Consider the following 144179-nt stretch of genomic DNA (forward strand, 5'->3'; position numbering starts at 1 on the left):
CTCACAACTTAAAGGAGTTAAAAGGTATTCTGCTAATATCTTTGTGCCAGATACCATATTATGCCTTCAGAAGTCATGTGGAGTCCATACCTTTATGGATCCGAGTTGTTCCCTCTGTACCCATTCACATCCAGTTTGATATGATTTCTTTGCTGCATTTATCAGGTGTCAACAGTTCCAAGCACATGCTTTTAAGAACTATGTTATGGACTAATAGGCCTTACTGTAAAACCTGATGACAAGGCTGGCAGATGTTTAGCTTGCCTGTGTCAGGAAGCATGCTGGTAAAGCTATAAAATATTTGAAAAAATGATATTATCTGACAGTACAAAGCATAAAACCGATAAAAACAGGTAGGGCAATACTGTTTTTAATTCCCTCTGCTCTCTTCATCTGTCTTCTATAATTCTTTTTTTCTTTTAGACCCATTTCCCTCTCTCTTTTCTACGGTCACATGCCCAGAAGGGCAATCTGCAGAGGAAAGATGAAAAGAAAAGGGATCATATAATAGTATCAAGCTGAACTGCAACATCGCACTCCTGAATGAAAAGCTTATGTAAATGATACATGACAATACATGCAGGTGTGTGTGTGTGTGTGTGTGTGTGTGTGTGTGTGTGTGTGTGTGTGTGTGTGTGTGTGTGTGTGTGTGTGTGTGTGTGTGTGTTTGCACCTGTGTCACTGATATGTCACAGCACCTGCATATATTTGTGTGTACTGAGCTGATTTCCATTCAGGCAGGTCCACACAGGCGTCTGTCAGCAGATGTGCATTACACTCCATGTGATGTGAATCCATCTGCACTGTGAATTGACACTGATTCCATTAACAAATGTTTAAGAGCAATAGCAGGCACAAATATATATGTGTACATAAGCACTCATAAAACACATGAACACATTAAGTGATCTTATTAATATCCTAAAAATACCCTAAAATCTTATTAAACATAAAATAAAATAAATTGAAATATTTGTATAAAAATTCAACAGCCATTTATGACAGAATTTTTAAACTTTATTTAAATTTTAAACAAAGTACTGTAAAACATTTTTAAATGAACATAAAGCATAGAGTATGGATCTCTTAAAAAACATGTTTACACTGGCTATAAATTAAGCTTCCTATGTGTGTAGAAACTTGTATTCAATAACAGAACAAAATAAAGCTTACACTGAATGCATTGAACAAAGGGCAGACTTCCTAGACATCATGTGAGGACAGTATGTCACTAACATCTATTATTCTGCAATAAATGCCCTGCAAAGGCTTAATGTATTTAAGAAATCTTGGTTGAACCTCTGGGGTGAAATTCCTGTCGCACTCATTGCATAATACAAGGCAGGCATTCTTCTCATACAGAATATTTGCAGCAAGCTAATGGCATGAAAATCAGGCTCATTATTGGACTCTTCGGCATTACCCGTGACAAGAATTTCATAGGTGTTTATAACTAAAATTTAACTATCTAAAACTGTAAAACACCTTGACATTGATGAAGGCTATATTTATTAATTAAGAAAGAAGTTTAAACGAACATTTAACATCCAGAATTTCATTATTTTCTTACTATCCTTTCTAAGCACGGGTGAGAAAAAGATCTTTACATCTGACACAACACAGATATTGTCTAGAAGAAGGACAAAGTTGAAAGAGTGACTCAGATTATATACTGTAGCATGGAGAAAGTCACAGAGGAAGTTCTCTCAATTTTCTGTACTACCCTGAACTCATCTACGCCCACTCATACTGTAATGTAAGAATGTTCAGTATAAGACACTTGGCAACATACTGTAGAAACTAAGTGGGGCTCTTAAACAACAGGTCTTAAAGAACTTTAGTAGTGCTTGGGCAGAGTTCCAGCCTAAAAGAAATACTATATTAAAATAGTATTGAATGAATGGAGAAGTGAAAGTTGAATATTGTTACTGGTGTGATATTAGTTTATAATGCTCTCTTGCTGTTATGGGTAACGACAGAGCCGCAGGGCTCCCATAACATGCTTTGTTGTTATTAGTTATTAATCATTTGTCTTTTATTTAGCCAAATGTCAATCAAATTTATTGTAGTAGTATTAACAACACAAACAACAGAAGCATTTTGTAATCACAGAAAACATATAAAACCATTTAAAACACAGGATATGTTTGTTTATGAAACAATACTACCTGGAAATGATCACATAATTCTATTCATCTGAGGCTTATAAATGCAAACAGACCGTGCCCTTTCTAGAATCTGGTTGTACTTAAAGCAGTGTGTCTGCAATCAGACAAGGTTTCCAGAAGGTTGGCCAGTTTTCTTTTGTGCACATTAACCGGGGACAAAAACGAGAGCTATGGGATATCAGGCTTCAATTTTGATGGTCCTAACTGTGTCACAGTTAATGCACTGTTACATTAATTCTAATATAAGGTTTAGTATTTAGTATTCACAAGATACATTGTTACCATATCTGGGCTGGTATTTATTATTATTATTTATTATTTTCTTCCTTAAATTATACAGTTTGTATGAAATCAGCACTTACCTGAAAATTTTAAAAAAAAAAGCATTTCATCAGATAAGTGCACATAAGGGTCACTGTTAACTCCATCTGAGCCATGCCCATCCAGCTGACCTCACTGTCAATGATGAAAAGTGTTTTGTCTTTGCTTGGGATATGTTTCTTCTCCAGTTACCTGCTACGTTGTGGCGTGTCCATAGGTACCTGTCAGTCATGATAGATAGGAGACCATGGGGCACTGAAGCAGTTCTTCAATCCTTAAATTGTGTTTTACTGGCAATCAGACAAAGGGGAATCAAATCCCTGAATCTATGCTGCCATGAAGGCTATAGCCAATGTTCTGTAACAGACTCACTAAGAACACATCAAAACCTTTTTATAAATACCATATTTGCAATTGGCTTAAATAAAGTTAAACATCTCTGCCTGTGTTTGCAAGTTTTGGGTTCACTAGCAGGAGAAAAGAAGGCCTACACAAAATAAATTAAACAAAGGAGTTTTAAGCAGGATTTGGCAATGTCATGTGGAGACCATATATGGTTACCAAAACCATTGTTTTTCTATTTATACGTCCTTAAATCTTATTTTTTTTTTAAACTAAATCTATAAAAACTGGACATCAAAGACTCAAGAAGGCAGTGCAGATCCACATTACACTGAAATGTGTCAAATGACTTTTCACTTTTTAAAAGGTTTATTTATTAATGTCATATTCTCTATTATCAAGAATAATGCTGTATTCATTGGATCAATAAAAAAGATTTTATCTTCTCAAGTAATTGAACAGTGATATCTAAAAACAGATTACTACATGCCAAAATCAAGAAACAAAATAACATGACCTGGAATTTGATGGTCTGCAACATATTCACTTAGTAATGTAGGACAAGTTAGTATCTCTGGAGCTTTTGGACAAACAATTATGAGAAAAAATTTTATGTAAGCGAATATATTTTCATTTCATCCTGTAACTACGTTTTTATAAAACTGTGAAAAGCATTATAGCTCTAAACTAAATGACCAGACTTTAATTAAGACTACAGAAAATCTAGAATCTGTGAGCAGAGAAGTATACCACCACATTCCTTTCAATACAGTTTCTGCTTGGCAACAGATCTGTCCAGGATTTAGTTAGAAATGTGCAGTAGTGAACAGGTGTTTATTATCTACAGTTGTAACATGCTATGTTTCATCACGGTAAGGTCCGTTATTTAGGATAAAAAAAAAAGAGTATCTTGACACGTTGAAATTTACCGCTGGCAAGCGCTTGTTTAAATAATGTCTCTGTTCAGGAAATATCTTTTGGTTACAGCCCAGTACAAATTTGTTTCATGCTTCAGGAATGCAAATTGGCCAGTCTTAATTATCTGTCATGAGTGAAAAAGTTCAGAACAGAATTTTATACTAACACCACTACTTCTTTTAATACACCTTAAGTATAGCTCTTTTGACTATCAGACATGGTGCCATATCAAGATTTACATATAAAACATAAGACTATAAGGAATTTTTTTTTACAATTATTGGTGTATTTCCACAAAATTGGTGTCCTAATATTATATTTTGAACACCTGCCATGTATCATCATTGAAAGCACTCTGTTCTGTTAACATAATGTTCTGGCTAAACGTTCTACCCATGGATTCTGATGTTGAAATTTGGGATAATTTCTGCACAGAGCTCATATCAGTTTGTCTTTTAAAATTTCGCATTCTTTGGTAATCTGTGCAGTACTGCCACACAACCCTTTAATAGTTCATTGCTTCAGAAGTGTTTGGCACTGAATTCACACACTGCCTGTACTTATCACATATTTGTGAGAGCTGTAGAATGAATAACAAAAAAGGGTAAATAAGCACTCAGTAAATAACCATCAAGATATCAGACCATATGCCCTTCAGTAATCTAGTTATTTAATCATGAAAAAAGAAATCACATCTCTTCCAGCCAACCCATAGGGCATGAGAACTCACTGAATGGGATGCTTACTATAAAGAAATAATGCCATGGCAGATGTAAAATCAACTAAAACTAAAAGAAAACAATTAAATTTAAGCAAACGTTTGATAAACAAATCACCAGCTGATGGACTGTTTATTTTTTTGTACAGCTTAGAAGAATCTATGCCAAGTTGCACTGAATCTGTTTTGGAGACTTCTGATGGTCCAACATCCTACTAAACACTTCATAATGTTTTCTCCCTTTACTTTGTCACCTGCCAGCGTGTTTATGTGACTATGAAGGCCTGCAGCACAGCAACTAAATCTGCAAGGACTGGAGTCATGAAAGGAATGCTAGTAATTGCTATTATCCCTTTGTTTAGTATGTAATTAAGGTCTTGGTCTCATTATTTCAAGAAGCTAACATCTGCGCTGTTTATGGTTTTCCATCAACAGATGAAAGGTTATAGACGAGACAGGCTAAATATCCCTCGTTAGAATTCCTCTGAATGTTGCGCGAGACGGAGGTGGGTAACGAGAACAATAACAATGTGTCAGGCGCTAGGACCAGGGGCATGCCCTCCCAGAGCAGTCAACTCAGACTTCTTACTCTAACTTTCACAGCAGTCTTTTTCCCAGCCACCACAGACTAGAGCTGTGTAGTACTGGATGACAGAAGGATTTGGTTTTCCTGATCTGGAATTTGGGATTAAGTGGCAGAATAAAGTTTGGAATTTGCGAAATTCAGAAGACTGGAATGTCAACAGCTCAGATAGCACACTGTGGAAAGTGTTAAAGGGGACTGAGAGGACCTGCTGAATACTGGAAGAAAGAAATCTCAGGTTTGAACTCCTGTTCCTCCCCCCCACTAACTTTACACTCTGTAAAGATAAAAAGAATTGTGTTGCCGCTTAAATCAAACATTTCTGTTTATGTAAGTGTTTCATTATATTGATACATGATGTGCGTCCTTTCTGATCTTTTTTTTTTTTTTTTTTTTGTCATTAGCAATACTTGTTCTCATTTAACGCCGCATTCAACATAAGTTGCTTATTTGATTTTTAGGGGGTTATCAGATATTTTAGCTGGCCCTCAAACTTTTGCTCTCACACACACACACACACACGCACACATGCTGCACATGACTCATACTACCTCAAGTCATACAGTAGAAAGGATGTGAGATTGGCAGGAGGAGAAATCTGCTGCTCTTATCTGCCATGTGATCATACTCCAGGCAGACTGTCATCACATAGCTAGTCATCATCATCACCATGCTTTATAGCACGCCGAGCTTCGTCTCAGTCACGCCTCAATCACTCATTATCCGTTTCTGAAAGCGCGCCATTACGTCTCATTACATTCCTGGTGCACACACGCAAGCTATGGACTGGAGCTTCGGTATGCAGGCATACTTATTGCTATTTTAACCATGACCATTTGTACAATTTTAATTGTTTATTGTTCTTAATTATGATTATTTTTTAAGAAATCCAAAATGGGGGGAAAAGCTGTGTAGTGTTGTTGAATGATTATTTGCGATTTGTAGAATTAACCTAAAACAACAGGTTTCTTTGGCTAATGCAAACATATCTTAAGGTTTGAGCCAGTGTTTAGTTAAGGTGATGTCTCCGCTTATCTCACTGGCACACAAGTCCAGCACTGATATTTTCCAGACATTTAGTAAATTCCCATTGACTCATATATAAACAGCAAGGCATTTAATTTACACTTAGTTCGAAAGTTTATTAGACTGACATGTTCATGTCGAAATTAAACATTATATAAAATGTGTGTGGCGAAACGTAAATGGTGTGTTGCCCTTCAGTTGCCAATTTTACACCAGGTGCTAAAGCCCCTCACACACCTAAAACATCATTGTGACTCATGAACAGGAATCTTTTGGTATCACTAAGGCATCTCGACCAGTTACAACAACAACAGCCTTGAGAGGGTTTGTCGTGCTGACCCCAGGGCTTCCCCCTACAGTGCTGGTGATTACTTAGAGGATAACAAATGTAACTGGAGAAAAGAAATGTGTGGCCCAGAAGTCCCGCTAAAAAAATAAACACTCTGCCGAAGGACCGAGTGTCAGTTACTTACCAATATTCAGACTAAAAAGAAAACTGCAGCTTTCAAGACCGCTTGAAATTCTGTTGTCACTAAAAAGTGTGTGTGGGGGGGAGAAACACCCCTTGTTTACTTTATGACAAATTGTGGGGTTCTTGTTAAAAATTGGATACACATGCACCAATGCCAAGCTATTGATGCACTGATGTATAACACTGTAGAGTAAATTCTGTCACATGTTCTGTTTGAAGATACCAGCCGTGGAGCAGAATAATATGCCAACACGTGGCTTCAATTCCAAAGCTATCCAATAAATACGGGCCTGAATGTATGCACCCTGTCCCTCTGCAGCTGTAAATCAGAATTTTGATATAAACTGTCTGGAATATTTACCATTTTCCCTCTGAAATAAGTTCAAGAGATGCAGGTGTTTCCCCATGAGAACCTCTCTCACACATCCTTTTTCCACTGTTCTGTAAACTGTTAGAATATGTTAGAGGCCTTTATCTAAGCCTTGGGTTATAGCCAAAAGTCTCATTTTTCTGTGTTATTCGCTGCAGGGTAGTCTCCCTTATTTCAGTATTTAAAAAGAGGGATTTCATAACTTTCTAAACAAGAGCTCGGTATCAATTCATATCTTAAATGATGTGCCCTTTGATATAAAATATATTTTTCCACATTTTGAATCAACAAGTCGTTTAATATTAATATTCAGTTTATGTTATGTAAAGTAGTTTTTGTATTTACTTAGTAATGGAAGAGTTGCCAATAAAATAATGTGTGTAATCTGTGTTCATGAGCATATAAAATGAGAAAGTATCAATAGTATGTTACTAGATTTCAGGTTTCAATCACAAGCGTTGGATTTGCGCCATCGCTGATCCTAACTGTCGAATCAGCTTTGAAAATCTCCTTTGTTGTAGTTGGTGGTCTCCCACTGCATAGCTTTTCTTCCGTGCTTGTTTCTCATTCTTTAAACTTCTTCCTCCATCTTTTCACCTTGCTCTTGTCAATCGTGTCATCTCCAAAACATTCTGAATGTGCAAGGCCATCAACTATGACAGGGAATTTTCAACGAGGATTCGAGAGTTGTGTTCAATGGTGGTACAAATGCGTATCTTATGATGGAGTATATGTCCAGTAGTACCTTTTTATAGAGGAGGAGTAACTCTACCTGTGCAATTTAAATAAATTATGTCAGTTATTTGAAAGGTTATGCCCACTTTTTGCATTACTTTTTGCAGCACTTCTAATTGGAACTGCCTTTGTCTGTGAATAAAACACAGGGATCACCAAGGAAAAGTACATAGCTTGTTTCAAGTTGTGTGTATTTTATTTGTGGAAAAACTAAATAATTCCTCTGTTATGTGTAAGAATGATTTATGCATTTGATTTTAAACTTCACAACTAATTGAAATAGTTTGAAAAGCTGAATATGATTGTATACAGCTGCTATGAAATAAAATGAAATCTGAACATCAGGGACAAAGTAGCATCTGGAAAACAACATGTTTAAGGACTTCACTTTGGGGACCACAGTGCCTGAGGACAAGTGTTTGCTAATGGTGTTGTAAGATGACTTCACTGTAGGCAGCTAAGCCCTAAAATGCATTTTAAGTATGGTACCCCATCTGGAGGTTTAGGCTGAAATTGAGCAAAGCTGAGGATACATTCCAGAGCTGTGGAGCAAAAACATTTCCTAATATGCTTATGGTGAAATCTGCCATAGTGGGTCAAGTAAAATGAAAGTGGTTCACAGTGTTTACCTCACTGCTGCTGCTAATCAGATAATCCCCTCACACCCACAAAAATCTATATCTGCCTTCAAGCAAGTTCAGTCTAAAAGCAAATGTTACAAACGTTGTTTTCTCCTGTAGATTGCAACAATTTAATAAATTAGCAAGGATATCTGTTTAACGTAAGGTACACTAAATCAATGGGCATAATTTATGATCTTTGTCTGACAGAACATCAAATTATTTTGTCAATTCCTCAGCATAGAGAATGTTTTCAGGTCAAAGAGAACAAATTTGGCACGGATATGCCTAAGGGAATTTCTATAATTGAATTTAGTTTGTTCTTTAGGTGGTATCCATAATCTTTCTGACTTTTACATATTGTCAAGGGTCACCCTCCATAGATTCTGTAAATGCGTGTTTTGCCATGGAGTTTTGTTCAAGGTTCCGGCTTTTACAGGAGTAAAGCTTTTACAGATTTTTAAAATTTAAATCAAGTGAAGATATGGCGTGATGCCTGGATTTCACAATGGATGGATTTTCCAAGCTCTACTGTCTAAAGTAATATTACTTGCAATGTGTGATGATGTCACTTTTAAGCATGCAAGAATTGGCTCAAATACAATATTGTAAATCTGAAGGGTTAAAGGACAGTGACACTTGCTTTAAAAATTGCCAAGAATGCATTCTTCTTAGTTGCCAGAAAACATTTGTAAGCTCTGATTTCTTTTGTAGGAGGCCCATCACTGGGCCTATAGTTTAAATTATGGCCAGAGGTCCAAGACATTACTTTTTAATTGGGAATAATAGTTACCATCTCATCTCTATTAACTTTGATACTTGTTTCTGGATACCTTCCAGCTCATGCCCACAAAATTGTTCAGTCAGGTTTTTTTGCAAGTATGTTTGTTTGCCTTAATATATTAACAAAAGTTGAAAAGATATGGTGTTTAGCTTCATGTTTCTCCAAAGAAAAATGTTCTTTACTTCACCCAGTTTGCTAAGTTCTGTACAAATGGAGGGAAACACAGGCCATGGTTGGGAATTGGGAATCATGATGGTCACTCATTTAAGACATGTGGTAGGTTGACCATCTAAAACCTGAGTAGCATGCTGTGTGATTATTATATGCAATAAAAGGACATAAAGCCCCAAATCATGAATATCTTTTGGTAGTCTTGGCGGTAATTGACACCTAAATTCATGAAGCAACTAACTGGGACTTATGCAGTATTATACACAAGGTTATTAACACCTGTATTGACCTTTGCAGGAGAAAGTGTGTGTCTTGATACTGCAGGTTTTTGTTAACATTATAGTATGACACTTTCACAGATTCTTAGCAAATGCACGGCAGGGTTCTATTAGTGTCAGAAAGCTCTCAGTGGGCAAAAAGAAAATGACCTTACAAATGTGTTAACACAGAAAGAGAGAGAGAGTTCATTGAGAGAATGTTTGACCACTAAAGATTTGGATTTTAATGGATGGTCTTGCTACATTCTGTAATTTGGTCATTAATTTTACCTCAGCTTTTTGATTCTGATCATCATTTCCAAACATAGACATCCTCAGACTTATAACTACCAATTTCTAATAGATTCCCTATTGTAACCGAGGTTTTGGACATATTAGAAATTTTAAGTTTTTGAACAGAAAGGCTACCATGGAAATAGAAAAGTTGACAGTTGGTCTCCATTGCATGTAATTATCCTCTGTAGACTGCTAACGCAAAACAATGGCCAAAGGGCAAAATGATTGTTCTAGTTCCTGAATTCCTAGCAAGCTGTAGCTAGCTGGCAGACGAAGCAAAGTTTTCTTTAAAGCACATGGCCTTAAGCACCATTCCATTTGGAATGCCTTTTTTTGTCTTGAAATGCTTCTTTATAAATTTACACATCATTATTACAGGCTTATCTGTCTGCGAATAAGTATTAATTTCCCAGAATTCTCTTCCCATCAAACAAAAATACTTTTTCAATATATTGTTATAATCAGGCTTTATGCAAGGAACACAGTTCTGTAACCCTAATAAGAAATATCTTTGAATGACAATGTTTAGGACTCATGTATGGGACTGAACTTTTCTTACTTTATTAAAACACACCATACTAATAAAAACTTTATATTCCTAAGATATGGAAAAACAACTATAGAAACACATAAAGAAATAATGAAATTTAGCAAAACCTTGGAGCAACCTCAGGCTAAACTAAAGGTGGGCAGGAAGGTGGGTCTGTAAGCTTGATTTAAAACCCCAATTCCAAAAAAGTTAGGGCAGTATGTGATCAAAACAAAAAGGTGTCACCTGTAAAGTCTCTTTACCTCTACTACATTGAAAACACCACATCATCACATTATTTGATGAGTTACCATTTGAAGTTAATTGTTTGTGGAATATATGCACTCATCCTCCAAAAAAGTTGGGACAGGGCCAATTTAGGACTAATAACAATGTGACAAGTTGAAATTACAAGGGGATAAGAAAGAGGTGCTGTTAAACAAGGGAACATATAATAATTATGCTATAGTATATAATGTGCTTCCAAGAGAGGCCTAGTCCATCTACACCACTGGCAGGTCTCGAGGCTCCATTTACCAACAGATACAGCAAGCGATTATCTAGTACTTTTAGGATGAAGGATTTTGGGTATTGCACACACGACCGTACACAATATCATCACAGAATTCAAGAAAACATGTCAAATTTCGATGCATAGATGGCATAGATGAAAACCACTTCATCATGTGATCTCCTGATGTCACTGTCTTAAAAATTTTGATGTGTTTTTAGTGGACATCATGATGTCAGCTTGCAAACACTGTAGAAAACCTTTGTCACAATGTTTACAGATGCAACTTATGGCTTTACATGACAAAATGAAAGTCGTACATCAATACGTTCCAGAAGTGCCAAAGACTTATTTGGGCTCGGTCTCATCTGAGATGGACAATGGCACAATGGAAATGTGTTTTGTGGTCCAAAGGGTCAACATTTTAAATATTCTTTGGAAACAACAGCCATCATGCTGTCTGGTCCAAAAAGGAAAATATTTATCCAAACAGTTTTCAGTGTCATTTAGTCATGGTCTGGGGATGGGTCAGTGCCCATGGCATAGGTAAATTGCATATTTGTGAAGGCACAATTGGGGCAAAAATATGCTTAAATTTTGCACAAAATATGCTGCCATCCAAACACCATCTTTTCCAGAGATAATTCCAAATCGTATTCTGTTTGGATCACATGTGCGTGGCTGCTAAACACTGACTATAGGTGCTAGACTGGCCTGCCTGCAGTTCTGACCTGTCTTTAATTGAGAATGTGTGGCACATTATAAACGCAATGAATACCCTGTAGAATTGTGCAACGGAAGACCTGCTTAATGGAAGAATGAGGAAAACATTGCTAGGTAACCTTGGCCAAATGGTGCAAGCAACTGTACCAGCTTTTTTGCAGTCAACAGATTTGAAAGTAGTGTATATTAAAAGAAAATAAATCAGTGTGCTGATGTAGTGTTAAAAGGATACAAAGTGAGAAGACTTGACAGTTGACTGCTTTTTATTTTAATTACTATTTTTAATTATGTGCAAACCTTTTTGGAATTAAAATTTTCAGTAGCCTGCTCAACTTTGGCTTTTAGGTTAGACTGAGGGACTATTAAAAAAAAGTTTGTGATGGCTAGATAACTGGGTCTCAAGAACAGCAGGTTTTGTGGGGTGTTTTGGATATGCAGTGGTAAGTACCCACCCAAAGTAGTCCAAGGAAGAAAAACGGGTGAATTGACGACAGGGTCATGGGTACCCAATACTCATTGATACTCGTTGGGAATGCACGCTAGCCCGTCGGACTCAATCCCACAGAAGAGCACACTGCATATTGGGCTGCGAAGTCTGCAGCCTGCTCAGAGTGCTTATGCTGACCCAGTGTTGAAAAGCATTTTTATGCTGAAAGCATTTACAAGGGGCAGGGAGCATCAGAATCGGACTATGGAGCAGTGGAAGAAGGTGGCCTGGTCTAATAAGTCACATTTCCTTTTACATCATGTGAACAGTCAGATGTGTGTGCATCGCTTGCTTCAGGAAGAAATGGCTCTTTTCCTTCTATGGAAAGAAGGAAACCTGGTAAAAGCAGTGTGATGCTTTACGCAATGCGTTGCTAGAAAACCAAGTGTCCTGTTATTTATGTGGATGTTACTTTAATAAGTACAACATACCACATTATTGTTGCTGACAAAGTGCACCCTTTTATGCCAACCGTATTCCCTAAGAGCAGTGGCCGTACCCAGCTAGCCTGCAAAAATTCTTTAGGAATAGTTTAAGGAACATGACAAAGAGTTCAAATTCCTCAGATCCAATCTGTGGTGACCCCACCTTGCAACTTACTCGATTTAAAGGAACTGCTGCGAAAATCTTGTTCTCAGATTCCACAGCACATCTTGAGAGATCTTGTGGAGTCTTGTGCCGACTCAGCACTCTTTTTTTGCGGCCCTCACAATAATTAACCCTCACAATATACTGTAGGACAGGTGATATAAATTTTATGGCTAATCAGGTTTATAAATATTTGGACCCAGTTTTTGAAATGGTGCCTCTGTATACCAATACAATGGATTTGAAATGAAGAAACCAGGATATGATTGGGGTTTTAAATTATTTAAAGGGGTATATATAAAGAGGTACTGTATATTGAAAGTATATAGAATTTTTTCATAGGAAATAATGGTAACTCTGATGATTCATTCCACAACTCAAAAATATTCATAAAAAAATTAAGCGAATAAAAAAACTAATTTGCCTGCACTTTGCTGTTGAAAAGAATCGTAGCTGGTGTGAAAAAGGAAGAAGGAGGAGGAGAGGCCTACCTTGTAAGATGATTTTCACACACACACGTGCAAAAAAACACACACACACACAGACACACACACACACAGTTGGCTTAATTAATGTAAATACAAATGTCTAACTATTGGTAAGACTATAGAACAGAAAGGCCAGATTAGACAGCCAATGATCCTCTAAAATGCTTGTTACCTAATTCATTTATACTAGAGTGATGTGGATAGAAGAATATGAGGAAGGAAAGGAAGGGCTAATGTTCCAAGCAAACCAAAGCATCATCAAGGATACTTGAGGCAGTGTTATGGCATAGGTTTTTAGGGCAGGCAGTGGAACTGGATCACAGGTTTTTATTAAATATGATGCTAATAAAATAGCAGGATGAATTCTGAACAGAGTTAAACATTCTGCTCAGATTCTGTCAAATGCTAGGAAGGTTTCAATGGACAAATGAATAACGGCTTAACATATAAGTGAAAACAACCAAAGGCAAAGAAAAAGAATGATCCTAAATGGTCGAGTTGGTCACCTGACATGAACTCCACTGAGCATGCTTTTGCTTTCTGAGGAACAAATTAAAGGCAGAAACAAACAGGCAACAACTGAAGCTGGCTGAGGATTACAAGACTGGCAAAGCATCTCAAGGGAGGAAACCCAGCATTTGTGAAGTTCATGGGTTCCAGACCTCAGGCAGTCATTGAGGGCAAAGTTTTGGCTAAGTATTAAAAATAATTGTAAATATTTATGTGTTTTAGTTAGTTCAATCATATCTTGATTGCATCATTTCAAATCTTTTTTGTGGGGAGTGCTCAGAGACATAAAATATGAAAATTCTGTCCTTATGTTTTTCAAATACACTGCAATTACTTCTTGGCATGCATTTTTTAACTGACATGCATCATGTTATATAATTCACACATAACTGAATGATAACAGATTATTATAAACATGAGTGTGATATCCAATAGCTACATGCACAGTATACTGATAAAGGCACCTAAATAAATGTTTACATACAGTAGACCCTTGTCTTGCTACTATGGCTGGTCACAGTCTATAGTCTAAGATCAAAAGCAGCAAATATTAGAGCGCTTAAGTTTTTGTTATTTCTGGAAATACTGCTAATGATTTGGAAGTGCACATTTCCTTGTTTTCTATGTTGGAAAGTATTTTTAATGTTTATTTAATTACAGGTTATTGATAATCTTATTTAAATAAAATTTAAATATATTTTCTGCCATCATTTATACTTACTTACAGTATGTTGATAAAGCTTTTTTTTTGCCATCCAGTAGAACTTTTTTTCTGAACACATGTTGAAAACTACACTTTTCTTAATACAATTGTATTGTATTTGATTATTAATATGTTTATATGATTATTATTGTCAAAAAACACTCTACCTGACAATCGACCTGCTTTTTAATTCAATTTGGTAAATCCTGCTTTTCAATTCAATTTTTATAAATCAACATTTTCTCCCTGCACATTGTGTCAGTGTCTAAACACATTCAATGGTTGCCAGACCTGTATCAGTGCAGACCACACACAGACATGCAGACAGATGCAGAACCCCTCTGACCTATCTGTCTGACAGGGGAAGTTGTCCTGCACATTCCAGAGTGACAAGCCTTCCCATTGCCGAGGTGATGGTAGTTTACATCTTTTGCACTTTTGGAGACGTGACACAGGTGTGTAGGGGAACTGCGCAGTGCTTTAAAGCCTTTCTGGCTCCGGCTGAACTATTACGGTACAATACTTTCCAGCTTGTCGTAGTCTCATTTCTATGTATAATTGTGTTATGCAACAGAATTGTGTTATGCAACTATTAGTATTATTACTATTACAGAACTGCGTTTAGATCAATCGTCATGACATCTAAAATAATTTATTTCTTTATCAAGCTTTTATTAATTGCTGCATCCTAAACTGCTCTGTGTCTTATTTATAAGATTTCTCTCTTTAAGAACTTGAAATGGCAGATTAAAATTTAACTCCATGCCAGCATCTCCGTGCTTTACACATGATAAATAATTGTGCATGTATGTCTATTTACAAGTATGCTATTTTAGACATGCTTCAGTCAACGTAAATCAAATCATGTGATTTGTGCAAACCCAAAGAAGCTGCATAATTATTTGTGATGTACTTGTAGCAGTATTAGATTAAAATATATATTTTAACATCAGAAATTTGAACTAGCAGTTTCTGGTAATTTTGAAAGAATGAGAATTTAGACTTATAACAAAACACAATGTCCCATTATTTTGGCTTCATAACACACATTTTTTTTAAATACTTTCTTTTATCTTTACTTCTAACCATACAGTGGTGAAGATTTCTCGGTTGCCACTCGCATGGAAAGAAGCTTAGGCGTCTTTCAGGACTATGAATAATGTTGCGTGTAAGATTCAGAATAAATTTTATACTTAATGATGCTGAATGTGTTTTGTGAAGGCTGATGTTGGGTGCAGTAGGCTGCCGGATCAGAGCCAACATAAAGCCACAATTTATCCATGTGTTTTTCACACTTGAGTACTCATGGATGATTTTCCTTTAGGCGGTTGCTTTCACAGGCCTATGAGTGCAGATAAGAATGTGTTTGTTATGTGTATATGTGTGTGGTTGCAACTGAAGGGGTTCCCGTTTCCCTTTTGAAAGGTGTGCCAGTGGGAAACTGTTGAGCTGTTACCATATGAAAATGGGCTGTGGTTTTGGAGGGTGATTATTAAATCCTCTAGGTTCTATGTGTCGACAGGACCACTGGTGTCCCTGCTAGGCAGAGTGCTTTCGCTAGATTTAACTAGACTAGCAATTCCAGCTAATGAGTGCTTGGTCAGCACTTAAGGTTTTCCTAGACCGCCTCAGAAAAGCCACAAATGCCGACACAGACAAATAAGCTACCTTATATTAACAATAGATCTGAAAAAAAAACTGTTTTCTTACTGTGCATGCGTGGCATTATACTGATAACACTGTGTGTGGTGATGGAGTGTGTTTGTACTAGATTAAGTTTGCTTATATGCAACTACAGTGAGAAGAATGAGGCAATTTTGCATTATTTGTATTATATAGTGATGCTTTTAGAGTAGAAATGCTAAACTTTTACATCCCAGCCAAATAACTTCTTTGCCAAATTGTGATAAAAATGTTTAAAATGTACATGTTATAAGTGTCAAAAAAGACAGAATTAAAAAATATTTGTAATATAATAAAAATGTGAAACTATTCAAATTCCATAAGACCAACAACCCTGTCCTGGATAATGTTATTAATAAAGATGAATTAATGAAGGAAAAGTGAAGAATTTAGTTTTTTAGGAATTGCTCAGATATTTAGCTAATTGGTTTTATTGTCTTCCAAAAGCAGAGAGGTTGTAGGAGATAATGGCTTGACATTGGATGCTCAGATCATGATGAGGTGCTTCCCCTGAGGTCAGACAGGAAAGACGAGTTCACCCGGACACGTCTCACAGGTAAACACTGTTCACAGCGTAATGCCACAGGTAATTGTTTTAAAAGAAACCTAGTATTTACTACTGGTATATTTTTCTGCATAGAAAGTTTATTAAGGTTTATTAAGGAAAATTCAAACATGAGCGTTTCATTGGTAACATAATTTTACTTTTGATAAAGTTTTTTGCAAATGAGAATAAGGACTATTCTTTGAACTATAGACTCTTAGTAAAAACCGTAGTAAATACAGGAGGAGCATGATAACCATTCAACTTGATCTCAGTGATTTCTTTTTGGAGGGAAATGCTACAATCTTTTTATGGGATCTTTATTCACCGTTTTAAAAGAACCTAAGAATAAAGTGAGTAGACAGCCCTGTATTATAAATGCTTTGTAGGTCATAGGCTGCGTCACACCTGGTTATAACCTTTTGTGACATTCTCTTGAACAGCAGGGGAGGTTGAATACAGTGTGTGCTGTAAATGGCAACCATCTGATTTTTCGACATATTGTTCCTTTTATCTGTGTCCTTAAAAATCAAAACCATGCAGCATAGAGACCAAATCATTCCTATTTTGTTAAGCATACCAGTGGTAGGGCTGTAAACCAACCTACAGTATGATTGAAATCTACAACATATGCCAATCAGCCATAACATTAAAACCACATGCCTAATATTGTGTAGTTCCCCAATGTCTCACCAAACCAGCCCTGACCTGTCGAGGCATGGACTCCACAAGACTTCTGAAGGTGTGCTCTAGTATATGACACCAGGACCATAGCAGCATTATTTAAGTCCTGTAAGGTTTGAGGCGGGGCCTCCATGAATCAGACTTGTTTAACCCATACATCCCACGGCTGCTCAATCAGATTGAGATCTTTTAGATTTTTAATAAGTCAAGACTTTTTTTTCATGTTCAACAATTTCTGCAGTGTGGCAGTGTGCATCAACCTGCTGAAAAAAAAACACTGACATTTGTGAATACCGTCATCATGAAGGGCTGTACTTGGCCTGCAACAATGTTTAGTAGGTGGTATGTGCCACAGTAACGTTCACATAAATGTCAGGATCCAAAGTTGCCAAGGGGAACACTGCAAAGGGCATCACAATGTCTTCGCCAGGTTGACTTCCTCCGTGATGCCATCTCTTCCCTCGGCAAGAGATGATATAAAGCACATTTTGTTTCAGCAGACAATGCCACCTTTTTCTGTTGCTCCATGATCCAATTTTGATGCTCATACGCCCATTTAAGTCACCGTTCCTGGTGAATTGGAGTCAGCATGGTTACTCTGGTCAGCCAGCCCAGCAACTGGGGTGTTCTATATGTTTGACATGTTTCTATCAAAGCCCACATAAATTCTTTCAGCAAAGTGACTTTGTTGACTGTTCACTAGTTGTCCTTCCTTGGGCCACTTTTGGTGAGCACTAACCACTGCATACCTGGAACTCCCTACCAATTAATTGCCTGCCAATTAATTCTTTATCCATCACAATTTGGCTCTCAGTTGCTCAGATCCTTACGCTTGCTCATGTCACATTAGCGTTAAGAATTGAATGTCCACTTGACTGCTAGATGAAGATAATAATTGTGGCTTTAATGTTATAAATTAAAATTAAGATTTATTTTCCTTTTACATTTATCTATTCTAGTATTTAAAGGTCAATCACTAGAGCGTCTCATGACATGCGTTATTAGTGCATTACGATTTGTGAAGATGATAAACTATTTAATTCTAATTTTACACTACTAGTCAAAAGTGTGGACACGCCTTCTAATTCCATTTGCTATAAATTGGTGATTTGCAGAGAAATTGAAGACTTAACTTTGAATGAACTTTTCCTCTGCAGCAGAGGTTAGTTTCGGTCCTGCTTTCCTGGAATGGTTTTCATGAGAGCCAGTTTTGTCATGGTGCTTGATGGGTTTCGCAAATGCACTTGATGATACTGTTCTTGCAAGAACTATTCCAGAACAGCTGACCTTCATCTTAAAATAACAACTGACTGCTGTTATTGTTGTTGCTGTTCTTACTTAAATGCCATATGTGTTATTTCATAGTCTTTAAAAAAAAACAGTATTGTTCTAGAATATAGAAAATAAATCCAAGCTTGTGTCCAAACTTTTGACAGTTACTGTGTATGTTTTATTATATTATATTGATTTATTTAAAAAAAAAAGGTTGATTCATTACATATTAATTAAGCTAAAGGGCCCCTGACATAGACTTTTATCCTAAGTACAAGTGTAACACTGTGTTTGTCATTATTCACATTTGTCTATATTACACAATCCCCTGTTATTCTGTTATATAAAATATATAATGTGTTCTGTAACAGAGCAATGATCACAGCAATGCATACATGGTGAGAAGAAGCTATATTCTGGAATAACTACGCTATACAGTAACCACTGTACCTCACATGGTATTAGCCTAGTAAACAGTGATTCCAATGTTTAGTAACACTTATAAAGGTGAAAGCGTTTCTAAAACACTTTATTTTAATTGTGGTCATATTTCTTTTCAGGTCTTTGTGTGCCCATGCGGTGGTCCATGTTAGCTTTGCTGCTCCTGTTCTGCAGCCACAATTTGGCACTGCGAGTGGGTGATATCTGCCCACAGGACAGCAACCATGAGCAGACAGCTGACCCCACTCCCACAGTGGACCCCAAACTCTTTAACAAGAGGCGCTACCGCTCGCCTCGCGTGCTTTTCAGTGAACACCCCCCTGATTCAGAGCCTGGAGAACACAACGGATCAAAGGACAGGACAAAGAGACGGGCCGGACAGCCACAGAGTCGGGGTGTGTACTCAGTGTGCGAGAGTGTCAGCTTCTGGGTGGGTAATAAGACAAAAGCAACAGACATCTCAGGCAACGAGGTAACTGTGCTGCCTGACGTCAATATCAATGATGTCAAGAAAAAGCAGTACTTCTTTGAAACAGTGTGCAGTGGGGCTAGAACTGGGGGCTCTGGGTGTCTGGGGATTGATGTGCGCCACTGGAACTCATACTGCACCAACTCCCACACATTTGTGAGAGCATTAACTTCTTTTAAGAACCTGGTGGCCTGGAGACTTATTAGGATCAATGTAGCCTGTGTGTGTGTGCTCAGCCGCAAGTCGTGGAGACAATGACAGTGTTTAAAAAAAAAAGAGGTCAATGTATGTTGATGTCATTATACAGTATGTGTGATATGACAACCCAATAACAAATAAAAACATCAAATAAAACCAAGAATAAAATATTATGTATAAGGCAATCATTTGAGATGCCTTATTACTGCCAATCATTTTTGGCCTTATAAGGGTCTATATCAAGCCATATGGTGAAATCTGTAGCGAGCCATTCAAGTATCCTATTATTTTTCATGATGGACATACTAGTTTATTTGCTGACTACCGAGAACAGAGAACAAAAAATGCTTATGATGACTGCATGTGTTATGCATATTTTGTTATTTTGTTATATTTTTGTTATTGCTATTGTTATTTATTAAATCTGGATCATTACTATTTTTCAGTGTCTTGTGGGTTTAGCAATGAAATTTAATAAATGTAACACTAAGTTACAGTTATATGCTATTACAATGTAATAATACAAGAGCACAGGTGCAGTTATGGAATATTTTCAAATATTACCCTGACTCCGTGGTTAAGTTAAAAGCATCTGTGACTTTTTAGACCTTTTCATGGCACCATGTGTGGTGCAAATAAAAGAAGTGTCTGATGTGTGTGGTGTACTACCTCAAAATATGAGCAACACATGTTAAGCAACTCTCCAGGAGTGAAACTTATTCCTGTTTTGAGGGAATCAGTATGGTCAGATCTGCCTCACACTCTGCTCCAGATGGTGTATTTCTTTCAAGCATGAGGGATGAAAACATGGAGATTTATTGAAATATTAAAAGAGGCTCAGGAATGAGCTGACCTGCCAAATCAAGCTATCTAGAAATTCCAGACATCACAGGACATTTCCAATCAGCCAGTGCATTTTTTTTTTTTTTTTTTTTTTTTTGCTGTTTGTAAAAAAATTTGATTTTTGTATTGGTATGTCCTCTGCCATGTTGAAATACTCAAGGAGACTTTATGTCAAAAGTCAAAACCATGGCTTAATGATGAGGTCATGACTAAGGACCTGTAATCCTACAACATGGATATCTAATGTCAAAGATCAGAGATCATTCTTACTCAGAGACTCGATTGTTAGGATTACAGGTTACAAATGACATACTCTGTCAACTATTGTTTGTGTCATGTGATTGGCAGGGTCATGCCATAGGCCAGGGTTACCCTGGTATTTTAAACAAAATCTTCCACTATGTACCTATGCTCGTGTGCGCGTGCACACACACTTTATATACACTACCAGCCAAAACCTTGGACACATTTTCTAGTTCCATGGTCTTTCCTGATTTTTATTTCCTTCTACATTATAAAACAATGCTGGAGGCATCCAAAATTTGTCTGCTACTTATGATGTGTCTGCTACTTATGATATGTAAAGGCTTCATAACCGCTCTAATCTGAGGTGCTGTTAATTGGTGTTTTCAGAGGTTGGTAACTCTAAATAAACTTTCCTGCAGCTTACAACTTCCTCATTTATCCATTTATCTATTTATTTCTTACAACTTCCCTGTAAGTTTTGGTCTGGCTTTGTTCTGTATGAGAGCCAGTTTAATCATGGTGCTTGATGGGCTCTGAGTTGATAAATTTCTCATCTTTTACATCTCCAGTATTGTTCTAGAATGTAGAAAAAAATGAATCAAAGCTCGTGTCTTAAATCTAAACTTTTGAGTGGTACTGTACATCTTGTGGTCTTGCTCACTGTTATTGGCCTGCATCAAGCACTGTGGTGAACCATCATCTTGAAATGAGCATGATGGGAGATCACTAAAACACTTGGAATTAAATAAAAAACTAACAAAAGCGTTTTCACATAGTTTTAAGAGAACATAAAGGATTGGAGAACTTTGGATGAATAATAAATAAATGTTATGACGTTGCATAAGCTTATCAAAACAAAGTAATCCATAAAAAAAATAAATGTGCAACTTTTTTTGACAGGGAAGTGTATATATATATTTGTTCTCATTTTAATGATTGTCTTACTCAAAGACAACTCAAAATGATCATGGAGAATACTGCTGATTTGACAGTTGTCCAGAAGACAAGGAGAAAAATAACTGGCCCGTTGCTTAGTGGTCCAAAGTCCTCGTTTGAGATAAAAATATACTTTTTATGTTATTTGGAAATCAAGGTCCCAGAGTCTAGAGGAAAAATTTGAGCAGCACAGGATCCAAGCTGCTTGAAGTCCAGTTTGAAGTTTCAAAGCTGATGATTTGGCATGCCATGTAATCTGTTGGGGTAATGTAATGTGTTGGTCCAATGTGTTTTATCAGTCCAAAGGCAACGCAGCCATCTACCAGGATATTTTAGAGCCATACAATAAATGAATTTTACTTTTTGAAATAAATTATGGGAAAAATTATATTCTAATGCACTATACACACATAATATACACATGGTTTGGTCAAATGATAATGTAGAAAAGATTAGGTATGCATGCAGCTTCAACCTGTAATTCTTTTTGATGTCAGCATGAATAATATTCTTTGATGAATAAGCAGTAGGCACAGGATTTCCTGTTCTTTTGTCACCATGCATGACAGATCAAAACAGGACTAATCACAGTCTGTGTGTGTGTGTGTGGGGGGGGGGTTGGAGGGGTTATGAGGGGGTGAGATTATGCAAAAGCCTCCTGTGGCTTGATAAGGATAAAGTCATTCTATGATTTATATTTAACAAAATAATCATTAATGCACTTTAATTGTTTATGAAACAGCTCTCAAGGGAAATATAAGGTCAAAATCCAGGAAAGAGGAAAAAGGAAAAAAAGATTATGATTTCAGGATTCCGTTACTATCGAGTACAGTATATCAGAGTAAGACAAATTAAAAACAATATTTTAGAACATCCTAGCATGAAAAATTTTATTAAAAGCACAGCAGCGCTCCCTAACGCTGCTTCAGTGTAATTGCATTTCACATGGAAACTAACAAAACAAAAAAAATAATAAAATCCATGTGCGTAAGAAAAGTTGAATATCCGTTAGTCAGTGTGCGTTCAAATGTAGGTTGGATGGAAAAATGATCCGCAAAGTACACGTGAAATTGTTACAATAATTGTTATAGATGTGCAGTATATGTGACATATACAAAACAAAGCAAAGATGTCTTCCAAAAGAATAAAATTCTATTCGTTCAATATATGAAAATTCTGTAAATAGAGTATGAAAAGAGTAAATAAAAAGGAAATAATTGTCAAAATATTAAAGTAATTATTTATAAAGCAAATTAAAAGAACATAGTTGGCGAAAGTACCTAAAAAAAACTAAAACTTTACATACAATCAAACATTAGACCAAGAAACAAGAGTAAAATCAAATAAAAATCATAGCAAAAAAAAAAAAAAGAAAGTATAGACAAAACAACAATAATATTTTTTTAAAAATCACTTGTTTTTGACTTTAGAAAGGAACCAAATTTATTTAGTACACTGTTGTACGACTTTCCCAATGAAAATGGCTCGTTGTTTGCTCCAGTTCTCCAGACACTGTCTCCAGACAGTTAAATTTAAACCAGAATCTTTTGATGATTATTTGTTTTAAGGGTAAAGAATTGTCTGTGACATTGAAACTTCTAAATGCAAAGTTTAAGGCTATGTTTTGTCATCTTTCTTTACTGAAACTATAATAGTAAAAGCACAATATAGACATTAATATACAGGTGGATATGGCTAAATTTACTGTCCAAAAATTAACCACTAGGAGGCGACTTAGAGCAACAGGAAAAATAAAAACAGACTGGGACAAGTAGTTTATAAAAGAAAGTTATTATTTGAACAACTTTGTTACATTTTCTATATTGAGAAAGAATATTATATATTGAGAGAGTTCTGTGACAGAGATAAAAACAGATTATACATTATGCATGTTTTCTGACAGAACCATGAATCATGATGGGGGATGTATATGATGTGATGGGTTATGAAGCATGTCGGTCAGCCTTATTTGTTTTATTATTTTTTTTATTTCATGGAATACCATAAAAAATATTTCCCACACCACTACACTTCCATCAGACTAAACTATTAACACAGGAGCAGGTTGGTCCACAGGCTCATGTTGGTGATGACAGAATCTGAAACTACCATCTGCATATTGCAGCAGAAGTTGAGATTAATTATGAACCTGTTCCTTTTAGTCCCAGATTGCTGTTAACTGACAAACTGTTAACTGTTAATTCTCCAAAACCTGTTGAATTTGCCTTGAAATATAGTCAAAAAGTCATCTGCAGTACTTACATGCTCAATCCATGACTGTTTGATTACTTCCCGAGGATCATATACAGAAATTTGCCACAGACATTCTCAAATTATTTGAAAATTCTCTTGTTTTAGCCATGTTTGTGCAAAGGGCACCTGGAATTAGAAAGTAAAAGCTCTGCCACATACAGTATTAGTTCCAGCCGTTACATAAACCACATGATTATAATTAGCACAACTCTTTAGCCAGACAGATGAGAACTAATTAATGGCATCACTGCTTTTGTGGACAGAGAGAACTAAATATAGGGCATGTGTGATCTTAAGATTTGGCCACCACTTTATTATCTATCACATACTGTGTGTGTGTGTGTGTGTGTGTGAGAGAGAGAGAGAGAGAGATTGAACTGTGGCTACTTATGCACTGATGGGCACATCCCAAAATGAGCATGGCTAATTTCCTAGCTTTAAATATGAACAAATTATGAGGTGCGGTTTAAAGAACTAACCCAGTGGGCACAACACATGTAATCCACGTGGATTTCTGGTGGATATTTGGTGAAGTGGTGGATCCACCAATTTTCACCTGATATCCACGTTGATTCCACGTGGTTTTAGGTACGTGGAAAACCTGTTCTAAATTAATGTGGAATCCACATGGAGTTTTAGTTCTACATTATTCTTCGTGCATTTCCACGTGGATATCACGTGGAAAATAATTTCGTACCACCTATTAATGGTTGCTTGATCTAATTTTGAATGCATATTTTGTATGTTTTTACATAAATGTGACAATCATTAATTAAAAAACACACTCTAAAATAAAATGACGCATATGACACGTCCAATGTGTTCTAAAGTTGAACACATGAGCCAAAATGTGTTCTAAAATGGCATTTTCAAAATGTGTTACTGATCGCGTAAATGCCACATCTGACTACAACGTACACTGGATTTGCAGACTAAAAAGAAGTTTAGAACACCGATGTGCTATCAGAGGCGACACATAGGCGTCGCTGCGCAGAGTGACTTTGCAGTCTAGCGAGTGGTACTGAGCATGCGCAGTGATCAGCCTTTCCTGGATCCCGTTTTTTTTAAGTGGAAGCGCGAAACATTTATAGCTAATAAAAAGAAATTAGAAACTTCGAAATTTGTTTAAATTTGTGGTCTGTTGAAGTTACAAAGTACCCGTGGCAATTGTCTTTCATTCAGAGAACATTTGTGTGATGTTACAGGGTGAGCACTGAGGTAAGCAGTAATATTCTAGTATGTTCTGTGGCAGTTTGTGTAGGTTCTAACCGACGCGGTTAGCTTGATTATGAATCTATGTATGTAGCTAACGTGGGATTCGAAGCATAACAGGCAATTGCAAACGTTAATTTGTCAAAAATCATAAAAACAGGCTAGTATTTGATGAACAGGTATAATTTGTCATAAATGCAGCACCATCACCATGTATAATATATTATATGCACTGAGGAGTTCTGACAGTGAACACTAACATTTACTTGCAGAATATATGTTTTATTGAATTTCTAAGAATAGAAGTAGGAACTTTTTAGTGTAACTTATGTGGTTACTCTACCCATTTATTTCTTTGAAGATAAATAGATAAGTTTGTTTACTTCTAGATTCCTTACCAATTCACTTATGTTTCAACTAAACATGAAGGGATCACGAGGGGATAAAACATCATTTGACAGCGCTGTGCAAATTAATAACTGGTAAGTAATTGAATAGTGCCTTGTGGTCGTGTCTTTTTTATATTAAAACAATGATTGTATTGATAAATTGCAGTCCATGCATCTAAATTATACTAAACATTTTTGTCCTTTGACAGACAGTGTAGTAAAGGCGCATGATGTTACAGAAGCCTTTGCCCTCAGCACCATTGCCAATAATCCTTGCACCTAAGAGGAAAGAAAGGCTGGATGCAGTGTCATTTATTAAGTGTTAAGTAAATGTTTTTGTAATTTTGTTTCTTTTGCTGTTTGAGACAGTTTTCTATCTTCTCTTAGATGTTTTGTTGGTTTAATTAGTCATTTAAGTATTCACATTTTTATGGTATTTTAGTATTATGCACTACACCCAGTTTTTATGTGCATTTTGTATTGTTTGTTTTGAAATATGAATAAATTATTGGTTATTACAACTTTTATGTAATTTGTGTCTGCTTTACACTTGATGTTGTAGACATTTTAAACTTTGCAGAATTTACGTTGAACACATGACGTATTTTCCATGGGCTTATATCCATGTCTTTTCCAAGTGGTAAAAAACACGTGGATTCCATGTGTCAAATCCACGTGGAATTGGACTTGCCTTTTACGCCTAAATTACCCGGCTTTTCCACGTGGTGAAAACACGTCTTCTTTACGTGGTTTCCACGAGTTTGTGCCCACTGGGAACTAACTAACTAACTAACTAAGAGCGAATTAACTAACTAAAAGGAAACAAAAGTAAATTGAAAATAAAATAAACAGAGCCTCACCGTCTGCGAGACAAGGTTCTGGAAACTAAAATATATATATATATATATATATATACTTTTATATTGAATCTGAGGGCGCGCGCTAAACTGAGGAGTTGGTCGGTCGGTCGGCCTGCCTGCCTTTCTTTCTTTCTTTCTTTCTTTTATTCGCCGGCGTCTTAGTGAGATAGAGACTGAGTCTTTGCCTTGTCTGCGGCGGTATCAGGACCCTTAAATAGACACGCCGTCAGGTGCAGCGTATACAGGCTTATTGCCTTGCGGCGTCGTTGCCTGGCAACCGCGCATAAACGGCCACGCCTCTGCTTGTTCAGAAGAACTGCGTGAGGTAGCAGCAGCCAGCAAATCTACCCGTTCTGAACAGTGCAGATTATTTTACAAATATTTTATATATTATTTACAGTAGTAAAAGATCACCCCTTTAGGACTGCCCCAATATAATATGCTCAGCAGAGGTTAATAATTATATAAAAAAGTTAATAATTATATACCTAAAGGTGACCTGTATGCTGGGTGTACTTCATTTAAGGGGTAATGAATGTGGATATGCAGTAAGCTGGATGCAAAGTAAAAGCCATTTTGTAATATTTAACTCTAAACCTAATGTAGAGTGAAATAGTGTGTGTGTGTGTGTGTGTGTGTGTGTGTGTGTGTGTGTGTATGTGTGTTTAAAAATATTTATTCACTACAGGGAAACCATGCCAATCCCAGCCAATAACTTCACCAAAAAGATTAATTTCATGAAGCTTACTTTAAGAGCTAAGTGCACTGTCATCTTATTGATGGCAAATTGTTTGTAGCAAATAGATTGCAGCTTCATTACTGATTTTGTTAGTAAATTAAGCCAGTTTTCTGGAAAATGTCTGAATGTGATAACTTCCTGGCCAAAATTTCATTGACTGCCTATAGCTTTGATTACGATGAACAGAAAATTGTTCCTCATGCTCCCAGAACGACTCTTTCACAACTTAATTCCTGTGCCATCAGGGGGAAAAATGTCATATAATAACCTGGTCATTCAGTACTGACCTTTTTCCTTTTCCAATCCAAAATCCAAACTTTATGCTTTAGCAAATGTAAGTTTTTCTGATAAGGCTCACTAACATACATGATCCTGTGAGTTTTTATCACATGGCACATGTGGAGGAAATGCTCTTATTTTCTTAATTAAACATTTTCTGATTGATGATACATTTTCTCAAATCAAATGTCAATCAAATCAAATGTATTTCAAATTGAAGGTTAAGCACAGTCCTTGTTGTTGTTCGTCTTTCGGCTGCTCCCGGCAAGGGGTCGCCACAGCGGAATATCCAGTTCGCACAACAACTTGGCACAGGTTTTACGCCGGATGCCATTCCTGACGCAACCCTCCCATTTTTATCCGGGCTTGGGACTGGTACTGTGTCCAGTGGCTGGGGGGGGTTTGGGCACTGGATGGGAATCGAACCTGGGCCTTCCGCATGTGGTTTTAAAATGAGTTGAAGGGTTCTAAAGAGTGCTTAACCCAATTTCAGTAATTTCAAATCTCCTTAATTGGTTGTGGGGCTTGATGCAGGCCTAACTATCTCCAGATTGTTTCCATACATTTTTAAATTATATTCCTTGATTTTCTTTCTTGTAAAGAACATGACTCTTTTTTTTTCTACTACTGAAAAGTTAAACCCTCATTTTGTTTCCCATTCAACTTTATTTAATCCACTTTGCATCTTGCAAAAAACTACAAAGCTCAAGCCTTGGCAAAATGATTTTCCCATACCTGCTGAAATATTTCCAAAATACACTTCATGAACTAAAGTATTTGGCCAAACCTGCAATGACATTGTGTCCAAATGCATATACTTCAATATGGAATTGGTACCCCCATTTAAGGCAATACCATCTTCCACTATTACTGGGAGCCATCCATAAGTTTTTTTAGTGGGAATTCATGCCCATTCACTCTGTAGAGCATTTATAAGGTCAGGCACTGATTTTGGATGAGAAGGCCTGGCTCATAATCTCTTTTTCATTTTATCCCAAAGGTGCTAGATGGGGTTGAGGTCAAGGCCACTCTGCAGGCCAGTCATGTTCTTCCACACCAAACTCATCAAACCATGTCTTTATAGACCTTGTTTGTGCACCGGGGCACCGTCCTGTTGGGGTCTCTCGCAAACTGTTGCCATGTAGTTGAGGGCATAGCATTGTCCATGATGTCTTGGTATGCTGAAGCATTAAGATTGCCTTTCACTAGGGTTGAGAGGTCTGACTATACCACCTGAATTCAATAATTAACGGGAAGAAAATGAAAAAGAGATGAGGACAACCTCGATACTATAACGCTAGAGTTTATGAGATAAATCGAGGTTCTTCATATATTGTATGAGTAGTACATGTAAAGTTTATTGTGAACTACAGAACAAAGAAAAAAAGTAACAAAAAACGTTTTCCTGAATCTTGATTTATGAAGTTCATATTAAGTCACGTGATTTCCGGCAAACACGAGGCTTCGTTTGTCATTTGACCCGTGACTCATAGGGAAACGGCACAAGCCCCGAAGCGAGGCTTCATTTGGACACGCCCCTTCTGCTCGATAAGAGCCTCGGCGCTTCTGTGTCATAGTAACATCTCCACCATAATAGTACTAGTGTGGACCAGTGAAATTCCACGTTTCTCCTCCGTCGAACTGGACATTATAACCGTGACTTCACACAAACGTGGGATACACGAGGCGCAGAGACTGACAACATGAGAAAGGTGCAAGGATGCACGAAGTGTGTGAAATACCTGCTTTTCTTCTTTAACTTCATCTTCTGGGTGAGTCGTTTATCTCGGTATTAGGGGAAATTAAATGAAATGTTAATCATGACAGGTAGCAGTACTCTGCTAACCGCCGGGCAACATGGTTTATTAAACATAATATTATATTCTCAGGTTTATAACCAGCCTTCAAAAATCACTGTCTTTTCAGCTTATTTTTGCAGTAGGAGCAGCAGCAGTAGAAGTTATGAGAGAATTTAAGTCGTGTGTTAACTGGAGTCGTTGCTTTTAAGTTTGTAGCAGCACATATGTGATTGTGGATTTTTTTCCCTTTTCAATCAAAAATGAAAGTGTGTCGCAGTGACTCATTGTTTATTCATGAGTACCAAACTGGTTGTTTGTTGCAGGGATCTGTTATAATTTATAATTGTGTTTTATTGTCTGACTACACCAGACATGAATTTTCCACGCAGTCTAATATTTGTTTTTAGCATCTTGAAATTGTAATGGAGAGTCCCTTTTCAAAAATCCCTCTTCCTAAAACTAAAAAAAATCCCCCATGCTGCATGTGTTCAGATGCAAGTAACCTAAGAGTAAAATGAAGTGAAAGCACGAGCACAGCACTTCTGATGTTATTTATTAAACCACAGGGATTTTAACGTGCAACATTCCCACCGCAGACCTAAGAAGGACACAATACTGCTTCACCATGAAAACAAAAAAAGTGCATAATAAAAGAAAGTAATTTTCTGTACATTTGCACAACCATTTCCTGGCTGCTGAGCTGCTGTCACTTTGTTGTGACATTTCCTTCTTAACTAAGGTGTAGTCCATCACAGACAACCAGTTCCTTGGTTCACTTCTTAAAAAAGATTTACAAGCTTATGCCAAGAGGTGCATTTACATAAGAAATTTTATTTGTTAAAAGATTAGCAACAAGCAGCTATTTTATTTGTATTACCAAAAAAGAATAATACATTCCATTTTAAAGCCATAAGCAAAATATATCTGCAACACAAAAAATCAGACTGCGCTCTACAAATGGATTAATAACTGTACTCTATTATTACATCACATTTCTTGTCACATTTCATTTCATGTGATGCACACATCTAAATCAGGAATTGTGATGTAATATAGACTGCAATTATTTATTTGTAGGAAGCAGTCTTCGATTTATTTGTGTTGAAAACCTTGCTTAAAGCTTTTAAATGAAAAGTTAATTTTTGATTTTGTTATCAGTCACTTTGAACTGTTGTATTGTTTATTATATACAGATAACCTTGTGTCTAGACTTTGTTCATTAGTTGTTCATTTATGATTTACATTATTTTTAATTCAGATTTTTTTTTTAGGATCTTAATCACTATTATGTTGACTTTTTAGATGCGAGTGACCTCAGACTAAAATTGAGTGAAAGCACAAAATGGTACTTTTGATGTTATTAATTTACCATAATAGGCTCCAGGTCCCCGCAACCCTAAATACAGGATAAAGCGATATAGACAATGAGTAAGTGGGTGAGAGAGTAATTTACCATAGGGGAACTTAACGTGCACTTTTTCACTGCAGTCCTCAAAAGTTCATAACAGTACCGACTGCGTCACTATAAAAATGAAAAATTTTATAATAAAAATTTTACCCAAGTAATATTCTCTTGGGTTCTGCCTTATTTTATGTATATGTTCCAAGATAATAAACTTCATAACTATTGGTGTCTATTTCCTATGGGAAAATGTATCAGCTAAAAGATAATTAAAATCTTATCCAAAAACTAGCGTTCTTACTATCGTTTTTGGTTTCAAATTTGGTTGGAATCCACCTGAGCTTTTTACATATTTTGTTTGGGCCCTTAAAACAGTTTAATGTTTAGCCAACAGGCAACTAGTTTACCCGTATGGAGCAGCGCATTGCAGCAAGACAGGAGGTAATGAGTATCTTCATGCAGCAGGTCACATGTCAAGTAAAAATAGCTTTTATTTTGCCTATGACTGATGGAAACTTCATGGTTGATTTCAGAGCAGGTTATCTTGAAGCTTTTGCTTTAAGGCGTTAAGCATTTTCATTTAAAAGAATCATAGTGGTCTTACAGAAATTTTGATCATCAATAATATTATGACCACAAAGTGAATAATAATGATTAGCTTGTCACAATCGCACCTGGAAGTGGGTGGAATATGTTAGAAAAGTGAACATTTTTTTTCTGTAGTTGATGTGATTAAAGCAGAAAAAATGGGCAGCAAGAGTAAGGAATTGAGTCAATTTTACAAGGACCAAACTTGTAATGGTCAGCCAACTACATCAGAGCAGCTCAAAAACTTGTAGAATGTTTATGTTTTGCATTGGTCACTATCAAAAATGATCCAAGAAAGTAAAACAGGTAGACTGTTGCCCGGGTCATGGATGATTTGCAGTATGTTGTGTTTCATGCTTTGTAACTGCAGACCAGTCAGGGTGTCCAGGCTGAGCCGTGTCCACTGGCAAATACACCTACAATGGGCACATGAATGTATGAACTGTACCCTGAAGCAGTGAAAGAAGCTGGCCTGATCAGATGAATCATGGTTTTCTTTTACATGCTGGGCTGGGTGCATGTGGGTACTACGTGGCTGGGTGCATGTGGGTCTCTTACCTCAAGAAGAGATGGCACCAGGGTTAATAAGGCATGCCGGCAGAGACAATGTGATGTTTTGGGAAATGTTCTGGTGGTAAACCTTGGGTCCTGCCATTCATGCAGATGTTATTTTGACATGTAACACCCACAGTACTGAAATGTTGTTGTGGGCTAAGTATACCCTACCCCTTAATAGAAAGGATGTTGCCTAATTGCAGTGGCTGCTTTTAGCAGGATAATGCACACTGATACACTGTAAAAATGGTTTAGGGAAGTTTCGAGGAACAAAAAAACGAGTTTGCAAGGTTACCTTGGCTTCCAAATTCTCCAGATCTCAGTCCAATTAAGCATCTGTGGTATGTACTGGAAAAACCACCCACCTAAAATTGTTACAGACCAAGTACACTTGTTTATGGTAACGGTATTCACTAATGTCAGTGGTCTCTTTTAGCAGAATAATACAGTCTGCCATGCTGCAAAAATTGTTGAGCATTAAAAAAATGCACCCACCCTCTGGTTTGGTGCTTAATTATTACCTAATGAAGTGATCACATTAGGTTTGCTCCAGTGGTCAATGTAAGAATGCTGTAATGAAGGGTTTTATTTAAGTGTTCGGTTATCTCTATACTGATGTCCAAACAATAGACAGCAATGCCTTTGTCTCAAAATTTGAATGATAAAGTGTACTGTTGTCTTGGCTGCTTGGCATAGAGACCGGGTGGGGGGAGCACCAGAGATGGAGATTTCCAGCAGCAGTGATAGAAGCGGATGTGAGACTGGCACAGCCTGCCTGTTGATGATGACTGTTGGGGGAGGAGGGAGGATGACTTTAAATGAGAGGTTTCCCGTTTGTTCAGGCTTAGAGTAATACTGTTTTGTTTTGTACTCTGTGAGGAAGAATCAAAACCAGTAGCCAGCTTGAAATTCACAAACACTTGACACACAGTGAACCTGGTAATTAAGAGATTAGTTAAATGATCCAAGTTTGAGCAGGAAAAAATCCCAAACTGTGCTGGCCAATAGTCTTCCATGCTGGATTTGAACAGCCTTAAACAAAATGGTATTTTTTATATTCAGGCTTCTAGAAAAACAGAATCATATTGGGTCAAACCGTAATATAAAGTCTGATCTATTTCAATGACATTGTATGGCGACTATAAAGTGGGAAGGGGGTAGCTTAGTGGTTAAGGCATTAGACTAGGTTAGGAAGGTCTTAGGTTCAAACCCACAACCACCAAGTTGCCACTGTTGGGCCCTTAACCCTCAACTGCTCAGGTGTGTAATGAGATAAAGATGTAAGTCGCTCTGGATGAGTTGCAATTATACGTTGCAACACTGCAGAGAAAATCCAGTTCTGCTTGGGTTAAAAACTTGTGTTTGAAATCCTCCCACAGTCGGACTAAACAAATACCGTAAAACTGTTTTAATAGAGAGAGCAAGCATAAAATAATAATAAATAAATATATCTTTTGAATATTTAAGACTTAAGAACTGTGAGCGGTTAATGCAAAAGTAATAGGTTTGAATCTAAACTTAGGTCAACTGCTTGTCAGTATTATTATTACAGAAAAACAGGCAGTTTTTATTTTGTTAAGGGCAACACAGTACTGTTGGTTTATTAGAGAGTTGTTTACATTTATTTGCTGGTGCTATTGTAACCAGAAAGAGAGGAATATATTAGGTAGCAAGTAACCAGTCAGTTCTCAAAATTGATGTTGTTAACAGGGAAAATGGCTTAGACTTTGACATGGGCTTCTTCAGGACATCATGCATGTCTTGTTGGTCCAAGAAAGGAAAACAGGTGAACCGTGAAGTTTTACTGATGCAGAGGAAAGGCTAGCTTTAGCATACATTTCTAAAAAGTTAATGCTGACCATGATGGAAAAGTGTCAAAACAGACCATGCATAGCAGCTTGCTGCGTGTAAAGGAAGTTCTGATGAAAAAAAAATAAAAAACATTTTTGTCCAGGTTTTGTCACATCATGTGGATGGCATGGGGTTCACGTGTGTTGCATACCTGAGAAAGACCTACCTGAATGTTGTTGCTGACTTTTGTGATGACACTATTCATTAATGGCAGTCCATGGATCAGACTTACTTAATACACCTCACAAATTACTGGCCTTAACGGATTTTTTTGCTTATGTCATGCTTAGATATTTTTAGCTTTTTGCAGATTGGAGAGGAGTTCCCTTAACATTAGATGGCTGGATTGGTATAAAGCACACAATACAGTATATGTTGAATTTAAAAAAAAAAAAAATTTTGTGTCCAGCTCGCTGGTTCAATGGTGTTTGCAGTGGGACTGTGGTTAAGGTTGGATCCTAGTTCAGTCTCATTATTTCAAGAAGAGGGAGCCCCTGCAACCTTCTTTTATGGTGAGTAACATACAATTTTAATATGAAATCTTTAAGCAAAGGATTTTCAATTAAAACAAACTTGCTGGTTGAATAAAAGTAACTTTAAGTTAGAATTTTCCAGGGGTTTGATTGCAAATGTAACCTTGTGGCCTTGGGGTCAGCTCACAAAGCACCATCTTTTATAGTTTGTCTTACATGCACTGCAACAGTCATTATGCGTGTGCTGTTATTATCATCAAAGAACAGTGAGCCACTGATATCCACTAAAGAATGTCTGAATTCTGTACTTCTACAAATACTACAAATCTTCATCTATCTGCTGCATGTTAGTTAAATTTCAATATAATGATTGAAAGTCTTTTGCATACCACACTGGAACCCTATTTATATCTTTCTGTAGATTATCTGTAAAATCTACGGTGTATCCTAAAAACTGGAACCGATGAAAAAGTATCAAGAAGACCAGAGAAACCAACTTTTCATTCAGTGTTAATGGCATTAATTTTTAAACATAAATATTAAACGTAAGGCAACTATATTGACTCCCATTGGTTCATGATTTTTCACACACCCAGTGTACTTTTTCCATCGTGTATACTAAATAAGGTGCATTATGCTACCAGATAGTTCACCTATTAATAAATAGTGGAAAACACCCTAGATGGGAAGACATTCCATTTCATGGCACCATGAACACATTTGCAAACTTATTTACACTTAAAAGTGCCAATGTTAGTATATAGCAAACCTCCCTAGAGGCATGTTTCTCTAAGGTTGGAGGGAACTAGGACAAAAAGCACACAAGAGGAGGGGTAGCCTGCAAAACTTCACAACGACAGTACTATGAACCCTATGATAACGGCAGTAAGATCAAAATCCTCAAATAACAAACCTGTCACAAATGCTTAAATGTCAAAAGTAAGGTATAATTTATTCATTTATGCATTTATATAGAGATGATGTCTCTGTATAATGATATGAATATGAACCATGTATAATGACTGGACTATTGAAACTGCTTTACTGCATAGCTAAACCTCTGCGGTGCTGTAATGGGATAAAAGGTCACTATTAGGCTCTTTTATGGAGAAATACCCTTACTTTATAAATCCAGTTAATGGTTAAAGGCTATTTCTCAAAGGACATTACACATAGTAGTGCACTGAGTAACAATAGAATCATTTTTATTGACTCTGCTCAGTGCTCTCTCAGAGGAATGGAGGACTGCTAAACAAAGAACCACAGGGCTGTGGACCTCTAACTCTTGCCTCATAAATCGTGATCTGTGGTCCATTCATGTCCAAGTATCAGACAGGTGGTTTTAGACTAGTTTTACTCTTATATTTGGCATTTTTAAGGTTTCAGTTTGACTAGGGGCTGTGGTTTTAGAATTGCATTTTAAAGCTACTTTATTATCCTAACTAACTACTAGACGTCTGGCATATAAAGACTGTGAATACAAAGAAGGGCTTGTGGATACTGTATTTGGATTGCAAATGCACTTCAGGATACTGTACAAATCAGACCGACATATCCAATGAGAACTACATGTAAAATGTCGAGCTTTTTGTCTTAAAAGGAAAGATGGTGGTTTGTGGTTGTGGGTGTGGTTGTAAAGTGGTGCAAATGTTGTAAAGGTGCATTGCCAGATAGAGTGCCTTGCAAGAGTATTCACCGCCTTGGTATTTTTCATGTTTTGTTACATTATAACCTGTAAATTAAACTTTTTTTAATCTGAATTTTATGTAACAGATCTGTACAAAATATCTAAGTTGTTAAGGTTAAATGAGAAAAAATATATATAAAAGAAAAAAATCTAAAAATTGGCATGCGCATACAGTATGTATTTACCCGCTTTGCTATGAAGCAAAGGGCAACGTTCTAGTGCAACCAGTTACCTTCAGTCCACCTGTGCGCAGTCTAAGTGTCACATGATCTGTTAGTGTTTACACACCTTTTCTAAAAGGCCCCAGAGGCTGCAACACCACTAAGCAAGAGGCATCACACCATGAAGTCCAAAAAGAGCTCTCCAAACAAGTTAGGGACAAAGTTGTTAAAAAGTACAAGTCAGGGTTTTAAAAAAATTCCAAATGTTTGATGATCCCCTGGAGCACCATCAAATCCATCATCGTCAAAGAAACATGGTATCACAAACCTGCCAAGAGAGGGCCGCCCACCAAAACCTACCGACCAGGCAAGGAGGGCATTAATTAAAAAGGCAGCGCAAAGGAAGGAGCTGCAGAGTTCCACAGCATCAACTGGTGTATTTGTGCATGGGATCACAATAAGCTGTACACTGCATAGTGCTGGGCTTTATAAAAGAGTGGCCAGTAATAAGTCATTACTTAGTGTTAAAAATAAGAAGGCATGTTTTGAGTTTGCCAAAAGACATGTGGGAGACTTCCCAAATGTATAGAGGAACGTGCTCTGGTCAGATGAGACTAAAATTAAACTTGTCAGCCACCAACACTGTGTGGCGCAAACCCAACATATCCCATCACAGCAAGAACACCATCCCCACAGTGAAACATGGTAGTGGCAGCATCATGCAGTGGGAACGTTTTTCAGCAGCAGGGACTGGGAAACTGCTCCGAGTCAAAAGAAAGATGGATTTTGCTAAATAAATAAGATATTCTCGAGCAAAACCTGTTTCAGTTTGCATGTGATTTGAGACTGGGTGGAGGTTCACCTTCCAGCACAAAAATGACCCGAAGATTACTGCTAAAGCAATACTCGAGTGGTTTAAGGTGAAACATTTAATGTGTTGGATTGGCCTAGTCAAAGCCCAGACCTCAATACAATTGAAAATCTGTTAAGATTGCTTGAAGATTGCTGGTCCAAGCGGAAATCATCCGACATGAAGCAGTTTTGCCTTGAGAAATGGGCAAAAATCCCAGTGGGAAGATTTGGCAAGCTCATAGAGACTTATCCAAAGTGTCTTGCAGCTGTAATTGCCGCAAAAGGTGGCTCCACAAAGTACTGACTTTATGGGGGTGAATAGTTATGCATGCTGGAGGTTTCGGTTATTCTGTCCTATTTGTTTTTTGCTTCACAATTAAAAAAATCACATCTTCAAAGTTGTAGGCATGTCCGGTAAATTCAATTATGTAAACCTTTAAACAATCCATTTTATTTCCAGGTTGTGAAGCAACAAAACATAAATAATACAAAAGGGTTAAAGGCACTGTGCAGTATGTACCAAACGTTCTTGCGGCAATGTTTTATAATGTTCTACATAAAATGACAGTAGCCAGTGCATGAGACATTGGTGTCAACAATTCTGAAAACACTGAGCTAAATAACTGGAATATTCATTTATTTGAAAATAGAATAAGTACTATACTAGTGCAGTAAGTAGTGTTGCCTCATGGCCCTGAGCTTAGATTATTATCCATGAGGAGTTTTGCATATTTACTGGTGTCTGTGTGCTTTCGCTTTAAACACAAAAATGTGTTGGTGGATGGATTGACTATTCTGAATTGCTTAAATATGGGAAGTGTGTTAAGAGTGCCCTGGGACGAAGTAGTGTCCCATAAAAAATAATACAATAAAATAAACACTGATAATTTAATTATATTTTCTTTTAAAATATCAAAAAAACTCAAACTAAAAATATATTGCCAAGCCCATCATCATCAAACTGAAGTGCTACTGGGTAGCTAGCACGTAGTAACTTAGTTTACTGTGACTTACTTGTGGCTTACTCTAATAAATTTGTGGATTTCATTTGTTTTAATCAGGAAAAAGCATATATAGACTGTGTTGCAATCCTGTTAGCATATTGACTGTGTTAATGTATAAATATTACCAGACCGTTTATATAAAATAGCAATAAATTAATGACCTAAGTTCAAAAAGAAAGTTCTTGTATGATAATGCAATGCCACTATAAATAGTTGGCTGTTTTTCCATTTGGCCACTTCTGTCTGCTATGGAGCTCATTGTGTTATTACAACATATAGAGTGGTGTCATTTCTATGTTACTGGTACTCACTAATTTTCATACTTTCTCAAAGATCTCAAAGAGATTCTAAGAAAAAAAAACATAAATTGCTCTGGCCATATGCACTGGGAAGCTGTTTATCCGATTAAAAGATATAAATCTTAATCTTTATGATATAAAAATTAAACTGGTATCTGCTTCTTGTGTCAAGTTTTCTGTCCCTAAGGCAGTCAGAAGGAAAAGGAGCCTTATTTTTTCAGCTCTTATATCTATCTTGAGCTCATATCTAAAGGAAAACAACAGCTCGGTGTCTTTCCAGAGTTTTAATTAGTCTAGGAGTAAAGTGACTTAAGACCTTTCTTAGCAGCCATCTAATATACATAGAAAAATGTCTTTGCTTCCTTTTTATATATCTGCAGCTGAGATGTTTTTTTTTCTTTTTGTTCCTACTTGATTTTGTTGGAAAGTAGAAAACAAGACAGTGAGGCCTAATTCTTATTAAAACATATTTATTTTACTTACTGGAAGAACTCTAGAAAAAATAAGAGATCACTGCATTTACTCAAATAGCAACATCTGGAATGTCATCATGAGGAAGTTGGATGGTCAGAAACCATCAAGCAAATTTGAGCTGGTGGGAGAGCATGCCAAAACGCATGTAAAAATGTCATTGCAAATCGGGCTTATTTATTTGGCCAAAGCATTAACACAATTCCTTTACCAATTATTTAAATTTTGTTTTATCCAAGTTATTAAAGCTCTGCAAACATTGCGTGATCTTGGGTTATTGTGATGTGTTTTGATGTTGTCATTTCCTTTAAATATACACTCTAAATAACAATAGTTATATTTGAATTTAGGATAAATATTGTCAGCATTTCACAAAAAATTAAACAAAACTGTTCATCTCACCAAAACATGCATCTGTAAGAAAAGAAGAAAAAAAACATAAGGAACTGATTATTTTGCAGTGGTCCCTTTTTTCCCACAGCTGTATAAGAGGTTTAAACTGTAGAGAGCTAATCAAGGTAGTTTTATACTTCTGTTTGTATTTCATAGTTAATTAGTTTCGGGTTTAAGCACTTGCGCAGATAAATGGAAAAAAAAACAGAAATCTTCAGGGTGATAATCTAGGTGTCACTTTGCAAATTGGCGTATGAAGTTGATGCCATCTTAGCAACAATGTCTTCAGAGAGGTCCTTTAAGTGTCCTCAGAGGAATTTCCACCAGGAGCACAGACTTTTCTGTGACCTGAGGCTAGAGAGAGAATTGTTGCTATGGAGCATGCATGATGTGATCACTAATGTCAGAGTGGATAAGGTACAACAAGTGAGTTATTTAGCAAGAGGTCATTAATGAAGGAAAAAATGCTCCTGATTTTAAATACTGCAAACACACCAGTTATCCAGTAGTAAAATAAATTATGTATAAAGAAAGAATACTGCGATGGATTGGTGCCGCTTCCAGGGTGTACCCTGCCTCCTGGGATAGGCTCCAGACTCACCATGACCCTGCATATTATCTGGTTAATAAGGGGAGAAAGCGGTATGGACGATAAGTGAGACTGGGTGAAGAAAGAATAAAGGAAATTCATCAGTTAAATTCAGCTTATTTAATCCAAAAGGTATCTCACCTGATAGTGCTCAGTTCTAACTAACCTAACTGAGTTCTGTAATCTTGGGTTTGGTGTATGAGTAAAAATGTGTAAGCAAAAATCAATGGGTTAGGAAATTCTAGGATATAGATTATAATACTACTATAACTAGGCAATTGTGTTGTATTCACAAAGACTGGTTTGTGCTGCTCTGTGTCAAGAAGCTTTTGACCTGGTTTTGTGGTGCTTATGGTAAAAAGAGCCCAGTTTTACATACACCATCGGCCTGTAGTATGGTTGAAACCAGCAGACTCACTACTGCTTGGATACTTCTGCAGTCCCAGGTGACAACATTTATTTATACACCGGGGAAGTACATATATTCAAAGCGAAACTTATTCTGCTTATCCGTCAGCCGTTACCCACTAAATGTTTGTTCCATTTATTTTCACTTCACCTGTTCCCCTTTTTTTATTTTATTTTTAATCAGGAGAAAATTCTGAAGATTTAAAAATCTTAGTGCTAGATGATATCTCTACTAAAGTGGTTTAAATTATTTTATTATTAAATAATTTTCATAACTCATTACCCTTGTTTTATTCAGCCAAATTTACTTTTCATTCTACTCAGTTTTGTGTGTCCATGTCAAATATCAGCAAATGTTATTTTTCCAAGTCACCCATCTTTTACTGAAATACACACAAATGTGCAGTTCTAGCATAGATGTATAAACGTCATGTTGCTGCCGCCTTCCGGTAAGACTTTGAATTGCACGCATACCTCATTGGAAGGAAATTAGGACAAAATTTGCTATTGTATGACTCTCTTTTCTGTTTCCAGTGACGTATATTATCATCGGAATAGGAGCAACCATGATGATTGTGGGTTTCTTCGGGTGCTGTGGAGCCGTAAAGGAGTCACAATGTCTCCTGGCACTGGTGGGTAAGAGCTGTGTAGTGTAAGAGCTCCATTAACCTCAAGTTTCCTATACAGTCATGCTTTTTTATATTTGGCTTAGAATCCAGGAAGCAAAATTATCTGTGCTGTGTATCTGGGATTACTTGGCATAACTGACACCCCTGTCAGTCAGACACTAGCCAATAATTGTTGTCTGTGAGCTTGTGTATGTAGTTCCTTCAAATGTGTTATGTTTCTGGAAATGTAGGTTTGAAAGTACAGTGGAACCTTGGATTGCGAGTTACTTGGTCTGCGAGCATCTTGCATGATGAGCAAAATTGTAAAAAAAAATTTAAATTAATAAACAAGCGAGGTCTTGACATACAGGTAGAACTTATGCGCTCTGTCTGCCGAGCATCACGTGATCACAACTGAGCCAATGGTTCTTCTCTCGCGCCTTGTCTCACAGGATTATAGGTAATCGTGTCCCACGTCTCAGTGCACCTGTGTAACTCGTATAGTCAATAATGTAAAAGCAAGTGAGCAAGTAAAAGCAAGTGCCATTAGAGAGGTCCCTTATTAAAGTTTTAGTTTCCAGAGTCTTTCTCTGTCAGAGAGCACTAATTCTGTCTTACTTCAGCTTCAACCACGCACGCACGCACACGCACACGCACGCACACGCACGCACACGCACGCACACGCACACACACGCACGCACACGCACACACACGCACACACACACACACACGCACACACACACACACACTAATGGAAACACTGCTCTGTCAAGATTCTTTTTAAAGGTAAAATGCAGGTTAATTTGTTTTATTTTTATGAATATTTTTGGGTTGTGCAATGAATTATCTGAGTTTCCACTATTTCTTATGAGACAATTCGCTTTGATATACAATATGATAGTGCTTTGATTATTGTTTGAAAATTATGCTCTCAATCCAAGGTTTGTTACTGGTTAGTAGCTGTTGTGCGATTTGCTAGTAGCGAATTGGCTGTCAACCAAATTAGGAGAAAATAAGTTTAACAAAGCCTGAGATTAATGTTGACTTTCTTGTCTTTTTTTTTTTTTTTTTAGTTCTTTTCCAGTCTACTTATCATTTTAGGGGCAGAAGTGGCTGCAGGAGTTTTTGGCTTTTTAAAGAAAGAGGAGGTAATTTACATAACATGCAACATCCTAATACTGTTGCATCTTGATGCAAATGATATCTAATAAACTTGGATGCTTTGTTATACGTTTTTCAGATTATTCAAGAGGTTAAAGACTTCTATAAAAAAAATGGCAACACCACATTAACCGTATGTCTACTTCTTTATTCCTAAACTACTACTATAGCTGCTTTACTCTAGGATTACTCCATGCACTCCATGCATTCCTTGTGCTTGTTTGTTTAGATGTGCTGTAAAGGCTCAGAAGGAATACCTGACACATCACTGTGTTCTGATGGCAACAACAAGGTACTGTGTGGTGATGACTCTTATTAGGATAAACTAGTCACTGAAAGTTTGAGTGAAATGTGGGGAACGCTTCAAGACTTTTAGCAAATGGGACCAAAATTAACTTAATTATAAGTAAATATAATTATAAATTATATGTCCACACAGAAATATAAATATAAATTCCACACGAACTTGCAATCAGAGTAAAACAGCAGAATCTACCCAATTACAGCACAGCATCAAATATTGGGAAACGGGGCTAAATGTCAGACAGTACACTGTGGCAGACTGCCTAAGAACAGTAAGAGCTAGTGCACAGAACTACAGACTTGGTTTGTGACAACACTGAATAAATTATTATAGAAACTATAGAAGGCTCAGACATGGCTCCCCAAAGAGCAGATCCAGAAATATACCACATATAAACAAAACATCCTGGTAACTGAACTGTACTTTCACATTGAATCATTGAAATTCAGTCCAATACAAGATGATTTATTTACAAAATAATACACGAAGGTTTAGACTGGAGGCATCTTTGTTCCTATCTCATTCTATGTAGTCTCTTAATCTATACTCATTTTGTTAGTCTTTATCTTTATTTTGCATTAACATTATCTTGTCTATTTACATGCTTTTTAACACAAAGTAATTCAATGTTATTTGGACACAGGATCTACTATGACCAACTACAATGGTGTTTATGTAAACAAAAAGACATTTTAGATAAATAATTCCTTCGTTTTAGCAACATGAACCTTTTGTTAAGTCCAGCAGATGGCAGTGATAGCCATGCTTACATAAGAGGTATGACAGTGACGTGTGAAGTGGGAAAGTGAACAGATTCTGAGATGTGCAGACCTATCAACTACCTTTCCTTTTTCGGTCCCCTGTCTTTGCATGGCACTTGTTCATAATGAACAATGTTAGAGCATTTTAGGGCCTGATTAAGTCAGATGCATGTAATCAAGAAAGAACCGCAACTAAGGCCATTATTTTATTTTCCTCAGGACTGCCTTGAAGACATACAGTTATTTTTCAATGAAAAACTCTTCATCATAACATGTACGGGCGTTGGCATTGCAGCAATCCTGGTATGTACATGTAACTGTCTGTGTATAGTGCTGTAATGGTAAATGGTATGCCATGTGTGTTATCATTTTAACACATTATTGTCTTTATTTACAGATAATTGGCATCATTTTAAGTATGGTCCTATGCCGTGGTATTCAGAGCAACAGAGAAGTCATATAGTTGCTCAAAGGCATTCCAACTTCAGAATGACCCACCCTGAACCACCTGTTCGGACCTCACTGACCCAAAAACATTTAAAGACTCACATAGTTTAGTGAAGATACTATTGCAGCTAATTCTTATGATTCTGTGTTTCTGCTGAATCCCAACCCCATTGATTCAGTATAACTAAATGAACATGACTTTACATCATTTTGTGTACCTAGGAAGCCAGTTATTATAACCTGATTTTCATGATCAAAGCAGAGGAGCTTGGGAATTTGTTTTTCTTCTCCTTCTATGCATTATATAAAATGACTTATAATGTAAATATTATATGTAAAGGACAAGTACTCCTTCATTTCTGTTGATGCTTTGGAATGTTATTTAGTGTGCAAATGTTAATGTTTGCTGTAGTAATGCATTCTATTTAGGTAATGTTTATTGTGTCTGAAGTTAGTACTACCATATTACAAAAACATGACTTGAAGATGGCATCAACAGCACAGTATTGCGTGGTGTGGCATGAATAGATGAACAGACCGGTCACCCAGACATAATGTGAGAATGGTGTGACATGGGATACCTTTGCCTGGAAAACTGTCAGTAATTGCTGGTTGCCACTTACCCATATTGATTTTGAGTAGACAAATATAAATTAAACATTAGCTTTGTACAGGTGAACACACAAGCAAAGTTCTTTATATACACAAGCACAACTTGGGTTAACTGATTGATTAAAGGTACAGTAAGTTTAATCACATATCCAGTATGGCCTAGGCCTTTACTATGTAAGGAGGCTGTGACTGAAATATGCTAAATGTTGAAATTTAGGGATTTAGTCTGTTGTCTAAAGCTCAAATGAGCAATGTTTTCCATAGCATGTGTTTTTATAACTATTTCTAAATATGAGCTGCATTAAAAATAAAAGTAGTCAGAAAAGGAAACTTTTGTACTTTATTTTGAAGTGTTTTACAAATATCACAGTACAAAATTAATTAGCAAATGATAGGAGTCTTAAATTTGTTACTGAGTGAAAGACCATTTATGCTGATTAGTAACAACTGATTAAAAAGTGTCATGATATTTAACATTAAATATACATGTTAGATTTTAATAAAGCTAGATGCAATTTACACTAAACATGTCTTGCCATCTCTCACAAACGACACAGGGACTTTATGGCCTTCACATTTCAGGAATATCAACATTATACAAATCTGTTTTGCTTAATACAGTTACAATTGTATTTGGTTGGCAATCAGTTTTATGCAGGGAAGCTGCATTTCCACATTAATCCGATTTTTGTGGACTTTTTTTTTTTTTTTGCGCCACCAAAAGTGATGTCAATATTTATCATTCTTATGGTAAAATAAGCAATACTATCAAAGTGTGCAGTGCATAATAATGGAACCCACCACTATAAAATAAAATCATCTCAGTGATGAGGAGTAAGGGAAAATATTAGAATGTTGTGGGTTTTTTGGTTACTGTTAATTGTATTAGGCAGTTGACACCACTACCTTAATCATAACATGCTTTATCCAAAACACATTTTGTCAAACAATACACGTTTTGAATAAACTGCTCCACAAAGTAAATATTCCTCCCCCCCTGGTGTCACTTACTCCCTTTGTGCCCAAAACCTCATGTAGTTCAGAAACATTAAGGAAACTGTTACAGCTACCATCTGAAATATTTACCAATAAACAAAGTGATTTTCACCAGTACAATATTAAATAATTCATGAAAACACAAATACTTGACTGACAAACCAGATACTACATAAAAAATGAAGTTAATTTTAAAGATAGTGCCTCCATAGTGACACCATCCTCCCTCACTGAGGGGAACCACTTGCAGTGTGGCATGTGGGGCACAATGTCTTTCTCTCTCACACACACCCCCAACAAGTGCAAATTGTTGGCCACAGCTGCTTGAATTAGCATATCAAACAGGAAGTGCAGTAAGGCTGGAAAATAGCTCAAGAAACAGACTTGCTGTCATTCACCTCTAACTGTTATATGTGATTGTGTGTTTCTCATGTCCTTAGCACTGGTTAATTTGAAGCAGTGTAAAAGACTTGCTTAAGGAGACAGGAAGTTAAATTCTCTCTGGCCCAGAATGAATTCACCAACTCCAACAGAATACATAACTTGAGCAATGCCAAAAAGAGGTGCAATGACAAGCACCCTGCAGCCTGACCCCTTTAGGAAAGCAGATGGTCCTTCCTTTTTCATGATCTTGCTATAAAAACAAATGAGCAAAATAAAGATCAGCCACAGGCCCATTACCAACCACAAACAGTTACAATAAGACTATAAAAACAAAAATTAAATAATCATGGTGCAGAAAAAATTCAAATAATTACCTCACACAGTCAAGTACTCCATTATAGGTCTCTTCATTAGCACCTTTGTTCAAGGACTGAAGCCTTGTTTTTACCACTAAAACATGAACAGGAAATGAGCGTAGGTAGAAACAGGAAATAGTAGCGTAGAGAAAAAAAAAGAAAAAAAAAAAACCTTACTCACCATCACATGGGTTAACTGCCACTGCAGCTGTTGAACCAGCTACACAGCCAGCCATGAACGACCAATAGAATGGTGCCACATCATCTTCAGAACGCTTACCCAAACGGTTAATGTTAGCAAAAAGCGGGAAGTAGACAATAGAGAAGGGCACATCTCTGGAGGCAAAAAGAAAAATTACACCAATGGATCACAAAAGTGCTGATAATTATTCAAACCAAATGTCTACTACATCTAGTACACATGTGCTAACCTCATGAGTGTTGCTCCTAGCCCTTTGTATAGACCTTGGATGCCCTCTGTATGTAGCAGCTTTTTGGCAATTTGTGTTGCAGACACAGTTTGGGCAGCAGTACTTGGCACCACATTATAGGACCGGCTTAGAACAGCATTTGTCTGAACCAGCTTATTGGACGCCAAAATACCAGGCATTCTCTGCTGAGCAGCTGCAAGGAGAACAGTGATGTTAATTACACCATTACATTTGTTTTTTTTTACTACCACAGTATAAACTAGTAGGCATAGAAGGGTGCTGCCACTATTTCTTAGCTTGGACTTAAATTACATGAGCAAAAGCTATAAACTTACATAGTCTTCCAGCATCTTGTAGTTGAATTTTTAGCATCTCCATAGGAGTGGTAATGATGACTTGGCACATGCCTGCACCACAACCTGCAACCATTTCTTTAAACACTGACAACCCCTTCCTGTAAAAAAACAAGTGTTTTGTAAAAACAATTACCAAGGGATGAGGGATGCTGTATCTATGAATCACTGTTCCCAGAATTCCTAAAGCGCTGCTTACCCATCCCTGGAAAGATGGTGACGAAAGAAGTCATTAGCTGCCAGTTTAATGGCTTTTTCTGGTGTGACAAGGGCAAGATTCACTGCAGCACCTAGAAGACAAAAACACAGCGAGTCACCCAAAAAAGTAGCAACAGATTTACCTTTACAAATTTTACGGAGCACCCATTCCCCACCACCATCATACCAAAGATGTAAATACAACTTTGTTTAATACAAATAAAAATCCATATTAGTAAATAGCCAATATTATATGAGCAAAGCTCACATTACAATGGAATGATCATGGAAGGGGAATTGGTATAATAGAATTGAGAACCACTGAACCAAAACTTATTTTATTAGATTATTGTACAAAGTAAATAGATAGAATTAGACTAAGATTAGAAACTTAAAAGAAAACAGGCATAAATTAAGGAAGTTAAGTGTTTTTAGTTTAAGGTTCCTCTGCATTAAAGAGCAAGGGACAGAGAGCAGATAATGTATAGCCATTTATGTATAGAATAAAAAGGAAGGTAAAAGAAAACAGAAATCTTAAGATGGTCATACAGAAGTATGTAGTTCTACAGTAAGACCAAAAGGAGTTAGTTATAGTAGACAAGAGAGTCAATAAAAAAATAAAAATAAAAAAATCAGAACCTACTTAAAAAAAAATTATAAAAAAAACTTATTTAACAAATAAAACACATTGTGCCTAATTGTAATAGAGCAGAGTGGAAAGAACCATGATAAATGATTTGCCTCCAGCGTGGCTGCGCCTTAATCGGCTAGCCTTCACTATCCCAGGGGGGACCCATGTCTGTAACATGAAAAAACACAGATGCAAACAAACAGCATTCCTCACATCAAGTGGCAACCCAATAAAAACATGGGCTGTTATGCTCAAAGTTTTGCTACCTCAAGTTCAGTTTATTCCAGAACTACTGTGTAAAAAATAAATAAATAAATAAATAAAATTAAATTTATAAAGAATTTCTAATAAAGTGCATATCTTGTAGATATAGTAATCAAATGTATGAAATTTAATGGTAAGTGAAAGAAAAACTTGGTAGTCACTGCACAATTATGGTCTGTACATCTGCATAGATACATGTATGTACACTTTCTACATCAATCCATCTTACCAACTGCTGTAAAAGTTAGCTGTAGAGCAGCATAAAACCAAGTAAGGATTTCTGCCTTCATGACTCACATGCAAGTGGATTTAACCACAGCTTAAATGTTAAAGTACAGTTTGTCACAAAAGTACCCTCACTCAGGGGAAGTAAAACACTTAAAATAATATGTAATTATAAACACCAGACATGTCAACACCAGTCTATCATCAGTGGGATAGATGACTCAACGCGTGTTTACCAAGAAATGACAACCACGTAGATTATAAATAAAAACCTTTTTTGCTTTAAAAAAAAAAAGAAAAGAAAAAAAAAAAAGTGTCGTCCCACCCCCATGTTTGGATACTTTTGTGAGACCCTGAAAAGCCACATACTACTAGAGCACATATTCCTTAATAATTTGCTGTTAGCATAAATACTAAATATAGAATGAATCTTACCTCTGTACACGCCAAAGTACCCCTCTGATCGCACTGTTTTGACTAGACAATCCATCCTATTAAAATAAATAAATAAAAATGTTAAACAACTGGATTCAGTATTCCAATACCATGACTCAATATAGTCATGCTCACTTATACAACAGCAACCTGGGAATTCCTGGGGAAATTTCACATGTTCGTTCAGAAGCTATGGACAACAAAACCTGAGACAACATCTATCTATGTTTGCAATTCCAGTGAGACGAGACATTGGTATTTTAGTGAATAGACCACAAGGGGCTAAATACACACTGAAGTCGACTTTGTCATTGTCAATCAGGGAGTGGCTACAAGGGGCCATGAATATCAAATGATGTTTTGTCATGGGTGCAAGAGGGACGAGCCATAGACTAAAACAGATACAAATACTGGAATAACAGGAAATACTGAGAGACGTTTTTGCTTACATGTTCTTGTAGACCTGATGACCTTGTCTCTGATTCTGGAGTCGAGTCTTAGCCAGGTCAATAGGGAACACACAGGTGACACCAACAAGACCAGCAATACCACCATTAACAAGCTTGGCTGGGAGGCTAAGCAAGAAAATGAGGTCAAGGTCACTCCCACTCATAAATAAAACTACTGTCATAGACAAGGTGGTTATTTACAGATGATCTGAATTACAATACTACGTAAAAACGGTGATAACTTTTAATACATACCTAATCTGCTGCTGAGACATTGCGAAATATTGGAAATGTGGATGATTAGCAGAAAAACACAATGGAAATGTTTGATTACGTAGGATGGGAAAGTTGACTGGCCTGAAAATAGACAGAATAAGAGCAAAAAAAAAAGGAAGAAGAAGATAAAACTATTAGTAAATACTCACTTACACACAGCTAAACTGAGCGCGTGATGAATTACAGGAAGCCTGGGTATCAAGTTTGGGCTTTTTAAACAATGTGTCAGTCTGCCATCTTTAGCTTGTTTTATATATAAAAATCCCCAATAAATCGAATGCACCATGCCAAGATTGTCGATGGCAGTTACGTTAACTATCACTTATAGCCCGCTAAAACCAAAAGGCTAACCCTACCCGGAACTCTACATGAAATTTGCGATTCGCGCGCCATTTGTTCAATAAAATAATTCTAACCCAGACAACGCCCCCTTCAGTCGGGGGCCAGCAGCGCAAGCCGAGCAGCTAATTTAACCTTACATTCCAACAACCGTTAGCTCGCCTTCAGAAAACGGCACATAGACGATATAGTCACCTTGCTAGCATAGCATAGTTTAAATATTGCATGAGAGACGCTCAAAACAATTTGTAACTGTCTGGTGTTAAACTAACGTGTAATTAAATTAACACTGCATAATAATGTTGGCACGCTTCAATGAATGATGAATATAAGACAACCATGTCGAAGCTAACATGCTAGCTAAGAAGCTTTCTTATTTTAAACAGAAAAACACAAATGTGATATAAAATTCTTCCAGAAATAGCCTACATAAAAATGTAACATTATGACTTACGTTTATAATCGACTGTAAAATCACCGTCTGTAGTTAAATATTAAAAGACGCCGAAACCCTATACTTCCGCTTCTAACACACGGAGAGAGTTTGAATGAGTGGCTTACTGGAAAATTCCACTGTCTTTTAAAAGAGGGGGAGGAGTCAACGGGACACGTAAACATACTGTAACCAATCAGAACCTTTATATTTGCATATTTACAGAAAAATGGCTGACTGCCGTCATAGAGTTCATGTGGTGTCAAATTACTGTGTCATGGTTTTACTCATTTTTAATCAAGATTAGTTATTTCTTGTTATACAGCGCCGAAGGTGGATTAAATTTTTACCATTTAAGACCAATAATTTTGATTTTAGCACATTACTATGTGTTTTAGGCGTCTTGCTTTTATAGTATTTTCTAGAAGGTTTGCAGATATTTCTGGATCTGGGATGGGCGCGGTCTCAAGCCCGAAAACTGAACCTTTTAAAGTCAACGCAAAAGTTGACAAGCTTTATATACAAAGACCATTAAAATGCGTAAAATATGTTTAATAGCACATTAGTTTCTTCACGAGATGTAATCAGTCAGCAGATTCAGGAAACACTTAGATCAATTCAATCTCTTTACCGAGAAATAGGTCATAATACACAGCATCACACTTCCTTAAATAGCACAGGCATCATAGTCACAATGCTTCCAGCAGTCCTCAGCTAGAAAGTCATATTACAGTACATTTGGTAGTGTGTCACAGAATTCTGGGAACAGTGATTCATAGATACAGCATCCTGTGGTCATTGTTTTTACAAAACACAGGAGCAGGTTGGCGGTGTTTAAAATTACAGTTGCAAAATTAGTTTAGACTAGTATCATTTAACAAAAAACACTAATTATTTAACTTTGTCTGCTTTTTAAGCCTTCAGTCACCATATGGAAATCCATTTCAGTTGGGAATCCAGTATTGTGCTACATGTCTGGCCATTTTCCCTATCAGGAATGTGGTGAAACTACCAGGCGGCATCAGGCACTGGGGGGCTATAGTGACTCTTAATGGAATGCTGAGAAGTCACATTCCATCACTTTTATCAACATCAACTCTTAACTAACTTCTAACTTGCTAAGTGAACTTCAGGGAAAAGGAGTACAAGGGCAATTCTTTCAAATAAGTGTAGCGCTAAAGAAAAAGAAAACTATGTCATTCAGGAAAAGTGTGTGTGAATTATGGCCATTGTCTCCCCAGTTGTAGCTGTAGGTAACCTTTAGAATGTAACTTGTAACTGGGTCAGTGGAGTTTTTTTTCACGTATCATCTATGTCGCACAGAGACATCAAGGCAAGACCTCTCAACTCAAAATGGCAGTTCTGGTCCCTTTTTTCTCTTGTCATTCTTAACCTGCAGTCTGAGTGCGGTTGTTTACAAAGCTGCAGTTGGCCTAGTTATTTTACACACTTACTGTCATTTCTGTACATAATATCAAGTATTTTTATTTACCAAGCAACAAACACATCACCAATTTTTTTTGCATGAGTGGTCATTAGGATTGTAATTGCATGGTAGACTATCATGGTGTAGCTGTTAATAGGTTTTTGTGGTACTCTTATTAAGTGTTTTTTTTAAGTGTGCACTGTGGGATCAATATAAACAACCAACCAATTTTTATAGTATGAACATGCATACTAATAAAGATGATTCTGATCAAGTTTTCGTAAATATTTGGCTGATATGTGATCTTAGATTATTTCTTTGTGTGGCAACCTCAATAAAAAAATAAAAATAAAAAACTTCAGTTACATTACACAATATGACCATATTTTTGTAGACACCTGACCATTACACCTGTATGACCCCAAAATGTTGTAAAGCATTAATTTGTTTAGAATGTTTTTAAATGCTGTGACAAAATGATTTCCTTCACTGGAAATAAGAGTCCCCTGTGCACACCATAAAGACATAGTTCACAAAGTTTGGTATAGGGGAACTTAAGTGGCCTGCACAGAGCCCTGACCTCAACCCTGAACAGCTGCCCAATTTGCCGAAAGAGCATTAGTGAAGTCAGACACTGATGTTGGCTATGCAGATCTGGGGTGCTGTGGGCATTCTAGTTTTACCTAAAGCTGTTCAGTGGGGTTGAGGTCAGGGCTTTATGTATAAAAGCACAGCACTTCACACTGTGTCAACTTGTTTCAGTTTTCCTACAGTAATCGTACAGTGGTACCAGTCTAATTAACAATAACCGCTATAGAAGAAATAATGATGAAGATAATGGCACATGACTTACAGTAGCTCCCTGGCGTTAATGCTAGTGTGCAAACACTCATTAAGGTTTTCAGGATGACCAGAATGTTGACCAAAAAGTATTCCTATCACGGAATACTACTGCTTATAAAATCTTAGCAGCTGAGCAAACAGAACAGCTGTTTTACTGCTGGTTGCAAACAGGTTTTTATTGCATGTGTAAATAGTATTATATGTACAGATCAGGTGAAAACAAAATCCTCAAGTGTTCACTTTGCCTCGGAAATATAGCTTTTATCAAAAATATCACTGAAGCTGGGTTAGACGTAGTCACTCTGCCCAGAATAGGGATATGAATGTTGGACTGGTTTAATACACTTGGCTGCACTGAATCTGGTTTTGTGGGCACATTCATCTCTGTGTGTGTTACACATGCTGCAGTAGCAGCTGTGAGCAATTGGATAGGTAAAGTGAGAATCAGCATGAGGGGCACAGCCAGGTAAAACAGCTGTACGATACTCCACATCCTGATAGGTACAGCTCCTCTGGATTAGAAAGCGAGGTCCAACCAATTCTTTCATGTTACTGTCCTGAGAGATACATAACATGTAAGAGACACAAAAATAAGAATTAAAGAATTAAAATGGCGTCTTGTTCTGCAACACATACACCATTAGGCAAGTGGCACACCAGCAATATTAGTTTCATACAGAGATTTCAAGTAAAATTAATCTTGTGACTAACATCCTTATACTCTAAAAATGTTTTTCCTATGAAGTCTCTCCCTTTTTCTTATTCTCGTCTTTAATCATAATCATCACATGGTGAAGAAAGAATTGAAGAAAGAATTTTTCCGTGTGGTAAGCAAATGATTACTTGCCTCCTACAAATTTAGGCTCAATGATTGACTGGTTACATAGTGTCAGTGAAAACTGTAACTAAAATATTTAATAAAAAATTCAGTATGTAAGAATATAGATGTCAAATAGATAACCAACAAGAAATGGTAGGGAAATTGCATTCCGAACCAACACTGTGAAACTAAACCAATAAAACGAACACTGCTTATTGTACCAATTTACTAAATGTACTTAATTTTAAACATTCTTTTAAACAACACAATATTTCCCTAAGGTGGGTTTGTTATGTCTTTATTATTAATTATTACACTCCATAATGTGAAATAAAAATGCAGTTGTAGAAATAAAACTAAATAAAACTTTTAAGTGTTCATTGTGGAGTTCTGTGGTTCATTAGCATAAGTTTCTTGCAAAAGTAAAAAAAATAAAATAATATATATGGTTAATCTTGTTCAGCTTTTTTTGTAATATCAGTCTTTTCTGGGGAAGTCTACAAGCCTGTACTTATGTAACACAAGACCTGGTATTTGCTGATAAGTCCTTTCCTTATTCCTTACATTCTCTTGCTTACAAACATACTAAGACAAAAACTATTAATCAGGTGTCTTACCCTTGAAAAACAGAAGCCCATGCATATTGTGGTGTTGATAGCCACACAGTAGTCACATTCTGGCTTCTCAACATAGAGAGTATATTCTGTTGGGACACATACAGGCATAGCTTTTCCAACAAGAAGGCCTAGAATACCAGCCACTAACACAGGGGCAAACATCATGTCTCCAGCCAGGCTAAAATCAGAAGACTGGGCACACTGGAAATGAGATAAGGGTTTATAATTAACGCATCCAACGACATTTCTTGCCTGCTTTATATCTTTAAAAAATGCCACAAAATGCTGATTATTTTCTTCCGGCAATATTACATGTATTTCCTTTTAATAGTGTTACTTGTATTACACAAAAACAGAAACTTTGAATTTTCCTTACCTGATAACCCTGGTAACCAGTCTCCTGTTCATTCTGTGAGAACTCTGCCTTTATATTGTTTCCCCCCTTATCCAACATAATCCCACTGACTCCTTATCTGCAGATCGCTCACAGTGCAGCATTCATAAAACCAATACCTTGTCCTCAAAATAGGCCTGCTGGTGCTTGCTTATTCATAGTGCAGCTGTTCCAAAGTAAAAATTGCACATCTAATAACATTAATAAAGTTTTAACATTATTTCATTATTCTACCAATAAGTTCTTTTATGGCAGTATCATTTAATAAATCAACTAACTTTATTGTCATCGTTATAAATGACAGAGAACAGCGAGATAAAATTAGGGCATCATGTTGTGCAACCATAGTGCAGCAGTGCAGTAACCATAACGGCTATGTGAAATAGGATATAAGGGGGGTAGGAACTACAAAAAATGTATTTCTTGTTTGTGCTCCATTAATGCAAAGTCCAGTTCAGTTTTTGTAATAGTGATGTGTGATATGTAAGAATAGGTGGGGGCAGTATGCTATATACATTAGCTAAACGTGTATTCAGTTATATAAATGACACCCTAAAAGCATTCTACCTTAAAAAATTGTGAGACAGTCAGGTGTAAGTACATAACATCTATGAATTAAGAAAAGTAAAAAAAAAAAAAAAACATTTTACAGCCATAATATACTGTGTGTGTATATATAAAGGAAAGCTTAAGAGGAATGCCTAACTAAAACTAAACAGGTAAAGGGGAGGCTGTGAATGGGGGCTATGAGGTCATGGGTCACTGACTATCATGACATCAAGTTATGGGTTAAGTATAGTCATGTAAATTCACTTCTAGGAAATTTTAAATATACACCTATCGAGCAACTGAGTTACTACATCGTAGATAAATACATTTCTAAGCAGCATAAAGAAGCTTAATGTTTTTCTAAAACTAGTTATTCTTAAAGCAGTGGATTGTGTGGTGTATTCATTACAAAGTGGTACAAGGATACCAAGGATACTTTTGGCAGAATGGCAATTGTTAAATAAGATTTGTGTAGCTGAGTGGGTGGCCCCTGGCTCTACATTCTTGGTTCATATGTTGACAATGGAAACAATAATCAACAGCGACTTTAATTCCTTCTAAAACAAATACGAATTGTATTTAATATGTTAGAATATTAATTAGTATTGTTGTCTAAATCCTATTAAATGCCAAATTGAAAGATGTAAGAATGAATGTGTAGTAAATAATGTCTGACCCTGACCTGCCTTTTAATCCATATCTATTTGGAAATAGTAAACTTGTCAGCCCTTTTGTGGTTAATGAATCACAGAAAGAACAGTCTGGTCAAGTTTTAAGCATGTTCTTACATACACACAAAAAAAATTTTTATCTTCTGAACATTGTGCTGAGCTTCGTACATACTGACCATCCTCTACGTCAGCCAAACACACTTTATGAACCTGGTTATAAAAGCTCTGCTTAACTATTGAGCAGAGCAGTAAGTGACAAGGATATCTTCGGATTTAACTGATCATTAACCCGGATTTCTCTTTATTTTTTTGTGAAGAACAGCATGCTACCTCATATCAGTTATTGCCAGTGGGGCAGCTACCTGGTTCTATCCTTTACATGAGCACGGGGAGCAGTTTTAGATAATTTTACACATAAAGGGAGCATACTGAGCCAGAGAGGAATGCCATCTGCAATTACCGAATAAGAATTACTTAACTTTACAGACTTATCTTTATTGCTTGGATTTTTTGTGTAAACTGAAGATGTCTTTTAAAAGCTAACTTTACAACCGATCATCAAAAAGCACCTGGTAAATCTGTAAGGTATGACTATCAGAATATGTATAAAAGGCTAAAAGGGGCGGTTTAAAATTTTGACAGGGGACTTTTTGTTTTGCTTTTTGTGTCAGTTAGCAACCATGGCTGGCGGTGGAGGTCCAACAGCTACATTCTCAGTCTGGGACTATGTGGTGTTTGCTGCAATGATCTTGGGAGCTGCTGGCATTGGCCTGTTTCAAGCTATCCGAAGTCGAAAGAATAACAGCAGTGCTGAGTTCTTGCTGGGTGGCCGTCAGATGACAGCAGTGCCAGTCGCTATGTCCCTCACAGCCAGTTTCATGTCTGGGATCACAGTGATTGGCACTCCAGCAGAGGCCTACAGATATGGCACAGCATTCTGGCTTTTTGCCTTCTCCTACACCATCATGTCCACCATCACAGCAGAAATATTTGTGCCTCTCTTTTATCGCCTTGGCATAACAAGTACATATGAGGTAAGAGAGTTGGTGAAAATAAAATAAATTAATAAATGTAGAATTGAACTCCTTTAGGATGCAAAAGAAAATGAGGGAAATAAAATGTTGAAATAGTGCTTATCTAACTCAAGTTGTTTCATAGCATGTCCTTTCACTAATCAGTCTTCTGTTTTTAGTTAAGACTGTTAAGGTTTTCATAAGGTTCAGCTATTATATCTTGTATTATGCGATTTATGAAGATATAAAGACATAAAGATATAAATTATTTACTGTGAGAGAGATTTAAAATGAAAAAAATGTACCTTAATCATTTTCTTTTTCAGTACTTGGAGTTTCGCTTTAATAAAGTTATTCGAGTAATCGGAACATCCATGTACATTGTCCAGACAGTAAGTAGAACTTTCATTTATCAATGGCTTTCATACATTTTTAATAACTTAATTGTGTTTGTACTGCCATAGAAGAAAAGGTCTGTGCACTTGTTTTTTCCATCATGTAATTACCTGATGCACTGTTGTCCAAAGTAATGTATATAGTCATAAATGGAAAACAGTATTAAATTAAAAACCAACAGGCTTTATCATTGTTAATTATCTAATGTCTGTTCCTCTGTTTACAAGGCTTTGTACACAGGCATGGTCATCTATGCCCCAGCACTCGCCCTTAATCAAAGTAAGTCCTGTTTCAAATGATAAATGTCACTAGAATGTTATACATTTGCATAGTTGTTACCCTAAAAAGAATAATATCCTTAATTTATATGATGACTACGTCCTCACACAGTTATCAGTAATAGTATATTTGCCAGAGATAAATACATTATTGCTGCTATGAAAAAAAATGTGTTTATCTACATCAAAATACAAAGTCCAGCTATTCCAAATATTTTTTATTTCCAAATATATCTGTGTGCTTTTTATTATATAAAAATAAATATAAATATTTATAAAATAAGTATTATTAGAAAATAATTGGGCTATTGTAAATTAATCTAGAAGTTGTTTTGAGAGTATGTTTACCAAAGTGCCCTTTTTTTGTATTGTAGTTACCGGCCTGGATCTCTGGGGAGTGCTGGTGGCGACAGGCATTGTCTGCATCATCTACTGCACCCTGGTCAGTACTCTACTTTGTGTCAGGGCTAAGAATGTAGAAAGTAGAAATGTAGAAAGATTCAACTTAAGGTGTTATTCTCAACTCTGATTTAAAGTTAAAATAGTTTTACTGTATATATTAGCTTGGTTTAATTGACATACAAGCATATTTATTTGTTCAATCTAAATTACTGACTATAGAATTAGCTGTTTAAGAAAGCAAATATACACTATCAGTCAAAAATTTGGACACACTTTCTAATTCCAATTTCTTTCTACACTGTAAAATAATGCCGGAGGCATTTAAAATATGTCATCCAACAATCTCCTTTAATAAGTTGATATTGAGATGTGTATGCTACATATGCCTCCATAATGGCTTTAAGCTGAGGAAATATAATATAAGGCCTAATAGGTTTTTACAAATGCACCAGACAATACAAAAATCTTACAAAAACTGTTCTAGAAAAGCTGACCTTTGTGTCTTAAAATAACAACTTACTGATGCTGTTGTTGGTACTTAATTACTTAATTCCATAACTTTTTATTTCATAGTTTTGCAATTTCCAGTTTGGTTCTAAAATTTAGAAAATAAATCAAAACAAATAAGGTGTCCAAACTTTTGACTGGTACTGTACATGACTCTTCTGAGGTAACTGCTTAGAATGTTCCTAAAAAAAAACACATAAACATAAAAACGTCCACTTTCCCACTTCGTCTGTCAAATACACCGGTGATGGAAAAACTTAATTTTGACTGGCGCATAAGAGGAGTAGCCCAGCCTGCAAGCGGTGTTTATCAGATAAATAAGCATGTGTGTGTGTGTGTATCTCTAAACATATGACTATCTTTTAGTGTATTCAGATATGCCAATCAATGCAAAGCAAATACTTCAAATTGCACTCTCAAAAGGAGCTACAGTATAAGTACCTTTCATCAGTGCAAATGACCTGATAAAACATGGCATGGTACTTAAACAGTGTGTAGTGTAAGAGCGGCATATCTAAGCATGCACAGCATTATCAGTGAGTGCAGTCATACAGTCAAATGAGCACAAGGTGCAAAAATTTGCACGCCCACCAAGGTATTCATAAACAGCATGCAGAGGAAATGTATGAGAGTACTTTGGTTTGCACATATTTTAATGAACATTCTTCCTGATATTGTTCTGTGTGGTTAGGTTAGAGCACGCTTATGAAACTGCTATTAAACTGCTATTATTCATACTGAATAATATTCAGAATGAACAGTTCAGTGCTGGGCATGCTAAATTATATATATAAAAAGAGCTAAACAAATTTTACTTAAAAAACAATTCTTTAACCATTGTTTAATGCTAAGTAATTTTTTTCCTTTATACTTATTTCTTTGTATCAGTGAGACCCAAAAACTTGCAATTGTGCTCATACATCGCCTGTGACAACAATCCTATCAATGGCGCCACAGTCAGAATTATTTCAGTTACTCAGTTATTTCAGTCAATAACTCTCTTTCCAATGATTAAACGGCAGTCCAGGCATGTATCAACTTGTTTCTTTGCAAACAGCCTGAAATGATTAACTGAATTCTTTCTTGTCTCCTGTTTTGTCTGAAGCAACCCAAAAGGTTGTAAAAGCAGTAAAAATGTATTGTCCTGTAAATGTTTTATACTATTTGTCCTGCGTGACCAAAACGTGAATGTGTTTGGTGAGTGAACGGTCCTGCTTGGCATGCGTAATGTGGCCAGAAACATGTAGCACTCTGCTCTTCCTAACAGGGAGGCCTGAAGGCAGTGATATGGACAGATGTGTTCCAGATGGTCATTATGTTGGCTGGGTTTATAGCAGTAATTGCTCGAGGAGTCGTGCTTCAGGGAGGCCTGGGAAAAATTTGGGATGATAACTACAACGGTGGACGCTTAGACACGTTTAGGTAAGTCATTGAATTGAGAAGTGTTATAAATTAACAGAAGAAATGGTTTGTATGTCATAGAGTGAGAGCTGTTTCATTGTTAATGTGCTTGGGTGAAATTTACACTTCCTATCTGAAGTATCACAGTTTTTTTCTTTCTTTTTTTTTTGGTGGATGCCCAAATATTAACTATTTCACTGTGTCTCTAGTTTTGATCCAGATCCTCTGAAACGTCACAGCTTTTGGACCATAGTTGTTGGTGGTAGTTTGATGTGGGTGTCAATGTATGCCATTAACCAGTCACAGGTGCAGCGCTATATTTCCTGTAAAACCATGACCCATGCCAAAATGTGAGTAGTACCTCACAAGTGCAAACAATAAGAATTGTAATATAGTGTAATCAGTAATTGTCTTTTTTTTTTCATTCTGTTACTTTATGCAGGTCTCTGTATGTTAATATGGTTGGGTTGTGGATTACTGTTAGTCTGGCAATGTTTTCTGGCCTCACCATGTACTCTATCTATAAAGACTGTGATCCTCTTACTAATAAAGATGTTGGTTCTTCCGACCAGGTAACCTATACTGAACTAAACCACAATATTGGTTATTGTTTTCCAATAAAGTGACCATGTTGCATGTGTGTTTGTCTAGCTTCTTCCATATCTAGTAATGGATATTCTAGCAGAATATCCAGGTCTTCCTGGCTTGTTTGTAGCAGCTGCATACAGTGGAACTTTAAGGTAAGGGTGAAAACATCTGCACTCAGGCTCCACTTAAACAATACAGTGGAGACATGTGCTGTACTGTAAAGAGCATTCATGTGTAAGCGCACAAATGTTCTCTTTCTGGTCAGGCCTAACTATTTTGCTTTTATATTTTAGTACGGTATCATCAAGCATTAATGCACTGGTGGCTGTCACAGTGGAAGACTTTGTAAAACCTATTTGGCCCACTCTAAGTGAAAAGCAGTTGTCATGGATTAACATGGGCATGAGTAAGTTTTAATAGAATTTTTAATGGCCAGTTGTGTCAAATGTGAAATTAACATACCAGATCTCAAAATAATGTTGTTCTGTAAGGTTAAGAAAACTTTTGTTATTAAATGGAAGGAAGGACGGAAAAAAGCGGCCTTTTACAGTATGTAATGCAAGAAGAAATGAAAGTCCGTTTGTACCACTGTAGAATGTGATTATTTTCTGAAATGGAAAAAGTGACTCAAATGATGTAGTAAATTAAATTGGTAAAGTAAATAAAGTAAGGTGCTTGAGTAAAGAATAGGCCTAACATTAGGAAAAAACAAGAAAAACTCTCTTGGCAACGTGTACAAAGATAACTGCATCTGAAAGAGTACGTAATAAATTCTTCACTATGTCTGCATTGAGTAATCGATTAGTAGTTAGCAAACAGTTTTATTTAACTCTCAGCCTTACATAGCAGAGAGCACAAGCATGCTAAACAATTATGGAACCTTGGAATATTTGTATGGAAGTATAATAGTGCCAAAATTCCTCAAAGCAGGTTGAATTACATGAACTGAAAAAAAAAAGTGTTGCAATAAAAATGTTTGAATTTTTCTGCATTGCAATTTGATCTGAATTGAAAAAAATCCTTAGAGCATTTACAATGTTTAAAATTTTTGCTACTGCAATTTATTGTGGTTGTATATTTGTGAAAATGTAAATCCAAGCAATGTAATCCAAGCATTTAAAATTCAATGCAAAAATATTCAAGTTACTAAATTGCACTGACAAAATTATCAAACATTGTAAATGCCCTAAGGATTTTTTTTTTAATTCAGATCAAATTGCAATGCAGAAAAGTTCAAACATTTTTATTGCAACACATTTTTTAAGTAATTTTTTTTTTTTTGAGTTTATGTAATTCAACCTGCTATTTTGCTTTGAGGAATTTTGGCACTATTATACTTCCATATATTTGTCCCAGAATTTATGTTTATTAAGCAAACTTGTAATTTTACAGTTTTAAATTTAACAAATGCAAGAAAGGGCTAGGGAGTTTTTTTTTTTAAATATGATTTCTGATTTCATGTGAATGAAGCTCTAAACAAGGTATGACCTTGGTCTAACCTTACCCTTAGTCTAATCTTAATTCAAAGTTGGCAATGTCAATTCTAACAAATTCTCTAACATAACTTTATTTACAGTGGATTTAAAACAATTATTTAGGATTTGCCCTGCTTTATGAACAACCATTAAGTAAAACAACAATTAACATCCATAATATTCTTTTTCATTTCTTATAATGGTAGATTACTTCTACTCAGCAGCAATTTCTGGAAATAGTCAAACTCTAGACGAACCCTCTCTTGCAGCTTAATTTGTATATTCTGTTAACTGATAGGTTTTCCCCTTATGCTGTATCGGTTCTTTAAAGTACATGCTTGTTACTTGGCATAAAGTCGGGAATGTGCACAGGTCATGGTAGTGTTTGCTTCACAATTGTGTGATCCACATTAAACTGTCTTAACCTCTTATTTTTTCTTTCAAAATTCTAGGTGTTTTGTTTGGGGCTTTGTGCATTGCTATGGCAGCAGTTGCCTCTTTGATGGGAAGTATATTGCAGGTAAAACTACTGCCAACTACTTTATTTTAACACGTTATCAAATGTGAATAATACAAGATGACGTTATTACTTTTACTATAACTATACTTTTAGTCCTGCGTTTTTCAAAAACTCCAGATTTTTCTCCATTCCTGACAAGCATGTTAAAGCTCATGTTGAGGAGCCTGATTTTCTGCAGATTTGAGAACCCCAGCCATAGTGCCTGAGTGTATTGCATGGTGTTTATTATAAAGTAAACAGCACCCCTTGCTGTATGATATTTGTCATGACATGTTTAATTTGGCTAAATTCCTCCCACAGGCTGCCTTGTCTGTATTCGGTATGATCAGTGGACCTTTGCTGGGGCTTTTCATCCTAGGCATGTTCTTCCGATGTGCTAACTCCATTGTAAGTGTGTAGCACTCCTGGCTACTGTCACACACAACATATTTCTACCATACTTCTTTACATCATATTTTATGAACTGAACTGTTTAGAACAAAACTTCTATCAGTTTGCATGTTGTAATGTTTTATTTATAATTAGAATCTCATGATAGCTTAGTCATTCTTTTATCATGAATCATGACTAGGAATCTTTTTTTAAATGGAAATAGTGCAATATTTATTGTATCTCTCTGTATACAGGGTGGCCTGACTGGGTTAATAGCAGGCCTGATTATAACACTGTGGGTTGGCATTGGCGCTCAGGTGTACCCACCCCTACCTAATAAGACCAACCCACTTCCTCTCAGCGTGACAGGGTGTGATCCAAAAGACACAAACATAACCACTGAAGTACCGACAACAGAGTCAAGGCAAGAAATATTTTTCTCTTTTAGGCCCCATGTTCTATGTTGTCTGCAATCAACCAAGGGCCTATTAATTTTTGTAATTTTATTGAATACATTTGAAACATGAGCATTTATTAACTTTTTTAATGTAGCATTAACTGTATAAAGTACACAGTTAAAAGTTAATCACAAAATGTACCTTTTACTTATCATTCAGCATTGTGAGACCAGCTCTTGCAGATACCTGGTACTCTTTATCCTACTTGTACTTCTGTCCCGTTGCCCTGCTGATTACAATAAGCACAGGGCTCATCGTCAGCACCATCACAGGTGAGAGTGCTAACATGATTAATGAGATGGGACATAAACAATCAATAATGAGGTGAATTATAAACACATAAATATTTGTCTTATTTTAGGTGGCTGCAAACAAGAGAAGCTAAACCCAGAGATGTTTGTTAGGAAGGAAGACCTCATCTGCTTTGGCTGCATTGGAGCACGCACTGAGGTAGAGCTTCTCAATTGGGTGTCGAACAAAGTGTCTGAAATAGAAACTAATTATAATATAATTACATAACACAGCACATTATATTGTATATTTATTTCAGGTTAAGCTATCTAAATGTATTTATAGCTAAAGCATGTCTTGGATTGAGTTGTCATAGTATGTAAAAGAAGCCAGTGTATTTGCATGATAAGGGCAAATTCAAAACATTTTGAATGGGGTAGCAACGGTGGGACACAGAGCTTGTTTTGGGTAAGCTAAGCTAAATGTGCAAACTGCATGTGTAAAATTTGTCTTAAACCCAGTTGCCATTTTTTAAGGGCTTTCTTTTTCTTTGTAAATAAATGAATTACATACTATAATTTAATATTTCAGCTTGAAGTTTATTGTCAGTAAGTTTGAGGACAAGTTACATCTGTCCATAGCATCATAAAACATCTTCACATCATAAAACAGTTATTAACATGAAGAATGCATCAAATAAATTATAAATGCCAAGTGAAAGTATCAATTGTTACCAAACCACCCAAGGGTAAACTGCCTGCCACTTTAACACGCCTTATCATTATCATACATGTAATGTACATCTTTTGGGTATTTGTATGTCTTTTGACTTTTCTACGTGTGAATTTTTTTAATAGATCCCTGCTTCCGACATTGAGAAAGTAGGACCAGAGCATCTGTATGGCTTAGACAATCCTCAATTCATTGACAATGAACTGAACCTGAAGGACATTGACAAGATGACCAAGTTGTAAATTATTCATTTGTCATTATATTAGCAAGAATTTATTCATGAAACCATAAAAAATAAAGTACTGGCTACAGGTTGGATGTAAAAACTTTGTCATGAGACATAGAACCACTGTAACTAATTTTTATTTATTTTTTTATTTTTTAAGATGACTTAATCAAAAACTAAATTGCAATTTAAAACTATAAATTTCTTTGTAATGATATGTGTATTCTCCTTTAGCAACTTTTTATAGATGAAATCTCAAAGCAGCCTATTTATTATTATCTCTAGTTATTATTTGTAACACAGTAATCAGATACTGATTTTAGGCCATTACATACATTATGTTTGTGTGAGTGTGTGTGTGTGAGAGATTAGTCCTTCCTTGTGGTGGACATATCCCGGGTATTTTCCAGCCTCATGCTTAACACTGTATGCAAATTAAAGTTCCTTGATACACCAGACCAGTTTCACAGCAGATAAAATAAATAAATAATATATGAACAGTATGATTGTAAATGTTTTGTAATTATATAATTATAATAAATATGTTGTAGTTATAGAAGTTAAATAAAGTGCTGACGATGCAACAGATAAATTGTACACTCTATTGAGAATGCTATCATTCTATAAAAATACACAAATACACATGCAAGTGCAGTACAAACACACAAGGGTTAAACTTACTGGAACACACTACACCTGTTTCCGTAACAACTTAACCATACAGGAAGGAGCAGGGAAAGGCTACACCCTCCTACATGCCTGTGTGATGTAATACTCCATTCTTCAGGGAGTGTAAAATAAACAGAGCCTACTGAATGAGGACAAAGATAATCACTACATTATTACTGTGGTTTTATTATTTCGAGTTATTTCTATCCAAAGGTTAGGTGAGTAAAACTTTACTGCTTAACGATATTACACTAAGTGACAAAAGCAATAATGACAATGGCTATTTACAATAGTTATTTAGCTTAGGGTCGGATTTTACTATTGTGAAGGGTGGATTACGAGAGAAGGAACAAGTTTTAGCATTTTAGCACCTTGCTCGGTTTAATAACTGGCAGATGAAATTCAAATACAATTGTCATGGTGTACGTTGTTTGGATGGTCTATACATTAAATCATCCATGTGATAAATTTAAATATATATATTTTAGGATCCATTGTTGAAAAGGAAAAAATGGAAGAGCTCAGTTGTGTTGTGGTGTAGTTTTGCAATACGCACTTTTTTCAAATGCAGTAAAAATACTCTGGTATATTAAAAGCATATATCACTAATCTTAGTAAAATGCCATGGGGTGATTTAAAGAATGTCATTTATGCAAAATATTCAACTAAAAAAATAAATAAAATAATAAAAAAAAGGATAAAAATATTCTAAAATTTTGTCAACCCTCAAAGTTGAACTGATCAGCAGTTACAGAGTTTACCTACACTTCTGTTAATTTCCCGGCTGTATAACCATTTCCCCCCAATAAATATAATCCACTGTGAAATATTATATATATTAGATTAAGGGGAAAAATTCATTTTCAATCACACAACTTATTTATCCACCTTAATAAAATGAATTAGTACAAGCAAAGTCTGTATTGTTAAATATCTTATTTATATTTAGAAAATGCAAACTGAATGGATCCACATCCTGAAGTTTAAATTATTGAGATAAGGCCAAAGGTTTGTAGCCTTGTAGACCATCACACTCATGTTTAGCCCTTTAGTAATTAACATAACTTCATAGCTTTCATAAAACTATACAATTTGTGTTACTTTTTCATAGGGCACAAAGGACATGTGGATAGCCATGGATCTGTGCAATAAATTGTTTTTGATGTGTCCACTTTTGATTGCCCTTTCCTTTACTCTGAACGTTTTTGCCAGTCCAACAACTACCCATGCAATGAAAACAACTGGGCATGGAGCACAAAATGAAAAAGCCATAACACATCAGGAAACAATATCTAATTTTTATAATAATTCATATATTAATGCCAATGTAAATACTTCAGAAAACAGCTCAACATTTTTACACAGGGACAACAGTACAAACAGCACAGTTTCTGACAGCACACTGTACAACTCAACAAGGCCAAGCACAACAGCAGATTACACAGAGATTACAACACTTCAGACAAATCAAATTACAACACATCAGACAAATCTATCTGCCACTAAATCAAACTTTGGAACACAATCTACGTCTGATTCCACAAGAGCATCAGTTTCGACAACGCTCAGACCTCCAGTATCTACTGTGCATAGCAGAAATGAAAGCACATCGTCCATCCCCATATTCTTCACCACAGGAACAGAACTTGGCAACAAAACAAACAATGAGACTGCCGGTAAAAAGTTAAATACACTGTAACTATAATACATAACTAGGCTTTTATATTACATATAAACTTACACTTGTTTTTTGTTTCATTTCATTATTCAAGCAGGTACTGGTCTGAGTCATTCAGAAATATCTTTGACCATTTTGTTCGGTGTTGTGCTCAGTGTGATAGTTCTAATAATTCTGGGGCTGTCTCTTTACAAACTGACCAGGAATAAATGGGCCCAGTATTCGCACCATCCTCTTCATAATGAAGATACAGGTTAGAGCAAATTTCATCACAGTAAGGCTTAGCAGCCTGAATGAATATTTGTGTATGTTCAATTGCTACAGTATATTAAAAAAATAATAAACACCATACTGTATCTGATCTTGTAGGTGGGCAGTTGATGGTAACAGATGACACCCTAGGGATTTCAGGGGGGCTCTATGATGGACCTCAGATCTACAACTCTACAGTAACTGCACTGAATGAAGACCAGGCATTTACTTACACGCCTACTCAATTCCGACTGGAGTTCTTGCATGAGGACCCAACAACAGACCATACACATGTGGCTACCACCTTTAAAACTTTCAATGACACTGACCAATAGCCTTAGTAAATCAGTCTTTTATGTTAAAACTTAAAATAAGCTCAACTGGAAGTTGAGTCATGTCAACTGGACTTCTTTCTTGTTAGGTTAAAAAATTTTATTACTTATTCAGGAAGTTTCTTCGGACTGAAAAAGCTACTTGTAATAATTAGTGAAAGGTTCCAAACCTAGGAGGAAAGAAGTCCAGTTGACATAACTTAACTTCCAGGTAACCTCACCCGGATGGCTTAAAAAAGCTTGAATATTTTATTTTATGGAAATAATTGTAATTAAAACAACAGTATAGAACAGTAACAAGGAATGATACTTTAAAATTAAACACAACATTTAAATATTTTACAAATGTGTGAACAAACACAGGCTAATTAAAGATATGTTGCCCAGAACATATATTTCCTTACATATATTATACCTATCCCTTTATAAATATTATCACATATGTTCTTAAATTAAAATCAACAGAAGAACTAACAAGTTTAGTGTCTAAATGATTAAGCCAGACAATGAAAAATTTAGGCAAATATTTTTTCGGTGACCTTTTTCTTTTTCTTGTCTGAACTGGTAATTGTAGTCCAACCTGCATCCCGCATCCTCTTCATAGCTGCCAGTTTTAATGCTGCTCCTGGTGATTTATAAACAGCAGAATTCTGTACCTGTAAATGAATAACACTGAATTTAATATTTTTGGTTAATCACTCTCATTCTGAGAAAAGTTCACTTATGTGGAGGTTGCAATATGCCATATTTCAAACCTTCTTGAATAATCCTGAGTACTCGGCTTCATCGTATTTTGCTTGCTTGTTAATGGCAGTAGAGAAACTCTGAGAGCAAAAAAAACAACAACAACAAATAAATAAATACATATTAATTTGATGTGTTTTTTTTTTTTAGGATAAATTAACAGCTTTACAAAATAATTTACCAGTACATCATTCTGGTCTGAACTGTCAGATTTGGGATCCAATTCCAGGGTTTTTTTCTTCCATGGTGCTTGTTTCTCTGCTGAAGGTGGTGTGCGTATTCTGTAAGACTAAAAAAAGAAAAAAAAACATTCAGTCTCTCAATCATACTTTTTAATTCAGACAAAAATGTAGGTATGCATACCCTTATTTGAGGTATCATTTCTGTTTTTGTTCCCGAAGTACAAGATGGTGTTTTGTCAACTAATCGCTGTTAATAAACAGAATGAATGTTGTGAACAGAAAATGTCACCTCAACTACACTAGATTAATTAGCATGATTAATGTACTCTAAGTACTTAATAAATGCTAACAAACGGCATTACTCTGTCGTTTGTTGGTGGAGTTTCAATTACTATTTTCTTTAAAAATGTAGGGGTTGATTTCTTGACGGGAGCAACATCTTGCATTTTAGGACCTCTCTCATTTTTGGAACCTGTCCCAGATAGCTGCAAATAAAATGTTTGAAATATTCAAGAATTTGATGTTACCAAAGTATTACAAATCAAAACGTTACATAAATGAAAACAACACCTTTTGTGTCTTGTGTATTTTAGGAGATCTATTATGTTTCTTTAAGGTCTTAATTTCTTGTTCTAGATTCTCCTTAAATAAGAAAATAAACAGGTACATTTGTAAATAGGTAAAGTCTTTTCTAATTATATATATTTTTTTAAATCAATACATCAATTGTTTTACTGCATTTAAAAAATCATCAACCTCTTTCTTTTTGTAAATGTCCTTCTGAGCTGTCTGAATCCTAGTAAGTTCTTCCATTTGCTGCTGCAGGCTTTCCTGTAATATCAACAATACAGTTATAAACGTCTCCACAAGCCTTGTTTTAAATAACCATTACAAAACCTGGCTCACATTTTCCCTTCTTATTTCATCAAGTTGTTGTTTAAATTTGACATTTTCAACCTGCAAGTAGGACAGCTCCAACTCCTAAAAAAAAAGATGAATTTTTAAATATTATGTTTGTGAGACAATAGAAAGTTTTTATGGTTTTCATACCAAACGAAAAGAGATGCATGAGTAGTCACAAACAATATATATTTATATAATATATTTTCTTTTTTTTATGAGCCCATATTTGTAAACACACATAAAAAACAATAAAAAATTACCAATGAAGTTTTATTAGCATTAACTTCAGCTTCTCGCATTTTTTTTTCATTCAGTTCTGCATCCTTCTCTTTCACCATTATGTCATACTCATGCTATCAAGAAAGCCATAAGTCATAAAACAACTTATACATACAATAACATCTGTAAGGTTATTTACGACCATTAATTATGGTAATAATATTAAAATCAAAATCACCTTATGTTTCTCCATTAAAGCAACCATGTCAGCTATCTTCTGTTGGAATTTTATTTCATTGTCTTCCTTACTCTTTGTTGCTTCTAGTGAGGTTTGTTTCCATTTCTGCACCTGAAGAAAACAAACTGAGTTTCTAAAATTGCAGCATTAAACTGAACAGAACAGAATCGTTTCTCAAGTTATTTTATACATTTGTGTCAAAGCATTTTAAACTATGGCTATTTCTGGCAACGATCATCATTTTCAGTATTTTGTATTTTGGGCGAGGGGTGTTGGGTGGTAGGATATGAATTAGAACCTAAATATGAGTAAGACTTTAGAAGATTTAATAAAAGGCAGAAAATTTCACCTCCAGTGTAAGCTCAGCCTCAGATGCTGATTTTCTTTCCAGCTCAGAACAGATTCTCTTATACTCTTCCTCATGATGATGTTTCAGGGTTTGGGAATCTTCTTTTAATTTAGCGACCTTTTATTATAAGCATCAAATTAAATTGTATAAGTAGTGTCATAAAAAAACAAGTGACTGAATAAAAAACTTGTATATTTAAAATATGTATAAAAAAATGCCAGCATTAAACTTAAGCTAAAAATATGTTAATTAACAGAAAAACAACATATTACTATTCTACATACTATTCTGCAAATTACATAGCAAAATGTACATAGGAAACTTTATGTACTTCTTTCAGAGTTTCATCCTGTGTCTTGGCTTCGCCATCCAGTTTTGATTTTAGATTTGTTAACTAAAAAAAACAACAGAAGAGAGTTTGTAAAATTTAATAACGAAAATGTTGAATTCCACACTTAATATATAAACTTCAGTAGAAAATGTGAATGACTGTATAAATTAGGCTAATTTCAACTCTTTCAATTTATTTTACAACAGAGATGTTTCTCTATGTCTTTTGTAAAACAGAACTATTTTTTAACAGTATCTAATGATATTTAGAGTTAGAAGTTTGCAGTAAACAATTTAATTGTCCTTACACTGCCATTGTTTGCACTGCTGAAATCTCACAACTAGAACACCCGAGAAAATGAGGACTAAATGTAAGGGTCTGCCACTAGAGGTCACTGTTTTTCATTTTGTAGTTTTTTGTTGGCTGACTCAGTTTCCCAGCAGGCACCTCGGTCAGGTGACGCGAGTGCACACCTGTGTCTCTACGTGTCTCTCTTCTCTCTGGTGTCTCCCTCTAGTGTCTCCCTCTAGTGTCCAGTCTCAGCTCCATGCATAGTCTGTGTGTCCTGTTATGTTTGTCCTCCTCCTGCCTGTGTCTCGCCACAGGGCGTGTTATGTGTCTCCCTCTGCCTGTGTCTCGCCACAGGGCGTGTTATGTGTCTCCCTCTGCCTGTGTCTCGCCACAGGGCGTGTTATGTGTCTCCCTCTGCCTGTGTCTCGCCACAGGGCGTGTTATGTGTCTCCCTCTGCCTGTGTCTCACCACAGGGCGTGTTATGTGTCTCCCTCTGCCTGTGTCTCGCCACAGGGCGTGTGTTTGTCCTCTGGTCTGTGTCTTGCCAGAGAGCCCCTGTTAGCACAGAGTTAAGTATTGTTTGAGTTTCTGTTCATTTGTTTGTGTCTTTATTTATACTTTGTTTAACCATCATTAAAAGACTAATGAGAAAATACTTTTTTTTTTTTACACAACCCCTCTGCCTCTATGCCTGCTCCTTCCGCCCACGGCGTTCAACACCTGCCACTACACCCCGCTCGTGACAGAATGCTCGACCAACCAAGGCATAGCAGAGGGGGCTGGGACTTCAAAGCTGCATCTTCGCGAGCCTCACGTGGAGGCCACAGCTGCAGCAGCCGCCGAGCCTCACGTGGAGGCCACAGCTGCAGCAGCCGCCGAGGGTACTGTAAGGGTCTGCCACTAGAGGTCACTGTTTCAGTTTCCCAGCAGGCACCTCGGTCAGGTGATGCGAGTGCACACCTGAACCGAGGTAGCCATCAATCCACCTCTATAAATAGCTGTTTAGACTGGGAAACTGGGTCGAGCATTTTTGGTATCACCACTGTCACTTGTGTGGGCATTTAGTTTTAGTTTGTTTTTGTTCTTTGTTTAGTTTATTTTGATTTTAGTTGTGTTGACTTAGGCTCTCTTATTGGCAATGTTTCTGTGTATGTTTTGTGTCTGTGTTAGTGGAGCTGATCTCGTCATGTCATCTGTGTATGTATGCACTGTGGTTGTTGTCCTCCTGTTTTCTTGTGTTTAGCTAGAGCAGGTAAGTATATAGGTGTGTGTTTGGCTAGAAGTGTGTGGAGCTAAAATCTATGTTGAGTTACCGTAACCAGCATGCTTCTAGCCATAGCCCCTATGTGTCTCTAGCTTTTCTGTGTTTCCTGCCTCCCTAGATCCTAGTGAGCCTAGCCTTTGAGCGTCCCCTAGCCTAGCCTTTGAGCGTCCCCTAGCCTAGCCACTGGGTATCCCTCGTCTGTGTTTCTGTGCACCCATTCCCTAGTGTGTGTTAAGCTATTAGGTAAGTGTAGCTTAGTGCATGTTGGGGCTAAAGACATGCTTAGCTAGGTGTATGTGTAGCTGACTGCCATGGTTAAGCACAGCTTAACCATGTTTAGCTAAAAGCCATGCCTAGCTGATTGCCATGTCTTTAGTCCTCGTCCCATCTCTCTCTCGTCTCTACGTGTCTCCCTCTAGTGTCTCTACGTGTCTCTCTTCTCTCTGGTGTCTCCCTCTAGTGTCCAGTCTCAGCGCCATGCATAGTCTGTGTGTCCTGTTATGTTTGTCCTCCTCCTGCCTGTGTCTCGCCACAGGGCGTGTGTTTGTCCTCTGGTCTGTGTCTTGCCAGGGAGCCCCTGTTAGCACAGAGTTAAGTCTTGTTTGAGTTTCTGTTCATTTGTTTGTGTCTTTAGTTATACTTTGTTTAACCATCATTAAAAGACATCCTTTTTTTTTTTTTTTTTACACAACCCCTCTGCCTCTATGCCTGCCCCCTCCGCCCATGGTGTTCAACACCTGCCACTACACCCCGCTCGTGACACTAAATAGCATTTTCTTAGTCAGTTTCTTTTTATTTCAACCATGTGTTATTAGGCAAAGGTGTAAGATTTGAGAACTCTGTTTACCTGATCTGTATCTATTTATACTCTGGTGAGAGTAGCATGATAACACTTGTACAGTTTCTATCAAACTTTCCTTTTTTTTATATAAATAGATAAATTTTTATTTAATTAGTAAAATGTTATTTCAGTTATGTTTTAAATAGGTAGTAGTGGTTTAAACAGTGTTTAAAGCTACAATCAAGTTTTATTTTTTTGTAACCACAAGTGAGCACACCTGACCCTGAAACACCCTGCATTCATACATCGATTTCCTGTGCAATTGTTTCACTAGCTATGCATATCTAGTTCCAAATCAGATACTAAATAGTATTTTTATACTACTATACTAAATAGTATTTGTACTAAAACACTAAATAATGGTGTTTATTACCATAATTTCAAATCTCACTATTACTGTTTAGTAAATATATTTGGTACTTTCACCTTTAGCTCCAGTGCTTTCATTTGTCTCTCCTTCTTTATCAGTATAGTCTGTGAGCTTTTATTCTAAGGAAAATTGAGAGGAAGGTCAGTTAAATAGTTAAATGCACACAGCACAATTTAACAATCATCATAGGCAAGTAAATTATATTTCATATGACTGACAATCAGGCAAAGCATTAAAGAGAACACAAGAGATTTCTTTAATTTTGACCGAAATTATTTTCTCAACTTATAGCACACTTAAACACCTTTAGTAAAAAAACTCTGTTACTTACAGATTCCTTTAACAGCTTCTGCATTTTCACCTGCTCTTCGTGTTGCTCCTCAATTTTTGCATGTAGTACCTCCAACTGCTTTCTGTATAGCATTAAAATAGAAACAATACTGTCGAAAATTGTATGTGATAACAATTTAAGTATGGCATGTGTTTATTGGTCTAACGTAAGGAAAAATTATGTAAATTGGATGGCTGGGTATATAACAAAGGTTTCTACGATAGAGACCTGGCTAAATATTTATTTTGGGGGCTACTGGCATTTTTTTCTTTTGCAGATTTCCCTGCTGAATACCAATGGCAAAGTTCATAACCATAAACTTGTGTCTTGCCAATAAAAGGTCTTTGGAACATCTGGAAGTCATGCGTAATGTATAAAATGGAAAATCTAACATTCTTTAACCTTATGTTTTAATATAACAATGTGCTCTCAACATGGGGTAAGAATCCCCTCTCCAACTGAACCCAACTGAAATGCTGTGGTGAGAAAGATAGCTGTGCCTAAGCAAAGGCCCAAAAACCAATAAACTAAAGAATTGTTTTAAAGAAGAATAGCCCGAAACTCCTTCACAATGTTGTGCGAGACTGAGATAGTCATACAGGAAACAAATACTTCCAAGTTATTGCTGCTAAATTTGAATCAACAAGCTATGGAATCATTTGGGGTACTTAATATAGCCCACATGTTTTTTTTCTTTGTGGGTTCTTTTTCGTTTAATAAATATTGGCATTGGATGAAAAAGTTATGCTGTTGTTTCTTTAAAGTTGTATTTGCCTAATACAAAGACCTGCTTTGCGCAAATGCTTTTTTAACTTTTCAATATGACAGTATACCAACTGCAATTCACTTATCATTTCCTTTTTGGCTCGTTCTTCTTAAATTAGAGGGTTGAGCAGCTGAACATTCTGCCCATGTCTGCTCCTGCCATGGCAGTGAAAGATTAGCTTACCAGCTGTATTCACTTCATGCTTGCTAGCACTCACCATAGATCTGTTTTAAACATATGTTAAATGTGCGACTAGAAATAAATAGAACAGTCAAACTGCAATTAACCAAAGTGTGTACCAATACACACTTCTCTTATAGAACAGATTAAAAAATGACAAAATTAGAAAGAAATTACCACTATACAGTGTCAATCACCTTGCCTAACCATTTTACAGACAAAAATCGGAAAAAGGACAAGCATAAAGTACTTCACTTCTTTGCTACTAGTTATATAAATTAAATGAAACAGAACTAAACAGATGTATAAACAGATTTAAACCACATACTGCGTACTTAAAGCATTAAAAAAACAAAACAATTTAAGTTATCTGTTCAGTAGGGCTGGACAAAGTTGGCACAGTTTTTCAGAGCATGTACTATTGGTTTAGACATTTTTCACATTACTATGTTTTAATATATATATGGGGTCAGGAATTTGCAGTATAGGGTGCCTTATTCTTTTATCAGCACGAAAAAGGCTGTGGCAGAAGGAAAAAGGTGTGCTGAAAACACTTGAATCAGCAATTTACCTTCACTGAGAGGCAATCACGTGATCTATAAGTGATATACTTTAAAAACTGCAAGAGTCGCTAATGTAAGAGAAATATTTCATTTTTATAATTTTGTTGTGTTTATTTAAAGGTATGGGTTAAGCATTCACTTATGATGATCGTAAGTTGTACTGTGACGTCATTCCATAAGTTATTCTGTAACGTCATTCCACAGTTGTATAGTTGCATGTCTATCACGCACGGTAGTAGCTGTTAAGATACGGAAGTGTGGAGAACACAAGCTTTTGACCGTAATACCGTAATCAAAGACCATAATCAAAGACCGTGATTCAAAAATAATAAGATGCAGCAAATAAGTTGTTGTAACCAGAGTGGATTCATGCAAGAAAACTGTAAGAAGTGTTTAACATCTGACGTTAATTTATGGACGTCTGAGTCGTGAGTAATCAGTTCAATAAGAAAGATACGCGTCAGAACTTGTGGAATAACATGCCTGTACATGTAAAGTCAAAAGCTTTCTCCGTTGCTCAAGTGAAGATAAGTGTCTTAAGAGTGCATCTTACCCGCATGTGAACGTGGACCGATGAACGCGAGTGTGATCTTATAAGAAAAAACACGCAGTGACAGTTGACAAGCAACCGAAACCGAAAGCGAAAAGAGGACTTTCATCTTTCAACGCTGCTGTCACTGAATCTGAGCGTGTGATGGCGCTCGTCGACAAAGGTTCTGCAGACAAGCTTCACAAAATAAAGAACGCCAGAAAAGGCAAGTGGAGTCAATTGACTGCATTATTCGACGAAATAGAGTTGCTTATGTACAATGCCTACAACGTGCTTGATGTTGAAAATAAGTACTATACGGACTACAAAGGGCTGTTAGAAGACTTTGTTGAAAGCAATAGAGGCTTGCGATTGTGCCTAAACAAAGGCGAACGTGAATATGATCTGCAAAACTGGTATAAGTCTAAATTGCTCTGCTGCACAGAATTCCGAAGTCGCGGATCGCGGAAGTTAGGAGCCGCTTTGTGATGCCTCACACAGTCAACGACAAAGTTCCACCACTGGAAAGCGCATCAATGGTGTTGTCTAAGACGCTCGCCTCTAACAAGTGTACGGAAGCGTAGCAAGGGCGGCATCCAAAAGGTCCTCAACAACTAAAGCATCCTCAGCTTGGCTAAAAAGGCTAACAGAGTAGTCCTGTTGGCCGAAGCAGCAACCTTAAACCTCTAAACGGCAGACGAAGTGGAGGAAGCACAATTAAAGGCAAAAAAAGAAAGGCTGAAAATCGAAACAGAGCTCGCAATGGTTAATGCTGAAATAAAAGTGTATCAGGACTGTGAAAAAACGACAAGACAGAGTGTGGTCATTGAACCGAGTGGTGCACATGTTCCCAAATTGGAATACAATGAATATTATGAGAACAGTGCGTCAACGAAATGTGCCAGACTGCCATCACGTCGCCAGGCAGCCCGTTCAAGTGTGCCCGTAAGTGTCAGACCTAAAATGACAAGTACTTTAAAGGAATGCCCTACCCAAGGTAACGAATATTCACTCCATAATACTGATACAGTAGAGCTTCAGAGTGTGATGCAACGTCAGACCGATATTACAGAAATGCTTGTGGAGAGTCAAAGGCAATTTTCCTTACCTTAGCTCAATGTTCCTTTGTTTTATGGAGACCCACTTGAGTTCAAGTCCTTTATGAAGGCAGTTAAACATGTGCGTTAATCCAGAGCTGATAGTAATATCGATAAGCTATACTTTCTTGAGCAGTATACTAGAGGACAGCCTAGAGACTTAGTGAAGAGTTGCCACCATATGCCAGATCATCTTGGTTATGCAGAAGCAATGAGAATGCTACATGACAGATTTGGAAATGAGCTAAAAATTGCAACAGCACTGATGCAAAAGGCACTTAAATGGCCGGAAATGAAGCCAGAGGACGGAAAGTCGTTAAGCGCTTTCTCCCTGTTCCTGGTAATTTTTAACACATGGACGAGTTAGATATTCCTACCAACATGAGGATTATTGTCTTAAAACTGCCCTACAAATCGCGTGATAGATGGAAGGCCCATGCGTACGAGTACCAAGAGCGCAGTCAGAGAATAGCCAAGTTCGCGCAGCTGGTGGAATTTGTCGATCATCAAGCAAAAAGTAATGTCAAACCCATTCTTTGGAGACCTGGACGTCTTGACTAGTGATGAGAAACACTGTAACCAACCTCTTTAAGGACCTAAGCCAAGAAAAGAAGGAAAAAGAGGTAGCAGCTTTGCAACTGGTGTAAAACAGGTTGGTGAAAAGCATAAAGTCCTGACTACATTTTGCTTTGGATGTTTAGTAAAAGGACATTTAAGCAAAGACTGCACAAGAAGAATCACATGCCAGTCGTGCTCAAAGAAACATCCTTGCATGTAAAACATTGCCGCACAAGACACAGCTCAGGTGATGGTAAAAGTTGATGAGACTGAAACAGTTAACTTTGTTAAACTTTTCAAAGTGTTTACACAAAAAAGCATCGCAGTCTCAGTGGAAAACATTCCACAACAGCACGACATTGATAAGTGGCCATACCTCAGTGAAGTAAAACTGCCTCAGATTGATGCTAGAGTTGAAATTCTCATAGGCAACAAAGAGTATAAGCTTCTAGAACCATGGCAAGTAATTAACAGCGGGCACTAAGGACAAGACTGCCCTTGGATGGACTTTGAATGGACCTCTTCGAGAATTGGTCAGGGAGAGCATGCATGACAACCTGCAGGCGAGCGTTACATCAACAGAGTTTCCATCGAAAGTGTAGAACAAATGCTGATACAACAGTACAACCATGACTTTCCTGAATGGAATTGTGATGATAAAGCTGAGTTGTTACAAGAGGACTATCAGTTTTTAGACTCTGTATCTAACTCTCTGCAGTTTACCGATAATCACTTCTATATATATATATATATATGTCTTCCATTTAAGAAAGCAGCTATTCAAATGCCCAACAACCAAAGTGCAGCCATGCAGCGCGCACTGAATCTCAAAAGAAAATTCAAGAATAACCGATCTTTTCACAAGGAGTATTTAAACTTTATGAACGACATGTTTGAAAAAGGTCATGCAGTCAAGGTCCCTACACCTCACTTGAGTCGACAAGATGGTTAAGTGTGGTTTATACCTCACCATGGTGTATATCATCCTCAGAAGAAAAAGCTAAAGGTGGTCTTTGACTGTGCTGCCAGCTACCAGGGAGTATCATTGAATAGCGAGCTCCTACAGGGACCAGACATGACAAATTTACTCATTGAAATGCTTACACGCTTTAGACAAGAGGAAGTTGCCATGATGGCAAATGTGGAAGCCATGTATCATCAGGTGAGAGTTCCGGAAAAAGACACAGATTTGCTGCGCTTCCTATGGTGGCTGAATGGAGATGTAAATCAAGATTTGGTTGAGTACAAGATCGTTCATCTGTTTGGTGCAAAATCATCTCCAAGTGTTGCTAACTTCGCCCTTAGGAAAACAGCAGAAGAAAACCGCAGCAATGCATCTGCTGAGGCAGTCAACACAGTACTTAGAAACTTTTATGTAGACGACTGTTTGAAGTTGAGCCATGATTAAGCAGTTGCGTTAAATAACAATCTCACTGTCGTGCACACTCAGTCCGCGACCGGCACTAGGACCCGGAAGTAATGCGGTCGCGAACCAGGAAGTATAAAAAGGGTAAACAAACCGCTACACTCCGCTCAGTCATTTGAGTTCGCTCATGTCGCTTTGGACCGTTTCTCCAAACCGTGAGTACTCACCCTCTTGGGTTTACTTTTAGATTGAGTGTGTGTTTGTAGGACGCGGGTTAGATTTGTGTCTCTCCCTTGCTCCCCATTCGTGAGAGTCCTTAGACCAAATCGCGTGATTATCCTGCCTATTCGTGTCACTCCGCGTTTGGGTCTACCATTCACGCTACAAAGGGCTAACCGCTAAAGGTCTCCTCGGGTTAGTTCCTGACACTCACCAACCTTTGTGCTAGTGGAACCTTACCAAGTGGGCAAGTAATAGTCGTGCCTTACTGACTTCTATTCCTGAGAGTGAAAGAATCAAAGACATGAGAAACTTGGATTTGAGTAAAGATGGACTTCCTGTCGAGAGAGCTCTAGGGGTGTTGTGGTGCACCAATTTAGACACGTTCAAGTTTAAGATTAGTTTAAAAGAGCAGCCTGTGACCAGAAAAGGAATCTTGTCAATTACTAGTTCAATTTACAACCCCTTGGGTTTCCTTGCATACATTACATTTACATTTAGGCATTTGGCAGACGCTCTTACAGTTTAAAAGTTTAGTTTGACAGTTTAACAACAGTCTTAAGACAAACATGAATTTAACATATTTACATCAGCCACATTATGAAAGCCCATTTTGTTGTATAAAGTATATTGTTGTATAAAGTACAGTTTGTGTTCCATTTATTAAAGATTTGAAGTTTACACAAATTTAATTAAAGGCACTGCAGGTCTTCAGAAAAACCTCATACCCCCAGAGGGTTAAAATTAATCCTCGTCCCTGGAGCTGACTTGAGTTAGCTTAAAGTAGGAAAGGGTGCATTTTTGTTTCTCCCCTCAGTACACCTTGTTTTTGTATGAAGAATCTCAATGTATAGGTGTGAACAGCTGAGACATCAATAGGCATGGGGAAAGTGGGGATGGGTGCGTTATTTGGATCTGAATGTTGTGACATTGTATTTCTATATTTAAAATCTGATGTCTTTAAAAGTAAACTTAAAAAAAAAAAATAATAAACCGACAGAAACAAAGACAGTATATAGAACAGTTCATTCTTTGTACAAATAAAATTGTTAGCTAGTGAACCTATTGTCTGTTTAAACAACATTTAACCAATTTTTTAAACTCATTATTGTACAGTAAATGTCAATAGCTCTGGTTTTGATTTTTATGTTTGTTGTATAAAGTACAGTTAAACCTTGGATTGCGAGCATAATTCGTTCTCAAAGTGTGCTTGTATATTAAAACACATAAATTTTGCAAAATCTCCCTTTGCGACACCTAGTGGTCATTTAACAAATGGCTTTGAAGTGTTGCCTTTAAACTTCATGATGATATGTTTTATTTATATCACCCACCCCAAATCTACAGTTACTTCATACAGAAAGCATTTTAATGGTAAAAAATTGGAAAAAGTTGTAGTTTTGACTGCAGGATTGGAACATAAGACTGTTTAGAATCTTACTGTAATTGTAGTTTTTCCAGCTCAAGTTTCCCTACTTCAATTTTCATTTTTTTCTGAGCTTCTTTCATTTCCTGTATATGATGACAGAAAAAATATCAAGTGTTAATTAAACCCACTTGTTTAATCCACAAATCCCAGGCTTTAATTTACTTCTTTTGAGAATGAGTTCACAAACCTTAGTCTTTTGATCACTGTCCTCTTTTTGTACAATGTCCTTTTGAAGAAGTTGATTAAATCTTTCCAGTAGATCATCATATCTATCCCTACAGAAACATATTATTATATCAGAAATCATTAAGACACCAGTGTCCAAGACATTTCAAGAGGACTTGAAGAGAAAGGGGTCACAAGAATCAATTTACTGTATCTGCAACAAAAGGCATTATTTTAACATATGTTCACATTTAATTTAAATATGCAATATAAACTAACCTTATTATTGCCACTATTGACATGGTATTGGATGTTATGAAATGCTGGTTTAAAGTAAATGGATCCTCAATACCAGTGTTAAGAATTTCTAGCTAGCTTGTTTATCAACTCTATTGTTTTTTGTTTTTTTTTAAAGATCTGGCAGCTTAAGTCCAAAAACAATACGCTAAAATAAAAGGTTAGGTAGTCTACACAAATAGTTTAAATATGCTACTGCTGACATTTTGATTTAAAAACTTAAAAAGTACTTTTAATAACAAAATAAATACTTTAAATCCATTACTGTTATAAACAAATGGCCATAAAGTCACCCTCTCATGGTTAGGAGGTTGTCAATTGTAAATAGGGATAATTAATGTTTTATTAACAGTCAGAAATTATCTTGTAGATATGCTTATCTGTTGCCTATGAGTCTTATACACATGCCACAACTAATGAGTATGGTTCTAAATTGTACAAAAATGATATTTACGCTTACTTACTTGTACTCACTGATATCCTTCTGCAATCTTTCAATATTACTAGATGACTTGCTCTCTTTCTTTAATGCTTCTGATAACTGCCCCTCAACCTCTCTAAGATTGACCTGGTCAAGAGACATCACTTTTCTCTTAAGACAAAAATTTTATTTTATTTTATATCTGCATGTTGCACCAAGTAGTTGCGCCAACAGATTTAATGGAGCATTTTATGGCATGTATACTAAATAAATGGTTCTACATAAATTATCATATGCTGGAATTAGGCCTAAAACGTAACAGATCTTTTACCTGGAAAAAACTAATACCTTGTTTATGTCCATGATTTGTGCTGCAACTAATCCCAGTACAGTGTGACACCAATTCTAGCAGCAGTCTTAGTCAACACTCACAGTTCAGTTAAACCCAGTAGAGTCACATTGACTATTATTGACCTGTCTTTAATTTATAAACAGTTAAAACAGTTTTACCTCTTTCAAATGACAAGGCTTCTTCAATTGTGTACAGCCACTTCCAAGGTAGCCACTATTTTTATATTTTTAACTGCATTAATTTTCAATTGCTCCTAATGAAACAGGTGAAATTAAAAGCTCACAATACGTGTGCTGTAAATTATGCTTAGCATTTTCCAGATTTTATTCCCATTTAAATGCTTAAAAAAATGCATTTTCAACTTAAATGCAAATACTTGCAGTACAGACAACTCAGTACCAATCAAACCATTTCTATCCACTTTCAACATTATCATAGAACAGGGCTGAAACATCTCAAATGACATAAATCCTGTTTACATTTGCATTTTCACTGTTATGCAAGTAGATTTTGACATAATGAGACATTTTAAAATTTTACTCCTCATAAGGGATTTCTTGTCACCTGTCAAGTCACACCATTATAATTGTAACCACAGTTCATATGCAAGAATTATAGTATACGGAATGACTGAATTTATATATTTAAAAAAATTCCCTTTCTAGTTTGCTTTGTAAGGATCAATTCAATGCTTATCCTCAAGCTCAGGTGTGACCCACTGCACAGGAATCTTACACTAACGGAAACACTGCTCTGTTGGGATGCTTTTCAAAAGTAAAGTGCAGGTTAATTTTATTTTATATTTATTTTATATTTTCTATTATATATATAATTATATATATATAATTTTTATATGAATATTTGTGGGTTGTGGAACAAACCATCAGAGTTTCCATTATTTCTTATGGGAAAATTTGCTTTAATATACAAGCTTGTTTTTTTAAACCAATTATGCTCGCAATCCAAGGTTTAACTGTAAAAATAATGAAATATAAAGTAAAAATAAAACAAATCAACCAGCACTTTACCTTTGAAAAAAATCGTGACTGGTGTAACACGAGAGAGGAGAGGAGGATTGGAGCTACTGTGTAGGATCACTTTAACGCATACACACACACAGACACAGGCACACACACACAGAATTACAGCTCTCTCACAGAGAGTATCTGTCCGCAAACTGGAATCTTTTTTAGGATTTTTTTAGGACAAGAGACCCCTCTAATAATACTTTGCCTCCTTTTGAGGATTTCGCAGGAATTTGACATTGCATTGTCATTAAACAGATTAATCTCCTGCATTGCTACAGTCTTTTTAACTTTTTTTTCTTCACGGGGCTGTTGTTGCAGTACATTAACTAATGTACAGTCCTTACACTCGGTCACAAAATTTAAAAAATGCTTTACGCAATGTTGACTATACGAATGCACATGCGCTGAGACTGAGCATGATAGACGATTACCCACAATCTCACAGCACAACCATTGGCTCAGTCGTGATCACATGACGGATGGAAGACAATGTGATACATACTACTTGTATTTCAAGTCCTCGCTTTTTTTTATCAAGTAAAAATTTATTTGCTTGTCTTGCAAAACACTCGCAAACCAAATTACTCGAAATCAAAGGTTTCACTCTTTAGTGGTTTTAGGGAGCTGAGGAAAGTATTTTATAATAAATGTAAACTCCCTATCCTTAGTGTATCCTTTCTATACTTTACATTACTGCACAGCACTGTCAGGAAGTTCAGTCTATTTCTTAGGTATGTATACTATTGATGCGCGGGTCGGGTATTTTTTCCCGCTTTTATGAAATTATTTGGCCCGTCTCAGCCCGCCCCGCTCCACTGTATCTATTTTTACAACCCGCCCCGCACCCGCGACCATTAAATAGACATTAAAATTTAGCAACCTGACCTTTTTTTCTTTTAATGATGTAAATTCCAGACCTCAATTTTTCCTGCGCCTCGTCATCCATCTTCACTTTTATTTCTTTGTTTTTGTTGTGACTGGCAGCGGTAGCTGCTTAGCGCTTTTGTGACTTGTCACGTGACATAACCTTATAAAAGAACTTAATAAAATATAAAAATAGATATTCCCAAATATTTAATATAGGCTATAGGGAATTGCACGCAACATACATGGATTTTTTAATTTAATTTTGTTTTTAATGACCCGCCCCAACCCGCCCCACAAATAAAGTGACAAGTTTTTTACCCGCCCCAACCCGACCCGCGGGTTACCAGACAACCTGCGCATCACTAATATATACTGATTAAAAACAACTGAACAAACATGTACCCAAGGATACATTTACAGATCCGCCAAAATTGCCATTCAGATAACTTTTATAACCAGAAAACCCTAACAGCCAACATTAACATCACAAAAATGAACACAGAAAAAACAGGTGTAAAAAACAGGTGATAGGATTAAGGGGACAAAAAAGGGAGCTTGTTTTGTTCACACCCACAGAAAAGTCAATGTAGCTCAATGTGCTGAAAAAAGGCAAGACCGGTCATTATAGAAAGACACAAAAACAGACAATGTATAACAGCCTCCACGTATGAGGACCAGCAGACAAAGAGACAAAGGCTGCTGACCCGGTCTCTAAACTCCCCAAATCTTAATCTGGTTGAGCAGACATGGGATGTAATTGTGAGACAATCACTGCTATTTATGCCACTCCAGGTCTTGTGGAGTTATTACAAAGAAAGCATAAGAGTTTACCTTCAATTTTTCTATTTCTTTTAGTTTTTCCTCATGTTCTGAAGTCAGCTGCAGAATCTGTCCTTCACCTGCTTTTATCTTTTCCTTAAAAGACTTAATATCATTGTCCTTTGCCTTCTTTTAAATGGCAAAAAGAAAATGAATTATCATCTTACTGAATCAATACTGAAAATAAGAATGGTTTGGTAGGAACAATACATACCTTTTCAATTTCCAGAGCTTGTATTTGGTTGTCACATTCCACTTTCTCTTCTCGTATTATACCTGGGTGACAATTGATTCAGCAGGGAGGTTTTAAGAAGGCTTTTAAGCTTGTTATCTATGCAATATATACATACCTATTATATTGTTTGAGCGGTAGAGCTCCTGAGATACTGCTTGAAGCTCCAATTCAAGTTCTTGAACCCTATAAAAAAAAAGCAAACAATATAAGAACATATAAAATTCTAACTTATTTTCTGAAGCTCAGAATGTTTTTACTGTTACCTGTATGGAGTAAATAAGTTCTCTGCCAACTTACCTAATTTTTTCAGATTTTAAAGAAGACTGTAAGGAATCTGCTGTCCCTTGTATCTCCTGAATTTGGCGTGCCAGTTGCTCTTTGATATTACTTATTTCTTTAAGTTTGGTCTGATTCTGCAGAAGTTCCTTTAGATACATCTCTTTGGTTTGTTCAAGTGTGTTAACTAACAATTTCTGTTTTTTCTGTTAAAATCAAATAACATAACAATAACAACATAAAATACAAATACTAGACAAAAATCAAGGACATCCATGCAAATCGATTCTATTATTTACATTATATTATAAGCTCATGTGCACAAACCTCACTCTCCTGTCTGAGTTGTTCTTCTCTTCCCAGTTTTTCCTGCAGTTTGTCTCGGTTTTCTTTGCAATTGTGAAGTGATTCAAGTTGCTGGTCTAAATAAAGGAATCACAATTTGTTTAAATAAAAAAAGTGTTTGGAAGTGTCTGGCAAGAGTATGGAAGTTAAAATTTTGTGCAAACATACTTGCAGATTCCTGGAGCTGACTAAAGTTTTTTTGTGTCTCCTGAAGCTTGAGTAAAGCTTCTGTAAGCTGACTTTCATTTTCTCTTAGTTTTCCTTCAAGCAAGGAAACCTTTAAAAAAAAAGACTGTACTGAATGTGTCTGCAACAAAAAAAAATTCTTTAAAACACACATTAAATTAGAATTCAACCAGCTATACTATTTGGTGTTTAACTGTTGCTTTTGGCTGAATGTACACTTCAACATGTGTCTATGTTTGTACGAGCTAACAATAGTTTGCTTGGTAGCTTTAAATTACTGTCTACAGCCTCTTTTTCCTTTTTTGATGTGTCAGTGATAGTTATAACAAAATACACTGAAGAGAAAACACATATGAATTGGAATTCTCACCATCGAATATACCGTTCTATTCTGTATTCAGATTAGAAAAAAAAAAAATTCATTTTTATTTCGTCCCTGATTTTGTTACAATTCTAAGCAAACTTAGCAGATAATACCCTCCTACCACACAGGACGCTGTGAATAGTTTGGAGTACAACTGTAGGACTATAAAGGAACTACAACATTTTCCCACTTCCAATGCAAAAATATAAAAATAATTTAAAAAAAAATCAAGTTTAGAACCAGTAATTGCAACACAAACTTATCGATATGTAACTGAATCGATTTACCCCATCTATACTGCTAATACTGGACACTAGGTGAGCTGTACCACTTACCTTCTCCTCCTTGATATGATACTCATTCTCAAATCTCACTTTAAGGTCCTCAAACTGTTTAAGGGCCTCCTTAGCTGTGTGATATATAAACATTGAAACCTTTAAAGCATTTTACTTATGTAATATCAAGTTCAGAGTGCACATACTTAAATTCTCAATGTTTCACATTTTCTCAAAATCTGTACTATACTCATTGCTTACCTTTTAACATTTCTAGCTGGTCAGCCTCTGATTGCAGCCGGAGATTTTCAAATGCAGCGACCAATCTCTATAAAAGAAAGACTAGCAAGTAGGAAACTTTGCTTATCGTCTCTGTCGTTGTGAAAGACAGTAGATTAAAATCCAATGTCAAATAACCATTTAAATTAGCTAAATATAAAATGTGTTTGAAATGACATTTCAGAAAGTGAGAAGCCAGGGAAGCACACTGATATGGTGAAGTTATCACACTTTCTACCACAACTTTATGAAAACTACAGATTCTATCGAGTTATATTTGTTTTTAGAAAATCATATTATATAAAAATATGTCAAACTCAAGAACAGTTAAAGGAAAATTGCACCCAAAAATTTAAAGCATTTACAGACTTCATTCTAATTAAGACAATAGTACAGTTGGCTTGTGTTACTAATCTGCTAATGAGGCTGGTATAAAGCTTGGCATGTCATTTAAATCAAACAACCACTTTTTACACTGAGTGCTGTATTTTAGTTTAAATTCCAATTTTCATCTGTTTACCAATATCCAACTACAGCAACAGCTAATTTAACTAATTCTAAGACATATTGCCCTTTTTACTCAATGCTACTCAATATGCCTACTATAAATTATATTTTACCTGAATGTGTTCGTGGTTTTGCAAGAAGAGACCACGAGTTTCTTCTCTTTCTGCCTCAACTAAAGAATCAAATTGCATTTATTTTAACAAGAAAAAAATCTATATATTTTATATATACAGTGGAACCTTGGATTGCAAGCATAATTCGTTCCGGAAGCGGATTTGTATATAAAAAGTAATCAAAGCTATTTTTTTAAATAATGAAAACTTAAATTATTCATTCACAGCCCCCCAAAAAAACAAACATAAAAATAAAAAATACAAAATATAAAGTAAAAATAAAAACAAACTAACCTGCACTTTACATTTAAATAAAGTAAAAAATAAATCCAGACAGATAAATGTTACCATTTATGCACGCAGGTGATGTGTATGTGTGTTTGTGTATGTGTGTGAAGCTAAAGTAAGAGGAGAGGAGGAATGAGACCCTCCCCTGTCCCTCCTTACGTCTTACACAGTAACCCTTCCTCCTCTCTTATTTGAATTTCACACACTAACAAACACTGTTTTATTGGGAAAATAAACAAGAAATCTCTCTAATGACACTCGAGTAAGCACACACTAACGGAATTACTGTTGTGAAGTAAAAATAAAACAAATGAACCTGCACTTTACCTTTGAAAAGAATCGCGACAGAGCAGTGTGTGTGTGTGTCTGAAGGTGAGAGGAGAAGGGATGTGTGTGTGTGAAGGCAGGAGGAGGAGTGGTGTGGCGTGAAGGGGTATGGTGTCCAATGACGTGCGCACACACAAAGTGCAGGCTGACACAGAGAAAAAGAGAAAATAGATCTTTAACCTCTCTAATAAGACTTGCTTTTGCTTTCCGCACACGTGTGTCATAATAAACAGTACACATGCGTTGTACACACACACATACAAAAACAAAATAAATTATGTTTTACACGCACACACACGTGGTCACAGTGTTATAGTAAACAGTATACGCGTGCATGGATGTTGATGGTGCTACTCTCACTCGTATAAAGACCGAGCAGGGAAGACGATTACCCACAATTCTGCAGTGCAAGAAAAACCATTGGCTCAGTTGTGATCACATGACACTCTGCGTTATCGTAAACAGTGTCAACGGTGAACGGTGTCAAAACAAGAAGCGCATGCGTGCTACATGATACTTGTTATTCGTAAACCAAGACTTGCACGTTTTTCAAGTCAAAATTTATTGCAAATCTTTTCTTGTCTTGCGGAATACTTGCAAACCGCATTACTCACATTTCAAGGTTCCACTGTATATAATATAATATAAGATTACATATTATTAAATATGTAATTATATTTTACACCCCCCATTACATTTTATTACATTATTACATTTATGATATAACTTACATAGGCTTATTTTCTCTGTAGATCTTTCAAAAGTGTCCTTTAGAATATTGCACAAATTTCTTGTTGCATTACTTCTGCAAGGTTTAAAAAAAAATGTATTTACTAACCATAACAAATATCTATTTATTAGGTAAAATACATGCTAAACATACTTATTCGTCATATCTTCATTTTCAGTTATTTGTTCCTCCAATTTCATGCTGAGACTTTCATTTTCAAACTGTAACAAAAGCAGTATTTGAAATACAAAGGACACTACATGCTATTTTTCTTGCTTAAATCTTTTTACATTTAAATATATTTTTTTTTATAGTAAAATATATTTCTTTAAAAGGCTGTGTACAAAGAGCAGGCCAAATCAAGGCAGATTTAAGTAACCACAACCTTTTAGGACAATTACACAGATATCAGTATTGGTTGATAAAGTAATGAAGCGGGTGGCTACAGTGAGGTCTGTTGTATATGAGTAATATAGGAACATTATCCTTACTTAACTGTTATGTAATTTATGTAACAATTAATCAAATGTTAAAATTTATAGCAGATCTATAGCAGATCATGTCATACACTATCTATAGTCACACATTCAACACTTCCAGTTACACCAATTAAAAAAAAAAGTGCAACTTTTGTCCCTTCCAGGACTAGTACTACAATTATGTAAGAGTCTTCTGATTTAAGGTATATGTGACAGAAGAAATACACAAAATTGAATTTGGAACAATTGCACTGAATTCCCATTTTAGTCTGACTTGACATCATGTTAAAAAATGTAGCTTGAATCCAATTAGAAGTGATCCAATTTTGCCATTCTGACAGCAGTAAGTCTTTCGTAATCAAGCAAGCTTTGTCAGAAAATCTGATTTGAGCTGCCTGGTCTGATCACAGCTATTTATACCTGAAGTTCTTTAATGGCTTTGCGCTGTGTCTCAATTGTTCTGCTATTCTCCTGAAGCTTTCTATCTTTTTGCGAAATATCATAGTCCATTTTCAGTTTCCAAGCTTTTATTTTTTCAGCCTCTTCAAACAGTTTGGAATACAACTGACTGGATCTTAATGGAGTCTGCCAAAATGTACAGTAAATTGCAATATAATTAAGACATACACTGAATATCATACTAAAAACACAAACAGGAAGAATTCAGTGAAGAATTTACTTGCCCCTTCTTTTTCGATTGGCATTACAGCAATCCTTTTCGTGACCTCTTTAAAATAAAAACTGTAATTATTATACCAAACAATGTTTGATACACATCAGAATAATTTATATCATTGTTTAGCAACTGATATATTGTTATGCGTTATTAAAAAAAAAAACTCTTTACCTGGTGGTGGGGATTCTGTAGGCAACACCATCTTAGTATTTGACAAGGTTTTCTTTTCAAAATTCTTATTAAAACTCTAAAGAAAAATAAACACATACACATGCCAAGTATTATCTTCAACTATGGTAAAAGATGAACATCCCAATATTATTTCAGATTTTAAAAAAATTACCCACCTGAACTGATGTTGTACAGTTACTGTTATCTTCAAACAGGCCAGGATCTTGGGGCTTTACGGCTGACACTTGACCAAGCCTGGTTCTTGGAGGCACTAACAGTTTAAAGTTAAATGCTCTTTCCATCCTGTAACATAACTGAAATGACAATGCTCCTTCTTACAAACTTTTGGTGAAACTATTTCTATTTCAAGGTGTGCTAATACATTTCCATTTCAGACAAAAAAATGGCAGCGAGGATGCTATGTTATATATGTTTTTTTACATTTGAAATTATTGGAGATGTGAACTTGTATGCTGATGCCAGTTTATGACCGGCAAATGTACCATTCATTAATAATTTATGAAATGTGTAAGTGGACTGGTGTTGCATACAGGGTTTATTCCTGTCTCAGGATCAGTGTTCTTGGGATAGGTTAACAGATACATAAAATGGCAGTGAAAATGAATTAATTGATAATAAATATATTTTTGGTTGAAATGTAGATTTTATTGTACATTGCCCAAAATAACAATTGTGGTTCGTACTAGTAGAATTGCACTTCCGGGGTCAGGGTTTAAGTCCTGCGGGTCTGTGCTCATGGACTTAAACCTGTGCATGTTCTTTCCATGTTTTGTGGGGTTCCTCTTGGTTTTGCTCTAATTTTGTCCAAAGACATGCAGATAAGATTAATTGGTGTTCCCAAATTGCCTGAATAAGTGTGAGAGTGTATGTACATTTGTGTGCCCTGCGATGCATTGGCAGCCTATCCAGTGTGTACCCCACCTCATGCCCGAAGTGACAAAGCTCCCCCCCCCCCCAAGCTCGAACCAATTATCCAGGTTTTCACATTTCTGCTTATTTATCATAAGCATAAATGTACTGTAACTTTATTTTAAGAGTTTATTTTGCATTTTAATGTATTGCAGTATATTCACGGGTTTGGTCTGGGAAGTGTTTAGAACATTCTCGAAAACTCGACTTGTAATTTCGACTCGTAATTGAACGTCGAGGTCGAATTTAACGGAATACCTCAATACTACCGAGCTAGTTGAGCAAGTCAGTTACTAGTTCGACTCAAGCCTGCTTCTTTAACAGTTAAAACCCCTTAATATTTTATAACATAAGTACCCATAAACTGCCCGCCCCACACACACTTTTAAACATACTGTAGGAAAGCACCGTGAGATTTGGGGGAGTGACAAAGCAGAAAAATATTTTACTTATATTTGCTAACGTCGACAGCCTATTTATAGATAATAAACAGTTAACGCTGCTTCCAAACAAGCGAGTAAACAGTTTTAACAGTGTTTTAAAAAAGAAATAAGGTTAAATTACCTTGTCAATCAGGGTTTGTCAGACGTGCCCGCTTAATTGTCCACTTTTCAGTGCTATCTCTGTGAGCAGCTCAGTAACGGCTTTTTAACTGACGGCTTTTTATACTTTTGATGCGCGTGCGGTCTTAACTATATCACGAAGTGATTGGAAGGAAATCCAGTTTTCTAATCAAGGACATTTAACGTTATAGCAACTTTACATTGAGAGGGGTTGCCAGCTGTGGCCAAATCACGCTTATGGTCATTTACGACCTTCTAAAATGTGAGCAATGAAAAAAAAAAAATCTTCCCTGACTGGCTACTCGCCTTGCACCTCCAGGGTCCAGGCTCGATTCCCAACTTTTCCCCGTGTTTGGTGGGATTCCTCCCACAGTCCGAAGACATGTAGATTAGGCCAATTGTCGTTCCCAAATTGCCTGGTGAGTGTGAAAATCCAAAACCAACTTTAGTTTGTTGTGAATTGTTGAAGTCAGTTGCAACGTACAACCTTTGTTCGTGAGGTATCTGTCCCGATGCTTAATTTAATATTTTTTTTAATGTTTCTGCAATAATATTTTTATTTGAATTTTTTTGTTAATGATTTTATGTAGGCCTCATATTTTTTATTGCTGATGTATGGTGTGTAAATTCAAAACCTTTTGGAATCTCTATTCTAATTTAGTAAAATTTGGTTTTTATGATAATAATTTGCAATAAGTGTAAAGTAGATAAAAGATTATCATAAATAAAAAACATTTTGAAACATACAGGTCTTGGTTTATGAAAATCACATTGCTCATAATCCCCTGATAATATGGCAATAAGATGACATATCATGTAGTTGCATAGCTATAGTGGCTCCAGAAACATAAGCTCCAGAACAGCTTTGACTGAAATAGATGAAAAACATCAGTTTTATGTGTTGCAAACGTCCAGCAAACTCCCTGTTGACCAAATTATTAAATAAATGAATGACAGATTTTGGTGTTATGATAATTACATAATAACTTTTATTTTTATGTTTTATTTACATTTACTTTATGATACTAACTGAAAGCATGAGATAACTGCAGAGAAACAGAAAATCAATGCTTTCATTTTTCAAAATGCCCATGATTGGTTGTTCCTTAAATATATCTTTCAAAATCTGAGACACTTTGGCTATCAAACTTTGTTAGTTTGTAACTACAAAGCATTACAATATATTGCATAGCCAAACATTTGTGGACAAGTGACCATTGCACCTGTATGTATTTTATAAATTCATATATTTTACATTCAGTCCCCCTTTGCTGTATTGATAATAATCAAAGGTCTTCATTTGGGTTGAGGCCTAGTCTCTGCGCAGGCTCCTAGTGCTCTTCCATTCAATCTTGGGCAAACAATGTCTTCATGGACATCAATTTGTGCATAGGTACATCATCATACTAACATATATGCTCAGTTTTTCCATATATGCTCAGTTTTTCCAAAAATTCCATTTACAGTGTTGGGTTATCACCTTTGTGCTAATAGCATGGGAAATGCCCACACATATGTGTGATGGTCAGGAGTCCACATACTTATCTATATTACATATTAATCAGCCTCCTTACCAAGAGGCTATAAACATAAGTTTTAAGGTTACATACAAAAAAAGTAAAGAAAAGTAAAATATTGTTTTAATGCCGGCTATTAAAATGCTCTTTTAAAAAATTATGTTAGATTAGTTTTGACTGATACAAATTTTTTTAATTTTTGAAAATCTTGTCTTGTGTCCTTTCAGTGATATTTTAGTCATGGAAATATTGCACAATAATAATAATAATAATAATAATAATAAAATAATGCAGAAAGGCATGTCATATATTTCCACAAAACTGTGCAATTATGTCTAGATAGGGTATGTCACACAGTGTCTTCTGCTGTTTTAGCTTCTCTGTTAACTTGTTGTGCAGGAACAGTGTCTCTGTCTGCAATGTCTATTGTGGATTCCTCCTCTTTTCCTTTTAGTTGTGATTTTCTAGCTTCTTCCTTTGCTTCCTTATCCAGCAGCCTGTAGTTAATGCCCATGAAGATAAAAAGGAATATGCCTGCAACCAGCAGGACTATTCCACAGGTAATGTATGTGTACTTGTAGTCATGGTAGATGTCATTAAATTTTCCTGTCAATGAAAATGTCATTATTACATAACTTCAATGTAGCACAAAACAACAACAACAACAACAATAATAATAATAATAATAATCTGAAATATATGCTAAATATACTCTGTCTGGCCAAAAAAAAAGGCCAAAGCCAAATTATTGGGCTACATCAAGCAAAGAAAACAACTGCAGAGCATTGAAATATTTTAATGAAAAGCTTTTCCATATGCATTCAATGTGATAAGACCATGGAGGATTGTGACTAAATGGCTGTATAGATATAAGAAAACTACTCGTTATTTAGACTAATCAGAAAAAAGACTTCAATTTGCTAGGAAGCATAAAGATTGGACTTTGGATCAATGGAAAGGTCATGTGGTTTAATGAGTTCAGATTTACCCTATTCTAATGCAATGGCATCTTAGAGTGTGCAACTTTCTTTTTGGCAAGACATTGTAAAACATACATATATTTTTTAAAAATCCCTAAAATTCTTTAACACTCACCCAGCAATGGAGGGCTAATTAACACTGGTCCACACTCCACAATGGTGACCAGGCCCACTGCACTGGAAAAGCGCTGTACTCCCACTAAATCCATTAGGGTTTCAAACAGCACAGAGCTGAGCCATCCAAACCCAAATCCAAAGAAGACTGAATAGATAACAAACCCTAGATAATCGACTGAAAGTGGTGCAAGGACATGGCACAGACCATTAAATAGTACTGAAGCTGCAAAAAAATACTGGACCCTCGGTCGTATCCACTTGGTGTTGGCCACTGTCCCCATAGATGGTCGCACTACCATATCGACAAAGGCCAGCACTGAAAGTAAAAAAGCTGCTTTCTCCTTTGGAATAGACCTACTTTTCGCAAAGTTACTAAGAAATACTAATGGAGTGAAAAGGCCAAAGAACATGACAATATTGCCTATGAGGTACAAAAGGAATCCACGGTGTTTGAAGAGAGATAAATCAATTAAACTGTTAATAATCTGCATCCCTTTCTTCTTTTCTTCATTAGCACCAACCTCTTTCACAGCAGGTTGGGGTTTAGGCCCAATAGGCCTCATGAGAGATCCAGCTACACAACAGTTAAACAGGAGCCCACCCAGGATGAGAAAGCTACCCCTCCAACCAAACTGATCAAAAAACCAAGTGTTCAAAGGAGCTAAAGTGGATAGAAACACAGGACTACCAGCCATGGCAATACCATTTGCAATGGGCCTTCTTTTGTAGAAGTATTTGCCAATCATTGTAAGGGCTGGGTTGAGATTGAATGCGAGTCCCAAACCTGCAATTAAAAAGGAAAAGAATGTAAACACATTTACAAATAAAGTTTCATTATTTCCTATACAACACTTAGTTGAACAGTAACATGCATATTTATGCTAACCCACCTCCTACAACACCTACAAAAAAATACAAGCCCCCAACTGTGTTGCAGAAAGATGCAGCAATGAGTCCAGTTCCGGAGAGGCAACCACCTACTATCATGATCGGACGACTCCCATACTTATTCACTAGAATACTGCTGATTGGACCTGAGAAATAATGGAAAATAAATCATAATTATTTAAATGCATTATTTAAAAAGACATTGCTCACAAGCCATCAGAACATCTTCAGTACGATTTGGTATAGTTTTAAGGCTTATTTTTACTGGATGGGTGAGCACAATTCCCTTTAAAATAGATTCACATTATTTTAATTTCTATTTATTTATTTATTTATTTATTTACTTACTTACTTTCCAGTGGACAGAACTCTCTTTCATGTCAGTTCAAAATCTCCCATCGATTTTCAACTTTAATTCCAAAAGCTATTTGAACCTTTCATTGAGAACTAACTCCATCATAAATAAAAACATTCCCATCAGGATGGAAATTGTTCATCACAGGATAAAGATGATTAGCAAGAATAACTCTATTGATTTGCATTGATTTTTTCCCTCCTACTAGAGACATGGGCACAAACCATGCCAGAAATAACATAACAGAGCCACGAGTTTTTTTTTATTGATATACAAATGGCTAATATTATTTTTAATAAAGCATTTCCCCTCTTAAACTGTAAATGCTAATGTACAATATATTTAAAAATGTGAATAATATCTGATACACTATTTAGACGTTTAGACATTTTTTCGACATTAGAGGGCACTGTTGTTTTACTATTCTCACATATGACAGCAGAGGTATTTGACATTGCCTGCTATTTATACAATGTAGCTACCACTAACCTGCAACCTGCTCTGTTTCTCTCAATTACAGAACGCATCAGGCATAAAAAGGTGGAGCAAAGGTGGAAACATTAATCACACATAATATTTGTAAATATTTTTTATATCATTTGACATAAGAAATCTGAATTGCTTCCATATAAATGCTTCCATATAAAACCAGCAATAATCATTATTATTATCATAAACAGCATGAATTGGTGTGGAGTCTTTTAACTACTGTTAAAAGACTACTTGTTGTATATTGTATTTCACATATAATGTGAAGTCATTCCTTCATAACAAACATTATATCATAAAGGCACAGTAACAAATACAACTAGTTTAATAATAAGGTGTGAAAAGGGTGTAAATAATCACATAAACAATTATTATGCCTGGTTTTAGAACACATGACACAAGTTTATTAAGTAGATTGTAAGGGGATGAATTACAAGTGTACAATGGACTGTTTTATTTTTCCATTCTATAATCCACCTTACACAACTAGCCATCCACTTCCTACAATCCTCCACAAGATTATATGCTTACACTAATCTAATGCAGAAATGCAACCTTGTAAGATGATGGTATGATATTGCAAGCAGTATTTCCAACATTTTAAACTTTCCAGTTACCTGCTGATTAAATAATTACTAAAAAGCAGTTTTATTTGGCTTAAACTGCCTGCATAGTGAAGTTAGATATAGACAATTAACACAGGCGTTATTGAATAAAATATGAAATATGCTAGATCATTAGTGCCCTGATCACTGAGTGTATAATTGAATATGGCTTGGGGATTTCCTTCTATTTGTCATTGGAACAAAAATAATCAGTCATGTTGCCTTAAGTATTTAAATTTTTCATAAAATAAATGACAAATTGACAATAAGTTTATATATGTGATATTCCAACTTGACAAATTATTGATTTCTTTGCTTGTTAGCTTCAGAAAAAAAAGAGAGACATGGGGGGAAAATGTACCTATATATCAGGTTGTCTTTTGCTGTTTGTTTTAGCAAACTGACTTTGGCTTGTTTGGCCTATCAAATAGTGAAAAAAAAAAGAAATTGAAATATGCCTTAGCCTGTTATGGTATAACACCAGAGTGTTGAACAGGCACAAACACAATCTGACAGTTATTGTCGAGTGGCTGCCTAGGTAAACAGCAAAGGAGTCAAGGGGCACAGATGTTTGCAAAGTGAAAGAGAGAGGCTTGTGTTAAGGCCTCAGACAAGAATCGGTCAAAACAAAGAAATGCATGGTCCCCTTGGTATAAAAAAATCATGGTATATTTTTAGTTGTCTGGTATTTTATCATTGGAACATTCTTTTTTCATGTTTCAGTCCTTTACCAGATAATCACCAATTATATTCCTAGATGAATGGGTTGCTAAAAGACAATGACCAATGAAAGGCCTTTAAATTCAATAAGAAAAATTTTTCAAGTTTGCTTGTAGTGTAATAGTTGTAGAACAACAACAATGCAGTAATCAGCTCTTATCTATAATATTATTAGGGAATTAAAAAGGTTTGGAGGTAAAACAAAGGCTTTCATGCCTTTAAGCAAATATGCTTCAGTATATGTGGCATGCTATCAATATATGAAACATACAACAAAAAATATATTTGGTAAAAAGTCAACATTTTATCATTTATCATATGAAGATGTAAAAATGACAAAAGTACACCATTTATTCTCAACGCATGATGCTTAATGTCTATTTGAACAGTCCATTAGAGGGTTTATAAGAGACTTCTTGCTAAAACAGTATGTGTATCTCATGTATCCTGTACACAAAGCATTTTCGGCAGCTTTCTCATTTAATGGTTTGGTCATTTGCAGTTGCAATTTTTTTACATGATTATTTTAATTTTACTTTATTATTATTATTATTATTATTATTTTACTTATAGATACTTTACAGTTTTGTGCTGTATGTTTCTTGTCACAGCTACTGTATTTATGTGCATTTAGCATCAAGCTTTCTGGTGGAAAACTGAAAATGGCGCCGGGGAGGTCGGCTGCCGTCACGACTGCTCCGACCACCTTTTCTTTGTTTTTGTTTTTTAAGTTAGGTTTCAGTGTTTTAAAATCGTCAAAATTACCACCATTAAGTACATTAGTTATGATAGAGACACCCTTGTTTCTATTGGTGTATAATGTACTCACAATTCGACGTTTTTAACTCCAGATCCGAGCTGGCCGAGTGAGATCCTGAGGGACAACAAAGGACGCGACGTGAAGCGGCTCCCTCGGGAGTTTACATCGGTCATAATCAGCGCCGTTTATATTCCACCACAAGCGGACACGGACACTGCCTCATGCGAGCTGCATGAGGCACTCACACAGCATCAAACACAACACCGGGACGCTGCGCTTATTGTGGCAGGGGACTTTAACAGTGCCAACCTCAAACGCGCAGTGCCAAACTATCATCAACACCTGCCTCACCAGGGGTGAAAGGACACTAGATCATTGTTATACAATGGTCAAGGACGGCTACAAGGCACAATCTCTCCCTCCGTTTGGTAAATCCGACCACGCCGCCATCTTCCTCATGCCAAAATACAAACAATGGCTAAAACAGGAAGTTCCGGTTCAAAGGGAGGTCGCGTGTTGGACGGACCAATCGGTGGCCGCGTTACAGGACGCACTCGATGACGCAGACTGGGACATGTTCAGAAACAGCTTCAATGGTGACGTCAGCGTGTTTACGGAAGCGGTTATAGGATTCATCGGGAAACTAGCGGATGATACCGTGGAGAAAAAGACTTTAAAACGTTTCCCAACCAGAAGCCGTGGGTGGATAAAACTATCTGCGATGCTCTGAGATCTCGCACTACTGCCTACAACACAGGACTTGCATCGGGGGACATGGAACCATACAAGGCTGCGTCGTATAACGTCCGGAAGGCGGGGAAAGAGGCGAAGCAGCGCTACGGGAGGAAACTAGAGTCACAACTCCAACAGAGTGACTCTAGGACCCTGTGGCAGGGATTAAGGACAATTAGTCCATCATTGTTCCTGTCCTAAAGAAACCTCAACCTGCTTCTCTTAATGACAATTGCCCTGTAGCCCTCACCTCAGTAATGATGAAGTGCTTTGAACGCTTGGTCAGAGACTCCATCATCTCTTCACTACCGGACACAATCGATCCACTACAGTTTGCATACCGCCAGAACCGTTCAACAGACGATGCAATCTCACATCTCCTCCACACATCACTCAATCACCTGGACACTAGGAAAGGGAATTATGTTAAAATGCTCTTCATCGACTACAGCTCTGCATTTAATACCATAAATTTCCTCCACACTCACCACCAAGCTGCAGCACCAGGGACTCAGCTCATCAATGTGTCAGTGGATCTCCAATTTTCTACCTGGCAGACCACAGGCAGTAAGAATGGGCGGACATGTCTCAGCCTCACTCACTCTTAGCACTGGAGCCCCCAGGGTTGTGTTTTGAGCCCCCTGCTGTACTCTTTGTCACTGTCGTGGTCGTGGTCGGCCTGATCACAAACAACGACGAGACGGCCTACCTGGAGGAGATTGGAAATCTGGAGAACTGGTGCCAGAGGAACAATCTCCTCCTGATTGTCAGCAAGACAAAGGAGCTGATAGTGGACTTTAGTACAAAGCAGGAGAGGAACTACCAGACCCCCATCATCAACAGGAGCCCAGTGGAGAGAGTGGACAGCTTCCGATACCTTAGTGTTCACATTATGCAGGACCTGTCATGGTCCTGTCACATCAACACCGTGGTGAAAAAAGCCCGGCAGCGTCTCTACCACCTCAGACGCTTGAGAGACTTCCGACTGCCCTCCAAGGTGCTCAGGAATTTCTACTTCTGTACCATAGAGAGCATCCTGATGGGAAACATCACGGCCTGGTTTGGAAACAGCACCATGCAGGACAGACGAGCTCTACAGAGGGTGGTGCAATCAGCTGAGCGCATCATCCGCTCCGAGCTCCCTGACCTGCACACGATCTACAGCAAGCGGTGCTGGACCAAGGCCAGGAAGATCGTGAAGGACCTCAGCCATCCCAACAATGGACTGTTATCTTTGTTGCGGTCTGGGAAGCGATTCCGCTCCCTGAAGTCCAACACAGAGAGACTGAGGAGGAGCTTCTTCCCACAGGCGATAAGGTCTTTCAATCACACCACCGCACAGGAGTAATATCTTTTTTTAAACATTGCTATTGACTGGACAATCATGGACACATTCATGCACTACATATTTATATATCTGACCATTGCACATGACACTTTCTCAAGCCACTTTTCATGCATATTTGCACAGCCATTGCTACTTTATTAATGTATTTTGTAATATTTTTATTATGCCCTTACTTGTACAGTTTATTTTACTAGTTAAATTTTTTTTCGTATTTTTTTTAAATTAATATTTATTCCCTATATATAGTTTTATTTTTTTATTTTAAGGTCACTGGCGGTCGTACAAGCATTTCAATGCATATCGTACTGTGTATGACTGTGACAAATAAAATTCGAATTTGAATTTGACTAGTGACTTGCTGACAAGACTGGGGTTCAGGTAATCTGGTACATTTGTGAAAGAAATGAAAATCACTACTATTAACAGGATAACCATTTTTCATATGTATTTACACTACATTTAGGCATTTGCCAGACACTCTTATCCAGAGCAACTTACATTTTTTTTTATCTCATTATACATCTGAGCAGTTGAGGGTTAAGGGCCTTGCTCAAGGGCCCAACAGTGGCAACTTGGTGGTTGTGGGGTTTGAACCTGGGATCTTTCGAACCGTAGTTCAATGCCTTATCCACTAAGCTACCACTGGCTACACTACAGAGAATAAGTTAGGGATATTGTGAGAGACTTAGTGGATGTTATAAATACAGTGTTTGTTTCACTTCAGACATTTTTGGGATAGGGAGGCAATTTTATTGGGATGATAGACACACCTCATTGTGTACAGGTGTGCCTTATATTGGGGCCAATCCCAAAAGACAACATTTTCAATGTGGCATCAATTTCAACATTCTGTGGGTATAAATAGCTGGTATTGTCAGTAAGTCATTCCAAGTTCATCATTCAAACAGCCATGAACACACGACGTCACTTAACGGACGAGCAGCGCTACCTGGCATGGCACGCCTTCGGGTCGGTGGCAGGCAGTCAGATGTTGCTCGTGAACTTGGTGAATCTCAAAGTGTTATTAGTAGACTTGTATCAAGACACAGAACTACTGGCAGAATTCATGACAGACCCAGGAGTGGAGCCCCACGAATGACAGACTGCAACAATGACCAGCACCTAAGGAACTATGCACTCTTACATCGACATCGGTAAGCAATTGCCACACAGCTGCAGGCCTGTTTACGAGATGAAAGGGGTACTAGGGTTTCCAGACAAACCATTCGCAACTGACTCCACTGCTTTGGCTTGAACGACAATCGTTGCAGTGACATCAAGATACCTCCGTGAACATTTGCAGTGGGCCCAAGACCATGTGACCTGGACAGTGCAGCATGTCCAGGTGCAGTGGTGAGTGTTGGGTTACCTTGCACAGAAATGATTGTCGTCAGCGTTGCTGGAGAAGGCGAGGTGATCGATATGCTAAGGTAAACATAGTCCCCAGGGTTTGCTTTGGTGGAGAAAGTGCAACAGTCTGGGCAGGCATCACCAGTCAGCGCAAAACAGATTTGGTTATTGTACATGGCTCAGTCACTGCAGGTTCTTACCTCAAAAACATCATAAAACCCATTATCATCCCCCAATTCTGCCAGCGCACCCCCATCTTTTTGTTCATAGATGATAATGCTCCACCACATCGGGGCAGAATTGTCACAGGTCAACTTCAGGGAAAGTTGGAGTGCCTCATATGGTATGGCAATCAATGTCCCCTGACCTAAACCCCATGGAGTACGTCTGGGACCAGTTGAAGCAGAGACTGGATGATCGTACCCCACCCCCACGTGACCTGGCAAAACTGCGTGTAGCACTTGTGGAAAAGTGAAACGCATTGCCTCAGAACAACATTGTTAGGCTAGTGAGAAGCCTGAGACGTCGCTGTCAAGCTGTCATTGCAGCAAATGGTGAAAACACCCGCTACTTACAATTTTTGTTCTTTGGGGCTATACTTATAATTGTCTAAATTTTGGGGGTAATAAATATTAAACTAATGAAAATAGTGTTTCTTCTCATACATTATTAGTAATATAAGAGGAACTTTTACTTATTTCATTCAAATTCAGAGCATATAGGAAAAGCACTCATGTAAATAACAATATCCGTAACTTATTGTGAGTAGTGTAGTCTGGGAAATATAAATAAATGTTGATTTGAAGTATTATTTGCAACATAGTGCTGTTAAATAGCAAATATTCAACACTGATCTGATGTAATTTAATCAAAGCAATTCAAAAATGTAAAAATACCTACCTCTCTATAACTCTACTCTATAACTCTACTTTATACTCTATCTCTATAACTCTACTCTATACTCTATATCTCTACTGTATAACTCTATAGTTAATATCAAACTGTCTATATGTCAGAGAAACTGGAACTTTAGAATATTAGCAACAACACTGAGACAAAGGTTGAATGACAAGAAAGTAAAAAATCCAAGAAAAAAAACTACTTTTATTATACTATCAGTTTAACATTTACCTTGGTTACCCAAAGTTAACAAAGTGCAGTATATTTTTTCTGTTCTGTATGTACAAAAGCATTTTGGAAGCCTAAAGTTCCTCTGACATCAAGCAGCAGTACTCCACTTTTCCCCTAGATTTGACAGTAGTCATCTTAGCACTGTTCAACAGATGGAAGCATATCATCTACTGATCTCTCCAAGGAAAGCATCTGACACTCCTTGCTTCTAAAATAAAAGGCTGATTGAGAACACAGGCTCTTGAGGCAGATAGAGTTGCCCATTCAGAGCTCTGTCTCACAGAATAGCAATGTTTAAAGCTCATCTTGTACTCAACTAGCTCATTCTATCCTTGAAAACCTTTCTAGCTAGACGATTTCAGATAATGGAGTGTACTGAAGGCTTCATTATCTATGTCTTCCCCTCACTGATCACATCAGTGGACTGAGGAAGGTGTTGATACTTAGTAAAAGACGGCTTAGTAAAAGACAGGTAGAAAAAACACTTTGTCCCATCTGGGCCACGGGATTTTGTAAATCAAAGTAAAAGACAGAGGAAGGGGATTACAATATTAAGCAGACTTCTGCTTTAAGATGAAACTGAGTGAACGTTTGTGCTGGAAGACCTTAACCTGTTTAAGAATCATTGTGCCCTAAGTTATACAGAGGTAGACTCTCTTAATGAAACAAGGTGTGGAGTCGCCAAAGGACTATTATAAACTTTTTTATCGACCAAATAAGCTCAATATTATGATAAGGTCAAAAGCTTGTGGAGACCTGACTATCAAACCCATATAGGGGCCACTCTCCAAACTGTTACCAAAATGATGGAAGCATACCATTGTATAGAATGCCTTTGTATGCTGTAGAATTATTATTTCCCCTTACTAGAACTACTGTAAGCAGCATAAATATGTTCCAGCAGGAAATTGCCCCTGTGCACAAAGCTTGGTCTATGAAGATATGGTTTGCTAAGAACTTGAGTGACCTGCACAAAGCCTCAACCATAGTGAACACCTTCGGGAGGAAATGGAACGCCAATTGGACACTAGGCCTCCATGCCCAACATCTGTGTCTAGCCTCACTATTACTTATGTAGCTAGAACTAAATGAAGATGGGCATAGAACTACATGTAGATGGGCATATTTGTACAGTTACCCTGTACAATCAAGCTTTCCAAAAGAGCTTATAATAACAGCAAGGAAGTGACTAAATCTGGAATGTGGTAGTCAACTAAAACATACAGTACAGTATGTTTACAGTATGTGGGCCAGTGGTAGCTCAGTATGTGGGCCAGTGGTAGCTCAGTGGTTAAGGCATTGGACTACAGTTCGGAAGATCCCAGGTTCAAATCCCACAACCACCAAGTTGCCACTGTTGGGCCCTTGAGCAAGGCCCTTAACCCTCAACTGCTTGGATGTGTAATAAGTAAAAAAAAAAAAAAAAAAATTAAGTTGCTCTGTATAAGAGCGTCTGCCAAATGCCAAAATGGATGTGATGACCAGATGTCCACAAACCTTTGGCCATATAGTGAATATTTGTAGTTCTGGATAGTTGCAATTAAAATAAATAAAGGAAAAAAAATGTTTCATGTTTTTAATCCTTGAATCTGGAGAAAGTTGTTTCTATACCTTAGTCAATAACACAATAGTTTAGGTCCAGTGGTTCTCATCGACTCCATATACTGAACATTTTTCAGTTTGGTCTGCTTTTTCACATCTGACTCTAGAATAGTTTAACAAGTGTAACACAAGTGCAACACAGTGTGGAGTTGAATGTCTTCAATAAACAGACTGTGATTTCATTAATTAAGTGAAGTCAGAAAAAATGCTTTATACTGTATGAGTAAAAAAGTTTTTTTTTTCATGCACTATGTTATCTCACCTGCTCCATACATGACAGCTAGCATGATGGATGAGATCCAGGAGACTTGACTACTGCTGGCTTGAAAGATCGTTTCAATCTCTTTGAAGAACACGGTGATGGACTTTGGGAAGGCATATGAAAAACCAATAGAAATAAAGGCACCAACCACAACTACCCAACCCCAGCCACCCTCTGGAGGAGTGTAACCCATAGGACCTCCAAGTGCAACTGGCATGGTGATATCTGCACTAAAGCACAGTTGGGTGTCTGTAAAGAGAGTTATAGGTTATAAGTATGGGCCAGTGTCATACATTTTTACATTAATCAAAATGAGTCAAAATTAAAACCAGTTTTAATCAACTTCTCCCCGTTTGGTCCTCAGCAGAAAAATCAGGAAAATAGAGAGCAGTATCGTGGCTTGTGATGCTTTTTGTATTCCACAAACACTTTACAATCAACCCATTTTAGCCTCATAACACCACATCAATTAATCCATGCTTATCACTTGCTTAAGGTTTTGTATAATACTAATCATGAGGCTTTTTAAATGTTTCTTATTCATATAAATAATGTGTACTAATACAATGTTTATTAGCAAATTTGCAAAACTAAAAGCAAGACCTATACATTTTTCTATCACAGGATGGAATGAATTTACAGATTATATCTTTTTAGACCACACAGGCAAGATGGATTAGTAAGAACATTTACTCTCACAGGTCACATATTTTCCAAGCAAAATTCCTACCTTTTGATCACTCAACACGTTCTCAGAAGAAGACGAAAATACAAACTCCAAACACACTAGGTTTCCCCAATACCAGTCACAGATGCTTTAGTTTATAGTGATAATTGGTACACCGAAGGCACTGACCCAAATCTGAACTAAAGCATATCACAAGCACTGCATTTCTCAATGACGTAACAAGCCAGGCCCATATTCAAGTTAAAGTGGTAGACTGAGATTAGTGCATTTATCATTGGCTCTTGAGGTCAAACAGTGGTTAACACAAAGTCTTATTGGCTGCAGAGACCGTACTAGGACTGCCTACTTGTACCTCATCTCTCCGCCTCCTGTCCTTTGCTTCAAATTCTTATACCTCCGGTCTCTTTTAAAAGGGACTCCTATTATAACATTTACTTAGTGCTTTTGTTTTATTTATTTAATGTTTATTTAAATATTTCCAAATATAACATTTAATTGTAAATTTTCCAAGTATTATTGTAATGTTGTGAGCAGTACTCATTACCATGCAGGTATGAAATAAGTAGGAAATAGGTGGGAAATAGCCATAACATTATTTAAGATATTTAAGTTATCTCAAATAAAGCAAGGACAAAAAAGTCTCCTTGGGCAAGATAGAGGTTTCCATGAAGTCTGCCGTGAAACATATTTTTCATGCTGATGTCACAGTGGTGCACTACTAGAAAAGTTACAGTGGTATTTGATGGCAAAAAATGTAAACAATCATAAACAAAAGGAAAATGGTAATTTACAAAAAAAAAAAAAAAGGAGCAAAATTTTTCTTCTCATTCACTATTTTTTAGTGGGATTCAATGTTGTAAAAAAAGTGAAATCCGGCATAGAAAACAGTGTTTTTAAAAGACATTGGACGTAAAGTTTTTTTTAAAAAAGGTCTCTGTAGATACAGGTGTATTCAGGAATAAATCAAGTGTTGTTAACAAAAAACAAATACTTCATTAATGTTCTTCTGCACAATTTTTATGTATCTTTACTTTACTTTTTATTTATTTATATTTTTTGGCAACTTTCACTTTTGCTCCACTACACTTCCTAAGTAAAACTCAGTACATCCAAACTAATGCACAAATTAATTTTAAATGAAAATTCACAGCAGAAATATGATATAAGATATTTACATCTGACAGGGAATTCTTACATATCCAGATTGCAGACTGGTTTCCAGCAGCACTAACAAAAAAACATCTCTAGTGACAAATAACCTACATACCTGTAGTGAGTATTCATTACCGACAGTCCCTGGCCAATAAAAAAAGTACAATATTAAGATTTAGCTTTTCTGAAACACCGAGTGACTGACAAAGACTCTGAGCCAAAAGAAAAAAAAAACATGATCTGGAAATGTTAGGCAGACACCATATAACCCTGCTATATGCCACCGATGTGTCTCAAAGACAGGTTGAGACACACAGAGGAGAAAAGCTAACAATTCTAGATTAGCATATTTTCTTGAGATTGAATTTCACTATTAACAAACTACATTGTATGCTTTCAGGCAATTCAACATACACCAATGCTCTTTAAGTAACAGTTTGTAAAAGAGAAATGGCTTATATTTTCAAACACAATTGTGTTTTTATGTAACAATTTTCCTCACGTTCTCTCCTGCCTTTCTAAGCAGGAGGGATTCTTTGATTTCATTGTGTTCCAGACCTAGAAATAAACTAAACATGTTTGATCTTCTATGATTAATTAACCAGCCCTTCTTTTCCTTCATCTAAGGAAGCTGGGTCATCCGTGCAGACTGAGAGAGGAGGCGACACATTCTCATTAGTCGCTTAGTTTGTTTGGCTTCCTCACTGTAGAGGCGGCCCCATGCCAAGAGAACCAACATATGCATGCGTGGAACACCTATGAAAATAAACACTTACTACTGTAACAGAGAAACAGAGGAGATTCCTCATTTAGCATTTCATTGTTAACAACATAAAGCTTAAAAGTTACAGGAACTACTGCATGCTTTGTTTTGCTTGGATCTTCTAAACTTCAACATGCAGCTAAGGTAGCTCCTACTGTACAGTAGCTCAGTGTTTATGGTGTATTCTTGTTCTTGTGTCTGTGGCATTCATCACGTCTCTATTTTGCTTATTGTTACTGTCAGCCTTTCAGGTCATTAAGCAGTTAACCACAAATAACACATGATCTACAAACTTAAATCAAACTTAAATGATGTAACAATAGTGAGAATTGTGTTCATTTGTTGCTAGTAATTCAATATAACCCACATATTAAAGTGATTAAAATTAGGAAAATAGCAAACTGCCCCTTCACAGCATGTACATTTTGCCAAACTTGAGTATAAAAAAGACACAAAAAACTGTTTTGTGTATTGCCTTTTGATATTACTCACTCACTCTCACTGACTCATCGTCTATACGGCTTTATCCTCTATTCAAGGTTGCAGGGACCCTATCCCATAAGGCTTAGGCACGAGGCGAGGTACACCCTGGACAGGGTGCCAATCCATCACAGGGCACACACACATACACACACGCTCATTCACACATTACAATGTGGGTACCAATTTAGGAACACCAATTAGCCTAAGCTACAGTGGGGAAAAAGTATTTAGTCAGAACCATTGAGAAAATGAGAGAACCCTGTAATTTTCATCATAGGTATACCTCAACTATGAGAGACAAAATAAGAAAAAAAAAAAATAATCAGGAAATCACATTGTAGGATTTTTAATAAATTTACTTGCAAATTATGGTGAAAATAAGTATTTGGTTAATAACAAAATTTCATCTCAATACTTTGTTATATACCCTTTTTTGGCAATGACAGAGATCAAATTTTCTGTAAGTCTTCTGCTGGCATTTTGGCCCATTCATCCATGCAGATCTCCTCTAGAGCGGTGATGTTTTGGAGCTGTCGCTAGGCAACACGGACTTTTGAGCTCTGGAGACTGGCTAGGCCACTCCAGGACTTTGAAATTCTTCTTATGTTTAAAATCATTGTCATGCTGAAAGACCTAGCCACCCCATATTTAGACCCAGATCCATCTTTAATGCCCTTGCTGATGGAAGAAGGTTTCTACTCCAAATCTGATGATACATGGCCCCATTCATTCTTTCCCTTACACAGATCAGTCGTCCTGGTCCCTTTGCAAAAAAACAGCCCTAAAGCATGATGTTTTTTACCCCCATGCTTCACAGTAGGTATGGTGTTCTTTGGATGCAACTCAGCATTCTTTCTCTTCCAAACCCAAAGTTATATTTTGGTTTCATCTGACCACATGACATTCTCCGAATCCTCTTCTGGATCATCCAAATGCTCTCTAGCAAACTTTAGACGGGCCTGGACATGTACTGGCTTAAACAGGGGGACACGTCTGGCACTGCAGGATTTGAGTCCCTGTTGGCGCAGTGTGTTACTGATGGTAGCCTTTGTTACTTTGGTTCCAGCTCTCTGCAGGTCATTTACTAGGTCCCCCCGTGTGGTTCTGGGATTTTTGCTCACAGTTCTTGTGATCATTTTGACCCCATGGGGTGAGATCTTGCGTGGAGCCCCAGATCGAGGGAGATTATCAGTGGTCTTGTAAGTCTTCCATTTTCTAATAATTGCTCCCACAGTTGATTTTTTTACACCAAGCTGCTTACCTATTGCAGATTCAGTCTTCCCAGCCTGATGCAGGTCTACAGTTCTGTTTCTGATGTCCTTCGACAACTTTTTGGTCTTGCTCATAGTGGAGTTTGGAGTGTGACTGTTTGAGGTTGAGCACAGGTGTCTTTTATACTGATAACAGATGCCATTAATACAGGTAGCAAGTGAAGGACAAAGAAACCTCTTAAAGAAGTTAAAGGTCTGTGAGAGCCAGAAAACATGCAAAGTCCATGCACACAGAGACGGGGATCGAGCATGGACCCTAGAGGTGCAAGGCGACAGTGCTAACCACTACTGTACACCACTGTGCTGCCCCCTTTCTATATTACTGTTTCTTTAATGTGATTAGTGCATATAGCTACAGATTAGTCATAACACAGCCTATATTAAGGTTATTAGAATTGTGAGATGTAAGAATTTGGTATAAACTGCTGCTTGTTGAAGAACAGTTAGTAATATGTGTTGTGCTGTGTCATCTTTTACCACATAGATTAATCTTATTGCTAGAAGTGTCAAGTCAACACATGCATTTCCTCAGTTTTTTAGGAGGTTTATTAGAAGAAAAGCATTTGCATTTTGATGTGACTCACAGCTACTTTGTACTATATTAAATTGGAAAGCCTCCGAGCTGTTCTGCTATAATCTTACAGTCCAACAGATATGAATTAGACTGTAACTGTAGCTAACTGTCTAAAATACATGTCTGTGTTCTCTTACTAAATAGCCATACTGTAGAGACAGACAAAAACTGGCAGTCAAACAGTTGTATGAGACTTAAGAAAAACATTCAAGCCTGGCTGAGTTTTTTTTTCTTGCTGATTAGATAAAGTATTTATTTATTGTTAAGTTCTATAAAAAGTTAACAAATGATTTTAAATGGTATTCTTGTACCGTGTCAAAACTATTTCTGCTCACTGCCCCGCTGGTCAGCGTTCACATTATTTTTGTTCACCGTACTTGGGTACACTTGCGTATTTACACTTCCTGATACAGCAGGTGGCAGTATGCACCTACTTGGTTTGTGAGCCATCATTTAACACAAGAGAAGAAGAGAACAAAAAAATTTTTTTGGGATAGAAATAATTTTGTGGAAATTAAACCTCTTGGCATGCTTTCCTATTTTATTTGCTATATCAATGTTCAAATTGGCATGCGCTGTGCACACAGATTTCTGAGGAGACAGATGGTGCTGATGATGTTGCGTTCTAAACAATGGTTTACTGTTCAGATACAGTTGGCTTTTATATTTGATTCATGCTGTAGTCAAAGTACATAGTACCATGATCATTTCAAGTGGACTCAAGCACGGTACACTATGTGCATATTATGCAAACATACCAAACTTTGGGCTCACGTTTGCTCTGGTCCAGGCCTGAGGCTGTAGTATGGAAGCACTCCTAGAAATTCCTAAATGAATTCACATATCTCCTTAATTATCCATGTTAAGATCAAATTGCTGTAAATTAACCAATGAAGAGGAACATGCTCGCAACCAGCAGGAGTATTCCACAGCTGATGTATGTGTATTTGTAATTATAGTAGATGTCATTGAAATTCCCTTTCAACAAATATAATTAAGATAATCATATGATTAAAAGGTTTAATTTAAGTGTAAATCATCTTACATTAAAAAAATCTACAGATGTTGTGCCGTACTATAGCATACCTAGCATAAAATAAATCTGAATTTCAGACTTACCCAACAAAGTAATTAATTGACTTTTAATTAACTAATTAATTTTGACAGTTGAATAGAATAATCTGCCCCTCAGAATTTATAAATTCCACGCATGTAGGGGTTTTGCCCTTTGGAACTCATAGATTTCATTCTCAGCTTTTCTTGCTGGTGTTTTAATTTTATTATTATTCAGTTTTTCTTTTTAACATATAAATCTCATTGATTTGCCCTGCCACCCTAGAATTTTTCTGAGGACAATCAGATTATTCTGAGACCATCTTATATTTACCCACATCATTGCACACAGTTACTTGAAAATTACTACATGAGTAAAAATCGTATAAAGTTGATTAATACAATTCTTCATAATCTAAATTGGTTATAGCAGACAAATTACACTTTTTATACATTACTAATTACACTTTTTTTCCTTCTGTACATTCGTATTCATTTGAATTTAGCTCGCAGCGCTAGTCATGGACAAGATCACTTATTTTATGCATACAGAATCTTCTGCAGTTTTAATATCATCAGCTGCTTGCAGTGCTACAGCCATCTAATTGATAATAGCCTTGTCTGCAAAGTCATTGGTGGATTCTTCCTCTTTTCCTTTCATGTGGGATTTTCTAGCTTCTTCCTTTGCTTCCTTATCCAACAGTCTGTAGTTGATGCCCATGCCAATGAAGAGGAACATGCTTGCAACCAGCAGGAGTATTCCACAGCTGATGTATGTGTATTTGTAATCATGGTAGATGTCATTGAATTTTCCTTTCAACAAATATAATTAAGATGATAATATAATTAAAAGGTTTAATGTAAGTGTAAATTGTCTTATATTTAAAAAAAAATCTACAGATGTTGTGCTGTACTGTAGCATACCTAGCATAAAACAAATCTGAATTTTAGACTTACCCAACAAAGGTGGTGCTAGTAACACTGGCACACTCTCCAAGATGGTGACCAGGCCCACAGCACTGGAAAAGCGCTGGGCTCCTACCAAATCCATTAGGGTCTCAAACAGCACAGAACTCAGCCACCCAAACCCAAACCCAAAGAAAGCTGAATAGATCACAAATCCCAAATAATCCAGTGCAAGGGGGGCAAGCAAGTGGCACACCCCATTAAACATAACTGAAGCTGCAAAGAAATACTGTATTCTTGGTCGCACCCATTTGGTGTTGGCCACTATTCCCATGGATGGTCGCACCACCATGTCCACAAATGCCAGCACTGAGAGCAATGATGCAGCCTTCTCATTTGAAATATTCATACTTTTGGCATAGTTACTGAGGAATACTAGGGGAGTGAAAATACCACTGAACAGCACAATATTACCTGTGAGGTACAGGACGAATCCACGGTGTTTGAAGAGAGAAAGATCAATGTAACTGTTGATAATCTCCACTACTGTTTTCTTTTCTTCCCCAGAATTTAACTCCTTTACAGCTGGTTTGGGCTTCGGCCCAATAGGCCTCATGAGAGATCCAGCTACGCAACAGTTGAGCAGAAGCCCACCCAGGATAAGGAAGCTACCCCTCCAGCCAAATTGGTCATAGAACCAACTGTTCAAAGGAGCTAAAGTGGATAGAATTACTGGGGTACCTGCCATGGCAATTCCATTAGCAAATGGCCTTCTTTTGTAAAAATATTTACTAATCATGATAAGAGCAGGATTGAGATTAAATGCCAGTCCCAGACCTGTTAAGACATTATAACCAGACAAGAATAAAATATTTCATCTTTTTAATATAATAGTCACTAACATACAGTTGAATTTTAGATTTATTGTTCCATTGGGTAAAACATGTTTCATTTAACTCACCTCCTAACACACCAACAAAGAAATACAAAGCCTCCACTGTGTTGCAGAAAGATGCAGCAATGAGTCCAGTTCCAGAGAGGCAACCACCTAGTATCATTATTGGACGACTGCCATACTTATTCACCAAGATGCTGCTAATTGGACCTGTGGATAATAACATAGGGTTGTGGTTAAACATTCTAAAAGTTGTTCAATAGGATAAGGAAAAAAAATGTTCTGGTGCTTGATAAACTCGATAAATGCATATCTTTCCATTTTAACTTGGTTCCTGCTGCATTCTTCAAAATGTAGGACGCTATGGAAACTTCATGTTTTTGTCTGAGTGTAACAGAGCTACTTTGGATTTCTGTAAAACTGCTTTGTGATAGTGGCTATTGTTAAGAAATGCCATGAAAATTAAACTGAATTCAATAGAACTAGCTTAAGCTGGAAAGGAAACCAGACTTCTTTTCAGTGGTACATAAACTGAACAGGAAGATGTAAATTGGCTTATTAAGTCTTCAGGAGGAAACCGTGTTGAAAAATGGTTTGTTCCCTTTCAAAGGCTACACTCGATGCTGCGTGAAAACGCTATGGGAACATCTTGTCATGTTGCCGGTTGTGAAGCATACCAAACACGCCAAATTTTTGGCTTTTATAACCTCGGTCAGGTGACGTCATCTGATAGAACGCACCTGCAGGTTATAAATAGGAGTGAACCGGAAACATTACTCAGATTCTTGTCTTCACCTAGTTGTGAGCGTGTGTGTCTAACCAGCAAAAATAAGTGTTTAACTCACCGATAATGGCAGAGTTTAAACGAGTTGTCCCTCCGTGTGTATAATCCATATCGGAGGGCGATCTCTACACTTTACTGCTTCGATTAAGTGCTACGCGCGCGCCTCGCATTCCGAGCCGCCGCGGATTCCTGGGGCTAAAACACGTGCATCCGGCAGAGCAGTGAGAGACGGATTTAAAACTCCTTTCTTTCGCGTTCTCATCGGATCGTGAAATCCCTCTGTCCGCTCTCAAGCGCGCGCTGCGCTTCTTGTGAATGGGCAAGGATAAACATCCTCTCTTGCTTACGCGGAGATGGTAATAGGCTCTAAGCACTTAAAACAAAATAAATAAAAACATAGACGGCAGGTTCTGTTGGGTGGCCGGGGGCGGAGCCTCAACTACGCTTTCTCCCCTTTTCTTAGCAATCTCCATATGAGTTAACCCTTTCATGGAGTAAGCTGTATTCATCCCGTGTTTTCCTGCCATCAACTTATTTATTAAAATATAATTGAGGTAGGAACGCGGAGTTATATGATGACACCCAGATAGAAGAGACGCTTCCAGGCTATCTCTCTTCTGGGACATCATCCTTCCTGAAAAGCTATTACTTCCTTTCAAGCTGTGTAGACTTTTTATCTTCCCTGGAGGGAAAATCTTTTCAGGCAGCAGGTCAGGTTGGCGCATTGCACACCATGGCGGTTTTGCACGCCTACCAGGCTGACCTGCTGAGAGACTTGAGTACTGGCGGGGCTCTGCAAGGTAAGGTGTATTGGATTTACGCCGGGCCACAGACTTGTCTCTTCGTGCAACAAAGCAGACGACTTGTGCTATCGGCCGTTTTATGGCTGCTATGGTCTCCGCGTAGAGGCACTTGTGGTTGAATCTCAGGGGCATTAAGGAGAAGGATCGTGTATTCCTCCTCGATGCCCCATCTCGCCTCCCGGCCTACTTGGCGATGTCGTTAACTCGGTCGCCAGTAGGTTCATGAGGCAAAGTTATATAACAAGCCTTCGGGAAATTCCTTCCCCGCCTTGCTCAAGAGTCGGGACTGTCGGCCACCCAGTCTCGACCGGGTGTGACTGTTGCGAGGCATGAAACACACAAGGAGAGTGTTTTTGAGCTGGGCACCCCCTCGCAAGATTGGGGTGCGTCACGCAATCCGCCTCAAAAGAGGTCAGACTGGCATATTGTCTTCACAAAGAAGCCCTGAGGTTCATGTGCCCAGGACCGTGGGGGGTGGCCCCCCAATAGGGAGAGGCACGCAGAATTCCTTTTAAAGAATGAAGTGTTCTCCCTGGCACCCCCAGGAGATTGGTGTTCTTGCTCCGCCACCACTGGTGTTTCGGGCAACACCATTCTCCAATAAAATGTTAGTTCTTCGGGTTTTTCCTGCCGTGTTTCAGGAACCGAACATCTAACATCCCCCCCGTTTAACCAAGCCACTGAGCTTTGCCCCTTTCTGAGAAACTGGCAGCGTGGAAGCTACTGCCAAGTATATCTTCTTGGGTACTAAGCACTGTACAGAGAAACTACAGGATTCAGTTCTCACATCACCCTTCGCGTTTCAATAGCGTGGTCTCCACTTTCATGAAACCGGAAAGTGCAAGAGGAACGGGGGCTGCGTCCAATTTTTTAGACTTTGCGGGCTTTACCGCTATTTAAAAATAAATCAATGGAAATATTGCCACAACACAGGAGGTTCCTGAGGTTCACTTTCAGGGGCGAAGCTTACCAGTATCGGGTCCTTCCATTTGGTCTAGCTTTTTCACCCGCACATACACAAAATACATGGATGTAGTTCTGGCTCTTACGACTCTAGAGCATCCGTATTGAAATACATGACTGGCTGGCCCAGTCTCAGTAGCTAGCGCTTCGACATCAGCATGTCGTTCTAGCTAATCTTTGTTTCCTAGGATTGAGATCCAATGCCATGAAAGCATGCTCTTTCCTGTTTAGAGGACAACATTTTTGGGTGTCACATGGAATTTGAGCGTAAGGCACAGCTGTCTCCCGCACCGTCAAGGAAATCAAGCTAGACCAGAAAGTGACCATCACTTTCAGAGATCTTAGCTCTCATGGCAGCTGTATCCACGGTGACACCTTTGGACCTTCTGCACATGAGAGCATTTCAGTTGTGGCTAAGAACCAGGGGATTTTACTCTAGGGCCAATCCCCAATAAGGGCTACGCGCCAGGTGCTTCGTACCCTTCCTATGTGGTTCAGACCCCGGTTTCTGACTCTGGGTCCCACTCTAAGTTCGTCTTGTCGTCGCAGATGCTAACGACAGACGCTTTCCTCATGGGCTGGGGTGCGGTCTTAAATGACCGTCCAGCCCAAGGGAGCTGGAGAGGCCATCTTTTTGCGCGGCACATAAATTGCCTCAAAATCATGGCTCTATTTCAGGCCCTAAAGCACTTCCTCCAGCAGTTGAGACTACCATGTCCTAGTGCGGGTGGACAACACTATGGCAGTCTCATATATTAATCGCCAAGGCGGACTGTGCTCGCGCCGCTAAATAGCTAGCGCACCAGATTCCTGTCCCTCAGGGCGATTTACATTCTGGGAAAATTTCATGTAGCGTAGGTGGACCTCTTTGCCTCGCAAGATCAGCAAATGTCCCCTTTACTACTCTCTGACTCTAAGTCAAGCTGGTCTTCCAGCCAGCGTAATTAAGACTATTCTAAGTACTAGGACTGCCTCCCCTCAAATAGAATGTATTTGAAAGTTGGTGCATGACGAAGCAGGTAGACCCAGTCCACTGCCGAATTGTTTCAGTGCTGGAGTTTCTGCAGAAAAAATTTGTCCTCTGGCTTGTGCCCCTTGTTGAACCACTAAAGTCAGCGCCTCAGGTTTCTGACCCTTAAGATGATTTTTCTAAATGGTGTTACCTCTCTAAGAGGATCGGACAGCTATTGCCCTCTCCTATGAGGCGCGTGGGCTCACTTCGCCTCTAGGAATTAGGGCTCATTCAACCAGTGGAATCGCCTCATCAATTGCACTAGCAAGAGGTATTCCCTTGCAGCAAGTATGTAATGCACACATTTGCCAATATGCATCCCTTTGTTTTGAAGCCTTCTATCCTCCGCCTTTACAGCTTCGAAGCAGGAGAGACTTCACTTACTGTGTCCAGTACGTGCTCTTCAGATTTACGTCCACCACATTAGCCAGTGGCGTAAATCAGAGCAGCTTTTACATGGTCTGGGGCCGCAACGGGGGGTGGCCCCCACTACACTGGGCTATTGCCCTCTCCTATGAGGCGCGTGGGCTCACTTCGCCTCTAGGAATCAGGGCTCATTCAACCAGGGGGATCGCCTCATCTATTGCACTAGCAAGAGGTATTCTCCTGCAGCAAGTGTGTGACACGGAGGGTTGTCCTCTCCGCACACATTTTTTACATTTATAGTTTGGATGTTCATGCTACTCCGGGCCCACGGGTCCTCGAGTCAGCTACCCAGACATAGTTCTGAGACCTTCTCGGCCTTGTGCGCACACGCTACACAACCTTGGAGTCCAGACACTTGCAGTGCGGCGGCGTTGGCACTCTCGTTCCCATAGCGTTTTTACGCAGCATCGAGTGTAGCCTTTGAAAGGGAACGTCTCGGGTTACTTTGCTGTAACCCTGTTCCCTGAAAAGGCGGGAACGAGATGCTGCGTCCCAATGCCGCACTGCCTATGTGACCGGACGTCCGTTCAGACAAATCAATCTAAGGAATGTTTCCGGTTCACTCCTATTTATAACCTGCAGGTGCGTCCTATCAGATGACGTCACCTGACCGAGGTTATAAAAGCCAAAAATTTGGCGTGTTTGGTACACACATGCTTCACAACCGGCAACATGACAAGATATTCCCATAGCGTTTTCACGCAGCATCTCGTTCCCGCCTTTTCAGGGAACAGGGTTACAGCAAAGTAACCCGAGACGATCTCTTATTACAAACAAAAACTACCTTCTCTGAGCTGGCTGAAATAAAGCCTCCAAGAAATGAGATGAGCCTCAATTTTAAGGAGTAGTCTAGCACAACTATCAGGAGAGCACACTGTAGGTTATGAACTAAATGCTTTTAAGATATTATGCTTTTTAAAGAGTTTTTTTTTTAAATAATAAAATATACACTACAAAATACGATGGATTATTAAAATTATTTTAATGCTACATTATTTACTGAACTGAACTGGGTCATAAATCTGAGATGCAACAATTTGCAACAAACATACAGTGCTATGAGAAAATATTAGATTTTTTTTTGCATATTTGTCACTGAAATAATTGAGTCATCAAATAAATTTGAATATTAGACAAAGATAACCCGAGTAAATACAAAAAAAATACAGTTATTGAAATTATGGTTTCATTTGTTAAAGGAAAACGTTTCTGGGGGTTCATACAATACATCTTTCACAGACTAGGGATAACACATAGGCCAGGTATTTGTATAAAAAAAATAACTTTTTCAGTGCATATTGCAACGCACACAATTGCCCATCATTCTCCAAGTTAACACTATTTCCTTGAGCAAGCAATTCATGACATACTAGCATAATATAATTAGCGCAAACTAACACATTAACCAAGTTTGCCCCGTTCAAAAGATATGATAACAGCTAATGCCTATAAAAGATTGTGATGTTTTTTCTAGTGCCCTCATGGATATTGACTTTTGGGAATTAAAGACTTTTGGCATTTAAGCCCAGAACATTTATGACTGCCTTGGTGTGGTTCTTAAAACATTGTATTGTATCTATATTTTCAACAGGGATTAGAGTATTGGCACACATTTGTGTAAATGCTCCTTTTTTAATTTCTATAATTATAAAACCATGTTGTTTAATGAAGAAATGCTTTAAGCAACATCAGAGACTGAAAGAATATTCATGTTTCACCTCCTGCATATATGAAGCATGCATTGATAGAAGAGATCCATGAGACTTTGCTTGTGCTGGCATTGAAAATAACTTCGATATCTCTGTAGAACACAGTGATGCACTTTGGGAAGGCGAAGGCGAAACCAATAGAGATGAAGGCACCAGCCACCACTGCCCAACCCCAGCCCCCCTCTGGAGGGGTGTAAACCACAGGACCTTTGACAGCAGGCATTGTCTTTGGCTCTTTAATGGACAGACACCACACATACAGTAGAAACAACCAAGTTTTTTTATAGACAGCAATAATATATTTAATTAGCAAATATTTCCATAGTTAAAAAAGCAATACCACAAAGTTGCACTAAACCACTCTAAACAACCGAGGCAATGAATATCATTTGGATATTGGTGTCTGTTTGCATACCAAGACCTTTAACAATGTAACAAAGTGATGTAATTTATATAATTACATATTTTTTCCCCCTTTATTTTACTTATCTTAGCAGCACGGTGGTGTAGTGGTTAGCACTGTTGCCTTGCATGTCCAGACTCTGGGTTCAATTCCTGTTTTTGTATGCATGGACTTTAAATGTTTTCCCCATGCTTAATGGGTTTCTTTTGGGCACTCCGGTTTTCTCCCCCAGTCAAAATACCTGCAGCTTAGGCTGATTGGCGTTCCCAAGTTGTCCATAGTGTGTTTATGTGTGTGTGTCCTGAGTCTTCTGGGATGGGCACCCAATGTCTCTGGGTACAGGATGGGGCAATGAGTAAGTGAGTGTTACTTATCTCATAGAAGAATATATTACTACCAGCTCGACAGTGAAAAACCTGAGCGTAATATTAGACAGCAACATGTCCCTTAAAAATCATATCTCCAATATTACAAAAAAAGCCTTTTTCCACCTTCGAAACTGTTCACACAAGATCAAGAAAATATAATCATATAACCCCAATACTATCATCACTGCACTTGCTATTTTTTAAGTTTAGAATTGATTACAAATTAGCATTACTTACGTACAAGGCTCTATGGTTTAGCTCCTATGTACCTAGCCAGCCTTCTGACACGTTACAATCCACAGTGCTCCTTAAGATCACAAAACTCTGGATTTCTGGTAGTTCCTAGAATATCAAAGTCCACAAAAGGGGGTAGAGCATTTTTATATTTAACTCCTAAGCTTTGGAATAGCTTTTCTGATAATGTTCGGGGCTCAGACACAGTCTCCTAGTTTAAAAGCAGACTCAAGACACATCTCTTTAGCCTGACATACACATACTGTAATTCATCCCATGTCCTCATACTGCATTTGAGGTCCAGTACATTTAAATGCACACTCTCATCTAGTGTTACTAATATAATAACCGGCAACTATGCTAATTTTTTTCCACTTGTTCTTTCTTTTTCATTCTGGAGATTGTGCCAGCTCCAGTAGACAAAGGCCAACCTTGTGAGGATCCTGAAGCATCCAGAAAAGGACCAGCTCCAGCTGGATTCTGCTTCATGAGGGTTTGGAGCTACACATGCTGCTCCTGAGCCCCCAGTGATCCAGACCCCCACTGCATCTGTCTGATTTATCCTGGTGCCATCATGGTGCTAAACTAAACTCCATGTTAACTTAGACATCACCTGTTAAGTTGAACTTTCAGCAGCTAAAAAAATCCTGCTATCTTTTATGACTCAAATGAGGATGGGTTCCCTGTTGAGTCTGGTTCCTCTCAGGGTTTCTTCCTATTGCCATCTTGGGATTTTCATAATTTCCTTTTAATTTTTGTGAAGCTGCTTTAAAACAATAACCATAGTTAAAAGTGTTCCTGTATATAAATAAAATAAAATTGAATTGCATATTTAGCAGAGGTCATGGATAATTTTTTTGCAATCCATTCAGAAATCTGTGAATACTAACATGATCTGGGTGATAGCTTGCTAGCCTTCTTAATAATCACTGCCATGCTGTCTACTGCTCGCTATGGCTCTCATCTCTCATTCCTTTAGTAGATGCCATTTAGACTAACGCATAATAGTATAACATAAGTCAAAAGTTTATGGACACCTGCCCTCACACACACAGCCTTTTTCACACTTTTCTTACCTCATTCCTGATTAAATTATCAGGAATGGGGTAAGTTATAATAACTTTCCACTAGATTTTGGAGCATGGCTATGTGTGGGATTTGTTTCTTTAGCCACAAAATCATTATTGAAAGCTGGCCCAGAAACGTTAAGCCTTTATTTGGAAGGTCTTGGGTCCAGTCAGTGTTCCAGTTCAGTTGACTTGAGTACAGGTCTTTGTGCAGGTGACTCAGGTTTCATGTCTTTATGTTCCTTGCTTTCTGCACAGCACAGTTATCATGCTGAAACATGTTTGGGCTTCTTAATTCAAGTAAAGGGAAACTGTAATGCTATATCAAACACATATATCCTACTGTATACTATTATGTGGTAACAGTTTGGGTATGGCCCACATATGGGTATAATGGTCAAGTGTACACAAACCTCTGGCCATACATCCTGCAATCTGTGTTGTGTTTATCATGCATGATTTTCCAGTACAGCCTTTATTTACTATTTTTAAGAATTCCGGTCAAGGTCTACATTACATGGTGTTATTTATGATAACATTAGCAATACATTACAAAAAAAAAATATTTTTTTACAAACTACTACTAAAAATAAATATAAAGGCAGGATAGGACTGAACAAAACAGTTCCTTTTCCTGTTGTTTACAGAAATACCTAGTCTGTATTTGCAATTGTGCTACATTATTAGGTTGTTTAAATTCTTGTAGGTAAATATAATACTATCCCTATTACCACTGCATTTAAGAAAGTCAGTAAGCAGTTACTACAGGCCAGTGTTTTCTTATATAAACCCTAATGAATTAATGCAATAAGTTAACAAATACCTAGTTACACAGATTAGCCTACTGTTCTCAGTATTAAAATAAATATTTAGTTACAATAAATTATTGATTGTTGACCTAAAATGTATAATTAGTTTTGAGCCATCTCATCTGTTTGAGTTGCATTAACCTTACTTCTTTTGTTCAGTTTACAAATAAAAGTATACAATGTAACACTTTCTGTGTAGCTAATAAAGCTTTCTAGAGATGATTTCACAAAAATGTAAGTAGGGCTAAGGACTATTTTGTTTGGAAAATGAACACATGCACACACGCACGCACACGCACGCACGCACGCACGCACACACACACACACACACACACACAATTGGTGTAAAATTTAATTACAAAACAATTAATATGAGTTCTTATTCAAAAAAATAAACTCCCTGAGCAGAACAAAACATTTATATAGAGCAGTATTTTGGTTAGAGAAATTTCACAAACAAAATAAATATATTTTCAACAACATCATTCATTAACATTCAATAACATTTGGCACAATCATGGATAATAATAATAATAATAATAATAATAATAATAATAAATGCTGCTGATTATGCATATTAGTATTAGTACAAGTAATCTTATTGTTACCACTGCTACGACTACTACCACTACTACTATTACTACTGTTACCTATTACTGCTTCTACAATGGCTAATGATAATAAGAAAACTTATACTAATATGCATCATCACCATTACCATGATTGTATTATTATTATTATTATTATTATTGTTATTATTAATACGATTATTAAAAACAACAACAATAATCATCATCATCATCATCATCATATTAATAATAATAAATGAACAAGTTAGTAAATGCATTGTGTTCAGGAATTAAACATTTATGAAAAATATAATCAAAAAAGTACCTACTTAGCTTGGGAAGTTTATTAAACAAATATTCTGCGAGCAAGCAAGCATATTACTGCATTACTGTATTATTACATAATACTGCAGGTTCAAGAACCTTACATTTTCTTTTTTGATTTATTTTTAATCTAACATGATCTTTTTATGCATTTTTTTTTGCTTAATCATCTTAATAAAAACTAGTCCTTTGAATTTTTTTTTTGTGAAAAATTCTGTGCTTTTCGTATCATATCGAACACTTCATTAATTTATTCTTTATACCATAAGCTACAAAAAGTAAAGGAAATTATCTATGCATGAACTGTTTTAAACTGTATAAGTTTTAACAGTATTATATGAAATGCTTAATGCATCACCTTTCCATTTTGTCATATTATTAAGAATTCACCGGTGGTTAAAAAAAAAGATAAATATAATATTTATACATACCTCCACGTTTAGTCTTCTTTATTTTGCCCTTTCAGAAATCAGCACTTCTTCTCAAATGTGCCACAATACTAATTAATGCATAATCATGTAGTCTCTCTATATACTTAGAAATGCCCATGTTGTGCCCTCATTTGTAATGTTTGCATGTATGATAACATTACTTGGAATAGTCCATTTAATAGTTAAATGACCTTGAATGGAAGACATTAAAAATTCCACAGTAATTAAAAATTCTTTTAGAGATATTTCAGTACTACTGTAGGTTGTGAATGTTATTTGTAGTTGCTCCAGATGATAAAGGATAAAACAAAACTTTATTGCACATATGTGACAATCAAAGTAAAGTAACAATACTTTTTTAATTGTAGCTGTCTACAGCAGTTATTAAAGTATAGTTAGCAGGAGTAATGATCTTTTTATTCCATATAGCAAGTACAGAAAGGTGATAAAAAACAGAACAATACTTTCTACATATTATTATTATTATTATTATTATTATTATTATTATTATTATTTGACTAATGGAGTTCTAAAACTATACAATAGTTATACAGATTTGTATCTGTATCTGTATGTGTTACTGATTGTATTGTGTAACCCAACCTTCAAAAAGCAAACAATCTTAATATTTTGCTGAATTAATTAATTATAAAATAAACTTTCCACACTGTATCTCACTGGAATGAAAATGCCCAACAATAGCCTTTTTTATTAAATAATCCTAAAGACTCTAGGTTCCTGAGTAATTTTTTCCTTCCAGGATTTAACAGATAAATCTATATTTTTCTAAGATGTTTCCTAGTAAAATTTTGATTGCTAGGGACATAAATCCCATTTCAAAATCTTCATTCTTATTGTGTTATACAGTAACGAGTTTTTTTCTTCTTCACATATTGTTACACAATACAAGTGAGTCTAAAGGTCTAAAGTTTATATATAAATTTAACTTTTTAAAGCTAAGGCATCTCAGTTATCAGGTATACTGGACCAGGGAGCAAACTACATTCCAGAAACTGTATATTCAGCATCTTAAAATGTTAAAAATGGTAGGGAAATATAAACAACTAGCTTTTTAGCATGAAATGAGTGCCCCCTACTGGACACTGCAAATATTCTGCCTAATTTACAAAAAGTGAAAAAAAAAAAAAACATTCCTTCTGAACAAAATGACTCATTAAAATGCTGAATTCAGAAAAATTTAAGAATATGAAGTGGTTTACAAAATAACTCCAATTCATCAAAAAAAATAAACACCTGCTTTAACAAACAAATCAACATTTTATTCATAATATGGTTTAAGATAACTTGTACTAAGACTCTAGTATGTTTTCTACAGAAGTTTCTGTGGCAAGTATTTTCTATCAATCTGCCACAGCTACTATTTCTTCATTAAATGTAAAATAGTCATTCACGTATTCCAAGTGTTCTAATATACCCTCATCTTAGCACAGCAATTACCAGCCTGGTTCAGGCTTCACTGCCACATACTGACATTGAATAGTGCCCTTATTATAGGGACTTACTTGGGGGGCTCATTTAAGCTATATTGTTGCTATCCTTTGGTCTCTGTATGATAGCATAGCATCAACCAAAAACTCTGATAACCCTTGACGTATTGAACATTTTAAGTTCATTCATCTTCAGTAAGTGATTTCTCTGGTCAGGCTCTTGCTACAGTTCTAATTCACAGAGGGAATTTATGCATGGATGGCATTTACACATGGCCTGGAATTTAAAACATTACATTTAAACACAGCCTCACATGCAACAGGTTTTTCCTACTGTTTTTTTTTTTACTGTATGTATAAAGCTCATGTTTTATCACTGTCATCCTACATTACATACATATCTGTACATAATTTTAATCATTTTCATCTAGCACCAAAGATGTGTTTCAGCATTGTATGGAGAGCAAGAAGCTTTCACTGGCTCACTCCCATTGATTCTCTATCCTGTACAGGGTCACAGGAGGCCTGGAGCCTATCCCGAGGGACTTGGGGTATAAGGCAGGAGACACCCTGGGCTCTGTGACTTTATAAACCTTCCAGGAGGTTGAACCTATGTGTGGTCGTGACTGATATGCTAAATGATTCTGTGGTTTTTGACTCGGTACCTGATCTACTTTTCCAGTCTCACCATCACCTGTTCCACTTCCTGCAAATAATTCCATTGACCGCTGTCTTCCTCTTTGTTAGAAGAAATATATATGTATACAAATCTATATACAGACACTGCCTGGCCAAAAAATAAGTCACCACTAGGATTTAACTAAGGAAAGAGGTAAATAGTTAAGTAGTTAAATAGTTATGTAGTTCCCTTGAATAATAACGACAATGATTAATATGGTTTAACCATAACTGATTCAATGAGTACGTTCACATTTCTTTAACAACCATATTAGAAAGCATATGATCAGTGTGGCAAAGATGTTACTTAGTTATGCTCTGCTTCAGAAGTTATTGTTTTGCATCAAGCAAAGAAAACAACTAAGGAGATTGCTGAAACTACTAAAATTAGGTTAAGAACTGTAAAATGCATTATTAAAACCTGGAAGGATAGTGGTAAACCATCATCTTTGAGAAAAAAATGTATGAATGAGAGTGCTGGGAGGTTTACTTAAAGGTTAACTTACTTTTTAATCATTTATACCGCTTTGCCCTGTATACAGAGTTGCGCAGGGCCTAGCCAAACCATCGCAGGGCACACACACATACTGTGCCACCATAGCTTATAGGTTTAGTCAAATCAAACTTAAAAAAAAAAAAGAATAGTAATAACAGCTTTAAATAGTCAAGAGAAGAGCTTTTCCGCATGCACAATGCAAAGAAAACACAAGGGATTGAGACTAAACAGCTGTATAGCATTAATAAAAAATACTTGTGGAGCATTGGAGAAGGTCATGTGATCTGATGAGTCCAGATTTACCCTGTTCCAGAGTGATGAATGCATCAGGGTAAGAAGAGAGGTGGAGGAAGTGATGCCCCATCATTTCTAGCGCCTACTGTACAAGCCTCTGGAGGCAGTGTTATGATCTGGGGTTACATCAGTTTGTCAGGTCTAGGACATTATGCAACTGAAAAAATTATGTCAGCTGACTACCTGAATATACTGAATGATTAGGTTTGGTGTTGCATTGCAAAAGTGGTCCAACAAAATAATAAATTAGGTGTTTTTTTTTGTGTCTACTGTAAAAACAGGTGACCCTTTTGCTGAGCACTTTCTAATTGTGTGTGCGCACTAACTAAATTAACTTCGAGTGACTTTGCATATTTTATAGCTTTTATTTCAACACAAAATTACTTCACATGTACACTAAATGTTTTAGTAGTAGTAATAGTACATGGAAATTGAAAGCCTAACAATATAATATAAACTAAATGCTTATCATGTGTAACAGACTTGCATTCTCGTGTGAAAGACAAATCCCCTGCGTGATATAGCACAAAGTGAGCAGAAACTGGTTTGTTGATGTTTGACGTTTGGCTTTATGGCAAACTTGTCATTATTGTTTTCTGCTACTGTATGCATATACAGTACATAACACCCCACACAGTAGCTGGACTGTATCGATGTTGGTTATATAATATTTCCCCCGGCACAAAGGCTCTTGAACAAACATTCAAAATTTCTCATAGTCATAAACTTCACATTAAGCTCAGGATTGAACCTGCTGTGTCATCATGCCACCACTGTACATTATATTAGTATCATTATATGATTAATTATTTGCAAATGTACAAATTTAAACTCACTGTTACACCTCCTTTACCACTGCTAATGACCAACTCATTGAAAACCCCATTATGACGTTCCAACGCAAATTTTGTGAGTAGTGATGAAAGCCACTGGAGATTGCAGCATGCTGGAGCTCTACCGGGTCACATGAATACAAGTTGTCCTAGAGTGTTTCTGATCCATGTAAATACTGTATTGGTTTAGCTACCTGGACAGAAACACACATGAAAGAACAGATCTAAAATGGCAAACACTGGTCTTTTGTACAACAGAAGATGTGTAATTATTGGAAGAAGATCAAGTGGGCATGTCAGTGACAGATTCAGGCACACTAGTGTGATGCTGGAACTTTTACAAACACTGTGGCAGGTTGTGGTTGCTTGCTTTCTGTGGCACACCTAAACTGTGATGATTCTTGCAGAGTGACATTAATTTATCTGACAGTAACTTCTTCACATCTTTTATTTCCAATACAGTGGTACTTCTGCATATAAACAATGCCACCTTTGGGAATTTTCATAGCATAGTTTGCATTTTTTTGTGTATTTGTTTTCGTTTTTGTGCAAGATTTAGTGACGACATAGCACCATGGGTTCCAAAAATGTTAGCAAGCACGAAAGGAAGAAGAAAAGGTCTTTAAAGCAGCTGGTGCCGAGAAGAATCATGAATTGTGATTAAGTGAGGTTTATTGTCTATTCATTTCATATTTTACTTCATTTACATGTCTTTTTTAAATGTTTTAATTGTTTTTATGTGCAAAAATTAAATTATAGTGTTAGAAATAGATAACATTGGTAAAATTTTTTGGGTGACTGAAACAGATTTTTTGAATTTACATTATTTTCTATGGCTCCCCTTAGGAACTCCCCTTAGGAACGGATTTAATTTGTATGCCGAGGTGCCACTGCACATAAATAAACAAATACATAATTTCTGGGCTTTGTATTGTCCACATTCTGTTCCTGAAAAATGTATATTGACCAGATAAATGCATTCATGTTATATTAGGAGTCACATGCATTTGGAGAGGGTTACTGTAGTCCAGACTACGGGTGTATGTCTCATTCTTCCTCAAGGAGTATAAACTTGTATACAGAAAATTGCAAGGGAGGCAGTAATGGGCACAGGAATTAAATATTAATAAAATACTTTACTCCAATGAGAAGCCATGACAATAGCCTCTATTTGAATGGAAAGAGGTGCCACAAGCCAGAAGGGAGCTTTATCTGACAGAATTTCTTCTTGTTTTGTACAGTGTTTTACTGGTACTGTAACAGAGGTTTTAAAAAAAAGACACAATCAGGAAGACAAGAAGAGCATGTGAGAGGCCATGGAGAGAAATGATTGAATGCATGAAAAAAAGACTACTTATCTGGTAAAGAATGTGTATATTTAAGGGGAAAATAGCATATTTTCTTTAGTTGAGGTCAGATTGCATTCACTATTTGTGGGATTAAAAGTGGGGTTATCACCTAAAGGTGGAGGTTAATTTCTTGCATTACCTACCACATTCCATCTGATTTTGACTATGTGTGCATGGCCTAGCATTTTCTCTGGATTATGCCAGCTTTTATTTAAATGTCATGGTCCACTGGGGCTGTCTAGCAGAGACTTAGATGCTGAAGACATTCAAAGCAGTCCCGGTGTCAGAGTGTTGGATAGGTTTATAGACATGGGACAGGAGCCACATCTGAGCTGGCAGCTGGAAAGGTCACTGTAAGAAATGAATCCAGGAAACATTGCAGATGCAAGTCCTCATATTAAACAGAGTGTAGGTACAATATTGTAAACCAAAATGAGGCTTTACCTTATGTAAATGTCCTTAAGGTAAATGCTATATATAATTTATATCAGTATTATCTGCTATCCCACATTATAAGGTCACAAGATGAATTGTATTCATTCAGCTATTCATTTATCTTGGTTAGGATTGTGGTGCATCCTATCTGAAAATTAGTCTATTCTATAACTACTTTTAGAGGATCATCTTCCTTTTCATATAAATAAAACTAAAACAAACTTAAATCAAATATATGTCTTCATACAACATTATTATTATTATTGTTGTTGTTGTTGTTGTTGTTATAGTAGTAGTAGTAGTTGGAGGAAGAAGAAAAAGAAGACAGGGCTCAGACCTCAGGTACTGGCAATAAACAAAACACCTGAAATAGTGGCCTGACTGTGCACTGTGGTCTTTTATTGCCTCTGCAATAATTCTTTTCTCAGGTTTAAGGTGGTGATTCATGCAAAGGGGGAATAAAACACAACCCAGATCCCCCCTTTGGGTAGGAGATGTCTGGAAATTTTGTCAAACTAATTGATGGCTTCATTAGATCCCAATCAGAGTATTTCAGAGTGCCCTCAGGCCCAGGATAACTCATTCTGCATTTGAGGAGGAAACTGAGGAAACAGAGTTTTACTGTGGAGAAGATTGCATTTATGGCACCTTTAGAGAGACAGTGTCTGCCAGGACTATAATGCAGATAAAGCGCATTCTAGGTCTAGTGCTATGGAGATAGATTGTGAAACAATAACCTTATGACTAAAAAAGAGCAAAGCTAGAAAAGATGGGACAACAAACCTTTCAGATACTGAATAAGGCCTTGATCTTCTGGGGGCAAAAGTCACAAAAAGCCTTGAAAAAGAAAATCACTCTTAATTTGAATTTTCTAAGTGTGCTTAAACGCGCACACACACACACACACACACACACACACACAGCGCCTGCACGCATAAATGGAAACACTTATTTATTGGGATTTATTTTTTCTTTTTTTCATTGGTGTTTACATTGGTGTTTATTTTTACTTTTTTTTTCTTTGGTGTCAAATTACGTGCGCGCACACACATAATGACAGACCCAAACACACACACACACACACACACACACACACACACACACAGCGCCTGCACGCATAAACAGAAACACTTATCTGTCAAGATTTATTTTTACTTTTTTAAAGGTAAAGTGCAGGTTAGTTTCTTTTATTTTTACTTTATATTTTGTGCTAATTATTGTTCTGTATTTATTTTTTGGGCTGTGGAATAATTTAAGTATCATTATTTCTTATGGATAAAATAAATTTGCTTACCGAGTGTTTTGGAATACAAGCCCATTAACGGAACGTATAATGCTCGTAATCCAAGATTTCACTTCACTTTTTAAGTAACTGACCATGATAAAGTGTGTGGTAGATATTGTGTATTTCAATTAAATTGGCACTGTCTTTATTTAAACACAACATTAGAAATATAGGCTATTACTACTCTATTAATCTTTACCATTTGTCATGCCCCCTATATATACAGTATGCTCTTATACACTATATATGTATGTAAGCTGTTAATGATGTTAGAATATGGTCTGCTCATCTTGTGCAAATTATTGTCAATGTGTGTAGAGGATATTTGGCATTATTGCTTCATGCCACATTCACACAAACATGTACGGTTATATGGCTTTGTAGTAATAACAACTGTAATGATGGTGTTTTGGGGTGTGTCTGTATTAATCCGGGGGGAAATAGTGTCAGAATGACTGGTTGCCATTTAACGACTATTATGCAGACGTGATGGCACACACTACTGCCCCAGAAATTTGCAAAGGAGAGAGGTAGAGACGGTGCTCACTGTGGTAATCACAGACAGGCAGACACAGAGGAATGATTGAGCAAATGGATTATACCAGCCAATTGTTATGAAAAATAGACCTAGCTGCTTTGCATGCAGGATGAAAATGTTTGAGTTGGTTTTCTATTTAAAAAATGTAAAATACATGAATATCAAAAGTCGGCCTGTGCTTTGGAGCTGAACAATAATATGGGGAAAGGATCAAAGAAAAAGAAAGAAAAAGGAAACAGGGAAACAAATGGTAGAGAGTGGTGGGAGGGTTTTTTAAAGATATCTGCAAGTAAAGGAGATTAAATTGATTAAACTGATCCAATGGCAAACCGCTCTTGCCAGATGAAACCCAATGCTTTTATATAATGCCAAAACAGTCAATAAGTCATCAGCACATTCAGTGCTACAGATAATGCATTTAGGAGAGGGGATTAAGAAGCACAATAAAAAAAAGGCCCAACCTCCATGCCACATGTTTTGTTTGTTTTTTGTTTGTTTGTGGCCATAATCAAGAAGATCTAAGATACTTTGATGCATTTCAAATCCCCTACTATCAGCCACATCCCAGTCAATGCTGTCTGAAAGACAAATAATCCTGTCCACATACTGTAGCTTATATCCTTTCAATTAGCAGTGCAATGTTTGGCTAAGCTAAACCTGGGAAACTGAATGAAAGCCTTACAGTATGGTAACTTAATGATAAACCAAGAAAAACAAACAAACAAATAAATATATCCCATATAACTCTCATGAAGTTTCTGCAAACCATCTTTTTTAGGTTTAATTTACAACTTATCTTGCTGAACTGCTGTAAAGTGTAGCAGGTTAGCAAAGCAGAAAGAAACACGGAGATCCAGAAGCTCCACAAAACACAAAGTGTATTTTATTTACACGGCCTCAATGAACAGCTTCTCTTTAATGACTGTAATACTCAGGCGAGCTTTAGTAGTACAAGTGGTAGCAGCGGCGCCTGACATTAAGGGCGCAGGTCCACGGGGTGTCACACGCCGCAGGTAGAGTCCTCATGGTGCGTCGAGCTGAGCAGGTGATCGGGAGGCGCATTGGGGGCAGAGGCGGCGGGGGATGCATGAGGGCGTGTGTCAGACGGCTTCCTTTTCTGTCAATTTGGACCTGAGCTTGCGGAGTCTGTCGAGACAAGAATCTGCAGATCCGGGGTTCTTTTATAGGCGGCCGATGCCCAGCCCGCGAATGGTAAAATCATAGTGCTCAGGTGAGTTTAGGCACACGCTGCTGTGGTCGAACAAGAACATATGCTGGGGAAAAAAAGAAGCCAGAAATCCACCCTAAAAGGAAAATCACTCCACTTCACACATTCACATTTACTATTTATTAGTAACTATTGACCTACCAGCATGTCTTTGGGAGGTGTAACTGGAAAGAAACCCACATGGATTTTGGGCCCATAAAATGTATTATAGTAAATAACCTAAATATATTATGGCATACCCTAATGTACTATAATATTACCATTATTAGCAGTATTACTATATTTCAGGCCCTACCATGGTAGGCACATTTAATGCATACCTTGATAGCGCTTTGGTCTTCTTAGCCCTTTTGTCTCTTGTTATATATATATTTGTGGAGTCCTACCTTTGGGCCTTATCAAGACGTACATTTACCATTTACAAATAATTTAGCTCTAAATAAAATCACCTGATCCTCAATCTTTCCGTGATATGCCTTGGCTAACAGAGTTGCCGGGATAGTGCAAGCAAAAGCTCAGGGGGAGAAAATCTCTTGTTATTTTTTTGAGAAATAATAAGCAGGAGCTTTGTCTACCAGTAAGTGTCATTTGCAGCAGTATTATGTGTCTATTGATTGGTGTTTAGACAGACGTGCATGTCACCAGCTAATGCCGCAGCTGTACAGCTCAGGCAAGTGTGGACAGTTTTAACAGTGTTTCTCCATGTTTAACTGGCCACCTTGTTTCTGTATGTTTTAGCAATACTCTTAAAAACTATTTGTGTCATTAATTGTTCACTCTGAAATATATGCAGTTTTAACTGTATATATGTTATTATTTATTGTATTAATCATGATATTCATAATAGATGTGTGTGGCTTTACACAAGCAGTAATAATGGAGCTTTTAATCAGATCTTTCCACCGTAAAATCACTGTATAACAACAGATCACATGATTTATAACTCTGCGGTGTTTAGAGTTGTACTGTGCATGCTATTTACATGAAAGATGTTGGCACTTGGTAAACTTGTTATTTGCTTCTTTGGCCAAGTTTAAAGGCAAAATTGGAGTCACTTCTAGATCAGCGCTTCAGGACAATCTTGCACCAGTAAATTTCATGTATAATGAAAGCATTCTGTTCTTAAATGGCATGTGAAATTGTCTCCCCGTTGCACTATTATTAATGATCAGAGTGCTGGGGATTGAAATCTAAGAGGACACAGGAATGCTAGGCAATCTACATCCCCTCTAAAGGGCAATTTGTCTGAGTAATTGCACTTGCAAAAATCTATCACTGTCACGCACCATGGCCAATTAACACCTGAGCATGAAAATAGAGAGAAAAATGAGAGAGGATAAGAAGGGCAGAGGTGAGATTAGAAAATATAGTCTTAACGTATCAACAACTGGTACCATTATACTGCAATGTCTGGTTAAATGTATTTTAGTGTGTGTATATCACAGGCATAATGTATTAGCAGAGAAGACAGTGAAACAGAAAATAGTGTGAAGCTCTTAAAAGAGATATTAAAAGATAACCACTCTTTCAGTACTGTCTACATTTCTAGTGGGTGCTGATTATTTAGATTATTTAATTGTGCTGGCATTATGCCTTCATCAGATTTTAATGTTTTTTTTTCCCCACAGCCGTCTAATCATAAGGGATGTGTATGCAACCGATTATTCTCCTGAACTTGCACAGCTTTTCTTTTAGTCTTAAATGAAAATTTGGCATTTTGAATGGCTGCTTAAATAGCTGAAATATTTAGCAATTAAATGCGCACATGAACTATTACTCTATATTTCTTGTGGATGTGAGTGTACGTTTGTATAAATAGGAATAAAAGACAATTGGTTTAACATACTTTGACTAGCCTTGCATAAATTACTAACAACATAAACCATTTTCTGTAAAACCCTAAAAGGTTGAGTGAGTTTTATAAGCTCACATTTAGTAGGGATCTGCCAAGCAATGGAGTTAAACCACAGAGAATAGCCACAGTGGAGAATTCCCCAAAATGGAGAGAGGTGAGGCGTGACTGAAGCTTCCTGTAGGACGATCGAGCTACAGCAACATTTTCTTGCTGTACTAATGAAGAGAGCTGACTTCTCACCCTTAACTGTTTTACATTACAAAGAGAGAGAGAGAAAGTGTAGGTATGCTTGTGTGTCTGTTTGTGTGTGTGTGTGGAAAAGTGAGAGAAAAAGAGAGAGAGAGAGAGACTTAATTACACTATAGGTACAAGACAGCAGAGAGCTGATTTCCTCTCCTATCCCTCTTGGGCTTTCTTAATTGCATTGTTACTGAAACAGGAAGGACATGGCCCAGGACTCTTTGCAGTGATGCAAAAATCTTATTTAAACCTTGACTCTAACGTGTACCTCAGCCCTGTAAAATATCTTTGGCCACCCAAAATGCTGAAAACTCACTTTATTATTTGAAATCCATGCTCTGTTTTTTTTTAAACATCATAACTTTATATAAACTTATTTCAGTGTTGGTTCTGACCTCGACAGCATAATTCCAGCCTAATAATATTTTACACCGAGGGGCAAAATGATTCAGTGTAACACACCACAATCATGTATAAGCCTCTATTATGACAGAAACATTTAGCGATGCAGGGATATGTTCTTTCGTTTAATTTTGGGTTTTGATTAAAGCCTAATTACATTAATCACACCACTACTGATTTGTCCAGTCAAGACAATTAAGTAAAAAGTGTTTGACAGGAGTTGTAATGAGGAATTTATTGGGGAGCATTACCTAACAATACCCTAAGGCCTATACCCAAAGGCTATTCTTTATAATTATCTAGATCAAGTACCTGATCCTCATCTAAACCATTTTTTCTGCCACATGCCCAAAGATTTATTTTCTACATTCTAAAATACTGAATTTATGATCGGTCCATATTTAAAAACTATTATAAAAACTATGATCGGTGCATACATAATTAATACTAAATTGCATGTTTACATGCCCTTAAACACAACTGCAGGCTAATTTATCCACTGTGAAAATACTGTGGGAAGTGGTGTGGAGTGGAGCATGTTGTAAAATCATAAAAAATATAATTGTGTGGTGAGAAGGAGTTTTGTACTTCCTTCCAGATTTCCGGCTATGCACCTGAGATTGATTATTGGGTGTAGTTCAGGAGAGTATAAAAGGGTGCGGCGAGAACAGCCAGGTGTGGCGCTAATTCACCCTCAGGTTGCGCTTCCGGAAGTGTGTCGCCCGGTTCCGGTGTGTGAGAGCCAGCGATTTCTTTCGGATCTGCGGAGAAGCAGCTTCGGATTGTCGTCCAAGTATATATACCCTTTCTAAAAGAGCTGCGCAATTTGTGCACGTGTCCTGCGAGAGATGAATGCTATCATATCATTGGATTGGCCGCCAGGGGGATGTGGTCTGCATTACATTTAGCAGACGCTCTTATCCAGAGCAACTTACATTTTTATCTCATTACACATCTGAGCAGATGAGGGTTAAAGGCCTTGCTCAAGGGCCCACCAGTGGCAACTTGGTGGTTGTGGGGTTTGAACCTGGGATCTTCCGAACTGTAGTCCAATGCCTTAACCACTGAGCTACCACTGGCCCACAGACTGAGCTGGGGTTCTATTCGAACATCATTGATGCAAAAGCACGAGGTTATGCGGTGATGCCCCAGATAGAAGAGACGCTTGAGGGCTATCTCTCTCCTGGAACATCATCCTCATTAAAGAAGCTAACCCTTCCCTCCAAGCCGTGTAGAACTTCTTCTACCCTGGTAGGGAAGGCGTTCCAAGCAGCAGGTCAGGCCGGGGCTTCCGTGCACACCATGGCGGTTTTGCAGGAGTACCAGTAGATAAAGGCTACAGGATAAAATTTCCACATCGCCCTCCGCATTTCAACGGCATGGTCTCCACTTCCATGAAACCGGAAAGTGCGCATCTGCTGACAGAAGTTGCTGGGGAATGGGGCCATGGAACATGTTCCCCTACCAGACAGTGAGTCATGCTACTACAGTTGGTATTTCTTGGATGAACGGGGGGCTGCGTCCAATTTTTAGATTGCGCGGGGTGTACCACTATCTAAAATAAATACATACAGCTTTAAAATGTTGACTGTCAAAGTAATTGCTCTTAAATCCTACCAAGCGATTGATTTGTGACAATCGATTGAAGGACGCTTACTTTCATATGTAAATATTGACACAATACAGGAGGTTCCTGAGGTTCGCTTTCGGGGGTGAAGCTTACCAGTATCGGGTCTTTCCATTTGGTCTAGCTCTCTCACGACTGGCTGGCCCAGTCTCAGTAGCTAGCGCATGTTGTCCTAGCTCATCTTTGTTTCCAGGATTGAAACACAAAAGATCGAATCCATCCTCAACACCATTAGGGAAATCAAGTTAGACCAGGAAGTGACCATAACTTTCAGAGATCTTAGCTCTCATGGCAGCTGTATCCACGGTGACACCTTTGAGCCTTCTGCACATGAAAGTATTTCAGTTGTGGCTAAGACAGAGGATTTTACTCTAGGGTCAATCCCCAATAAGGGTTACGTGCCAGGTGCTTCGCAGATGCTAACGACAGACGCTTCCCTCACGGGCTGGGGTGCGGTCTTAGATGACTGTCCTTCTTCTCGCGCGGCACATCAATTGCCTCGAAACGAGGGCTCTATTTCTGGGCCCAAAGCACTTCCTCCAGCAGTTGAAAGGATACCATGTCCTAGTGCGGGTGGACAACAATGACAATGACAGTCTCATATATTAACCGCCAGGGCGGACTGCGCTTGGGCCGCTAGTTAGCTAGCGCACCAGGTTCCTCTCCCTCAGGGCGATTTACATCCCAGGGCATATGAATGTGGGAGCAGTTGTACAGTCCAGTCAATCTCTGACACACGGGGAATGGAAACCCCACCCCATAGTGGTCAGTCAATCTGGAGAGATTTCATGTAGCAGAGGTGAACCTCTTTGCCTCGTAAGATCAGCAAATGTCTCCTTTGCTACTCTCTGACTGCTCCAGCCCCCTTGGAGCTTTGAAACCTTCACGTTCGGTCCCTGAATGGGACCAATTAAGTCAAGCTGATCTTCCAGCCAGCATAATTAAGACTATTCTAAGTGCTAGGGCTCCCTCCCCTAGAAGAGTTTATGCCCTCAAAAGGAATGTATTTGAAAGTTGGTGCATGACGAAGCAGATAGACCCAGTCCACTGCCGAATGGTTCAGTGCTGGAGCCTTTGCAGGAAAAGTTGTAATTGGGCTTGTGACTGCCTACGTGACAGGACGTCCGTTCAGACAAATCAATCTGAGGAATGTTTTCGGCTCACTCCTATTTATAACCTGCAGGTGCGTCTCATCAGATGACGTCACCTGACCGAGGTTATATAAGCCAAAATTTGGTCTGTTTGATACACACATGCTTTACAACCGGCAACATGACAAGATGTTTCCATAGCATTTTCACTCAGCATCTCATTCCCGCCTTTGCAGGGAACAGGGTTAGAGCAAAGTAACCCGAGACGTTTTCTCTTGCTTTAAGGGCTCTTTTAGAAAGGGTTAGACAACCGTCGCCTGGTGCGATGTTAAACTCTGAAGTGGTGTTGCGTGATCAATTTGTTGAGCATATCTTGGATTGCACCCTCCGCCGTGAGTTAAAGCAATTTTTTCACTGCCAACCTTCTGCTACATTACTAGATGTTAGTGGCGAAGCTATTAGGTGGGAGCGTGAGGGCACACCAGGAGGGGCAAGAGGTCGTAGCCATTCGGTTCCTGTAGCACATGGGTTTCAATATGGGGTTCGAAGTGCGTGTTCGGGAGAGGTGAGCTTAGAGAGATGTTCAAACTACAGCAGCAACAGTTAACTCTGCTTACTCAATGTATAACCAGACTGCAGGATCAGTCTCTGTGGACCTCAGTGATATGTAGAAAGTGTCAAAAACCTGGCCATTTTGCTAGAGAGTGCAATTATGAGTGCGGTTCTCCTTCTTCTCTACGACCCTCAATTAAAACACGTGAGGTTGGGAATAGTAGACAGTCTCGTTCCGGTTCATCGTCAGAAAAACTAATTCCCGCCGAATTGCTGAGTCACAATTCGGTTGGGGAAAATGGCGGCTCAGACTCGTTGGGCAGTGTTGGCCCCGTGTCGACTTTAATGTCATCATGCCCACATTTGGTTGTGTCCATGAGTGGTGTGCCTGTATCATGTTTAGTGGATACCGGGTCTATGGTGTCCACTATTACTGAAAGTTGTTTCTGGGAATACTTTGAGCCATGGGGCCAAGAGCATCTTCGGTCTTGTCATTGGCTTCAGCTTAAGGCGGCCAATGGATTGTCTATTCCTTATTGGGGTTATATTGAATTGGATGTTAAACTGTGTGGTCGAATGGTTCCGAAATGTGGCATATTGGTGGCCCGGCATTCCTGGGGGTGTAATGAAGTTGGCAGCGGCCACTTGTTCTGACTTCTTTTGTAGGGAGGTTGCATTTCTTGAGCTCCCTGATGCTGGGCCCCCCGTGGGGCTGTTGATTTCTCCAGCTTTGGTTAAGGTGATTAGGGGAACTGTGTACATACCAGTTATCAATGTATGGACTACTGAGGCTCTCTTATTTCCTCGGCGAGTGATTGGCACATTGTCGAGCATGCATGTGATCAGCTTGCCTCCAGGCGTTTCTGAGGTCGGGCCATGTCCCGGGACTGTTTGTTCCCTTACGTCTCAAGTGGAGATCTCATCTGTGTAGGAGCAGATTGAGGCTTTAGATTTGGCAGGTCTGTCAAGTGATGAGCAAAATAAGGTTAGGACACTGCTATTAAACTATCAATCTGTATTTTCTGCTTTTGAGGGTGATGTTGGGTGTACTGATCTGCTCTCATAATATTCCTCTTCTTGATGACACCCCCATTCGACAACGGTATCGGCGTATCCCTCCCTCTGAGTATGAGGTGGTGAGGGCACATATTAACCAGTTACTCGAGACCCAGGCCATTAGGGATAGTTGTAGCCCATATGCATCCCCAATAGTGCTTGTCAAAAAGAAGGATGGTAGTCTGCGAATGTGTGTGGACTATCGTCAGTTAAACTCCAAAACTAGAAAGGATGCGTTTCCATTGCTGCGTATTGAGGAGTTGTTAGATATGTTGACTAGTGCTCGTTGGTTTTCTACACTGGATTTGGCTAGTGGCTATAATCAAGTTCCTGTTGCTGAGGAGGATCGACACAAGACTGCCTTTTGCACCCCATTTGGGCTGTTTGAGTGAAATCGGATGCAATTGGGCTTTCCGAGACTGGTTAAAGATCATGGCTGAGAGACGGAAGTTAAACACATGACCAACAGGTCCAGGAGGTGCCTCTGACAGAAGGCCAATTGGTGTACCTTCGGGATTATAGTGGTAGGGGTCGTCATAAGATTCAGAATCTTTGGAGCCCAGTTGTGTACCAAGTAGTACGGGTGCCACCCAAAGGGGGTGCAGTTTATTCAATTGCTTCAGTGGATGACTTGGGCAAGGTCAAGACGGTGTACCGGTTGTTACTTAAAAGCCGCATCCGAAGGGGTTTCCCCGAAGGGGTGCCTGCGGAGGGACTTGTGGAGCTGTCTGGGGTATCCCCAGAGGAAGAGCTAGATTCGGTGGGTGTGATCCCTGAGGAAGGGTTGGCGGTTAGTGTTCAGCTAGATGCGCCTGATGTGTCTCTGCCCAATTCTTTCCGAGCAGTAAATGTGTTTCCTGGCCCTGGGCCTACTGTACCCAGTAATTTGGTAGCTGATGCTCAGATAGAAATGTCCCCAATATCTACATCTCATTTGGTGCCAGCACAGGAGTCTGGAGGGGGCGAAAATTCATTACGACGTACAGGGCGAGTAACAGCTGGGCGACATTCGAATCCCCATCATCTTCCCCGCGCAGTAGGTGGTTTATCTTTTAGCCACTTAGTGTCTAATTCTGTAACTATTTTTTGACCTTGGAAATAGGTTTGACAGTTGGAGTTTATCATCGGGTCGATGATGAAAAAGGGGGAGGGTAGATTGTTGTGAGAAGGAGTTTTGTACTTCCTTCCAGATTTCCGGCTATGCACCTGAGATTGATTATTGGGTGTAGTTCAGGAGAGTATAAAAGGACCAGCCAGCTGTGGCACTAATTCACCCTCAGGTTGCGCTTCCGGAAGTGTGTCGTCCGGTTCCAGTGTGCGAGAGCCGGCGATTTTTCGGATCTTTATTGTATCCGAGACAGCGGAGAAGCAGCTTCGGATTGGCGTCCATGTAGATCTACCCTTCCTAAAAGAGCTGCGCAATTTGTGCGCATGTACTGCGGGAAATGAATGCTATCGTATCATTGGATTGGCCACCAAATGGATGTGGTCTGCATCGCATGGTAGGTCGGACTTATTTAGCATAAGTGATTTGGTGCATGTGTGATCATTTATTACCGGGCAGGAGTGTACCCTTATCTCTAGCCTCCTCTTCTATGGTTAATTTCCCAGCTCCAATTTCTTATTGTTTGTTCCTCTTTGTCTGGGATGTTTGAGTGTGATTTTAAATGATATTAATTGACTGTTCTGGAAATTCCTTGTATAAATAAAGATTTGGTGTTTATTTTTGCATCCATGTCCCATTGTTCTTACTGAGGAATTCGAACCTGTGTGTTCTACATTTTCCCGGCTAACCAACCCTGAGTGGCATAATCGGTAACTTAGTTGTTAAGGTTGGTTCAGGGGAAAGACACCTCACCACACCACCACACATGGATATAACCAAAACAATTTTGACATAATACTGAGGGTGCATCGCTTTATGCACTTCCTTTCCTTCCCTGATGCACCCATTACTCTGGCATAGGGTCAATATGAACTCAGCAGACCACATGACCTTTGTCCATTACTCCAAAGTACAATCTTTATGCTCTGTAGCAAATTTAAGACTTTTCCTTATTAGCCTCACTAATAACTAACAAAATTTAAATTAAACGTTTAATAATCGCCTGTAAATAGCCATAAGAAGTGCTGAAAAAGCACCGAGTGTAAGCTTAGCCATGATAATTTGACTGCTCCTTAATTAGAAGATCAGGTCGATCTGGTCCAAGCTCTTTAACTTTTTTCTTTCTTCGTCCGATTGCCTTGTGATGGTGTATTTTAACAAAGAAATTACAGAATTTTCCCTCATATTTAGCTGGCTACCACGTCAATCCCTAAACAATACAATAAATAACAATCGGTTAACCGTTAATAAGGCTTGTTGAGAATGGTCCAATCCCATGAGCCCAAATATTTAAAAACTATATTAATTCGCTAAGAACAAAAGTGAAACTGAGGATGCCTAAGTTTAAGGGGGGTGGCGCCTAGCGCCCCTTATTGACCCGCCTCCACTGCTAACAAGCAGCTTCCTTATGACCACACAGCTCTTTAGTCCCAAACCTGGGAGTTTTCATCACATTTTTGTGCATATGGAAGTAATCTCACTTTTACTATTAAACACAGCTATGTTTTTTACTGTTGATTTTTTACCATGCAACTTCACCAAGTGTTTAAGTGATCTCCATTCATGATTTTTTTTCCGACCATATTTTTTTCACAAAGTTGACGGTCCAGCACTTTCCTTCCAGGTTATAATAATGTGTTAAAACGTTCTTAACCCACTTCCAGTAATTTCAAATCTCAATAGTTGTTTTCTTTGTTTAAGGCAGGCCAATAATTTGACTCCTATTAAATGGAGATTATTTTTGCAAATGATAAGTTTTGAGGTGGGGCATCTATGAATCAGATTCGAGCCGCATATCCCACAGCTGTCCTATTGGATCGAGATCTGGGGAATTTGGGGCATGTTTCTCTAACCATTTCTGAAGGCTTTTTTTTGTAGGGAGCATTATCCTGGTAAAAAAGGCTGCCATTAGGTACAGTAATACTGTTGCCATGAAGGGGTGTTGTTGGTGTGCAAGAATGTTCAGGTAGGGGTACATGTCAGTCATATTGATATGCATGCTGGGAGCCAAAGTTTTCTAGCAAAACACTGCTCAGAGCATCACACCTCTTCCAACTTCTTACCATGTCCACATGATGTAAAGGAAAATGTAATTTATCAGACTAGATACATTTTTCCATCACTCTATGGTTAGTGTATGTGTCACTAACTTATTTAACAAACAACTCACAACATCTAATATTTGTGTTAAACATTAAATTAAAAATGGTTAATTCTTTAAAAATATACAGTACATGTCTCATTGTAATAAAAATATGTTTAACTCTTTAGATTAAATATTAGATATTTTATTAGTTTGGTAAAAATCCTAATGTAATATCACAAGTAATGTGCAATTTTGTTTCAGAGTTTAATATTTTATTCATTTGTCAAAAATCAAAACTTATATATATGTATATATGTATATATAACTATATATATATATATAGACAGGAAACATTTTAACATATACACAATTAAATCTCAAAGAACACATGCCAAATCAAAAAGCAATGCTACAAAGCATTTTGACAGTTAAAGTAACAAAGTAATAATGTATTAAATGAACAAAAGATTTAATGTCCTGTGGGAATAAAATATGGCTGTAATATTATAGCACTGCACTCTTACACAGATAATGGAATACGGGGCAGCTGAAGTTTAAATGCACTATTTAATTTTATGATTTAAATATCTGATTCTAAGCAAATTATTTTAATGATTTTCTGACTCCAATTCTATATTATTTTATTAATATGTGATATCTCAGTATTTCATATAACTTTAATCCAAATCAGTTTTATACTTAAACATTCATCATAAAATGACTTAACTCTGTTTAAGGCTTTTAGGTAGCCTATTTAATTAACAGTCATTCAGTAAGCTTAGTGGTTTATATACAGATGTGTAAGCCAAGGCCTTTTCTATGTACTTCTACTAGAGGTTATATTCAAACTTGCTTCCAGTAGCCTTTTATATTACCTTGTCAGAGGTTGTTTTTCAAAATGTGTCTTTTGCCACAAAACAAATTATACAAATCTTTCATTCTTAAAAAAACAACAAAAAAAAACAAAACAAAAACAAATCAAGAGCAAAGCATTGAAAGAGTTTATTATGCATAAGGCAAACATGCAATATACAGAAATGAAAAACAAAGAGAACTTACAGAATAAGTGGACATAGTCGCAGCCATAGGATGCTATATGGTAAAGGTGCATGTGGACAAATTATTTGCAAATGCCCATTCTGTAGGTACAGGTTGGATTTTTGTACTGGGGTCTGTGTGCACAGAGTTTGCGTGTTCTCCCAGTGCTTGGTGGGTTTCCTCCCGGTACTTTGGTTTCCTTTAACAGACCAAAAACATGTAAATTAGCCTAACTGGCGTTCTCAAATTGCCCATAGTGTGTGAATGCGCGTGTGAGTGTGTGTATGTGTGTGCCCTGCCATGGATTTGGAACACATCCACAGAGTACCCTGACTCATGCTGTAAGTCTCCTGTGATTGGTTCCAGGACTCCAATGACCCTGTATCCAGGATAAAGCAGTATATATATGCAGAAGTGTTGGCTATGTATGTATGGTGGTTGATGCTTATCCGGAGGAGACGATGTGAGTTGAATTGGATATTGATATCATTGCACTGCACAAGTGTATACAATTTCTACAGTGCTTATTGAAATCCATTAAAATACAGTAATCCTTTCAAGACTATGCAATGTCCGATCATTTTCGATCAATCTTTCTGCAGTGAAATGTCTTTGTATTTAATAAGTTAGGGTATAGGTTTTTTTTGTTAATAACAAACATTGAAGTAAAGAAAATCAATGTGGTTTATAGGAAATGAAAGACAAAAGGTAAGGGGGAACTGTAGCTTTTCTTACTTATTAATTAACAGTTCAGCATGACAGTTCATCCTTCTCTTAAATCAATCAATTAATCAATCAATCAATAATAGTTGTGTGAAGCAGGGCAATTCATATCTTTGTCAGGATCAGACAACTACAAAGTTTAAACAGTATGTTTACCCTAAATCAAATGAATGATTTTCATGAGTAATTTTATATGATTAAGCATTGATTATATACCAAAACGTATATTTAAATAATTAGTTTGAAAGCAAAACACAAACATGCACGCAATGTCTCACACACAGGGACATTGTCTGTTTACTGTTGTTTGCACTGCCGCTGGTTTCTCCTCTGCATGTGAATGTAAACTTCTGAGCTTTCAAGACAACACTGTTGGTAATCATGAGAGATTTGTATTTCATTGCTGATTACTTCAAAAGATTTTTTACCCCTTGAAACCTCTGTCATGACTTTCTCTCCATGAACATCCCCTGCTCAGCAAGCACCATCTGGGCATAATTACAGAAAGTCTGTTAGTCCCACAGTATATGACAATAACTCACAACTAATTATGCATCAATTATTAAAACTCTGAAAGCATATTAAACAGCGCAGTACTCAGTTAACTGCACCTGATGATTTATGGAATGTTGACTTGTCTGCGTAAGAAATAATTAACAGAACCAATATAAGAGACTAGAATGATAAACATCTTTGCACAGAAGCAAGGTGAGTAAAAGGTGGAAAGGATGGGAAGGAAAATTAGATTTGCTCATAGCATGTTCACTGCATATAATAAATATACAAATGACTTTAAATGTGTTTACCCAGGGCCTTAAGATACTAATGTTCATTTATCATGCAGAATTCTTCTGTGTTATAGAATAATTTGGTAGAATAACACAAGGCACCTTCACAGCATTCAGGGCACCTTACAGTACTCATGAGTTATGTCACTGGAGACCAGCAATCTCAGGGAGATCTGCTTATTAACACAAACTTCTCACAATGAAAGCAATTGGGTTATGACTGAATTCAGCAGGAGTGTTGGCTACGTATGTATGTGTGGTTGATGCTTATCAGGAGGAGACGATATAAGTTGAATTGGATATTGATCTGTGTATATGGAGTGGCGCATGCAATAAAGGGAGACCACTTGGCTGAAAATGATTCTTGAGTGGCAGTCCTAGACTTGCTAAATGCAATCCCATGATTCAGCACAAGCTCAACACAAGCTCAATGGGGCATCTTTATAAACTCCAGAAAAGGAATGAATGGCAGGGTCATTACCTGCCAGATGTATGTGGGTGAAACAACTGGCTAAAGTCATAAAATGGCCTATTCCTTTTGATGTCAATCAGTAAAAGACATTACTTTGACAGAAATGTAGTGAGAAAAGAGAAAAAAAAAGAAAGAAAGGTGTACAATGTGGTCTGTATATTGCACATTATATTGCACATTATGTTAAGGCACAGAATTATCGTCGTTTATCCTTATACATTCCTCTGCTGTCTGCTTGTTTATGATTTACAGTACCACATAGAAAAACAATATAATTAATTTACAGTTAAACACTAAAACATAAGCATGGTTTATTGTTGTCAGGTTTTTGATCAGTCTCTGATCACATACATTCACATTTACTAATATGTTTGTATTTTTTTCAAATAATACAGTGGAACCTTGGATTACAAGCATAACTCATAAACCAAATAGAATTTTCCCATAAGAAATAATGGAAACTCAAATTATTTATTCCAGAGCCCAAAAAAATAAATACATAAAATAATTAGCACAAAATATTAGGTAAAAATAAAGCAAATTAACCTGCACTTAAAGGGAAAAATGAACAGATAAGTGTTTCTGTTGTGCGCGCAGGCGCCATGTGTGTGTATGTCTGTGTAAAAATATAAAGTAAACTCCCCTCTCCCCCTTGTAATATTACACAGTTACCCTTTCTTTATTTTTTTTCGTACACACACATACACACAAAGGAAACACTTTTTTTCGGGGAAAAAAACTAAAAATCTCCTTAACGACATTCGATTGAGCGACACACTAACGGAATCACTGCTGTAAAGTAAAAATAAAACAAATGAACCTGCACTTTACCTATAAAAAGAATCGCAACAGAGAAGTGTTTCTGTGTAGAGCAGAGAGAAAAAGTATGTGTGTGTGTGTCTGTGAAGGCGAAAGTAGGAGGGGTCTGGTGTGTGTGTGGCACGGTGTCCAATAACGTGCCGCACACAGACTGTAAATTTGTGCTTTTAATTTAATTACAACTTAAATGCACTTAGTACAAAATTTTTGTTTCAAAAAAGCAAACTTGATGTATACTAGTCATTAGTCTGGCTGCAAGTACACTCAAGTATGATTTTTTTTTTTTTTCGTATTAGAAGATGACAATAGGACATTATGTCAAACCAAAGGACAGAAATTGCATGTACATAGTTACTGAAAGATTATCAATTGTAGTAAAATAAAGTTTTTACTTTATACTTTTGAAGTATATTTACATTGAATCCAGTAAGAGAAAACAAAAACATAAACATGCACACTCCACGAGAGGTTCTGCGGAACTTCAGCCACTGCCTATCAAGGTAACTTTTCTGGAGATTTAGGTTTTGTGTTTAGAATATCACTGTGAGGCTTTTCTCTTGTCCTGCATATTTTTAATTTTTTTTTTGATTCTTTCCTCAAAATAAATATATTGGCCAAAGTTTGTCCATGTGACAGAATGTTTATTTCTGCTTGTACTTATTAAATAGTTATATTATATTATGCTTTACACTTCATATTATAAAAATATTGCAATTAGTTACTTAATCATAACCATACATTACCCATGCATTATCTTGGAGATACGGAAGAATAAGAAAACACCATCAAGATAAAACATAAAAGTGTTGGAAAACTGAGTTCTAAGCTGGGCATCTTAGACACATCATGATATATTTAGATAGATTATAATTTTTCTTCATACAACATGCAAAAGATTATTAACAACAAATCTCTTGTTGTTGGAATTCAAGATGATTACAAATTAGGTGCTATCCACTGATAAAATTATTTCTAATTGCTCTTTGTAATTAGGAATTGTCGCTAAAACTCATTACACACCTCTATGTGAGTCCCATGTGTATTTCTGAGTTGTTTGCTTTTGTAAAGTTTTTGGTCAGTATATGATGTGACTGTACAGTAGTAACTGTTAAGAAAAGCTGCTGAATGAATAGTATTACAAAAAAGCTTTTTATGTCACAGGGTCTGTGCTTAAAGATGAACACAGACCATACAGTTCTCAAAAGTTATATAACATGTGGAAGACTATTTGTTAAAATGAAGAGAAGGCATAAAATAAAGTCCCTACAGCAAATACAATGTGTTGCATAATGATTGAAATAATTGAACATAGACAGCTGA

At 37.2% G+C, this 144179-nt stretch overlaps 9 protein-coding genes and 1 long non-coding RNA gene across 16 annotated transcripts; 5 read left to right on the forward strand and 5 right to left on the reverse strand.

The window, feature by feature from the left end:
• Positions 1-5096: 5096 nt before the first annotated feature.
• ngfb (nerve growth factor b (beta polypeptide)) lies at positions 5097-20061 on the forward strand. Of its 2 annotated transcripts, none has more exons than XM_053499048.1 (3): positions 5097-5288; positions 16452-16560; positions 19065-20061. In XM_053499048.1, the coding sequence occupies exon 3, from the start codon at positions 19079-19081 to the stop codon at positions 19670-19672; it is 594 nt and encodes a 197-aa protein (XP_053355023.1). In that variant the 5' UTR covers positions 5097-5288; positions 16452-16560; positions 19065-19078; the 3' UTR covers positions 19673-20061. The 2 variants fall into 2 exon arrangements, with proteins under 2 accessions (XP_053355023.1, XP_053355022.1); XM_053499047.1 differs by having other exon boundaries at positions 16455-16560.
• Positions 20062-24605: 4544 nt separating this feature from the next.
• On the forward strand, positions 24606-26012 carry LOC128527121 (uncharacterized). Its single transcript, XR_008360839.1, has 3 exons — positions 24606-25108; positions 25492-25584; positions 25701-26012. It is a non-coding gene; the product is annotated as an uncharacterized LOC128527121 (long non-coding RNA).
• Positions 26013-28889: 2877 nt separating this feature from the next.
• tspan2a (tetraspanin 2a) lies at positions 28890-44124 on the forward strand. The gene is made up of 8 exons (XM_053498065.1): positions 28890-29141; positions 33974-34076; positions 40436-40533; positions 41583-41657; positions 41750-41803; positions 41900-41962; positions 42955-43038; positions 43133-44124. Exons 1-8 carry the CDS (start codon positions 29073-29075, stop codon positions 43196-43198), a joined length of 612 nt encoding a protein of 203 aa, XP_053354040.1. The 5' UTR covers positions 28890-29072; the 3' UTR covers positions 43199-44124.
• Positions 44121-49694, reverse strand: slc25a55a (solute carrier family 25 member 55a). 2 transcript variants are annotated; one of them, XM_053498063.1, is made up of 10 exons: positions 49586-49694; positions 48772-48873; positions 48517-48642; positions 48068-48123; positions 46514-46604; positions 46297-46415; positions 45962-46154; positions 45712-45866; positions 45549-45624; positions 44121-45424 (listed from the first exon to the last, which is right to left on the reverse strand). In XM_053498063.1, the coding sequence occupies exons 2-10, from the start codon at positions 48789-48791 to the stop codon at positions 45265-45267; spliced, it is 996 nt and encodes a 331-aa protein (XP_053354038.1). In that variant the 5' UTR covers positions 48792-48873; positions 49586-49694; the 3' UTR covers positions 44121-45264. The 2 variants fall into 2 exon arrangements, with proteins under 2 accessions (XP_053354038.1, XP_053354039.1); XM_053498064.1 differs by lacking the exons at positions 48772-48873; positions 49586-49694 and having other exon boundaries at positions 47254-48123; positions 48517-48609.
• Positions 49695-52052: 2358 nt separating this feature from the next.
• On the reverse strand, positions 52053-53808 carry tshba (thyroid stimulating hormone subunit beta a). Its single transcript, XM_053499238.1, has 3 exons — positions 53647-53808; positions 53271-53471; positions 52053-52390 (listed from the first exon to the last, which is right to left on the reverse strand). Exons 1-3 carry the CDS (start codon positions 53722-53724, stop codon positions 52121-52123), a joined length of 549 nt encoding a protein of 182 aa, XP_053355213.1. The 5' UTR covers positions 53725-53808; the 3' UTR covers positions 52053-52120.
• Positions 53809-55146: 1338 nt separating this feature from the next.
• Positions 55147-63981, forward strand: slc5a8l (solute carrier family 5 member 8, like). The gene is made up of 16 exons (XM_053498616.1): positions 55147-55469; positions 55556-55918; positions 56224-56289; positions 56521-56572; positions 56946-57013; positions 58748-58902; positions 59091-59231; positions 59324-59453; positions 59533-59621; positions 59763-59875; positions 61397-61464; positions 61765-61851; positions 62091-62260; positions 62454-62566; positions 62656-62744; positions 63383-63981. Exons 2-16 carry the CDS (start codon positions 55565-55567, stop codon positions 63497-63499), a joined length of 1812 nt encoding a protein of 603 aa, XP_053354591.1. The 5' UTR covers positions 55147-55469; positions 55556-55564; the 3' UTR covers positions 63500-63981.
• A 214-nt stretch (positions 63982-64195) lies between these two features.
• Positions 64196-67278, forward strand: si:ch211-105j21.9 (sialomucin core protein 24-like). 5 transcript variants are annotated; one of them, XR_008360856.1, is made up of 4 exons: positions 64198-64370; positions 65264-65828; positions 66034-66083; positions 66200-67277. XR_008360856.1 is itself a non-coding variant. In XM_053499663.1 (4 exons), the coding sequence occupies exons 2-4, from the start codon at positions 65276-65278 to the stop codon at positions 66415-66417; spliced, it is 930 nt and encodes a 309-aa protein (XP_053355638.1). In that variant the 5' UTR covers positions 64201-64370; positions 65264-65275; the 3' UTR covers positions 66418-67277. The 5 variants fall into 5 exon arrangements, 3 of the variants coding, with proteins under 3 accessions (XP_053355638.1, XP_053355640.1, XP_053355639.1); XM_053499663.1 differs by having other exon boundaries at positions 64201-64370; positions 65925-66083; XM_053499665.1 differs by having other exon boundaries at positions 64201-64370; positions 65928-66083.
• sycp1 (synaptonemal complex protein 1) lies at positions 66930-88695 on the reverse strand. Its single transcript, XM_053499666.1, has 32 exons — positions 88562-88695; positions 88386-88461; positions 88222-88265; positions 87959-88123; positions 87213-87280; positions 87061-87134; positions 85715-85773; positions 85077-85143; positions 84876-84949; positions 84159-84267; positions 83973-84067; positions 83667-83851; positions 83485-83552; positions 83349-83410; positions 83147-83263; positions 80112-80215; positions 79373-79460; positions 79198-79268; positions 72479-72560; positions 72204-72266; positions 69381-69443; positions 69050-69166; positions 68701-68811; positions 68504-68596; positions 68247-68321; positions 68097-68171; positions 67911-67982; positions 67703-67825; positions 67522-67587; positions 67340-67447; positions 67170-67238; positions 66930-67070 (listed from the first exon to the last, which is right to left on the reverse strand). Exons 1-32 carry the CDS (start codon positions 88685-88687, stop codon positions 66930-66932), a joined length of 2910 nt encoding a protein of 969 aa, XP_053355641.1. The 5' UTR covers positions 88688-88695.
• A 2193-nt stretch (positions 88696-90888) lies between these two features.
• Positions 90889-103640, reverse strand: LOC128526663 (monocarboxylate transporter 1-like). The gene is made up of 5 exons (XM_053498755.1): positions 103465-103640; positions 102735-102983; positions 93383-93526; positions 92491-93276; positions 90889-92001 (listed from the first exon to the last, which is right to left on the reverse strand). The coding sequence occupies exons 2-5, from the start codon at positions 102949-102951 to the stop codon at positions 91745-91747; spliced, it is 1404 nt and encodes a 467-aa protein (XP_053354730.1). The 5' UTR covers positions 102952-102983; positions 103465-103640; the 3' UTR covers positions 90889-91744.
• Positions 103641-108945: 5305 nt separating this feature from the next.
• Positions 108946-120478, reverse strand: LOC128526759 (monocarboxylate transporter 1-like). The gene is made up of 5 exons (XM_053498900.1): positions 120422-120478; positions 116226-116450; positions 110586-110729; positions 109676-110461; positions 108946-109531 (listed from the first exon to the last, which is right to left on the reverse strand). The coding sequence occupies exons 2-5, from the start codon at positions 116437-116439 to the stop codon at positions 109320-109322; spliced, it is 1356 nt and encodes a 451-aa protein (XP_053354875.1). The 5' UTR covers positions 116440-116450; positions 120422-120478; the 3' UTR covers positions 108946-109319.
• Positions 120479-144179: the final 23701 nt, after the last annotated feature.

This window comes from Clarias gariepinus, chromosome 6 (genome assembly GCF_024256425.1).
Source record: "Clarias gariepinus isolate MV-2021 ecotype Netherlands chromosome 6, CGAR_prim_01v2, whole genome shotgun sequence".
NCBI lineage: Eukaryota > Metazoa > Chordata > Actinopteri > Siluriformes > Clariidae > Clarias > Clarias gariepinus.

What these genes read in the sequence shown, in the direction of transcription:
- ngfb (XM_053499048.1), top strand. Translation starts at nt 19,079, where the DNA reads ATGCGGTGGTCCATGTTAGCTTTGCTGCTCCTGTTCTGCAGCCACAAT.
- tspan2a (XM_053498065.1), top strand. Translation starts at nt 29,073, where the DNA reads ATGAGAAAGGTGCAAGGATGCACGAAGTGTGTGAAATACCTGCTTTTC. An exon ending in CCCTGCAACCTTCTTTTATG is followed by an intron (nt 34,077 to 40,435) that starts GTGAGTAACATA and finishes TTCTGTTTCCAG; the next exon opens with TGACGTATATTATCATCGGA. An exon ending in CACAATGTCTCCTGGCACTG is followed by an intron (nt 40,534 to 41,582) that starts GTGGGTAAGAGC and finishes TTTTTTTTTTAG; the next exon opens with TTCTTTTCCAGTCTACTTAT.
- slc25a55a (XM_053498063.1), bottom strand. Translation starts at nt 48,791, where the DNA reads ATGTCTCAGCAGCAGATTAG. An exon ending in ATGTCTCAGCAGCAGATTAG is followed by an intron (nt 48,643 to 48,771) that starts GTATGTATTAAA and finishes TTTCTTGCTTAG; the next exon opens with CCTCCCAGCCAAGCTTGTTA. An exon ending in CTAGGAGCAACACTCATGAG is followed by an intron (nt 45,867 to 45,961) that starts GTTAGCACATGT and finishes TTTTGCCTCCAG; the next exon opens with AGATGTGCCCTTCTCTATTG.
- tshba (XM_053499238.1), bottom strand. Translation starts at nt 53,724, where the DNA reads ATGTTGGATAAGGGGGGAAACAATATAAAGGCAGAGTTCTCACAGAAT. An exon ending in CTGGTTACCAGGGTTATCAG is followed by an intron (nt 53,472 to 53,646) that starts GTAAGGAAAATT and finishes TCTCATTTCCAG; the next exon opens with TGTGCCCAGTCTTCTGATTT. An exon ending in TGGGCTTCTGTTTTTCAAGG is followed by an intron (nt 52,391 to 53,270) that starts GTAAGACACCTG and finishes TGTATCTCTCAG; the next exon opens with GACAGTAACATGAAAGAATT.
- slc5a8l (XM_053498616.1), top strand. Translation starts at nt 55,565, where the DNA reads ATGGCTGGCGGTGGAGGTCCAACAGCTACATTCTCAGTCTGGGACTAT. An exon ending in GCATAACAAGTACATATGAG is followed by an intron (nt 55,919 to 56,223) that starts GTAAGAGAGTTG and finishes TTTCTTTTTCAG; the next exon opens with TACTTGGAGTTTCGCTTTAA. An exon ending in ATGTTGGTTCTTCCGACCAG is followed by an intron (nt 59,454 to 59,532) that starts GTAACCTATACT and finishes GTGTTTGTCTAG; the next exon opens with CTTCTTCCATATCTAGTAAT.
- si:ch211-105j21.9 (XM_053499663.1), top strand. Translation starts at nt 65,276, where the DNA reads ATGTGGATAGCCATGGATCTGTGCAATAAATTGTTTTTGATGTGTCCA. An exon ending in AACAAACAATGAGACTGCCG is followed by an intron (nt 65,829 to 65,924) that starts GTAAAAAGTTAA and finishes TCATTATTCAAG; the next exon opens with CAGGTACTGGTCTGAGTCAT. An exon ending in TCTTCATAATGAAGATACAG is followed by an intron (nt 66,084 to 66,199) that starts GTTAGAGCAAAT and finishes CTGATCTTGTAG; the next exon opens with GTGGGCAGTTGATGGTAACA.
- sycp1 (XM_053499666.1), bottom strand. Translation starts at nt 88,687, where the DNA reads ATGGAAAGAGCATTTAACTTTAAACTGTTAGTGCCTCCAAGAACCAGG. An exon ending in AAGAAATAGAAAAATTGAAG is followed by an intron (nt 80,216 to 83,146) that starts GTAAACTCTTAT and finishes TCTCTTGACCAG; the next exon opens with GTCAATCTTAGAGAGGTTGA. An exon ending in AAATACACAAGACACAAAAG is followed by an intron (nt 67,826 to 67,910) that starts GTGTTGTTTTCA and finishes TTTTATTTGCAG; the next exon opens with CTATCTGGGACAGGTTCCAA.
- LOC128526663 (XM_053498755.1), bottom strand. Translation starts at nt 102,951, where the DNA reads ATGCCAGTTGCACTTGGAGGTCCTATGGGTTACACTCCTCCAGAGGGT. An exon ending in AGCTGTCATGTATGGAGCAG is followed by an intron (nt 93,527 to 102,734) that starts GTGAGATAACAT and finishes ATTATTTCTCAG; the next exon opens with GTCCAATCAGCAGTATTCTA. An exon ending in AATTAGCCCTCCATTGCTGG is followed by an intron (nt 92,002 to 92,490) that starts GTGAGTGTTAAA and finishes TTTCATTGACAG; the next exon opens with GAAAATTTAATGACATCTAC.
- LOC128526759 (XM_053498900.1), bottom strand. Translation starts at nt 116,439, where the DNA reads ATGCCTGCTGTCAAAGGTCCTGTGGTTTACACCCCTCCAGAGGGGGGC. An exon ending in ATGCTTCATATATGCAGGAG is followed by an intron (nt 110,730 to 116,225) that starts GTGAAACATGAA and finishes TATTATCCACAG; the next exon opens with GTCCAATTAGCAGCATCTTG. An exon ending in CTTTGTTGGTGTGTTAGGAG is followed by an intron (nt 110,462 to 110,585) that starts GTGAGTTAAATG and finishes ATGTCTTAACAG; the next exon opens with GTCTGGGACTGGCATTTAAT.